This window comes from Tympanuchus pallidicinctus, unplaced genomic scaffold, assembly GCF_026119805.1.
Source record: "Tympanuchus pallidicinctus isolate F22 unplaced genomic scaffold, pur_lepc_1.0 scaffold13, whole genome shotgun sequence".
Lineage (NCBI taxonomy): Eukaryota > Metazoa > Chordata > Aves > Galliformes > Phasianidae > Tympanuchus > Tympanuchus pallidicinctus.
Genome location: NW_026294648.1, coordinates 9,735,054 through 9,877,024, shown reverse-complemented (window position 1 = coordinate 9,877,024; position 141,971 = coordinate 9,735,054). Strand labels below are relative to the sequence as shown.

The 141,971-nt window shown below is 43.1% G+C and overlaps 5 protein-coding genes and 2 long non-coding RNA genes across 15 annotated transcripts in view; 3 read left to right on the top strand and 4 right to left on the bottom strand.

The window, feature by feature from the left end:
* LOC128075966 (sodium/hydrogen exchanger 2-like) overlaps positions 1-4,101 on the bottom strand; it is a 25,488-nt gene extending 21,387 nt beyond the window's left edge. Inside the window, exons 1-3 of the mRNA XM_052673186.1 lie at positions 3,489-4,101; positions 1,728-2,191; positions 1,378-1,628 (exon numbers count right to left, since the gene is read on the bottom strand). Coding sequence (XP_052529146.1) covers positions 1,378-1,628; positions 1,728-2,191; positions 3,489-3,762 — 989 coding nt within the window. The 5' untranslated portion in view covers positions 3,763-4,101. The remainder of the gene's footprint in view (positions 1-1,377; positions 1,629-1,727; positions 2,192-3,488) is intronic.
* Positions 4,102-13,677: 9,576 nt separating this feature from the next.
* Positions 13,678-18,311, bottom strand: LOC128076100 (TLR adapter interacting with SLC15A4 on the lysosome-like). Of its 6 annotated transcripts, none has more exons than XM_052673440.1 (4): positions 18,277-18,311; positions 16,238-16,453; positions 15,688-15,784; positions 13,678-15,370 (listed from the first exon to the last, which is right to left on the bottom strand). In XM_052673440.1, exon 4 carries the CDS (start codon positions 15,321-15,323, stop codon positions 14,340-14,342), a length of 984 nt encoding a protein of 327 aa, XP_052529400.1. In that variant the 5' UTR covers positions 15,324-15,370; positions 15,688-15,784; positions 16,238-16,453; positions 18,277-18,311; the 3' UTR covers positions 13,678-14,339. The 6 variants fall into 6 exon arrangements, with proteins under 6 accessions (XP_052529400.1, XP_052529402.1, XP_052529399.1 ...); XM_052673442.1 differs by having other exon boundaries at positions 16,238-16,388; positions 18,277-18,299; XM_052673439.1 differs by lacking the exon at positions 18,277-18,311 and adding an exon at positions 17,866-18,152.
* Positions 18,312-19,159: 848 nt separating this feature from the next.
* Positions 19,160-49,499, bottom strand: SH3BGRL (SH3 domain binding glutamate rich protein like). Its single transcript, XM_052673447.1, has 4 exons — positions 49,370-49,499; positions 28,761-28,946; positions 25,687-25,767; positions 19,160-21,937 (listed from the first exon to the last, which is right to left on the bottom strand). The coding sequence occupies exons 1-4, from the start codon at positions 49,412-49,414 to the stop codon at positions 21,905-21,907; spliced, it is 345 nt and encodes a 114-aa protein (XP_052529407.1). The 5' UTR covers positions 49,415-49,499; the 3' UTR covers positions 19,160-21,904.
* Positions 49,500-53,077: 3,578 nt separating this feature from the next.
* LOC128076106 (uncharacterized) lies at positions 53,078-56,833 on the top strand. The gene is made up of 3 exons (XR_008204250.1): positions 53,078-53,993; positions 54,118-54,287; positions 54,878-56,833. It is a non-coding gene; the product is annotated as an uncharacterized LOC128076106 (long non-coding RNA).
* A 2,747-nt stretch (positions 56,834-59,580) lies between these two features.
* On the top strand, positions 59,581-67,145 carry HMGN5 (high mobility group nucleosome binding domain 5). Its single transcript, XM_052673449.1, has 6 exons — positions 59,581-59,687; positions 60,671-60,700; positions 61,113-61,142; positions 62,077-62,127; positions 65,558-65,701; positions 67,036-67,145. The coding sequence occupies exons 1-6, from the start codon at positions 59,673-59,675 to the stop codon at positions 67,081-67,083; spliced, it is 318 nt and encodes a 105-aa protein (XP_052529409.1). The 5' UTR covers positions 59,581-59,672; the 3' UTR covers positions 67,084-67,145.
* Positions 67,146-67,525: 380 nt separating this feature from the next.
* LOC128076108 (uncharacterized) lies at positions 67,526-86,560 on the bottom strand. Its single transcript, XR_008204252.1, has 2 exons — positions 86,367-86,560; positions 67,526-74,990 (listed from the first exon to the last, which is right to left on the bottom strand). It is a non-coding gene; the product is annotated as an uncharacterized LOC128076108 (long non-coding RNA).
* On the top strand, positions 86,012-141,542 carry BRWD3 (bromodomain and WD repeat domain containing 3). Of its 4 annotated transcripts, none has more exons than XM_052673418.1 (40): positions 86,012-86,264; positions 86,356-86,414; positions 86,603-86,632; positions 86,845-86,904; positions 94,923-95,073; positions 97,457-97,555; positions 104,086-104,246; positions 106,127-106,348; positions 107,109-107,209; positions 107,885-107,955; positions 109,347-109,447; positions 111,228-111,268; positions 114,404-114,508; positions 115,938-116,091; positions 116,595-116,729; positions 117,510-117,638; positions 118,037-118,262; positions 118,876-119,046; positions 120,835-121,018; positions 121,486-121,579; positions 122,261-122,410; positions 123,168-123,244; positions 124,196-124,373; positions 124,699-124,815; positions 125,117-125,224; positions 126,363-126,487; positions 126,707-126,789; positions 127,330-127,441; positions 127,714-127,775; positions 127,863-128,018; positions 128,295-128,415; positions 129,173-129,298; positions 129,390-129,471; positions 129,934-129,990; positions 130,512-130,655; positions 130,928-131,080; positions 132,402-132,565; positions 133,235-133,332; positions 133,823-133,981; positions 135,206-141,542. In XM_052673418.1, the coding sequence occupies exons 1-40, from the start codon at positions 86,228-86,230 to the stop codon at positions 135,991-135,993; spliced, it is 5,391 nt and encodes a 1,796-aa protein (XP_052529378.1). In that variant the 5' UTR covers positions 86,012-86,227; the 3' UTR covers positions 135,994-141,542. The 4 variants fall into 4 exon arrangements, with proteins under 4 accessions (XP_052529378.1, XP_052529379.1, XP_052529380.1 ...); XM_052673419.1 differs by having other exon boundaries at positions 86,013-86,264; positions 130,515-130,655; XM_052673420.1 differs by lacking the exons at positions 86,012-86,264; positions 86,356-86,414; positions 86,603-86,632; positions 86,845-86,904 and adding an exon at positions 87,150-87,260.
* The last annotated feature ends 429 nt before the right edge of the window (positions 141,543-141,971 follow it).

The following is a 141,971-nucleotide window of genomic DNA, read 5'->3' as shown; positions in this document are numbered from 1 at the left end:
ATGCAGCACATTTACTTCACCGTTCTGTCTTTTGCTCCTATAAATAGGTTTTCTCTTACCTATTCCCAGAGCTAGAATTTTTGTCAGTAACGCCAGAATATTGCTTGTATTAACTGTTCAAAGAACACAATCTGCAAGATACAGGAATAGTTTATAGACAAAGAAGTATCATTAGTTTTAAAATCAATCTCCCAAGTGCTCCTGTATCTCGCTGGAACCCGGCTTAAATTTCTTATTTTCTTTTTATCTCATTATCAGATTTACAGTTGCTTACACTGTAGCTATCAATGGAGCCTTAGTATACTTTATAGTCTTTAGGGAAATATTAAATGGTCAGTTGTGATCCTCAGCAGCAGCTGATTTAGTTCAAGTTGTAGAACCAAGCAACAAATATCAGCCCACAGAAATCAGAAAGACTGAATCACCCATGCTTTGTTTTTAATCTGTCTCTGCTTTCCAAGGCAAGGCTTCTGCTACCGCTAGGATTATTAGATTTATTTTTCTCAGCACCAGCTCCTCAGGTGAAATTCACAATGACGTAAGCACAAAGTCAATCATCAATGTATGGAACTAACTGTGCTCTATGAAATTGCAAACAGTTGGGTTTAGTACTTTTGAAATCTTGCTCTCTGACAAACTTGGCTGAATTTGGTCAATAGATTTCAAATGCCATTAGAGGCAAGGAGGTGATGGACGGGCCCACCCACACCAAGTACAGAAATGCAAGACAAGCACACGAGCTTTGGCTGAAATCTTTTGGAGGTCAGTCAGAACCTCCAAGCCAACTTTCCAGGCAGAAATTTCCATTAGAACCCTCCTTTCTCACACAGAAGGCATATTTCCAGGCTTCAGCTTTATAAGGGAGGAATAGCTACCACCCATCACTGCTGTGCCACCACCAGGTCTGCTTTCAGCACACGTCTGGATACCAAGCCCCAGATGCCAACTGGTAAGGCACAATCAGGGATGAAGCTAGAACAGACTTGCAGTAAACCTAACGACCACATTTTTCTGAGGTCATGAGGATTTGATTAAAGAATCCTTGCTGTTTTTCAAACGTTGTTTTTGGCTGGGCCTAACCCCTATGGGGCTCAAGTAACCATTCCTCAATAGCCTACTTAAATGAACTGGACGTTTGAAATTTGCCCGGCATTAGTGATGTGGATTGCCTGTGAGCTGCAGATAGTACTGCTTATGTGCTGTAGTGTAATGTGTGCAATGGGGTTACACCTCTCAGCTATTTCATACATTTTCATACTTTCTATTCGCTGTCATAGACAGATTTGCAGCAAACTTTAAAAGATTTTTTTTTGATACCTGTTAGCAAATACAACCAAAAATCCTTCTTAGAGAAACGTGATGCTGGGGCACACTTACGCCACAATGCCAGAGAGGTGAAACATCTCTGCGGTGAGGTAGGAAAGGTAACTGTACAGGAAGACAAAGAGCGGCTCGATGACACGGATGTCCTTGGTGAATCGCGTGGTAAAGGCAGAGGTCATCCCAAAGGTAAGACCTACCAACACTCCCCCAATCCCAACCACAAAGAATTTTCCAACTCCGGCGAACACATCCACCGTTTTGATGGCTGGCATTTCACAGAATGATCGAAATAGCTTGTAGAGCACCTGGGTGAAAAAGGGAAAAACAACCATTAACAAAATCATCACCAGACATTGCCACCCTTCCTCTGGACACCAGGGGCTCTCACAGAGCCTGCTTCTCACCACGGTCACCGCGTCATTCAAGAGCGACTCGCCAAAGACCAGGATGTGCAGCTTCTCGTTGACGTGGATCTCCTCAAACACTGCCAGCACGGCCACGGGGTCAACCGCTGCAATCAGGCTGCCAAAGAGCAGGTTGTGGAGCAGCGACACGTCCCGCAGCCCAAAAGCTCTCACTTGGCAGATGCCATAGAGCGAAAAGCCGATCCCAAACACGTTCCATATTGTCCCCACCACCGCGTAGAGGAGAATGGTGCCGATGTTCTCAAAAAAAGGGCGGCTGGGCATGAAGTACCCTGCGTCAAGGACAATGGGTGGCAGCAGGTAGAGGAAGAAGATATCGCTGTCCATGACAGGAGGTGACTTGTCGTTCAGGCCGTAGATGATGCCCCCCATGATGAGTCCCACAAATATCAATAAACAGCTTTCTGGGACCACAGAAGGCAGCTTGTTGTATAGGTGAAATGCTGGAAGGGGATAAACAGAAAAAAATCTCTGTTATCACTCAAACTAGCCAAGGAAAACCAGGTACCCCTTGCAGTGAGGAAGCTTCACCAGCTCCTACCTTCCGCAGGCTGCACTTTGGAGTACGGATAATAAATCAAAGGAAATAAGCAGTGATAATAAATTATGTTATTAAGGTAAAGCTGCCCAATCAGAAACTAGCTAAGACATCTAAAAGATATCAAACTTTCACTCTGCATTTCCTCATACCTAAAAATACATCTTTAATGTTACGCTAATATACAAAGAGAAAATAAACTAAATCATCTGTGTAAGTAAAAATGCTTCTGGGGTAATGTAATCCAGTTGGCATGCCAACTTTAGCACTAAGAGCATAAACAGCAGCTGCTAATTTTAAACACAATACAGATTCCATACATACAAAAAGATTAAGAAAAAAAAGAATCTTCTTTATTAAATAGTATGAAAACTGTCACCACGTGTAATTATCAACACAAAATTAAAGGTAACATGAGAAAAAAGATCAAGCAATCAATCAGACCAGCCTTGTGAAACACCCAGTGTTTGCTAGAGAGAAATCCTGGCAAGCTACGTAAGTACTAGATGTGGGTTATTAAAAGTAAGAAGGAAATTGAAACAAATTGAACTGGAACAGGAATAACAACATTAAAAAAATGTGATGATTATTATTTCTTCATATTTAATGATGAAGTTGAGACCTCATTCCATAAGATGCAGAACAGCAAAAAGAAAAGGCCATTTCTAGCCAAAGAAATGAAATTCTGATCAAAATGAACCTCAGAGACTTTTCCTTTCTGAAGGAAAAGGTGGTAAAATAACTTATATGGCAGGAATTTCACAGACACGATTACAATTCCTGTGTGGGGGACAAATAAATTCCACTCTCTCCTATCCAATCCTGCAGATGAATACACATCTGCTTGCCTTACATTTCCTTTGGCTTTATCTGGCTCACAGGAATTTCACAGCAGCTGAATATGCTCCATGAAGGACACAGCAGCCACTTGCAAGTCTGATTAGCACTACAAACAGGTACATTTGCAGAGCTCAGCATTCAGCAGAAAGTATATCTGCCACGTAACATGTGTGTCAGATGCGCAATGTGCCAAGTTACCTCCAGTGCCAGCATCGCCTGCTTCACCCCAAACAGCTCTGAACTCCAAAGACAACCTCCAACCCGTCCTGTTTCCTCCTGATCCTACTCATAAAGGCTATCTTAGGAAAGAACAGCCACTCCCTGCCCACCCCATCCCTCCTCACCTTCCCAAGGTACCTCACCTATTTTGGCCAAGGATGCAAGCATGATCCACAGCGTGATTTCGAAGGGGATTTGGACATGCTGATAATCCAGAGAGAAAAACGTGTGCTCCGTGGACGCATTGCCCTCTGCTTCCTCAGCAGCCCAGCTGCCATTCTCTGCCACTGGAGAACCGTGCAGGGCTCCCACTCCGGCGGCTTGCAGGAAGGAAGAGAGCAGGGCAGCCAGGACAGTGGCCATGCCCTTGCTCCATGCCCTCTGCCTCTCCATTAGCCCCAGGACTGTCCACTGCATGTATTTGGTCGCAGCTGCTCCTGTTCTCACCACAGAGCTCAGCCCTCAGCCCGCTCTTCTCCCTGTCCATTAGCTCCCAGATGGGAGATCTACTGTAGATCCGTGCTCTTCAGCGCCACGTGCCCAAATGGGCCGACCCTTCAGCTGCCTGGTGCACCAGCTGCAGACCTCTGCAGTTCCTACATGGCACAGCAGCAGCCAGAAGCAGGCCCACCTTCCTGCGTTCCACCAGACTCTTCATCTGTAGCCCAACGCTGGCAGCAATGCTGCTGATAATAAAAAATTCCAATTAGTAATTCAAAGCAGTCATCTTTCTTGTGCTGAATTCAGAGCTGTGCTGGATGGACAGAGGACACCTGAAAAAGAATAAATTTAACCAATTTCTTCAAGCTTCTTCCTACAGCAAGAGCCAACAGAAGAAGTTATCTTCATTTCTCTTTGATGCTTGAAAATGGCACAGAAAAATCGAGTAAAGTTGGTAAGAAAAGCTGGACACACAGGCAGACAGCAAAACCCATTTGACCTCCCTGTTCTGGAATGGCTTTGGGCTACACTGAGGAACACACAGGGTTCTGGTCTTAGGGGTTCTCAACAACCCCCAAATACCAACTGCTCACAGAAAGCCAAATGCCAGCTTGGAGAAAGACTTTTCAAAAGAATTAGATGTAGGATTATCAAAGAGGGGGGAAAAAAAACAAACACCAAAATATTGGGTCAAATTCCTCCATTGTGGAGTTTCATTTAAGTTAATAATGCTTCAATAGGGATGAATAGAGTCCAAAGCACATACGTAATTAAAACAGAGGCCCCAGGCTGTTGCTAGACTGATCGATGGTCTCTGTGCTTCTCTGCAGCTGCCTAAATGACACCAACATTGAGCTGCCAGCAAGTTGCTGGTGACCCACTTTTCTGTAGGAAGCCAGAACCCATCATACAGACACACACCCACAGCTCTCAGCTCCTATGAGCTGCTTCTGATCTGACTTGCAGGGAGGAAGATAAACTTTGGGGCACAAGGGAGATGCAGTGGAGTTCTCTATCATTAACTATTCTAAGTCACCACTGTTAATGTGTATTAATCACATGTTGTTAGCACACTTGCTGACTTTTAAGCAAAGAAACCAATCTCCCATGAGAGCCATCTTAGCAAGCCAAGTTTTGTAAATATACAAAGGGAAGTGGCATCAGATTCAAGAAGCTAGTAGAACTGCAGGCCAGACATTTGGAATACAGAATTCCCACAAGATTTTCTTCCTCTGTTCTCAGTCATTCCATTCCACTGAGGCAGGAATGGGGAAAGGAATGAGGAATCAGATCCCTCATTACTTTTAAGGAAGGACCTTCCTTCATTTTTACATTTTCAGTTGTTTCACTCTTCAGTTCCAATTAAATAATCTTGTTGTTTCCCTTGACTTTACGTATGATGTTTCATTACGTGCTGCTTCTGGATTATTCATAACTAAATGGCAAAATGTTTTTCCTGAGTGCTATGACAACACAATACTTGCTGTCCCTCTTGTAATGGCTATTGATAGTATTGAACCACTTTTTAATGTGAATACCATCTGATCATATGTTTACTGACATGGGGTTTGGGGTGTTGTTTGTCTATAGCATAATGTACTTTCCCCATTTTTAGGTTTCAGGGCTAGATTTTGATCCCTGTAATTTTATTGACTGGTCTCCGGTGAAAGAGATAGGGTTATGAGAAGATACTGTGTAATACAGTAACAGTGATGAGAATTCAGGACCCCAGAACAAAAGTGTTTTGTTAGAAGTATTATTTTAAATGTTACTATTATACTCCTTCATCAGTGACAACAAAATATTTTTCCTTTCCTTACTTTAAAAGTGAAATATGTGATTTTTTTTGTTTTGTTTTACCTTCCTGTCTTGTTATTATTTCTAATTATACTCTAACTTTTGCCTTTTTTTTTTTTTAAGCTACCGATGCATGCATCACTTAATGAGAAAATAAATACACACTAAACTAAATCTCAATTTCCATCACCTCCTGATATTCATGTATCTACCACTGAAATTTATAAGAAAACTTGGAATATCCTTGTGCTGTGGTACCATGTGGGCCTCAAATGAGGAGACATTTCAGTAAAGTATTTAAGTAAATCTTAACTATAAGTACTCAACATTTCAGAGCTTGTAGCTGATAATACAGGAAAATCCCACGTTGGATTGAGACCCCAAACACTCCAGGCACAGAGAATCTCATATTACAATGGTAAGTGATTTGCCAAGCTGCAAACCCACCGGATGGGTTCAGCCCAACACTGCAAAAGCACTGCAGCAGTTCCCACCGCTGCAAGCTTGTGATTGCCACACAAGGCAGCTAATCTGCACAGATATATTTCTTCTTTCAAAAGCTTGGGATTATTACTCATTTGTAGTCTCTCTAGCAAACAGTTCACCCCAGGACATCTCAGAGCAAGGCTCTGCTGCAAGCTGTGGGGCTTTGGTGCTTCACTTCTTCAGTCCTTACAACTCTTCTGTCTTTTGAGCTGTGTGCTGCTGTTGCGAGCAGCCCTGTTCCAGCTGATGTCAGAATAACAGCCATTTGTTTACACACTGTCTAAAATTTGAAGACAGTCATTTCAGTTTATGAATGAGCAAAATCTTTTTCCCGATTAGAATGGAACCTGCTCGTATTTTCACAAGCAGTCACCTTCTTTTTTGTACTTCTCATTGCTTGCAGTTTTGTTACATTTCAATATTTATTTACTGAAGGCTGTGCATAAGCTACTGATTTTCTTGAAGAAGCAGGAGTGGAAAAGTACATATTTTCATTCATATGCAAGCCTACAAGCAAACACAGAAAGCTCACAAAGCAGACACAGAGTTTAGCAAGATTTAATCAAAACCAAAATTAAGACCAAGCCCTCATCACACTTATTGCTGGGATGGATCACACTCACAGCTTTTCTGGAAAGCAGAAATACAAAAGCCCTTAACATTTAATTCATACCATGCTGGTTTTTGCTGCAGCATATCAGAAAGCATCAGTGTGCTGAGAAACAACTCCGTGCTGCAGGAAGCTGGGTGAATGCCAGGCTCACTAGAATGGTTTGGGCTGAGAGGGTCCTTTAAGAACATCTAGTTTCAACCACCTGCTACAGGCAGGGACACAACAGGTCGATCTGCAGCCCACAGGGAAGAACATCCACCTAACATCAGGTTGGTGAATCTGTCGTACTGCCAACATCCTGACCTGTCACACACCCCTCCAAGCAACACTGCTACACACTGACTGCAACACAACCTCGAGTTTAACAACTTCCCAATTAATGAATTCCTACAGGGCAACTACAAGAGGAGTAGACTTTAAAAATTTTGGCACCAACTTCTGTTTGGATACCACTTTTGTCAGTAAGAGCTCGAGCACTCTGAGCAACTGCTTAAACAAACAGTAAGCTAAATGGCCTTCAGTATTTTTATTTTTTTTTCATCATTCTATCTGGGAAAGCCTGTATCTTTACTGTTAGTGCTGCTCTGCCACCATTTCAGCCTTTTTGTGAAGTTGGGTGGCAGATGCAGCTGTGTGGGAAGAAAACCTCCCAGCCCACTGGGTTCTGCCCCTTCGCTCAGCTGTGTCTGTTCCCTGACCAAACCACAGATCACCCACCAGGAAAATGCACTAGTCCAGACAAACCAAATGCTGAAAATAACAGCTGTCATGGTTCACCACTATCACAGTTCTGCAATCACAAAATAAGAGCCAAAGAGGAACAAGAAGCAATCGGAGCAGACACTATGCGGCATCACTTGCACTAAAGCTTGCACTGTGAATTGGTAGATCCAAGAACGCACAGCAGCTCTAAGACTATACAATAGTACAGAAATTCTCCAGAAATCCATCTGATATCAATCCAATGATACAATTAACCCTGAGACTTCAGCCTGATAGGGTGACCAGCACCCACAGGTGGCCTCGCTGCCAGCCATGCTGCTGGGGACACACACTTCTAAGGTCCTGCAGTGGCTTAATGCAGCCTGGGGTTTCTTCCTGGGGAATAAACATAAGCAGATAGCTACCTCCTGGGGTATATTTGTTACCCAGAAACATTCAGCAAGTCTGTCTGAGAGCCGGGTTAGTGCAGCTGTGTTGCTGCAGCCAGTGCTCCACAATTCATGCTCAATAGCCGAGTGGTGAATGGTTAGAAAAGGGAAATAGCACTGTGTCAGTTCCTTTCTGAGCACACCACCAGTGCAGATATTCAGACACATCTTCCCACAGCCTCTCTTGCACAACGTTTGCATATGCAACATTTCTTGGAAAAGAGAGCAAGAACTGTGAAGTTATTTTTCTTTAATTCAAGTAAAAGGAAAGGAGAATAAAAGCGAACAAAATCTGTTTATTTAAGACTTGAAGCCAGGACTTGCTTGGAAGTCAGTTTGCTACGTTCCCAATTCACAGATTTCCTTCATTTGAAACAAAGCAGTAATATGCATCTCATATACACAAAAAGGTGCGAGCAGGCACCTGTGATTTCTCACTCTTCCCACATGAAACAGAATTCAGGGTCTTTGGACAAGGAAAAGCTATGTCAGGATCAACGAACAACTGCAGCAATGAGTGACAGTGAGGGAAGCACACAGTGAAACAGAAAGCACTTCCCCAAAAGCCTCAGAAAAAAACCCCAGCCCAAATCTCCGCAGCCTTGCTCCTTACTGCTCATCAGGCAAGCAGTAACTGGCTATTCTCCTAGAGCTTTATGCATGCAAGTTCAAGAAGGAAATGTTTTTTGTTTTTGTTTTTGTTTTTTTTAAATAATCCAGTATTTATATTACTTATGAAGTGGTATCTTAGTACCTTCATCAGTCACCCATTGGGCAACGTGGCACACTGTGCTTACCCACAGGAACTGCCTGACAAAGCTGAATGACCTGGAACACACAATGAGATCAAAGCTTCCATCTGATACCCTCAGCCTGCTCAGGACTTCATTAGCTTTCATCACATCCCAAAGTAGTACGTAACTACAGAAACAGCAGTTTTATAGGTTTGAGCAATGGAAAGAGCACTGAAGGAATCTGGTCAGCAGCACAGCATGCAATAGAAATTCAGCAATGGAAAGCAGAAGTATGTTGTCAGTACAGATGGGGAATAAGAACAAAAAAAGCCACCAGCACAGTGCGTTAATCATATTATTGCACAAAACAAGAATCTTTCTGAGGATCCCTAAAACCTAAGTCAGAACTTACATGTCAGCAGCATTCCATGGCATATTTAGAATTATGGAGTTGTTTACTTGTAAATCCTCTGATACAAAGTGCATTTGCATGTATAACCCAACCAACCCTGTCACAGAGCCAACAGCCTTCTGAGACCATCACTGCCCTCAGCACTCTGAGAACAGCCAGCTTTGTTTTGCTTTGGTAAAGCAGCCATTTCCCATAACTTAAGGTCTTATTATTTATGTGAAAGAAAACACTCAGCTCTATATTGTGCCTTCAGACTTGCAACGCCCTCCTTATGGGGTTTTCCTACACCTGGATACAGCAGAACCTGAGATGTTGCAGAAAAGCCTGATACAAAGGCCTGGGGAGTGAATTCCAGCCACTGTGGTTAAGCAAAGCAAAGAACTTCAGTGGAAAAAGACTCACATTCAAAGCAAAGCTGATGCTTGGAGCACCGTGTGACCAGCATAAAGAAGATAAAATACTGTCCTGATAGACACGGTTGACAAAAGAGGGCAGAGTTTTTTTTACAAGAGGGGCAATACCTACAGCCCATATGTGGAACAACGTGCCAGGGGGAGGGCATTGGGAAGGAGGGCCGCTGAGCTGCTGGGATCCAAAGGGCAATACCCAATTCTCTAACATCCCCACAAGGCCTGCAGGCAGCACGCACCAGAGTGGTACCCCATAGGGGGCTGGGGTGGTTACAAATAAATTAACAATTAACCCCATGGAGATACGGCAGGAATTCAGCAGTGAGTTCTTCTGATTAAAAAATAAATAAAAAAATAAAAAAATAAAAAAGGAAAAAGAAGTGAGTTACATCAAATGCCTACATTTTAGAAGCTTGTAGGTAGAACAGGAGCAACGTGCAAAATAAAAAACCAGACCTTCAGGGTTGTAGCAGTCAATGAACACTTCTCTGCAGGAATGCTGAATGAGAACTGGAAACGAAAGCTGCAAATTCCTTGCCACAATTTCTCCTTCCAGTTCAGATTTTCTGGCACACACATAAACAGAGCTGCCAGTCAGAATGTGGCCCCATGTGTGTGACCTGTAAAATAAGGCACTGCTTTCATTGGTAATGAAATCCATCTGCTGTCCTCCAGCAGTCTGGAAAAGCACACCTTGTAAGTGATTTTCCTGTGTAATTGGAGTTCATGGAGCCATTTTTCCTGTTAGTGAAAACAGGCAGAGCTCCAGCACAGCTGATGGAGATTTACTCGTTTAAATCTACAATGTGATTCAATATCTTTGTTTAAAAAAATAAATAAATTGAACATGCAATGAATTAAAATATATCACTTAAAATAAAATGGAACTAAGAATGGTATCTAAGTGAACTGTAAGTTTGTATTTGTCTCATCTTTTTAGAAATTACATGATTTTTTTTCCTAAAATGTACTCTGCAACAACAGTGCAGGGATCTCTTCTTAAGTAAGTCACAATTCTGAGACATTATTTGCATTTTTTATTAAATCTGAGTAAGAAATATCAGGAACACTACACAGACAATACTTTTCTATGGGCAGAATTGTATAACATCAGTAACAAAACCTACTCCATGGTAATGTATGTTAAATGCACATTTACCTGCAAGTTTCCTATAGGAGTAGATACATGAAAATGCATTTTGCTTTTCCATACTCTACCTTCTGCATTTATTTAAATTCTAAAAACCAAATCATCTCATATTTTTTCTGTTTGAAAAACAAAACTCGAAAGTATGCCTGCAAAATGTCATGTATTTCCTTTACAGCAGCTTCATCTGCACCCACAGCAGGGCTGGTTTCAGTATAGCTGCTGCCACAATAATCTGACACACTTGTTGCCTCCATCAGCTTACAGTAAGGACTGTAATTCTAATCAAAGCCACAGATAACAAGCTTTTCTCACAACATGGCTCACTGTGTTGTGTTTTCATTCTAACATTTACCTTATAGCTAAAATTGTCCACACAGAAAAGTGACTCAAAAAAGAGCTCTGAAAACAGCCCTGACATGGTTTGGGATCGATGGAGCTTTGTGGTAAGGCTGGGTTCTGCCAGATGCAGAACATCCATTGCCATATTCTCTTCCACCACTCCGTTGCTCAATGACAAGAGGAGCGGGGCCAGCAAGGCCTGTCCTGATGCAGCAGTTCACAACAGTGCAGCTCTTGCCGTGCTGCTGTTGGTGCTGAGCTGCAGTGAGCTGAAGATGCAGGGTCCCCATCTTGAGGCTGGGAGGAGAGAAGCACAGCTTTGCTCTAATGCATTCCGCAGGGCTGGGAGGAAGAACAGAGAACACAAGGACCTGGACCTCAGCTTTAAACTCTGACTTCTATACATCCTGAGGAAGAACCTTGTGCAATTAACTTCTTTCAGGAGGTTGGACTGAACTATAAATATGTCCCAGGGAGAATTAAAGATGAAGCCAGGGCAGCACAAAAGCCATAGAGCACTTTTTTTCACAGTTAATTGCAAACCCACCTGAAATTTTTTCACCTCACCTTCAGTTAACTTTTTCTCTGCACCTCTACCAAGGAACACTTCAATGCTGCCCATTCTGGACTCCTCCAGAATTGAATGAAGTCCTTTGGCCTCTTCCACTGCACTTCTGACTTGCATGTGAGTGCAGCAAAGGTGATTAATGAGACATGTGGGATCAGGGCAAGGCACACTAAAAGCCAAGTGACTTCTGTGTCATCCTGTTAGAAAACAGGAACCAGCTTCACTATGACTTCTCACACTACTAAAGTCAATGGGAATTTTTGATCAGGCAAAGGAGGTTCACTTCAGGTCTTCTCATGTATGAGTTTAATTGTATTTAATTACTTGCCACTTGCTCTGTAGAGATTGTCTTTGCTTGTCATTTTCATCTGGAGAGAAGGGTGCTACTTGGGTCACCCAGATTGCTTTTCCTGCAAGAGCAAAACCTTCTCAATCCTGTTGGTCCCCAAATGACATCAGTTTCTCTTTATACACTCAAAATATCCACCCTACACCCCACGCCCACCACTACCATGGAAAAGCCTACCTCACGTTGAAGACTGCCTGCAAAAAAACCACAGAAGACTAAAAGTTAGGCATTCGAGACTGGATGCAAAGAGCAGAAATAGGATTTATTTTCAAAGGCAGCTTAGGAAAATGAATGCCCAGTGATCAGGGCAGTTCAAGAGAAGCATATTGTCTGTCTTTCTATAATTGCAAGCCCCAAACACCTCACAAGCAGGGGTATTCACCCCCCTGATTCTGAATTGGCTTGATGCTCACTCAGAAGATCTAACATAGCAGCCTTGTCTGCCAGCTGTTTGGTTGGTTTCATTTGGGAGCTTTGAGGTTTGGTCTCAAATTTGAATGTGCATGAACTATTGTTATATTGTTATATCCATGTGCTTGCATCTGAACATGTGAATGTCTGTTAGCTCTTATGTACAAAAAATCACTTTATTCAAGTTCCACCAATCCTAAAAGAGATTGAAAGGTTTTAGAAAGGGTTAAAATCTTGGTTACATGAAAGCTTTGTAGTTCCCTTTCCGTAACATATGCTGCTACGTTTAGCAGACTGTGTGACATTACATACGAGTGCCCACACTGATGTCTCTGTGCTACCCCTACAAAAAGCCCCATGCCATGAAACTGCAATCGTTGCAGACTTAGAGCTCATGAAGGGTTCAGTGTACTTTTTTTCTCCTTCAAATTTCTTTCCCTGTATAGGCCAAAACAGGTACAGCTTTAACTCTGAGCCCTAACACACAGTTTCTATCACCAAAAAAAAAAAAAAAAAAAAAAAAAAAGCAACTAATGAAGCTAAATTACTTGAATTCAAGAGCCTCAAGGTTAATCCCTTGTGAATTCAGATCTTCTCGGTGTTCTGGGGTATTCTTTCATGCTCAGTGGTATTTTCATTATAAAATCCAGCACTTGATTTTAAAAAGCACAAGAACTGAAGATGCTGGATTAAAAAAAAAAAAAACACACCAACTTTGATCTCTTCAAAGGAATGATCAGATGTCAAGGGCCTTGATTTACAAACACAAATACGTTTGCATTTGATGTATTATTACCTAGAGATCACAAGATCTTTCATATTCTCCTGAAGGGTTGACAGAGATTTTAAAAATGCATATTTTGCATCGGAGTTTAAGAGACGTCTCAAAAACAACCTTGGTTTTGGATTACATCAGGTGTTCGATGGAAGTTCACTGAGAAGCTCTGCTGTGTAACTCATCCCATATTGATGCACTGAGTGCCTCTGTGACCCGGATGAAGTGACTTGATGAGTACATCAGCAGATGTTTTGGAAGCTTGTAGTTCCATAAATATAGTTTGTTGGTATATTTCGGAATTGGATTTCATGATTGCAAACCCAGAACTGTAGGTGTGTCAAACAGTGCATGTGAAGAGCTTTCCTTACTAGAAGAAAATAAATTATTAGTCTCATTAATATAACATTTCATAATGGTGAGACAGTGATTAATTTTCAGTTGAAATGCTTGCCAAGAAGAAACTAAACAAAACAGAAAAAAGAAAAAGAAAATAGTTTTGAATGCTAAGTAATGACATTTTCATATCAAGAAGTACATTTACATTTCCAAATGAAGATGAAGGAAGATTTCCAGGAACACTGCAGTAGTGTTAGCTTGCTGAGGTTGCATGAGCTTCATTTTCAAAGAAATACAGAGTCCACTTACCAAAAATACAAACTGAATATATAATACGCCAAAGGAAAGCTGAGAGGATTTCATCAAAGAAGTAAAATTTATTTAAAACACTTTTACAGAAAATATTTTTAAATTCTTGATCAGCTACCTCACCTAGATGTTCTTTGTGACACACTCTATCTATGCAGTATCAACATACATATGCAATGAGTGTCTTGATTGATGTTTCATGTTGATACATTTCCTGTGTACGATTCCAGACACGAAATAATTCAGTCCTGAGCATCTCCATCTGCTGACAAGATTTTCAAACCAAAGAAATCTTTTCCCAGCCACTGCGATCAAGCTTTGCAGAACAAAATTTGTACTTGAATACCCAAAACTTGAGCTTCAGCTCTACAGCACAATCCAACGTCCAGCAAGGACTCTTACGTAGAGATGGGTGGATCAGTCTCTCAGATAAAAGTTTTAGCAGCACTTCTGCCTTGATTGAATACTTTTGCAGGAGTAAATCCAATGAAACATGAGTACATTACTCATACAGACAGAGTCTTACAAGGAGGTCATACACATTTTTACAGGGAAATCAAATAGAATTTTAGAGATGAATGCATTTCAAATTCTGCATGAGAAAAAAGAGAACAGTGACCTTTACGTTTTTACTCTGCTAATGATCATCGTAGACAAAGTATGGCTTAAGCCATTAAGTCTGTGGTGTCTACATGCTTTCATTTTCCAATCTAATCCTTAGAACGAAACATTGGTAAGTGACCTGTATTCATCTCTTCAGCTGAGCAGTTCAGACACGATGCAAGCCACGTCCTGCAGCATTTTTTCACACCTGCTGGGTTTGATATTTGCAAATTTGGAGTACTGAACTCAGAGCTACTTCTATTGGTAGTGTTGTGCAAACTAAACAAAGCTAAAGACTGTAAGAGCACTTCTCTGGCTTTTGATGTTTCTATGTTCTGCTCCTGGGATATCTGAGAGCTTATCTGATCCACATTACTTCTTACTAAACTGCAAGTGAGGAGGTTTCTTACAGAACCACACCTGGTCAAGATTTCTTCAAAAAGCTGCTTATAGAGCTCCGCCACTTTTGCTTCCATATAGTCGTTGAGCTGAGAGTTTGAAAGAGGCTCCTCACAGAACATCATGCTCATTTCTCCAGCTTCGTCTCCAGACAGGAAATTTACGCCTGGCTTTTCAGGATGCTCACACAGGGGAGACTGACCAAGAGGAATATCTACAGACAGTATAACGGGGCCGTCAGAAAGGTCATCACACACATGGTCCAAAACACAACCTGAATCACAGGTATGGTCTCCCACGTGGTCTCCCCCAATATGTAAGTCAGGGTAGTTCTGATAAATGCTGTTGCAAGACCAGGATCGACACAAATCCGCCTGTTCATTACTTTGTTCTCTTTCGGGGACACACAAAGCTCGTGACACGGTTCTCCCAACCGCTGCCGTTTGATTCTTCGCAGGATCTGCTGCGGATCTCTGTTGAAGACCATTCTTGTTTTCCATTTTGTTACTTTCAGCAGAGATCTTGTCCAGATTCTCAAGTCCATCATCAGATCCTTTAATTTTTGGATTGTCTACAAGTTTCTCTCTCCAGATTCCCTCTTTATCCTTTTTGGCTGCATGAGATTTGTGAGGCTTATCTTGATGACAGATATCTTTATATATGAGCCTAGTTAAGATGCCTTCTGCCAACATGATGACAAGTGTGAGTAACAGTCTAATCACCAGAATTCCATGTAGTTCTATGAGTGAAAGAAAGATGAGAAAAGTACTTGAAGCTCATTTGGAAAATATTAATTACAATATAAAATGAACAACGTATATTTTATAAAGACAGATTGTGATTTTGCTTTTTCTCTAGAATATTTATTTTAATAAAAAGCAAACTGTTTTTCTAAGGATCTAATCTATACTCAGGTGGGGAGATATAGGAAGGGCATTCGCTAGGTTGTTCACCTCTAGTAACACACTTCTGTACCTAAGTATCTCTTCTGCATTGTGGCTAGCTGAGAGAAATGATACTCACGAGTTGTTAGAGGGTAAGGATTCACATAAATACCTGCAAAGCGACTTCATTTGATGGCTACATCATTATCATCAGTTACAAAACAACTTTTTCCATTGGAAGACAATTTCTATGCGCTCAAGAGCTGACACTGGAAGGAAATAAAAATCCAAGTCGGGCTTAAAGGTTTTACAGATTTACAAAATGCACAGAAATCATCAAGTTAGCTCATAGGTCTCAGAAAAAATCGGGTACATTTTATGATTATTTATCATTGCTTTTCAATTCACCTACTGTTGACAACATTTTCTTAAGCTCTTAAGGGACTTAGGAAACTTAAGTATTGTTTTCAAGAGACAAGGGCACTCAGCAATCTAAAGCTTGTTGAACATCAATGGTTGCAAATGTTACTGTATTGGTTTGAAAATGCTTACAGTGCTAATATAAAAGCTAAAACGTGGTCATTGTAGAAAAATTACATTCTCTTTTAAATAAATAGTGCCAGCATTCTGGAACAAACCATAATGGGGGGGGGGGGGGGGAGGGGGGAGGGAGGCAGAGGAGGGTGAATGAAAATATAAGAGTATAACAAGCTCAGACTTACCAATTCCAGCAGAGTTAGAAAGCTGGATTGTTACATAGCCAGTAAGTCCCCAACTACAGCTGCTCTAAGGGAACAGTCTCCCATACTTTTTCTTCACTGATGTGTGAGCAATAACTGGAATACATGTGATTCAGTTCCCCATTTTGTTTTCCTATAAAACAGAAGCGATCCCACTGGAAAAAGTGTGCAGTCTTTGAGTAAGGAATGGCAGCAAATCTGAAAGAGGACGTTACAAACATGAACTGAAATGTTTCTGACTGAGGTACAATGCTGACCAGATAGGAAGTACCAAAATGCGCCACTTAAAATCAACAAGGATTACTAAAAGCTCAGTCTGTATGTCACCAGGCTGTTCAAAAACGAAACTGAATTCCAAGGACCACTTCTGTGTAAGTTTAGTTATTTATACCATTTCTTTTTTTGGAACAAACAGCTAAATTTATAGCCTTGCAAACTCTTCCTGGTGGAAAGAAATTGACAACTTTGTGAAGCAACTTCAACAAAACACCAAAACAAGGGAGAGGGGGAGAGAAAGAATTGAAGTTAGCTAAATTAGTCAGGAGTGATTAAAATAAGTCATCCTTCATTTCAGTTCTACCCTGGGGCTGGAAATCTGTATCTTTACCCATCAGATCACCTTACATTAGAAAAACCTTGTATTTGCAAACACAAAATAAGAACAAGACAGAACAAAAGCTGCTTTGGAAGTTGAATGCAGATTGCAGTCAGGAGAATCAGAGTCAACAAGATGAGCGTGTCATAATCCCAAGGCTAAATCTGAACTACAGTGATTACAGGAAGATGAAATTTTGATGTCTCATTCACACATGGAAAAATAAGATTACACAATTACAACATCACAAGGGCTGCTCTGAAAGCAGTGCTTATTAAGCTTTGATGTCGGCCCACAATGTCACAGGCAGATGCTGGTGGGACGGCAGTGGGGGCTGAACCTTCCTTCCAATATCCCATGAGATTCTGTTGCCGTGTGACAGACAGCAGCAGAGGGGCAGACTGACAGAACGGCGTCTGACAGGGAAGGGCATTTGAAGCCAAGGGGTAGAATTTAATTCCTCCATGCAGCAAATGGCACCTACTGACATCCATTGACACCCAATGAACATTCCTGGATTCCAACAGCGGATGTGGCCCAGCGAGGCAGCAGGTGCTACGTTTCAGCAGCAGTGACAGCAGCACTGGCTCACCTCCATTGGTGCAATTTGTACGAGCATGGCACGCAGGCTGTTGTTCATTACAGGTGAAAATACACCGCTGATGGTGGTGAATGTGTTGAAAAACAGCGTTTTGTAGCCGAGAATTTGCTCTACCAGTGTTACTGTGCTCTTTGTATCTGTTGTAGTTTCCACGGAAATAAATTGAGGGCATTGCTTTCAGAGCAACCTGCCTACATAAACAATAACCATAGCAGCAGGTAAACAAAGCCCTTAATTTCAGGTCAAAACGCACACCTTCTGTGCATACAAACATGAAGTAGGAGTTGATACATTTATTTTTTTTCCAGGCACAGCCACTTCAACCGCTCATTTCCCTTGGAACCAGCAGTGCCTCCTTCCAGCAGCCCCGCTGCCTGCCCGTTTCCAAGCTCCTTTCTGCACATCTCCACATACCCCGAACGCGGTTTTTCGCTCCAGCTCCCTGGCCGCACGCCCTGCCTGCCCGCTCCCTGCGTCTCCCATCTCCTGTCACAGCACACAGCTGCAAACAAGAGGCTAAGTACGCTTTTTTTTGTTCTTACTAGGAAGCATTAATATATTAATATCTCATAGGCTGCGCTGCTCCTCCCAGCCCGGACGCAGAGCGGCGATGCCACGCCTGGGGCGTCGCTTTGTCCCCAGCGCGGCCGCCGCGCTGCAGCCAGGGGGCGCTGCTGCTGTGCGCTGGTGAACTCGGGACAGAAGCTCCCTCACCCGGGGCACGCGCCTCTGGGGCCGCTTTGCAACGCGCGGAGGCGCGAAAAAGGAAGGCACTGAGAGCCGTAACGATCACAACCACCCGACCGCGGCACCCCTCAAGCACACCGCCGCCATTCCCCTCCTCCCCGACAGCCTGAAAGAGGCGGAAGGCGGGGCGGAGAGCCGATTGACAAAGGCGACGTCCATTCGGAATGCCGGGGCGGGCCCGCCACGTTCGCTGAGTGGCGGCTGGTCTCCGTGGCAACGGCACGAAGCGACCGCTGGGAGGAGAGGGGCGGCGCTGCCGCCGGCGCCGCCATTCCGGTGTGAGCGGCGTGCCGGTGGCGCAGGGAGGTGGGCATGGGGTTGGGACCGCGAGTGCGGCGCGTTGTGCAGCTCGTGGTACCGAATGGTAGCGTCAGAGCACAGCATCTTCCATGAGATGCGGGTCGAGAATAGCGAGAAACGGGTAAAAGCCCACGTTAATCCGTAGGAACTGCACTGATTGCAGTTGTAACCTGAAACAGCAAGTTAGGAAAACACTGTGTGCGCACACAGGGTTCGTTTCCCCGACAGAAGTGTAACTGTGTTACCGGCACTGGTTTTCTCCTAGAACCAAAGCATAGCGTCATACCACCACTGGGAAGAACCCCCTGCAATCGGCGCAAAGCTAATGAATTACACATCTCAAAAAAGCCATTGGGAATGTTTGGCAAGCTTTACAGGCACGGGGTGAAGTTGATTGCCCGGCCTGCTTTCAATTGGGAACTGCCTTAGGCAAAGAGTGGGAAACATTTCACTTCATGTAGGTGTATCCCAAGTAATTAAAACCCATTAGCTGCAAAGGGTGAGAGATCCAGCAGATTCAACATGCAGCAGCAATGGATATGTGACTTTGTGTTGTTTAGATGCTGCACTTCAAAATCTTGCATTTTCATTTGGAAACTCCGCTTCTTTAACCTTACAGTTCACTTCAAACCATAAATAAAGCATGCAAAAAAGTCAATAGTGTGAGAAAGCATTCTAAAACGGTTTTATTGGAATGATACAGGAATGGTTAGTAATACAGGTTAAGTCCTGATTGCCTGCCATCTACAAAGGAAAACAAAATGAGAAACGAACAAATTCAGTTCTTGTGTCCATCATTAACTCAGGTATGTGAACTAGAAAAGTAGCATAGAGGCAACACGTTGCTAGCACTGCCAAATTCAAACAAGATGTCTGCATCAACATGGTCACACAGCCCCACAACAAAGATATTTTAGGTATTTTTCACTTTGTGTTGCTGCCTTGTTCCCCGGACAAAGAAGTAATTCAGTCTGTCTCAACAGAGCTTTCTTAGGAATGCTGATACAGTTTGAATGCTACCATATGGCAAGGATGGGGGACCAGACCAGGAAAGTGAGTTCGCTTTCTTAACCTGGTAATTCTCTCGACCATCAGAAACAGAGACTGACCTCATTTCAGAACGTTCTGGGTCGCTGAACTGACAGAATTCAGCAGTGACTTTCAATTACAGCTTCTTCCAAATAATGACTGTAATTCACAAAACTTACTTTCCTTACACAGGAAACACAGGAAATCGGAATGAGGATGCTGACTTGCGTGTCAAATTCCACTTTCTTCTCAAGGCTTCACTTAGTATTCTGAAATACTTTCTCAAAAACTTGGCCTTCAGTTTAGACATAGAAAAAGATTACACAAATATGAAGAAAGAAAAATCACCTCCATTTTGAAAGATGAAATTACAGTGAACAAGAATAAGACACTAAACTTACAACAGTACTTCCACACTCAAAAGATCTTAAAAATAAATTTCACAGAAATTCAGTAATTACTGATAAAGCTTGTTAATAAAAAAAGCACAAATGCGTGTGTAAATTTTGAAGGTAAAGCAACATTAATCTATCTGTGTGTAATTTGACAGCGTGCTTGCATTTTTAAGCGCAAGCTTTAAGCCAACTTGCTGGCTCCCAAATCAGAAAAGATGAGGGGTGAAATAAATGTGTATGTGCCTAACTTGGCTCCGTGCTAGGTCCTGCTCCCTCTGGCATCTCTGGAAGTTTCAACATGAACTCTGCAGAAGCAGAGCTGCTCTCCAAACACAGCAAGTAGCTGCATTTCTGTTTTAACAGATGTTGACAAAATCATTGGTTTCAGTGAATGAACAAAAGCCCCAAAGAGACGTCAGGGAGGGAAGTATTTAATTACTGCACTTTAAACCGTCTTTGTAAGCCGGAGTTGTTACTTCTATCCTGTTCCTAATTGGAGACTTTAAAACTATGAACTGTAAACCATTTTGTCAGGTCTCTGAAAAGCACTGCATACATTTCAAAGCATAAATGGGAAATAACCGCATCGCATGATACACCGCAGTCCTTCGCTGAACTGTACCACCTGTTTCTTCATAAAGCAAAGAAACTCAAAATATGTGTGTGCAGAGCTATTAGAATGATCCTCTGACTATAGCAAGGACTAATTACCTTTCTGTATTTTGATGCTTTGAGGGGATAAGTACATTATGTGGTGCATAATGCATTTTAAATTACTCACACATTTTTAAAACCTGCTTCTTATCCTTCAGGGCACTTGTAATTATCTGCATTTTTGCAGAACATGGCCAAGAAATTCAGGCTATCTCATGAGCACTGGGAGAACAGACAGGTTAATATTGCACGTGGTAAATTCACCAATACAAGACACTTTAATGGGTTCACAATTCCTGTAATAGCTTGATGATGTGGCAGTAGCAATGGAAATAAGCTTTTAAACCTTAAAAAAATCTTGGATAATTGCAATAATTCTTGCTATTCCAACATTTAACTTTACTCATTTGAAAAAATACTATATGAATCTAATGACTACTTGAACATGCATTAAGATGCCTAACACTATAAGCAGTGTGAACTGGTATTTTTGTAGAGAAATACATTAAAGGCGTTCACCCTTACACAGGTAAGGAAATGCCACTTCTGGCCATTTTGGCTTAATTGCAACATTGCCTGGGAATCAGCATGTATTTCTTTGAAGTGAATCTTGCGCATAAACGTGTAACCAAGTCATGCTTAGGCAGCTGTGTGATGAACTTGCCAACGAAAAGGCTGTCCAGCGCCCACATCTCTTCTTCTTTGTCAAAAGAGCCCTCACAAATCACTTAAATGAGAAACACGACATTTTTTTTTGTCATCTGTACAGTGTGTTACAAATCTTAAATATCCATTCTACAAAAGAACATAACTTTCAACAGTGACTACAATGGTTATAATACACACCACCACCTACAATTTCATCTGAAACCAGAATTTAAAGACACTGAAAAGCTGTGTATTTCTGTAATGTTTTTGAGGCAACACAGGCACTAAAGCTGTATCTGACAAGGTTTTAGATAGTTGCTTTTTTCCCCCTATATTTTAAATCGTTGGATTCCTGGGTATAACCACATCTGTATTAAGATGGCTTCTTGAAGTTTACACAAAACGGACAAATTGCCAAGACAATTTAAACTATGTGAAAGCCATTCGTGTCCAATTGCTTCAGTTTCCTATGCTTATAACTTCGTAATAGTACACCCATGCTTTCTACCTTTATGTTCACATTTTCATCCTGTGTTCAAATTTGTGTTATGTATGGTGAATGCTGCAAGCACCAATCAATTGTTAGAAATCACATCTATATTTCTTGAAGCAGAGACAGTTTTACTATTTTATAAAAAGCTGTGGAAATTCCCTTTACAGAACATTAAGGCAGTTGAAATTCACGCTTGTTGCTTTGCCAGTGCTTCAGCTTCCTGAAACAGCAGAACAGAAATACATGTATTAGTACATTATGAAAGATAGCAATGTACACATACCTATGTTAGGCAGCAACATATGTCATTAAAAAATGCAGTTGTCTGTGATTAAGAACTGAACAGCACTGAACCCAACTCAAAGGATCTCTACTGCCCACAGTTTCATGAAGTCACATAAGGCACTGGCTTCACCCCCAGTTCTGACCTAGCTCAGGCAGGACTCGTAAAAAAATGTCCGCATTGTTCCCATTCCTCACCTTTCTGCTATGCATGCACAGAGCAACTTCAGTTGTGAAAGTTTGAACAGAATAAGAACAGATATAATGTGTTGTCCCTTGTTTATTGTTAGGACACAAGAACTCAGATCAGCGACTATTTGAAAAACTACAGACAAATGACAATATCATATATATTAATATATATAACATTCATTAAAAACTTTACATTGAATAAAGGGAAAAAAAGGGGGGGGGAAAAAAAAGCCTTGAAGAGACATAATTTGCTTTTCTAATTAAACACTACCAAACAACCAGAAACCACCATTTAGTTTTTGCCCTCCACAGCAGCCTGAGAAGTCAAAAAGAAGGAGACCTGCAGGTGAGCTCCAACCCAGGGCTGGCAGTGGGCCTTGTCCTGGCACCAGGACTGCTGGCACTCAGTGCCACATCCACATGTGTCTTGAACACTTCCAGGAACTGTGACTCCCCCACCTCCCTGGGCAGCCCATTCCAGTGCCTCACCACTCTTTCAGAGAAGAAATTTTTCCTAATATCCAACCTGAACCTCCTCAGTGCAACTTGAGGCCACCAGTGCTTGTAGTATCACTGTTACCTGGGAAGATGATCAAGGAGCAGCTGAAGCAGTTCAGCAGGCATACCAGTTCATCTCTAACATGTACTGGTACACACCAGGAGGATCATTAAAAAATGGTAGCCTACATTTTTCACTCTTTGTTTTTTTGTACAGTCACCACAGAAGTGAGAGAATGATATTACAGAAGAAATGCAAAAGGATTTTTTTCCTGAAAGTGGTTTCTGCCTGCGTACTTCTGAGTGAAGATTAATTGCATTACCTGCTAGCAGCAACATGGCCTACAGAACGATGAACAGAGTCATCGTGCTCTCACTTCAGGGCGGAGTGTGCCGTTCGTTTTAAAGGACATCTGCTAAACATAGCTTTCATGTAATTGAGTTGTTTGCTTTGGTGACTGCACAAAAATTCCAGAAGATAACAGTCTCAACAGTATCATTAAAATGAGACAGTATGATAAACAAGTAAATAAATAAAAGGAGGAAGGACTGTGAAAGGACTTTCTCAGAAGCCTGTAAGACTCATCAGAGAGGGGATGTGGGCAGTGACCCCAGCCTGCAGGACAGCCGTCCCACACTTATCTCCATTATCACTCAGGGGTTGTGCTGGCTCTGCTGGCACACTGCCACACACATCCTAGCTTGCTGCTGCCTGCCTGAGGCCGTGGGAACGGCCCCACACTGTATGCCAGCTCTGCTCCCCTGCTCTGCTCCCTGCACAAACACCATGGAGCAGAGCGGAGCCGGGATGTTAGCGAGCCATGGCACTCGTAGAAGGGCAGCCCATCAGTTTGCAGCACAAAAAGCAGGTGAAAAAACAGGGAAGATTAGAAAGGACAACAAAACCTGGGGGAAAAAAAAGGATGGTGTAAATTGCCTGGAAGACATGCAGCTCTTTGAATGGAAACAAGAGGAGATGGATCTCTTGGCTTTCTAACAACTCCATTAGGCAGTTGCTGGCAGTACAGAAGTGACACCTGGCCTTTTTTTTTTTTAGGCAGTGCTAAGCTGGAGGAGACTCTGGGCATTTCTCTCATCTCCAGGAACAAACACTAGGGCTCAGCAAACGGTTACTTGCATCTCCTATGCTCACTTCTGAGCTTCTGTTAATTTTGTTTAGCATTAATGTTGGAACTCTGTATTCAAACACCTTTCCAAATCTCTCTTAATGACATGTAATGGAGGTTTGCTGCCAAGACCTTCTCTTGCTGGTACACAGGTTGATCCCAGACTCCTTTCACTTTATCTAGCAACACAAGGTCGTTAACTACAGTATTACAGCCATCCTGTAAATACCAACTGCAGCATCAACAAATCAGTTCCTCCTTCATGGCACAGGCAATCAGCTTGATTTGACATAATGTAATTTCAAGATGGATACCAAAAGTCAGAGCAACTGCATGAAGCACAGGGTACAAACTCACTTATGCAAAGGTTATCTTCATTAGCTCATACTGCAAGCTGTAGCAAATAATATGAGAATCCAGCAGTGTACAACTGCATTAATGTTCCTCTTGTTTAAAACTCATCTTTTCCCCCTAGGACAAATCTGAGCAACTAACAGCCACACAGACTGTTTCTGCCAAAACAGCAATCTAGCAGGTTAGGTAAGCAGCAGCATCTGTAACTGCTGTGGAGACAGGTGACCTGATTCGTTATGGCACCAGCTGCATTTCCCAGACCTCATAGGTAAGAGGAAATGCAAAGGCTTTCCTGCACGCCTTCCCTCTCCTTGGTTCTATCCTGCTCACTCTTTTGTGCAACATTGTGCAGACGTTCTGAGAAATAAACAGGATCTAAACACGCACTGTGTGAGCTGGCCTCCTGAAGCCAGCAATGCATCGTGCTGGGGCACGTATCACAGGGTTTGCTCTGTGAAACTCCATAAGAGGCAGAGCTTTTTCCTCACTACACTGCTCATTAGTGGAATTAACCCTAGAAATTAGTTTGGTGCCCCAAACTGTCTCAGTCTGACCTGCAAGTTCTAACGCTTAATACTAACTGATCATCATCCTCTTTTAAAATTAGGTCTCTGAGTGATGCACACAGTGTGACCTTCAACTCTTACATGAATAAAGTTGAAAGGAAACGGCGTGTTTATCCATTGGAACAAGAAAGCTGGAAGTGACCTGGAGGATCCTGCTGCCCTCCAATGAAACGTAAAAAGCAGGCTTGTCCCATCCTATCTAAATCAAAAGGAGAATTCCAGCCCATTGAGTCGGCAAAGCAGCAATCCAGTTTGTAATTGGCAAGGAAAACAAGGCTTCAGATTACAAGCTGGAGATAAAACTGCTCTGCAATAAGAGCACATTATTTCAAAAACAGTGATTCTGGTTTCAATGTATTTCCTAGAACAAAACAAAGCTTTATGACTTCAGTACATTAAGGCTACATGATTTAAGTATTTATTTGTTTTACACTGAATTGAAATAATTCTTTTCATGTGTATGTGGCAGTATCTTTTCATCCAGATTGCATATGCATTCCTCAGTGCAAATACTAGCTGATCTTTCACTTTTTCCCCAGAGTGTGCAATTTGGAAAAAAGTCCCAAGGTAAGAGACAAATATACTAGTGAAAAACTCTACCAAGCTTTTTTTGTTTTGTTTTTCTTTAACCAACAAAAGCATTTCCATTAAGTTGAAAAAAAGCAGGGTGGCTCCACACTGAGGATACCAAAAGGACATCAGTACTGAACATAGATTTTCTGGTAAAAGGAGGGGAAGGAAGGTACCTTCAGGGAACACAGCACTCTCAAATAAAGCAGCACATACTGTGTTGCTGTGATGTTAAAGTCTGAAAGCCAGTCTGTGGACACAGTGAATATCAGTCCAGTATGTAGATTCACTGTGACACCCTCAGAACACGTAAAATATCCTGCCATGAGCAGAAAAGAACAAGGTATAAAGTATAGGCTGTGGTAAATGTACACACCTACCTTTGAACCAGGTGGCGCAGTCAAGCCTAAAAATGCATATACTGCATTGTTCTCTCGAGCTTCGAAGAAAGCTTCATAATCCTTCACGATGGGATTCAGGGGAAAACAAAACAAAGTAATTACTACTTTTCAGAAATAATCAGAGCTCAATTTGGGGTGTTACTCAACACACACTGAGCAAATTGCTTCCTGCAGCCTAATGCAGACCTCAGCATGTCATCTCCTGCTTTTATCACTGGCACTGATGCTGCAGGGTTTGTACTGTCTGAAAAGTGACAGACTGGGAATTTGGGGATCTGTAGTAACAGATGCTGCTGCAAGGTGCTTCAGCCTTTCCCAAAGGGACAACATCCACAGCTGCTGTCACAGGTCTGTCTCCCGCAGGACCAGGTGAGCTCACTCTTTGTTGGCATCAGAAGCACTGATACCCATAGTTGCCACTAATTACTCATCAGTAATGGGCAGCTATGAACATGAACTCTCATACCTGTCAAAAGTTAAATTTAAACCTGTAAATTAAGACTTCACCTTTTCTCCCCATATTTTGCCTTTAGTGATTAGCCTACACAAACAAATGAAGTCAGGTGAGACTAATGTAAAACCAACCTACTTCAGTGCAGGCAGATGTTGCTTCAGCATAAGCCCTGTTAGTGCATGAGCCTAGTAAAAAAAATGCAAAAAAAAAATCTCAGCCCTGTACTGTTTGGCACTGTATTAAGCAGTGCATTTCAGTTGCTCTAAATATGCACACAACCACTTCCCAAGAAAATTAAAGTTAAAATGAAGCAATAAAAAGTACCCATGCTTCCTTCTTTGCCTTTTTTCCTATTTGAGATAGAATACAATTCTGTGCGGATTACAAACAACACAGCTTAGTTGTCTGCTAGGTGAGGAAATAGCAAACAAAAACCCCACGCTGTGGCTCAGCCAAGAGCTGTTGCCAAACACCAGCCAAAGGAACCCAGAATGTTTGTGCAAGCTCACTGCTGTCCAAGTTACCAAACACTTCCCTGATTTCCAAATGCAGCATGTCTGACCTGTGCCTTGCCTTCTCTCCCTTTCTAACAGAAACAACAGTACTGACTCTCTCCAGCTTTACTGGGGAATGTTTTGCTGCAGGAGTCCTGGCAGGGAACTCCACAGAGAGTCAGCAGCTCAGAGCAGGCTCAGTCATGGGCTGAAGCCAGTCAGAGAGCTGCCATTAAGGGCACAAGGCTCTGCACGCCTGCAGAAACAGCAAATGCTGTAGGACGTGCAGTGTGCTCAGAGCTGGGGTGCTTCTCACCAAAGGCTGTTGCAGCTGGAACAGAGGGAGTACAGGGGACAGAGGGTCTGAAAAGCCTGGTGATCACAGAATCACAGAATTGTAGGGGTTGGAAGGGACCTCCAGAGATCATCGAGTCCAACCCCCATCAGGGATGTCAAGTTACTGCTTGATTTGAACACACAGCACTCAGGTGTTAGTTTGATAAAAATGTGTACGAGTATGTTAAATCCTCCTGAGGCCCTTCTGCTGACAGCACTAGCTGTGTGTTGGAGCTGCTTGATAACAAAGCAGCTATTTATCTTGCCTGTGCATAGTTCAGCAGGCTGCTTTGGAGCATCCACTAGGAAAGGAATGCCCGTGCCTAAGGAGCAGGATTTGTGCTAGCCTGGTGATAGACAGCACCTACAATTACAGCCTCCCTGCCACAAATGGGCCAGTAAAACTCAGCTTGCTCATACTGCTGCCAGTTATGCTGCATCTGATGAAACAGGGAGAAGTTCATACTTGAGGAGGATCAAATAAGGACAAAAAGGTGTGTGTACAGAATTAACTTCTGCCTTTCTGAGAGCAAAACTGTAACTCTAACCCAGCTACACAAATTCACTGAACTTCAAAAGTTTGAAGTGACATCAGCCAAAATTTTAGGAATGAAATAAACACATAGGCCTGAAGTACGTACACCTCTTTCCCCAAAATTACTGCAGAACTCTCATGGATTGCAGCTGGGGATACATGGGAAGCATCTCCTATACACAAACATCCAGATTTAGCTGTGCAAACTTTTCTTGTCCCATCCAACTGCATAGTAGTGTGCTGCTCTACTGCATACCTGCAGCAATGCAGCAGGAATTTGGCAACAAGGGCAACTGCACAGTCATCTGCTATCTAAAGCTCTGCATATCAAAGGAGAAATGTGATTCTGCTGCAATTGGACTTCCTACTGGTACAGAATTATTTTTTTTAAATATAGATAGTTGAGATTTTCAGCTCTTCATGACTAGTCCCTTCTCAGCTTTTGGTTGCAGACAACTATCAACCATTATGTTTGTCACTCCAAACCAAACTCTTTCCATGTCAAAACCAGTCAGTAAAATTTTGAAAGCCGAGTGGTATGTTAACTCATTGGATGTTGTTTCAAGTTTTGCCTTTATTACAAGCAAGAAAAAATGGTGGTGCACTGTGGCATCATTTCTTCCAGTGGCCACAGGATTGTCTCTCAAAGGTTCAACACTGGCAGATGTGAATGACAGATGTTCCAGCTCAGGACCAGGCAGCAAAATGACTTAGAAGTGAACACACAGCTGAAATCAATCCATACTGTGAGCTCTTTTCAGAAGATACTAGGTTTTAAAAATAAAATTAACAGTTAATCTAATAATCATTCAAGCATGGCCTGCTGTGTAGAAGTGCTGCAGGGCAGCATACTTTTGATCAAGCATTAAAATAATTACAAGGAGGTATTCTATTCTCAGTGCGATTTTTAATCTTTTCAAGGCATTGGAGTAAGCGGACTGCAGCTGCATTCATTTTGCAAACAGCATAAAAAGTCATCCCAAGGATCACAGAACTCGTGTACTGACATGGGTCGCACCAGCCCAGAAGTCTTTTGGAGAGGAACGGACTGGAGCTATCTGAAATCTACGTGCAAAACCCACATGGACAGCTCTCTGAACTTGCGACAGCTCGATGTATCACTACCAGGCTTCTGCCAAGTGTTAGCTTGGTGGGAATTAGGGGTTGCTGATGACAACAGCAGGGCAAGAGCACGGTGGTGAGCACGAGGAGGGGACCAGAGGCTGTCCCTTACCCCGAGGTAGCGGCTGTCATTGAAGAGCCGGGGTGGCAGCGGGTTCCCACTGGCTGGCCGCCTGTCTTCAGGAACGTTCTCCCGCATCCACTTCCGATTCTCCTCGTTGGCAGCAATATCCTTTTCCTCAAATTCTATTTTGTTGGCTTCCAGGAAGCCTAGAACATCTTGTTGTTGCTTTTTAATCTGTTACAAAGAAGAAAGGGAGAAAGAGAAAAATAAAACCAGTCAAGTGCTTTCTGCTGCCGATTATGCAGGGTTCGATACAAGAACAAAGGAGTGCAAAACAGACTGAAAATGAAAACTGTACAGAAATTCTTAGCAAAAAAAAAAAGTTTCTTTTCATCATTTCTCATCATCAGCAAAAAAATCAGAACAGGTTTCTTTACAAGGAATCCCTCAGCTTGGTTCCTGTATGACCAAACAGGCTGGAGTACAAAGGCTGCTTCTATACACACTGCCAATGCCAAGTGCTGCCAATGTTAAGTTTCCACCAAACCAAAGGTGCAAGCAGTCCCTGTGCAGCGGCTGTGTTGGCTGAGCTAACTCGTGGAACACTGCACTACAGGAGCAGTGAAGTTTGCTGGTGGATATGCAAGGTGCAGCCTGCACCCTCCATGCCCCTAACCCACATATGGACTTACTGACAGAGATCTCATCCCATCCTTATTAACAGAGATCCCACATGGATGCAGCAGAACTTCAGCAAAAAGCAGGATTTCTGCAGCAAAGACTATGCTGGCTATTTACAGGAAAAGTGGTTTTTATTACTGTCATACTTGAATAATTAACTTCCTGATGCAGAGATGTTCTGTTGTGCTCTGTTCTTCCTCTGCATGACTTTACCACCAAAAAGGAAATTATAACCATGCACATCCTGGCAAACAATGAAAAAATGAGGATTAATGGGAAATCTGTTCCCTTCACATTGCTCTCCCTTCACTGCAAACAGCTTTATCCCAGCGAGGCCCCTGGGCAGCACCCCACGCTGATGCTGTGCCACTGCCAGCTCTGGCCACCAGCTGCTCTGCATTCTGCATGTGGGAGATGGCTGCAGGGAGGGAGCAGCATGCAGGAGCAGAACCCTGCAACCCCAAAGACGTGCGGTGGCACTGCCTGGCATCCAGCACCCCTTTCTGTGCAGGGTGATGATCTATCCTACAAGAGCCCACATGGCTCCTCCCAGAGGGGTCAGTGCACCTAATGTCAGTACAAACCCTCGAGCACCATAGCTGTGCATGCTAGCAAATCTTCATCGTGGCTAAAAATAAATAAAATGGACAAGTTAATACAGCCCCAAGGAGGTCATTCATGTTACAGGCAACACATAAGAACATTTCTCAGCACATTCAGATTTACTGGTAAGAGATTTCCTCATTTGCCTTTAATAACAAGAGTCATAGCGGGAGGGGGCCGTCAGGGAAAGTTTTCCTCCATCATGTTACAAAGGTCAAAGAAAAAAGAGCCAGCACTTCCTCCATAAACCCTTCCACAGGACTAGAATATGGGAAAGGTCTTTGTAATTGTAAACTGCTCTGCCAGTACTCAGTTTTTAAGGCCACATGCTGACCTGGGAATAAATGGAGGAGTTTTTCTCCCTAATTACATTTCAATTAACCATTTCCCACCAGTTGTGAGTTACAGTTCAAGCCAACTCTCATTACTCTCAGTTCCTTAACTTGTGAGCTATCCCCCTCTGCTCATCCCCCCAGCTTTGTGTGGCTATGGCAGGCTCGGGGCTGTTTCCAGCCACAGGTAGATCAGCAGGGCTCAAGCTCAGGGCTCAGAAGACTGCAGGTGACCCTCCTTGCTGGTCTGAGAGCAGCTAGTGGAGCTGGCTGTGCTAAAAGCACTGTGCAGGAGGCAAGGGCAGCATTTTGGTCACTGCCCATCTATGGACAAAGGAGACAGTTTTCCTTCCACAGCAGTGGGAATGCCCTGAAAAGAATGAACTAGTGCTGACGCACATGGAAACCCTCTTCTTTTGGCTGAGGAAATGAGTTAGAAGATTCACAGGACATCCCCCTCCTGGCTCCTCAGACAAGAGGAACACAGAGCATTGAATGCTCCAGAAACACAGCATCCACGGCTGCCGGAGTGCATTATTTACTGTGATTTTATTTAGAAAACCACCATTAATCTCAGGCACTGGAGAATCACTGGGAGGGAAGCGCCAGAAACAGAGCAGCAGGCGCCTGCCGCCGCTCCGGGGTGCTTTGTCTTACTCAGATGAGCACACACAGCACGGGGACAGAAGCCTGGAGATGGTTCCTGCTGCCCAAGTTTGGGAAGGAGCGCGGAGCTGTGGGAGCACATGCACCTTCTTCAGCAGTTACAAGCCAGCCATGAACTATCAGCCTTTCAACAGAGAAAACGCATAGAAATACATCATGAAAATGAGCAGCTTTGGACTATGATCAAGTACTGTCCCTCCTCAGGATGCTCACCAGAAGTGAGTGTTTTTGTGCTAGGGTCCAGTGTGCAGCAGCGGATGCTGTCAGTAACACAGAAGCCATGTCAGGCTGCTGGGAGTGGAGGTGGGTGATGCTGTCCAACAAATGGCAGTCCATCAAAAATGGAACTTTAACTCCAAAATGGGCAACACTTCCCACAAAATACTGCGACACTTCACTACCAAAATATTTTTGTTTCTTCCCATTTTTTCCTCGCTCATATGCACACACACAGAAGATGTAACCAAACAATATAAAACAGGAAGGAGACAAGGAGACAGAGGACAAAGCTGGTTTAAGTCCTTAAGGAACCTGCAGCATTTCTGCTGCACTTCAAGCCAAACTGCATTTTTTCCCAGCTTCTCAACTCAGCTACCAAGCTGGTATCCAGCACTCACTCTCACCACGGCTGACCAAGACACGTATAGATTTGTGATTCGAGGCTATTTGGTTATTTTGACAAACACTTCCAAATATAGTAAAAATATGTTCACGTTATTTTAGTTCACTTTCTAGGAAGTGATTTCACCTAAGACAATTTGTCCAGATCAGCAGACTTTTGACAGCACTGGGCTAAGATGCTAACAAGCTGCCCATATAAGTTCTTTGATGAAAGCAGTCACAATGCTTGCAACAGCAGAAGGAAAATGGAAGAATCTGACATAAAAGGTGACCAGGATTGCTGGAACTTTCTTTCTGCAGGTCCCACAGGAGCACAGGGCAATGCTTGGGGACCTCAGGCTCCAAACGCAAGGTGGACCAGCACCACCCCACCACAAGGAAACTTCTATTTGAAACACATTACTGAAAAGAGCTTCAAAGAAATGTCTTATTTGGTATACAGAAGCATACAAAACAGTCTTGTTTGCACTGCTGGCCAAGAAGGATTTTGCTTTTAAGTCTTGCTATTTCTTCAGTTTATAAATAAACTCCCTGCTGGACAATAGATGTGTTTTGGAAATCTATTTCTGGACCACAGGAACCCAAAGTAAGCTGACAGTCTGGGCGCTGCTGGGCCGGCCCCACGCCGACCTTCCCGCTGCTGCTGGCACCGCTCGGCTCTGCCGCTCTGGCACGAGGCGTTCCTGCTGCTTGGCGGGCACGGATCCCTGCTTCCATGCAGGGAAAACACACATAAATAGCTACATTTTTTTTTGCAAAGTTACTTCCATGTGGCTCTTATGCTGTTGTGAGGATTTAAAGGAATTTAAAAGCTTTCTTATGAAGTTCTCAGCCATGGTTCTATCATCAGTTCCAGCCCTACCTGCACTGCCCCTCTCCACCTCTCAGCTGCTTCATTGTTTTATTTCATTTTCCAGACCAGCACCAGGACACCAGAGAGCAAAGACATTGCGGTGAAACTGGATCTTGCACAATTCTCATTTTAGCTTAAAGATAAAAACCGCTTTAAAAGGTTTATACTATTTTCGATTCCAGCCTTCGGGGTTCCGCCAGAATTTGAGATAAGAAAAAGCAGTCAAATCTTGGAAGGGTTTGCATTTCAAGGCTCTGCTGGTTTTAAACATGCTGCTTCATCACTGGGGGGCCACTCCTTATATCATATAGCATATCTGTTTGTACCGTGAGGTGAAAAGTTCAATCCAACAAGTGACATTCCTGTCTGCAGTCATACTCAATCACAAGATCTTCAAACTGCCCATTCAAACTGGTGCATTTTGAAGATGAAATTCAAATTCAGCTGTGAACGGGGAAAGTACAACAACTTCAGCAAACAGCAGACCTTTCCTCTAGCTCAGCCAAGGAGATACCAGCCAGCAGAACAATCCTGCTTGGACTTCCAATTGCGCCTTCCCATAAACGCACCTGGCAGGAGCCAACCAGCAGGCAGCTCACCCAAGCATTTAAATACTGGGGATTCCTGGAGAGTTGCTTTCCGCCCCAGGACACTGCAGCAGGACTCCTTCCACAGACAGAATACTTCTGACAAGGCTCCTTCCTGGACTCCACGAGGTGCTGTTATACTGAAGGACCCAGGGATTTGTATAAAGCTTTTGTTGTTTGCTTTTCTTTATTCACAGGAACAAGCCAGTTGTTCTTTCCCCTTATTAGCTACAAATCAGAGGTGCTGCGATGGTGCTGCTGGCCACCACTGCCATCAGCTGTGGTGAGAGGATTGAGAACTGCAGGTCCCTACAGCCCAGTAGTGCTTGATGAGAGCTCTGCAGGATGTCTCTGAAGAGTCTCCCAGTGGTTTGTCCCACTCTTTTACTTCTCTCTGCCTGGTAGAACATTCACCTATTTTTAGGTCTGCGCAATTATCATTACAGAACTCAAACCACTTCTTTACTCTAACTATTTTAAGCCACGCATGACATGTAGCAATGCCATCATTATCTTTTCCAATGCTCAGTTACTGGTCTGTAAGGAAGAAACCTGAGGACAAATACAGCAAAACCACAGTGAACTTACATGACCTAAACCAAACACAAGAGGCTGGAAAAGCTCATGCTGTACTTGCACTTCTTTTTTCTTTTTTTTTCTGTTTTTCCCTGAAGTGAGGCAGCATCCAGATTGGCTCCATATGTACTGTCTCATGCTGGGAAAGCCCAGGGCACATCCGCCCGTGTCCTGCACAGCTGCTGCAGCAGAGCTGCCTTCATGTGGTTTGTCTCAGCAACTCATAGCCTCCTGTATGGATGCTGCTCTCCCCACTGGCAACTTGCACACTATCCCAGAGCTTGGCTGCAGCTCATCTCTGAGCTCCTGCTTCTCACCCGTGGCTCTGGAGGATGCTAGATAAAAGCAGGAAAAAGTCCAGAACTGAAAAGAGGCAAAACCACCACTCAGTGCAGAGCTGAGGGAAAAATCTGAGCTAGTGAAATGTTTTTGCCATCTAACTAAAGGTTGCATTGCATCTGGAAGCACGCAGTCTGCAAAAGGGTGTGATCCAGGCATAAGGTACCATGCTACACAGCTGGTTAGCCTCCACAAGCCAAGAACGCAGCTTGAACAGGGAGTGAAGTCCTTGCTTTCCAAAGCAAGACAACATTCTCCAGAAACTATAGAAAACTATGTAAGGGGAAAAGCTGATTCATGAGAACAAAAATAAAAGCTTTTATGGATTATGATGCCATTTTGATGCATTACCCCGATTGATTCAATACCCCAATGCCTAAAAATTTGCTAAATCCCACAACAACAAAACCCAAGCCAAAAGGCTGCAGTGCATCTGACAGCTTCATTCCTCTCAGCAGAGTAAGATACCAACACAAGCATCACCATGGTGTGCCATGGTGTGTGCCATGGTGTCCTGGAGACTGGGATTCCCAATAGGGCCCAAGGCACCTTTCTGGATGCACTGGATTTTATTCATCCTTTTATGCAGAGTGCTGAGATCATGAAGCCCCCCACAGGAGCCTGGCTGGAGCACGTTAAGCAGCCCTTAACTGTGCCATGGGCAGCTGGCAGAAGTGAAGCTGGAAGATGGGTGCTTTTCTCAGCGTTGCATGGTATCAGCAATTAAAATGTTTAGAACTAAAAGGCATCACTCCTTTCATTCAAATGCATGCAAGATTTGAGCTTTGCATTGCAGCAGGATTTCCAAGTGTCACCATTTTTGTATCAGATAGAAATCAGACAGTTCTACTATCACATTCTAATAACAAAGACCCTAAAATGCCATAAACACATCTGCATCACTTCAGAGAACTGCTTGGCTCCCTTCCTCCAGCCCACAGAAGATTCCTCCATCCGTTACTTAGATGCAAGGACAAGTAACATTTCCTTATTTATATCTCCTCAGCTGCTAGAAAGCAGCTGCAGAAGCACTGCCTAATGAAGCCCTGATTACTTTTTAATGTGTTTTAAGCTTACTTTCTATGAAGGCACCTTACAGATTAATACATTAGCACATCCTGCGTGAAATTCTGTTCTTAACAAATAATATTCAAGCACTTGGAGAGCAGGCAGAGAATTAATTTTTCCTTTTATACCTGCTTTTCAGAGGGCTGTTGTGTTGCTTCTGGGTTTCTGACACACAGAATATCCCATCAACAGAAAGGCCTGAGCAAAGTTTATAAAATACCATTTAATAAACTTTAGATTTTGCTCCAGGACATGAAAAGGGACTCTGCCTGAGAGAAACCAACCCTTTTCCTCCTGAAGCCACCACATTCAGAAGGAAATCTTGCTTCTCTTTCTTGGATCCAAGGATAAGAAGGATGACACTGAGCATACTACTTCTACTCTCCCCTCACTTGCCACCCCACAGGGTTTACTGGCCACTAGTCTCATGTTCTCTGTCCTGCCATGGCCCGTCGCTTGCTTTACATGCATCTATTCATCCTGTAAATTGTTTAAAGAGTCACAGTTGCCAAATGGGAGCAATGCAAAAGTCGGGATGACAAACGCTATTCCCTACAGCAGCCACAGCCTGTTAGAATACTACAAGAAAAGCATCACTTCAAGACTTTACCACAAATATGAAGCAGGTTATTGTGTTACATTTCTCTCATATGTCCCACATTTTTAATGGAAAATTTTTCTCTAGCTAAAGGCTGGTAACACACTCCAGAGGAAGGAGCTGGAAGCTTTTGTACAGCAGAATTGATTTACTGGTGTGATCAGAGATGCTCGCTCCATTTTCAGAAAAGGAGGAGGGATGCAGCAGATGCACTAACACAGCAGAGCGCTGGGAACTAGGTTTCTGCTATTAGAAGAGGCCCCAAACCCCAGTGCATGCGTGCTGCTGTTAGAAAGCCTGTCAGCCTGAGAAGAGAAAAATGGTGACATGCAAATGAAGCTGAGTATTGCACAAGGCAGTTCTGATCTGGAAAGGCGTTAGACTTGCACTTCACTCAAAAAGGAGATCTGGAAAATGGGGGATGCCCCAGCATTGCTCGGTCCCTTTCTCAGCGTGCTGTGCCCAGCGAGTTCCCCCTGCCTGTAATTTGTGCCAGAAGCACCAGCAGCACGGTAGGGATATCTGGTGATTGGATGCAGCTCTCTGTGCTTGCACCAGCACAGAGCAGAGAAGAAAATGAGCCGGGGGACATGGCAGCATCTTGTCCCACAGCAATATGCACATTGTACTGTGGCCTCAGGTCATCCCTATCTCAGGTCTTTGCTCTGTTTGGGGCAGATCTTCACATATCAGGAATTTTTTTTAATCATTTCTTTTGTGAGTAGACAGCTGAAGTAGACCAAAATTAATATATCTTGCAAAGCCAAGCTGCCAGTGCTAAGCCTCCCCTTATCTCACTTTAGATGAGAATGTAAAGGAACATTGATGTGTTGCAGAGCCAGAGCCTCAACCTTGTGCACTGGCACCTTCCACAGATCACTGCAGCACCCAGAGTTGTCCTCTTCAAAACAGAAACACCACCATCACAATACAAAATAAATTGACCTTTGGCAATTTTCTAAGTCAATTTTGTGGCATTTGACTTTTATAAGACTGAAAACTGCTTGCCTGCTCCAAAACCAACAGAGAGACAGCTTCCTACGGTGGGAATACAGGCTCCATTATCTTGGTTATCCATTAATGCAGCATAAGCAGTGGCACAATGTGAACTCCTCATTTATTACATGCAGTTGTTTTGTGCTGCAGACTTGGAACTTGGCAGACTGTACTCTCCTGAACATCTACGTGCCCCTGGTAACAGCAACAAAGCTCCACATGGGGTTAAAGGAAAGAAAAACAGCTCTGCTCCTCCCAAAAAAGGGTATAAAATCAACCTAACTGCTGCACATCTCAATGCGTCAGAGCTGTGAGAATGCCAGGCAGAGCAGACAGATGCACTCAGTGCCCACTGCAGTGCTCTGCAGCCATCAGCAGGCTTCCAAGGCTGCCCAGGAGGAAGAAATGCCTGCTTAAAAAAAACTGAAGTGCCCCAGGATCTGGAACAAGCTCATGGTGCTTCAGCCAGAGCATCTCCAGCAGTCTCACTGATCTGACCAATTTATGGTTTGCAAGAAAGCAGAAGTCTAAAAACAAACCTGTTGTCACGGCTTCTGAATTTTCCCTCATTAATCACTGCTTTTGTTTGCAGTCAGATGTCTGGCACAACAGCACGGAGCTACAAGCCTTGAGAAACTGCGCGTGGCTTTCCCTCTTGGACATGGATGAAGCATTCCAGACAAATCGATGCAAATCCCACAGCTGGATTTGTGCTTGTCCAAGCCTCAGGGAGGCTGGAGGAGACCTAGGCCCCCCACATCTTTCTCCCAGTCCGTCCTCCAACCCTGGAAGCAATGGAGCACTTTATGCCCACCCTGCTCACTTAGCTCAGGGTGCCAGGGCAGCTCTAAGAAGGTGAGCAGGCAGCCTGCAAGTCCTGTTCCTCCTGGCACAACTCCTTGGGACACCGCACACATCTCTGCAGCCTCAGCACCTGGCCTTAGCCTCTCTATGTTACCTGCAGCACAGCACGTTGTCAGGAAATAGGAAATTCCACAATAAGGAAAAGAGAAAAAACTCTTCAGGCTATGCTACCTCTGTCACGTGCTCCTCACGTAACTCTGAATGCAGCTTTTGTATCTCAAAGCTTCCTCTCCTAAGCAGACAGTCAGCAATAATACTTTTTTTTTTTTTTTTTTTCCCAAACCATTGCTTATTTCTTGTGAAAATGGGGTTAGGGTTAATTTTGTTTCTACAAAACAGTAGAATACTACTGGTTCTACAAGCAGTAGAATACTACCAAATACACCACAGCCCAGTCTCACCGACAGGCTGCATGCATCAACCATAATGCAATTTAGCACACACAAGACTTATCTCCAATGAGACAGTCAGGCTCAATATCACATGAGGTGCAGAAGACTCCCTGGAACATGACAAATAGCTAGGCTAGGTTCTGGAAAGTACTTAAAATGGCTGAGAAAAATGGGGGGAAAAGGCATTCTGGGTGCTATTGAAAACTGACTCTGCTCCAGGAACTTCAGAACTTCAGTCCTGCAGATTTGGATCTCACCACCACCCTCAGCTTTCAAGCTGGTTTGTTTGGTTTTTTTTTCAGCCCATCTCCCCCTGAAAGCCAAAACAATCCTCCCTTATGTTTCTTTTCACAGAGGGCTCCAGAATAGGCTGTGGAAGCTCACTGAATGTTGGCAGCAGCCACAGTCTATGAATACTGGTGTCTGCAGCATCCCACCAGGTACAACAGCACAGGTCACGCGTCATTACGCTGCAAATGTTGTGTCTGTGCAGTACTGGGATTTGCTGGAGAAGCAGCCCAAGAAGACAGCCTGAGGGCCAGCACCATAAACAGTAGAAGGGTGCAGTTCGGGCTGTTTATTGAAACAGCTGCTAATGTAATTATTTTTCTGAATCAGTGCATTTGTGCTGGTGATGAGGAGCCATCTATGGCAAACAGAAGAGTGAAGAAAAACATTTGACATTTCATTTGCCTGACTAGAGCAGAACTCTGGTTAGCAAATGAGTTAAGAGCACAGAGAAGCTCTGCATGAGGCTCCTGTGGCTTGCAATAAAAGGAAGGTTTATTTCCTGTACAGTTTAGCACACAGGGAGACTAAATTAACTGACAAGACTAAAAGTTTACAGCATTAATTGCTGCTTCACTGCCTTTATACTGCCAGGTATTCATTATTTTTAAATAAAGCTTACTTTAAGAAGACATACAGCACGACCTTAGGGATCCCTACTCTAAATCCAGGTGCTTCTGTTCTGTATTACTTTCTGTCTGCAAAGAACTCATATACTAGAGGCACCATTGAGCATAGAAGTCTTTTGGATGACTGCTATCAAAATAGCTATATTAAAACAAATACATTCTTCCAAGACAAGCAAGCATTTTTTTGCCCTGAACTGAAATACCAAACTATCATAACACAAAGGAAGGAAGGATTAAGAGGAAAGCTATGGATTAAAGAATAAGTTTTCCTCCTCTCTCCAGAAAGAGTCAGGCTACTCCAAAACAGAACTGCAGTTTGGTGCATTCACACCAAGGCGCCAAAAGGCAAAAGATCTGGCAAACAAATGCCTGTGTTGGTACCAGTGCTTTGCACTGCTAGTTTGCAGCTTGCTTTAGAGTATCGACCCACTGCCCACAATCCCTTCTTTATTCTAAAGCAGATTTGCTAACTTTTATATGTAACTTTAGAAACTGTCTTGAAGCACAGAGAGAGGGGGATAAACAGAAAGCTCACAAAGACTGGCTTTGCAGCTCCCAGCACAGTGCAACACTCAGACAACTTCTGCTTCTATTACCTGCAGCTTTGCCATCCAGGGCACTGCTCAGGTAACATTCTCAAGTCTTCCTTTACAGGAATGCAAAAAACGGAGCATTTTTCAACAGCTATTGCTACCCACTGGCTAAGTACTGCACACTGATGAGGGGCACCTCCAGCCCACACCTAACACTGCCCATGCCGTGCAGCCATAGCCACCAGCACAGCCATGGCCACATCCCAGCCTGCCTGCCCTGGGGTTTTAGAGCCTTCCTGTCACTGCAGTATCAGCCTTTTTTATTTAAAAAAAAACCACAAACTTCCTTTTGCCAGTGTGCAAGCTAGCATTTGCATACCACAAGCAAACACGAAGACAAATACGAACTGCATTTATTTTTTGAAAGACTAAGTGTCCCAGCTGTTATTTGCTGTAGGATGGAGTTCTCCAGACCCAGGCAAGCAGCCAAAATAGCTTTATTCCCCTGCCGTTCTTCAGGCTCAGCCCCATGCTCAGCTGCTGGCATTGGGAAGTGATGGCTATCCTAATGCCTTCCGTGCTGCTAATTTCAGTCTCAAATTATTATGGGGAAGACATAGCTGTCGGTCCAGCTGCTACTCAGTTTATATAGATGTGAATTCCTAGAGGAAGCAGACCCTGGGGGAGCCTTATGGACTGACTTCCATATTTTCACATGTACAGCTCAAACCTTGGCCTTCTGCAGATTAGATGAAGGCTCTCGTGGCTAACTCCCAGTACACTCTGAGTTGGTGAAAGGAAACAGAAATTTAGAGAAAGATTGCTCAATGGACATGATGAAAGGAAACAAATTTAGAGAAAGATTTCTCAAGCACAAAGGTTTCATGGACTTAGCCACCAGAACCATGAGACGTGTGCTTATCTGCATTACAGGGTGGAAAAGAATTTCCAGTTTCTAATCAGGATTATCGGGTCACTAACATACAAGTTTGTGAACCTGCTCCTTTTGTTGTGCCTCCTTTGTACTTCTACATATATGTATTGCATTTCTCCTAAGGAAAACAAAATCCTACATCTTTTATCAATAAATGATTTCTGGCAGAACTTCACTTCTATCCACATCCATTGAAAAAGTTTTGGGGTAGATTTTTAATTCATCCATCGCGTTATTCTGCTCCTCCCCCATTCTGCTGGTTGCTCTGGAGCTGCTGCTGTGGCTGAGTAAACTCTCACCACGTGCACGGGAGTGACCTCAGATAAGCAGCATTAAGAATTTCCTAAAGCAAAACTTTGCCCCACTGTAGTCTGTGGCAAGCCTCCAGTGCCATTAACACAGCAAGATGGTCATCCCATGAGGTGAGTACAGATGTGCTGCACAAACCTGCCTGGAAACTCCTACTCATAAAAGTGTGGGTTTATGTGAAAACTACTATTGTTTTCCCCAGGGGCTGCCTGTTTCTATTTACACAGGGCCTGCCAATTTATTCTGACCTACAGCAGTAGGGATTTCTGACAAACCTACCTTACTGTCTAGGTCTAAAAATGATGTATATCAGCATCTGCTGTTCATGCTGCAAAATCATGATGGTTTTGGAATCACCTGCTGCCTGTATCATCAAACACTGATGTTTCCTGTATAAGAAATGCTAAGATGGTGACCTGCAGCAAGACAAGATGACCAGCCACACGCTCCTATGAGCTCTTGTGCACATTCTGGGTAGCTGAAAGGCACATTTTGAGAGCCCAGGAAAGAAGGAGAAATTCTAGCTTCAATCATGGAAACACTTCCCCAGTCACACTCAAGTATTATGCAAAACCTCAATGGAAAGGTGATTGTTTACGTCCCTTCCAAAACAAGCCACTCCATGATTCTATCACTCCTCTAGTTACTAAGGCCCCAGTCATAACCTGGATCCCATGGAGCATTTCATTCTAACATAAAGTAGAAGCTCTAACAACAAATCCTCTTAAGGCAAAGTCTTTCCCAACACCCAAGTACTGAGATCAGCATCTGCCCACTGCCACCATATAACTACCAGCTCCATGCCATGTTTCTTACAGCCCTATCCTCAGCTGCTGAGCTGGACTGCAGTTCTTTAAAAGAAAACCAAGAGGAGATTTATCATTAAGCTTCCACTATTTTCTTTCTGTTTCTAAAATACAGGGGACAAATACAGTTAAAAGTTCCTCCTATATCTACAGTCTCTTGAAACATCTCAGTGTCTGCAAAGCAGAAGGAGCAAAGATCTTAATCACAGTGGTATGGCTGAATACAAAACAGATAAAAAATCCCTTCACAACTCAAAGGATATTTCTAGTTACACTGAAGTATCCAGAGCCTTCCCATTCTTTTAGATCTACAGCCTTTGTAGTAACCACCAAACCAAAACCAAACCAACACATTCCAAACAAAGACATGCATTTTCTTCCACCAAACATTTTTTCCTGGACGACACATTCTTTGATACTTCAAATGCAAACTGTTAACGTAATTTTGGGAGCAGAGCCAATTTCATCCAAGAACAGAAGAACTTTGCTGGGTCAGATCCAATGCTTGTCTGCCCCAATATCCTGCCTCCTCCAGGGAAAGGCACACCAAAGACAAGAGCACACAGGGCAATACCACGTTGTACTTTTCCAGACGCAAATAACACGCAGCTTTGAGTCAGAGGTGTAGTAATCAAGGGCTATTAAACTATTAACTATAATAGATTTTCCCCCTTAATTTGTCTCAATGCTTCCTGAACCCATGCAATTTTTGCCATACGCATTCTCTAGCAGTGAGTTTCTCTGGTGAATTGCACGTTGTCAAGCACTGCACATCGCCAAACACTGCAAATCATTTATCCTGATCCTGCCACCTGCAAGTCTCCTTCACTCTCCCCAGTTCTGTTATGTCACAAAAAGTTACGTACCACCACTTCCTCATTGCTCTCCTACGCCGGACGTGACTTTATCTCTCTATAACCTTCTCAGTCCTCTCTCAGCTACAGATTTCTCCCTTATTTGGTTGTTCCTCGTACAGTGACCACATTACCTTTCTCATTTTCTCTTTTTACTTTGTTTTATTGTTTATTTAGACTGTTCCAGTCTAAAGGAGATACAGACCTTAGATTTCTATAGTGTTATTGTTTTACACTTTGCTCTCACTGGTTCTAAAAACTGCTGGTATTTTATTTGTTTCTTTATGACCACTATTATGGTATTTTTGTAGAATTACCTAGCTCGGCTCCAGGACTTCTCTGCTAAGCAGTATGAGTTAAAGCTCAGCACTGCACAGCACTGTGGTCGTGTATCTTGATGTCAGGACAGGAACAGGAGGCTGCTCTGCTGCAATGCAACTTCACCAGCAGCCTCTCTCTCTTCACTTTCTCCTTCCGGGTTGCCTCTGATTGTGCTGATCAGCACAGACCTCTGTAGCACCCCCTCCTAACTTCTGTATATTGCAAGAACTGCCTGTATGTTGCAAAGTTGATTGTTACCTGCTTTATATAACTGGTGTGTAATCAATTATGTAAGCCAAAAAAAAACCCCTTTTTTCTTATCCTATGGCGGCTTGGTTTCCTCATGGAAAAGGATCACCCTTACTCATGTGCTCAGCTTCTTCTCCAAGGAACTCAGCAGCACAGCTTTCCCCTCCCTGTGTTGCATCTGTCCACATACCTGTCGGGGAAATCTAACAGATAACATCAGTTTGTTCAGCCCAAAAAGGTATTTGTAGCTCCCGGACTTTCCTAAGATCCTTTTCAAAATCCTGTTGCCTTTGACACCACAGCACCCCAAACAGGAGATTCCTCAAGAGGCAATAGTTAAAATTTCACACTTGAATGCCTTCAGTATCTCAAATGTTGCAGTACTCATGCATGCAAAAGGAGCCCCAACAACATTAACCTTCAGATAGCTAATTAAAGCAATCCACACATCCACTTCTCACAGGGGAAACTAAGCCCAACAAGACGAAGCTGTCTACTTCAGCTGTCAGAATCAGCTTTGCTCAGTTTGATGCTGATCCTTTACATTCTCTCTCAGTAACTTGAATCTCATCTCCCTGCCTTCTGAATTTCTGAAAGCGCTCTTAGTAGGCTCTTCAGTTGGCCTCCTGAAAATGATGTGCTCTTGGATGTCATGAAGATCAGCATGACAAATGCAGCCTGGTGCCTGCCCAGCACCAAGAGCTCAGAGCAGAGCTGTAGAGCTCAGCGCTACAGACTCTCAGAGCAGCATCATAAGGCAGAGCTCTCTCCTCTCCTGCTGTGATGGCCCATCTTTAGACCTTCTTCTTATTATATAGGGGGAAAAAATTTGTTCTGTTTCCATCTTGAACAGCTGATATCTATCAATGCTTGCTCAGTTCTACTTGTCTCCTCTTTCCCCAATTCCCCCCCTCTCTGGGAGGAATAACCTGTAGTAACAATGTTGCAGAGACTCTTTGGCATCCTCCGCTCATTGTATGCATGCCAATTCACTGACTTCTACAGTTTTCTGAGCGTAACCTTAATGTCTCAGGACAAGAGATGTTTTTTTGTACAGCTCTGCAAATATTTCCTAAAAAAACGCAAGTGCTCAGCACTGACCTGTGGCTGCCCAGATCCTGCCCTGGGTGCTGAGCCCCTGGAGCCAGCAGAGCCAGTGCAGCCTGCCCAGGGACAGCAAAATCCTCACACACTGCCCCAACATAAACACTGTCATCCTGATATATACAGCCACATGCAGTCTTAACAAAAAGCCTTTTCCAGCCACAACTGCAAAGCATCACTTCAATCTCTCTCACATTGTCAGAAAACTCTTTTTCTTTAAGCGCAGTAGAATGTTTTTTATTTTGATACATTAGAACTTTTGCAACAACTGCAATCAATTTAATCTTTGGCTCCATTAAAGATTTGAATGCAATATTTTAAGAAAAATGTTTGACTTATCTGGAGTTTAGAACAATGACTTGAAAAAAGAGACAGCCAGGAGGGAGGCGGAAGGATCCTAGCTGACTGCCTAGACTCATGTTACATTTTGTCTTCTACCCCGAGAGCTCTGACTCAGAACAGTTCATACCATTCTTTCTGAGGGAGAGATGAAGTGTGGTATCACTGGATATCCAACAAAGTACTTCATGCATATGAAGTTCATAAAAGAAAGGGTTTAAAATCAATAACAAACCTATTAATGAGGCAGTTCTCACCCACAGCATACAAAATATGTGCAAAGTATCACAAACCTCTGTACACCCCTGTCAGATTGATTTTAAAAATACACACACAGCGTATTTTCCCACGTTACATGGTTTCACCTGAACTTGCATTATATGCACAACCATCTATAAAAGATCCATATCAGTACTCCCTTCTACTAACAGCAGTGATACACACCAAGCATTTAAGCAGACATTTGCCAGCTATCCTAGTATGTGTGCTCCAGCTGCTCACAGCTTCTGGGCTGACAAACGTGACCATATGCACCAGAGCTTCGATAACACCTTTGTAACCACGAACATGAGTGCAGCAGCAGGTGTGCTTACTGCACCTCATGCTGAGATGCTGGCTGCAAGGAACGCCAGTGCCGTGGCTGTGGCACCATTCTGCTCATGAACCGCACAGCAGTACGACAGCACAGGAGCAGAAAGCACGTAGCTTTCATTCATCTTCTCAGAGGGCAGTAGTACCTTTATTGAGACAAGAAGAGAGAAAAGGCCCCAGAGATATTTAAATGCAAAATACCCGTCTTTATACAAGCTCCATTTCTCTGTTTATTACTTTCTGGGGATTGCTTCAGAAGAATGATGCAGCTTCACCAGCCATCCCACAGCCCTGAGCTGCTGAACACAAACAGAGGCAAGAGCTGCTGGCTGCAGAAAACTCTGCTCATTCCCAGCCAGTCTCACACAAAGCTGCTCTGCCTCAAACCACCTGCTGCTGCCCCAGCACTGCCAGAAGGTGCCTCTGTGCTTCTTGAGGAGACATGGGAGGAAAGAAGAGCAGGCACCATTGTTACCAAGTGCTTGTGCTCCAGATGACAGGCCGCACTCCTCTCCATTTCCTGGTGGGTGAGGAGGAGATGACCTCAATCTTTTCCCAAACAAGAAAACAATATGAAAATACAAAACTCTACACCCTCCCATCCCTTAATCTGAGAATGAAAAAATAAACTCAAGCTTCCTCTCCTTTTTAAAGTCATTCTTAACAGTGGGAGTCCATGATATAACATGGAAATGATAGTACTTTCTTGGTTTGGCCATTGTGCTCAGTCACAACTCATTGCAAGTGAGAAGAACCAGCCATGTGCCATCAGAACTGCAGCTGGCAGTGGGGTACCCTATGAACAGACACAGTCCTCTTGGACTGCACCATGAGCAATGCTGGCAGTTACTGGCAGCAAACGCACGCTTGTAAGAGTGAGAGGAATTTCAACAGCTGGCTCCTTTCCACCCGAGATCAATAAAAACAGTAAGGCAGCTGCCTTCATGGAGAAGTATGCAAGTTCTTTTGGTACTGGAGGAGAGAAGGGGCAATCTCCTACCCAAAAAGAAAGAAAAACCCAAATGGAGAAAATCACAGGCTGATGCAATTCCCCCTCTTCAATCCCTATATACTACTTCTTCACAGAGCTAGAATGCCAATCACTCCTTGGCCTCTCCTCCTTTTGTCTCTTAAAGGATTTGAATAGCAGTCTGTAGCCAAATTCGGTCTCACAGCTTGCACAATCCCCATTCAAGTCAATGCTTGGGTGCTCCTGAATGTGGCATTTGTGCCTGTTGTTTCACATTCGTGGCCTCCAACACTGGCTCACATTAGGTAATGCTGTTCACTCTGGCTGCACGCCACTGAGACTCCTGGACAGGAGCTGCACGTGCACATTCCCACATTGGTGCCTACAGCTCATCTCCATAATTACAGCCACCTGTGCTCCATCGCCCAGCTTGTGATTCAGAACCAGAAAGATCAAAGGAGAAGGGCACCTTTCAGCTGAAGACTCCCAAACTACAAACTTCAGGTACATTCAGTTAACTATGCCTCTGAGAGGTGCAGCACCAAACCACCACAACAAACACAAAGTCACCTTTACCGTACAGGGTATACAGCAAAACCCATGATTAAACACAGGGCTTAGCAACCGATGAATCACAGCAGAGATAAGGCTGTGTACTCACCAACTCCACGTGCTGGAGAACAGGCAGCTCAGCACCCACCCTTGGGGCTGTGACACCCATAATGAAGCACCACAACACACAGGTACAGAGGAATTAACCAGCAGAGTGTACATCACCAGAAACTCCTCAGCATGTACCTCTGACATGCCCCTGCTTAGACATCAACAGCATATGGTAGTTTTTCCTCACAGACACATATCATTGAATAAAAATACTACGGAGAACAGTGCCTTGGAGAAACAGTTATAAAGCTATGATATGCAAAACTGACTGCAGAACAAAGTATTGCTTTGCCAGTGAAAGACCACAAAACTTGGGCACCCTCCCAGACTGACAGCCCAAGGCTCCAAGGTGCAAAGCTGCCTCAATCCCTTTCCCCTGCAGCTGATACAATGCATCCAGAGCCTCGCAAATGCTTTAACAACTTTCAGGAACAAGTCATCATTTTCTGAAGAGGAGGTGATTTTCCTCCTGTTTCTAGTTTTTACTCAAGGAAACCAAAGTAACAGTGCATGGGATGCTGCTGGCAAAACAAAGCCTTCTTGGTGAGACAGAGCTGGCTTACAGGGCTGATGTTAGCAAATGACAACAACTCTGATTTGGTTCAGTGGATCCTCTGATCCACCCCCTGAAGATCCCCGGTAAGACTCTGCTGGCCCTCCAAGCAGAGACTGACCCACTAATAGCTCATTTTAAGACCCAGAACAAATAACTCATTCCCTTTGACCTCATTTCATGTGAATCAGAGACTTCTTCTTCAGTTAGGTGCCTCTCTGTTTTGCTTTAAGTTCAAGAATCAATTAAAATTTTTATAGCAGAAAGAAAACAGCCACCCAGTGAGGTACACGGCTGAGCCTGGCCAACAGAAACACCCTGGGTGCATTCAGCAAACCAAGAACACGCAAGTCCTGCTCACTGCTCCACATCACTTCAGCTGCAGTCACTTTAGACCTGGGTATACATACGTAATAAAATTGGTATTTATGAGTCTGTTACACTCATATTCCATAAACACAAAACACGCCAGTGCTGAGATCCAAATTCCAGGGTCAAGGATGCATGAGGGAGCCTAAAACTTGGGACAAAGTTAGCACTGAGTCTCATGAAATGTACAGTTCACAAGATAAGACAGCATCGCAGAAACTACTATGCCAATAATTTTAAAAACAGGAAAATGCAGTTGAGATCAAGATCAGTGGCCATCTCCCTGGAGCTTAGTACCACTACACAAACCAAAAATCAATAACTGCCATTAAGAGGTCACTGATAAGAATCTACAGCAGCAAAGCCTGTCAACCGAAAAGCTATTAACAGCTGTGTTAGAGAAAAGAATTACTTCTTCTATTTGCTAATGACTGTTTCTTTCCCTCTATAAGATTATTTTCTATAAAGCCAGCAGAAATTCTTTTTGATTTCCCTCATAAACTACCTGCTCAGGATGTCAAGACTCTTTCAAGATGTGTATCTGGTAATCTTCAGCTTTCCATCATCAGCATGTTGATGTTAGTGCTGACATTGAGAGTAACAAAGACAACACAAGGACTGTTAGCATAGCGTCATCTGAGGCATGAACTTCTCTGCTCTCTTCTGTGGCAAGGCTCAGCCGCTGACCAGCAGAGTCAAACAAGGGGCTACCACACCACAGCTCACCAACACAGCATTTCTTCTGCTGAAGATCACAGATCAGCAACTGCACTGAGCCAGAGAAGGAGAATTTGGTGAAATGGGCAGTGGTGTTTCTTCCTCCTGTACATTGCTGGCCTCTGAAAGTTTGGGTGGCTACTCTAGAAGTTCACAGAAGTATCAGCAACACTGCTAGCCTGTAGCTTAGATTCTATCTGCATGCAGCAAAAGTCACTGATCATTAACGGCACTCACTGGCATTTTGAAAGTCTCTTGTATATTCATGCAATGCAATAAATCCCTTGGATTTTAGGCTCCGAGTCTCTTTTTTGCAGGTCACACAGAAGAAATCGGACAACTTTCAGGATGCTGCTGCTGAGGTATATCTGACCCTAGGCACGGACTCCCACTTTTTTTTTTCTTTCATTCACTCATCTTTGAAAAAACACAGTCTTCTGAGCCAGCTATGCCGACAGTGTGCTGGGGCTGCAGAAAACAAAACTCAGTACTCCCACAGGGCAAGAAGCTGCAGCTGCTCAGGCAGTAGCCTCACACGCCCATCGTCATTAACCATTTGGTATGAGAGCATCAGAACCCAGTGCTGACATGAGGGATAACACAACTCAGAAATGAACCTCAAGAGTACAACCATAGCAAACTAAGAAACAGAAAATTAGTTCGCTTTGCCTTTCCAGTGCAGAACAGAGCCAAAGCGTGCTATCCACTTGGATCTGTTAAAAACAGTCCAACAGTGGGAGAGGGAAGCAAGAAGTCACAAAGCAAGCTGCTAAATCGCGAAGGAAATGACATGTTATTGGTGAGCACCGGTTGCAGTAAACAGATCGCCCTCCCAGGGCAGGATGCTGATGCTCAGACGGTGCGGGGCCAAGGGCTGAGGAGCCACACTGTGAGGAGGATGCGGGTTTTGCTTCAGCTGGGCGGGCAGCTTTCCCCTGGGCAGCTCCGCACACCTGTGGCGGTTCTGAGCCCCAGCTAGCCCCAGCCTTTACCTAAACCCAGCTCTAACTGCCCCCAGCCCTTACCTAAGCCCGGCCCCGGCCCCGACAGCCCCAGCACGGTCTCCCCGCTGCCCTCTCCCCGCAGTCTCGTCGTCCCCGCGCTGAGCTCAGCCCCCCTCCCGCAGCCCGCCGCTCCCCGGTCCCCTCCGTGTCACACGACAGCCGCGGATGGAGGCGGCGAAGAGAAGCCCCGCCGATGCGGTCGGATGGGCCCCCTCAGCCCGTTACAACTTTCCCGCCTCGCTGCTCACCGCCGTGGATCCGGAGGAGGAGGCGATGTACACCTTGATGACCATGCCGGCGGGGAGCGGAGAGACGCGGAGCCGGGCGGGCTGGCGGGTGGGTGTGTGCGGCGCAGCGCGGGCTGGCGCTGAGGAGGCGGCGGGAGGGCGGGCGCCGGGAGGACGATCCTGGGCTCGGTTCGCTCCGCCTCGCCGCTCTCACTGGGCTGCCGGCACGGCAGTCAGCGCCACCCGGCCCGGAAGAGGGGAATATGGTCACAAATAAATAAATAAAAAGGAAAGAAAGAAATGGGTGAGGCGAATTCTCGACGAACCACGCGAGACGTGCTTGGAGGAGGGGGCTGTCCGCTGCACGGCGGCCCGGAGCCCCGCTGGGGCGGTGAGGCGCGAGCCGCGGACCGTGAGCCGAGAGCCGCGAGCCATGGCGGCGGAGCCCCGCGCGCTGTCGCGGCAGCTTCGGGAGCTGAAAGCCTCAGACGCATCTCTGCTCACATCTCTGCCACGCCGGCCCTGGTTCGGGTTGAGGCAAAAATCAGCCGGTTCCACAGAGACTGGACTCGTATAACGCCGCAGTACAGGGAGTAGGAAAAAGCCCTCCTAAAGAAAACGTACTGAGCTGTATGCATATTCCGTGTGCGAATACAGGCGGTTAGATGCGATGCTGTCTGACACAGGAAAGAATTGAAGGAGCTAAAGATAAGGTTATGGAAGAGAGCAGCAGATATGAAGATGCTCTTGTCAGGAACTTTATTTTGAGAGTGAGAGGAGGGGAGAAACAGGAGGGTGGGAGCTGAGAGGCTCAGACACGGAGCGGGTTAGGCTCTAGCATCAGCTGATGGCCGTTGCCCTCATTCTGGGAGGAGATGCTCCGTTCCTCAGCGTTCTGTTGGAGTGAGCGCACGAGGCAGCACCTTGCCGTTCCAGCGCCCAGCTTCCTGCCCGTGGCAGCCTTAGATGCTGCAGTGGCTGGATTGTCACTTGGAGAGGTGAGAGGGGTCGAGTGGAATGGGTAGATGTTACTGTTTGGTAACTCTGAGGTGCCTCTTAAAATTTGTTTCATTGTAAAAGTTGCTCTCTGAGCAAAATGTTGGCCCACGCCAAAATAAAGGCAGGCTGAGCATATAGCAGAGTTCAGAGGCTCTGTTCTTTGGCTTCCCAGAATTATTGTAGCTCATCTTCCACACAGAGCATCAAAGAAGCAAGTGACAGTAGTGCTCTCACAGGACCCACCTGAGTCTGCCCACAGCCCCTCTGCTTCTCATCTCCTTGAGTTCTGTGACTTGGAAAGGGACTTTGCTGCTCTGTGAAAGACCCAGTGGGAAACTTGGAACCATAACGCACTGCAATTTCGCTGCATGGTATTTTATCGTTTCTATTAATTACAGCTGCTAGATGAGACATCAAAGAGTTCTTAATTATTATAGTCATTGTAGCATTTTATTAAGAGAAATTTATATTCAGCACCTGTCTCCCGCTTACCTCTATAGAAAAGTACTCCAACTACCACCTTAATTTTTTTTTTTTGTTAAACATTCTGATAGCAACTTCACAGAAAATGGAAAATGCTTTTCATGATAAACACAGCAAGCTGAAATTTTACCATCTACAAGCTAAGATTAAAGAAAGGTGTTTGATCTGCTCTTGGAAACAGGAGGAAGGTATTTTGAAAATGATGTTTCTCAACAGTAAAAGAACAATTCTGAAGATGACATGCCTAATTTTGGTATCTGATGCTTATCTGATTTTTTTGAGAGTGTCATAAGGTTTGTGCATGTTTTGGAAATGCAATAAGCCAAAATATTTATTTAGGATGATGGTATGCAATAAAAGCTGCCTAGTTCAGGGAATTTCAAAATTTAATGGAAATAAGTGGTGTGCTTTTTAAAACAAACAGATTAAAATTCTTCCAGGAATGTTTCTTCAGATGTGTTTGCACAGCTTCCTTTAGAACTGTTTGAGAAGTATGCTTATAATTCCCACCTCCTCTGAAGCACGATTCTCTGTAATCTGATTAACAGTAAGGAACAGCAGAGGCAGAAACTAAAGCTTATCAGCCAAAGTGAAAAAAATACAGGTGGAGACCTGGGTAGATATATTTACTTGAACTCTGTGCTCACCTGTCCTTGTGAGGCTGAGCGACTGCCCTCTGGCCAGCTCTCCTCACAACGCCCTGCAGCTTCTCAGAGCTGAAATTCGTCTGCAATGCACAGCACCCCGCCTCTTCTCCCTGAGAAAAAACCTGCCGTAATCATTGCTCTCAAAAGTGCACTTTAAAAGGCATTTTATCTTCATGAAAGAAGATTTATAATGTTAAGAGTAGTGAAATGACTAGGTATCCTTGACTCACAATAGTAAATTTTCTACTCTATTGGCAGAAGAGTGCAGTGCTTTTTATTCCCAGACTGTTAATGTAAACCCATGGCATTATTTTTGCTTTCACTGTTAAACAACTATGAAGTGTTTAATTATCCTTCTCCAGTAGACCAAAACCTCAAAATGAATAAATTTGATATTACACCTGTAGGAGGAAAATCTGCTGTTCTTAAGCAGCCAAGAAAAAAGTTTGTATATAACAGCTGTAACTGTCTCTTCAGTTCCCTTTTTCACTTACTGTAGTGTATGTTTTCAGAAGGCCATCTTGTCAGGTCGTATCTTTTATTCCTGTCTCTTTCACAAAAGGAAAATGGTTCAGTTGGGCTGAGTTTAACTTTGCTGTGGGTTATTTGATGAATTATGAAGCAGGAGTGCATGCAAGTACTCCTTGATGCCCACCACAAGCCCTTGCCTTGTCCAGTGAGACAGAACACGCAATGGATGGGCCAGCCAGGGGACATACGGGCATTTAAGGTATAATGTTGCAAGCAGTGGTAAAGATCTACTTATTTCTTGCTTAAACTGAAGACCAGGATAAGAGTACTGACAAAGTAAACTACCTTCAAAAAGATAAATGGAGTAGAATCTGGCAATAAAAGACATTACACTAATCAAGTGCAAAATCCCTCTTCTACAAAAGATCAGGAAGCACATGTGCTCCAAATGCTCCACAGTTTCTTTGTAACAACAGAGAGAAATAAATCCAGAATTTAGTCATTTGGCAAGTAACATGAGAATGCACCAGGTTTCCTTATTTTAATATTGCTGGAGAAGATGATCTTGATTTGTCTGAACTGAAACAGAGGAACGAGCAGTTGGTCAGAAACATCAGCTAAGCATTCTCAATAGGAAATAAGAAATCTATTCTTTCATTTCCAATCCCAGACTACCATTCCTGCCAGTAACTCGAGCCAGAAGGCAAACTGTGGCTCAGATTGTGCCCTCTGGCTTCACCATGCTCTGCAAGAGAAGTGTCCCACTGGGGATAAATATCTAAGGTGTGGGGGGCAGAATGGCGAGGCCAGACTGTTTTCAGTGGTGAGTGGAGACAGGACAAGGGGAAACGGCTGGAAACTGCAGCATAGGAAGTTCCGCACAAATGTGCGCAAGAACTTCTTTACAGTGAGGTGACGGAGCACTGGAACAGGCTGCCCAGGGAGGTGGTGGAGTCTCCTTCTCTGGAGATGTTCAAGACCTGCCTGGATGCCGACCTGTGCGACCTGCTGTGGGGAACCTGCTTTGGCAGGGGGGTTGGACTCGATGATCTCTGGAGGTCCCTTCCAACCCCTACAATTCTGTGATTCTGTGATTCTGTGACTGTGTGTGGAAGCTTCCTGCCAGCATGCTGGAGCAGGTGCTGGGGTGCTCCAGGAGCTCTGCATGCAGCAGCATGACTGCAGCTGCATGATTGCATACAGCAGCAGGTCCAGGGCTCAGCAGCAGCAGCACCATGGGGATTCCCATGAGTTCTTGTTCTCACTTGGAAATGAAAACAGGCTGCAGTTCTGAGCCTCCATGTGTAACTGGGTAAGGCAGCACGAGGCGCGCATGGGGTTCGTTTTTCTTTCTTTTCATCTACTTAATACCTCTGTGGTGGGACTGATGGAGTTGTTAAAATCCCTTGTAATGTACAGGCGTGTGTCTTTATGATGTAGAGCAAACAAAAGTAACATCAATCCACCTCCCTCCTTGGACTTTGGCTGGCACCAGTACTAGTTTTTGTAGGGTTCTTTACATTACGAAAAGCATCACTGGACATCATCACTATGAATATTACAGATAAGAGCAGGATCAAAGCAAGGCAACATGGCAAACATTTTGCTTGTCATCAGTCAAAACAGCTTTTTATGTCTTTAGCGACAACGATTTCCTGACAAACCTCTGCTCCTGAAACCCGCTGCAAATACAAGACCACCTCGTACTCTTTCACTAAGAGGAAGCGCACATTTCAATTCGTTTTCAAACGCTGGGACCTCCCTGAAGCAGCTTTCTCCCTGCAGAGCCCTCCCTCCGGGCCGGGCCCAACGATGGGCGGGCGGAGAGGGACGGACGGCCGGGAAGGCGGAGACGGGGGGCGGCTCGCTGCCGGGGCGCGCCCCCTGCTGGCACGGCCGCCACGGTGCCGGACCCGCGGGGGAAGCGGCCGGGCCTGGGCTGTGCTCGGCGGTCCCACCCCGAGCAGCGCTGGAGCCGTCGGTTTGATTCTCAGCACGCAACAGGCAATTTTAACTCTTTGAATAACGTTGTATTGTTCCGATAGGTAGGCTTTTATAGAGATAAAGATTAATTTTGGGGAGATAATACTACTTTTATGTTTTTAATATTGTTACACTGTTCCGATAGTTCAGTGCTTACACAGCCCCTCTCCTGGACCTCCATTTTAGACGTCCATTTTGAGCACCTTGGAGCGCCCACATCAGTGCTGCTCTTTGGATCAGCAGTGTGCTTTTGGAGCACATCTGCCACACTGTGCTTGGACATGCTGGCACAGAGCAGCCTCACAGCCGCCCATTTCATGGCATTCAGATGACACCGGGCTGGAGGAAGGCTCCAGGTAAGCACACAGTACCCTGCAGCAGCTGTGTGAACACGGGGCCCTCTGTACCAGTTCTGTCACCGTTCAGATGCATTCCTACTGCACCGCACTACCTGCAGAGGTAGGCGCAACCAGAACTGCTGTGAGCAGGTGTGGCAAAACAAACACAGACAGCTCTGGCAAACATTTTTGGCAGACAGTATCTTTTACATGAAGAAAAAAAAGCACCCTGCACTGCTGCTGGCACAGGCTGTAACATGACTGCATGCAGCAGCAGGTCCAGGGCTCAGCAGCAGCAGCAGCAGCATGGGAATTCCCACTGGTCCCTGAAGCTTCTCGTCCCAATGCTGACCTCCATCCAGGCAAAAGCTGGCCAGCTGCAACCCCTTCTTATGGTTTTGTCTCTCATTATCCTTGTACCCAGCACTGGCAATCCATCCCACCAGCTCCAAGCCATGGCCTGACTAGTCCTGTGGTGTTCTGGGCATCTCAAAATGGCTGTTGGAAAGGCTTGTAAAAAACAAGTGCTAAAGGTGGTGTGGCTTTGAAAATCTTCGCTATGCTCTTTAGGTCACAGCCCTCCCATGTGCTGTCTCTCCAGGAGACAGGAACTGTTTGTAAAAGCTGGTGCTGCATTAGCCATCTCCTAAGGCTTTGTGTGTAAGCAGTTTCAAAGGAAGACTTGCACACTTCTGCAGGGATGGTGGGGACCATCTGGCAATGGTTAGTTTGTTATTATTCACTTTGTCAATTTATTCTAACCCTTACTGGTGCTTCAATGCGAGACAGATCCTCAGACAAGCTCGTGAGTTCCTGTCTGGGAACTACCCCAGCCTTCTTCACAATGAATACATGCAAAAAGCTCATTTGGGGCTTCTGTGGCAATTCTGTCTTTTCTGTGTATTCCTTTGTATACCTTGATAGCAGATTGGCTCTAGAAGATGTCTCTCAGGCTTCCTGCTCCTGATGAGACTGAAAAGCTTTTTCAGTCTTTCTGCAGGTTGTGTGTCAGTTACATGTTTCAAGAAGGACAGAAGTCAAAGGAGTGATTCTGTGGATATTTTGCCTTTGTTCAGAAATGTCTTGAGTTGCTTAGGCACAAAAGGGTGATCTAGGAAAATATTCATCAAATATTCATCTGACATCAGGAAGAGGTTCACCTCTTCTTTGCAGGAAATTCCTGCCTCAGGCAACAAATATTCACCAAATATTATGAACAAGCAAACATTTTGAAAACATTCAAGACATGATTAGCAGCTCTTTGGAGGACATTGGAGAGATACAGATCCCTGAGTTGACTGGTTAATAAACAGAATAACCAGGAGTCAAACCAGTGCAGGAGCAAAATAGAGAAGACTAAGTCTTGCTTGATTTTGCAAAGATTGGAGGCAAAAAGTGGGCATAGTTGTGATAGAGTCAGTCTGAAAGCATTTTCTTGCACATCGCTCGTCTGTAATTTCCCAGCCTTCTATAAATTAGTCAGCATGTGAGCACTGCTCTGTAAGTTTAGTGTGGGTAGTTTAGATTGCATGTTCAGAGTGCTGGCTGTGTTGTTTTGGTTATGAGATAGTCATGGTATGTTTCTGTTTGCAGATGGGGAGGTTTTGCCTCTGTGAGTCTATAACCTGGTTCATTTACCTACACTGAATATAAAATTTAGCAGAAACTGTAGCACAGAGAAAACTAATAATCATTTATCTATAGTCTGGTGATACGCTAACATAAATTCAGACTTAGACCTTTTTGTACTGAACCTATAATACCAGTTTTAGGAAAAATGACCCCAAAAAGATCACATGACACAAATTGATGATTCAGATTAAACTTACATCCTGGACCCAGTCTGTCAGAAAGACCTAACCGAGTAATTCTGTGCAGGCGGGCTGTATGCCAAGTGAAGCATATTACCTCCTGATACTCTAACATGTCATATCGAGTACTTTTGTCTTCCCACAACACACACAAGGCCACTGTACAGCCATAAAGCCAGTGTAAGCCCCATACTGCGTGCTGGGATTAACATCTGTGAATCTGGATCAGATTTGTGCTACTGCCTTAGCGCCCATGGTAGCATGGCCTCCTTTAAGGAAGATGAACAGCAAAGAGCAAAGGTCCTCGTGGTGGCCATGCACGTGAATGCTTCTCTTACCTGCTGCTTGGTTACGATCACAGCTGAACATACAGCTGCCTGTGTGGCTTAGAAGAAACCTCAACCAGCCATGGCCACCTTCCCACTTATTTGATAGGTGACTTCCTGTTCTTTCCAGTTATTATTACATAACAGAGTATTTCAGTGCTCCTTCCACTTGGCCTGAAGGAAAGATGTTTAGAATATCCATAGGTATAACCAGATCTGTAGGTCTGCACAACAACAGCTGCAGTGCAATGATACCATGCCACAGTTTATCCTATCTATTGAGAGGGCAGTGGTCTTCTAATTAATGATTATTCCGTTTAGTTTGTGGTTTAATGAACATTTTTGGAGCAGTCAAAATATTTGAAAAGTACAAAAACAAAGCACATGAAATGTGAAATTCCAAGTGAATTTTAAGTCTGTCCTTAATTTCCAGCGCATATTTTGACCTGAGCTTTCAACCAAAGTGCTGTCGTGCAAGCTGTTCTCATCAGGAAAGCAGGCTGACCTACTGGAGAGAATTCCTGCTCCTCTTCCACAAAGACTTGTCACAGAATACAGGGAGAATGAAACAGTAACTACAGACAGGTGAAACTTTCCAAGGCAACTGACAACAGCAACTGAAGCACAAATCTTAGCAATGGTGAACTTCTATTATGGGACACACATACTTGAATGAAGACCCAGGGCTTTTGAAATGTGTTTTAGACAATTTTTTATTTAGAAGATGGAGAAATGAGTGGAAACACTATTTAAAATATTGATTAATAAAAGAAAATGGCTGAGAATATAAAGGTGGCATGATCAGTGGGAAAGGAGAGAGAGCAGTTACTGAAAGGCATCAACAGAACTACAAACCTTCTAACATAGAAGGCACATGGGGAGAGAGCATTAACCGACACGAACAAGAGTGTAATGCAGCACTAATGGCAGTGTCAAAATATACAAGCAGACTTTCCAGATTGTGCAAAAAGTGGAATCAAGCACATAGTTAAGAATTAGCACTGCAGAGTAACATGGGCAGGCAGGAACAAAATGAGAGGCAAAATTAGTACCTGAGAAGGACATAGGAACACGTTATATCTATATGCACAGGAAATAAAAGCAAAACAAGTGAAAATATTGTTCACTGCTGATAGAAAAAGAAGGCACACGCACACAGAAACCAGCACGTCAGTTTCTTCAGCCTTCAGAACTGCCTTGCAACCTGTTACTGAACCGAATGTTTTTGGGAGGTGACAGCAACAAGTAGCAGCAGGAAAGAACCCATTACACTGAAGTGGTTACGTGGTTACACAGGTTGGCAGCACTTGGAAAATACACTCCAAATTGTTCAGGATGCCAGCCAGAGAACTTCTGAAATTATTGGCGTGTAGCTACAAAAAAATATTGTGGAATTTGTGGGCTCTCCACTGATTGACTAGAGGAAGGAGAAGAAAGGTGAACTTGTGAATGGAAAACTGTTCAGAGTAAATCCAAGGTTCCAGGAAAATAATAAACTATTAATGTGTATGTACTTTGTGAATGAGGTAATTTAAAAAGTGACAAGTCAGAAAGTCACTATGAATTTGTAAAGAATGTGGGGAGCAGTTCAGATGACAGCATGGCTGAAAGCGTTCTGGGGAGCAGAAAACGAATCTGAACCAAGATGGTGATGCCACTGCAAAGTTGGCAAACGCCATACTGAGATAGCTAGTCTGGTTAGCCTGATGTAGATGTAAGGAAGAGTGCAAGGCTGAAAGGACTTAGGCAGCCTAAGAATGAGGAAAGGTATAGAAAATACAAACTATGAGAACGTAACGCATATGAGAATTTGCTAGAAAAATGAAGTTTGGACATGATAATATTATGTGAAATGACGATCTAAAACTCGTTGCAGATAAGTTGCAGATTGCTCTTACATAAACTCGGTGTTGGGCAGAGAAGCTTCAGTTAACTCCCAGCCAGCTCAGATGCCAGGACAACCTGTGCAGTGGCACCGACAGCCAAGCGCCAAGCTCTCGGCAGGCTGCGGAACGCGCCTTGCTGGGGGCTTTCAGAAAGGTTCGACTGCCTTTTGCCAGGAGTGAGGCCGTGCCTCAAGCAGCGGCTCCAGTGCGTGTGTGCCCTGCATTTTCCCCAGAGAGACTGACATAACAGGTGCCACAAGCCCTACTAGAACGCGCACTTAGGACAAAACGAAACATCGGTTTTGCCCGGGACCTCCGCACAGGGTCTACCTCACCGGAGGCCCCGCTCCAAACAGCATCTAGGGCCGCTGGGCAGAGCGAACGGCGCCTTCCAGCCGGAGCCGGAGCCCACGGCCCCCGCCCGCCGCCGCCCGCCCCGGAGGCACTCGGGCCGCGCGGCCGCCCGGCTCTGTGCCGCCTCCTCCTGCCCCCCGCCCGGCACCTTCCCGCCCGCGCCGACGCCGGCACCGCGCGGGGCTCCGCGCCCCGACCTCGGCTCCCTGCGGACAAAGGCGGCTGCTCGCGGGGCCGCCCCGAAGCCCATTCCTCAGGTACCGCTCCCGCCGCCCACCCCCGGACCCGAGGCGGGATCGCCCCGCGCCATGGCGGCCCCGCGAGGGACAGAGCGGCCGCCATGTTGTCGTCCTGCGGCCTGCGCTAACTTTGGGGAAGTTTCTTTCCCGGCCTCTGGGGGGACGCGAGGAAGGAGGAGAAGGGGGGGGGTGGAGGGGGGAAGGCAGCTCGGCGGCCGGCGGGGCAGCACCGCGACGCGCGGAGCCGTTCCGAGTGCGGCGGCGACGAGCGGCCGCCTCGCATCGACACCGCCCGCCCTCCGCGGGCCGCGCCGGGGCCGCCGGCGGCGCCGCGCCGTATTCACCGCGCGCGTTAGGCCGCTCCGCTGCGCAGACGGCGTAAGGCCGCCGCCGGCCCTCCGTGTGCGAGCGTCTCTCGCGCTACGGCCTCGGCCCCGCCCCCCGCCCCCGCCCCGCCCCTCGCGCCGTTTCCCGCACGCCCATTGGCCGCGGCGGCCGTCACTCTGCGGCTGGGCCCATCTCGCGCTCCCCATTCATGCAGTTTGGTTGCGTGTTGGTGTATTTTACTGTTTGCAATAAAGAGGGGGGGATTTTTTTTTTGTTCAGTTTCTGCTGCAATTAACTCTTGGTCCCGTCGACGTCTCTTTTTTTTTTTTTTCTTTTTTTCTTCTTTTTTTTTTTTGGCAATCCCGCAGGACGCTCGAAAACAGTTTCCCGGCGGTTCCCTTTATATTTTTTACACCTCTCCCGATCTCTCTATTTTGCAATCAACTATTAAGGTGCAACTATGCCCAAAAGAAAGGTAAGCGGGGCAGAACGGGGGCGGGAGGATTACGGCCGTTTGTGCACAAACAGCGCCGATTCGCCGTGTGTGTGTATGTGTGTGTGTGTGCGTGCACGCAGAGTTTCGGCGTTTTCCATTTTTGCTGCCCGTCCAGCAGCGCGGCCGCTCTCGTAGGGCCGGAGCCGCGCGGCGCGGAGCTGCGAGTTCACTTCGGGCCGCCGCCGGGCGCAGCGCGGCCGTCTCCATGCTGCTCCCGCCGCCTCCATGGTGCCGCCGCGCCTGGGCCGCGCCGCGCCGCTCCGCCGGGCGCCCACCGCCCCGCGCCAGCCCTGGGCAGCGCCGGCGGCATCTGGGCGCGGGTATGGCCGTATCCCGGCGGCGCTGAGCCGCTCACGGTGTCCCTTTCTCCGCCGTTTGCCTTTGTTCTCCTTTTTTTTTTTTTTTTTTTTTTTTTTTTCTCCCACTTCTTGTCATACCAGATGGTTGTGCAATGGTAAATCGGAGCCATTAGGCGGCGCAGAGTTTGAAACCGTCCTTGAAGGGAAGCGGGGAAGGAGCCGCCACCATCATTAACAACTTTCTCTCGGCCCACGCCGCCGGGATCTCCCGCCCCCCAGCCCCCCGCCTGGCCCCGGGGGACCCTCACCGCCCGCCCCTCCCAAGGGCTCCCAAGGGCCCCGCGCCCCCCTTGGCGGTGCGGGCTGCCGCGCGCTGCCGGCCGCTCCACGTGCTCGGAAGGGATCCCGGCGCGGCGGGACGCGGCGCGGAGCCACGGGGCGGCGGGGTGCGCGCGGAGCTTTGTCCTTGCGCGGGGCCGGCGGCGACCTTGTTGTGGCCGCGGATTTGGCGGGAACTTTTTAAACGCGGCCACGCCGCTGCGCGGTGACGTAGCGGCTCGGCGGCCGCGGGGCACGCTGGGAGCTGTAGTCCGCCGGGCAGCTGTGAGGCCGCGTCCCCGCTCATCGCCCTGCCTCTCATCGCCCCTCTCGCTTCTCTTGCAGGCTCCAGCTGAAGGCGAGGCGAAGGAGGAGGTAGGATTTCCTTCCTCGGTTCCGCTCTGCGCAGGACTTCTGTGGCGGTGTGGGTTAAATCCGAGGTTCCCCTTACGGGTGTGAGCCCTCGGCATCCCGCTGCGGGACCGCCTGCCCGCTCTGAGTCCCCCAGACGCCGCTCTGCACACCGGCCGTTCGGGGCCCGGGGCTGCGGGCCTCCAGGCCCTTACAGCTCAGACGTGGCCCTCGGGGCAGTAAGGGGACGTGGTTACCTGGCGTCTCAGTAGGGCTGCTTGTGCAGGGGCGCAGCGCTGAGCGAGCCGTCAGCCCTATGTCCAGAGGTTCCTAAATCCTGGGGTGTGCAGGGTGTGTGCTGTGTTGTGCTGTGCTGTGCTGGGAAAGCACAGCTCTGTGCTTGCTGAGCTGTAGTGACACCTCTTTCTTTATGCAGCCAAAGAGAAGGTCAGCCAGACTATCTGCTGTGAGTATTCCTCTCTGATCTCTTCATACTCCATCTCATGGGATGTTAAGTTCTGGGGGAAAGTTGCAGAGAGACTGTTTTTTCCTGCTGCTGCTGTTAGAGGCCAAGTTAACAGTATAAAAATATTTAAGAGTAAAATTCCTACTTTATGTGTCTGGGTTTTGAGCAGCAGCACGTAACAGGGCTCACTTTCACACATCTCATGTGAGTTGTGCAAGTCGTTTCATTCATCTATTAGTGAACATACATCTGGACACATAAGTCCAGACTCAAGGACTATTGATTGACCACTACTTGGTGTCTGTAGGTCTCCTCACTACAGATACCTGCCCATAGCTCTTTAAATTGCCCACGCTTTCTTCAAGCTTGTAATTTGCCCATTGATTTTCAGTGTCCAAGTGTTGGGTGAGCTGAGATCTAGAGGGTGTAAATCTCTGTTGAGTGGTAGGGTTCAGCCCAAAGTCAGTCTTCCCCAGGCTCTTGGTATCCTTTCCTACAGACTTAGTGTGCCCAGCCCTTTTTTAAGCAGTCTGGAAATGCCAAGTGGATAACAGTTATTATTTAAAAAAGAAAGTACTTAATTTTAGTGAAAGCTAAGATGTGTGTTGACTTCTAGAGTTATGTGCAGATGTTAATACGTCTCATTTTTGACAGATGCTTGCCTTCACAGTAGACAGTGACACTCAGACACAGTAGTGATCCACTCACTACTGCTAGTCAGCATCTGTGCTGTAGCCACTGTAAGGTATATGAGGAAATGTGAGTTTGAACAAGAAAAGATATTGACCCATCACTGACATTAATTCCTTATTACTACAGAAAGAAGCTGTCAACTCAAAATATCTTTTGTTGGAGTAGTTTTCAAAAGTTATCAATGTAATGCTAAAACTTGTATAGGGCTCATCTGACTGTTTCTTATATGTGTTTTGTACAGAAACCTGCTCCGCCTAAACCGGAGCCAAAGCCCAAAAAGGCAGCACCTAAGGTAAGTGTTGAAGGTATCGTGAACTGAAGTTAACACTTCTGTTTTTCAGGGTACTCATAGAGGGGGAAAAAAGCACTGAAACAACCCAAAACATTCACAACTTATTTTTTTTTTCCATAGTTTTCTTTAAAGATTTAAGATTGAATCTTGTGGGTTAAAACAATGTGAAATTGTGACATCAAATTAATTTAATCCAAATTCTCCTGAAGGAATGTGGTAAACTGATCAGATTTTAAGTCAGTTGTAGTGAGGCTCTACTGCTGCCTCGCAAGGCCATTCTGTAGTTTTTTACCATGTATTGTTGGGAAACTATTGATTTCAATAGAGATCAGAGATTCAGTTAGGGAAGGCATTGAAAATCATGCTTTTAATTGCAGTTTCTTATTGAGTTTTCATTCAGAGGCACTCCTTTCATTTATCAGCTTATCAGATTTTAATCACTGGAGATAAAGATCTACATGCTCATTTCCTTAAGCTGGATATTTTCCGAAATGTCAAAAATATCAGCATGTCTGACAATACAGCTAAACAAGAAATATTTACATTTTCTTTGTGCTTTGGAGCAACAACTTGAAACATAAAAGGAGGCTGTTTCTGTGATCCATGAGGTATTTATTCTTCCTTTCTGCCACGCTTTCCCAGAGGTCACGGTTTGCAATCCTTTTATTTTAGAGCTATCAGTAAATACTCAGATTGCATTAGGCATTTGCTGTTGGGAAAACAGAAACAAAATTCTCCTTTTAGTCTGTTTCCATCATACATTTTCCTTGGTGGTTTTGAGCAAAGCACAGGTTTTTAGTTACAGAAGGGTATGGTGGCTTGAGAACCAGGTGCCTTTTTGTATACATTTAAAAGCCCTTGCAATCACATCCGGCATCATGGGCTTCCAGACGATGAAAAAACTGCTCTGCCTCGAGTTCTGCTGTGTGGAGCAGCAAAAAACGTCACGAGGAGAGGACAAGAAAGAACCCCACATGCTGTCTGGGGATCCCCCATCACAGTGGTGTCCAGAGCAAGGTTTTCACATCTGCATCTTGGCTGTGCGGCCTGAACTTCTAGATCCCATTCCAGAGCGGCGGGGGAACCCAGGAGCCCTGCTGCTCGGCATTCCTGCGGTGTGAGCCGCTAGCATTCTGCGCTGCACCTCCCTCTAGTGGCTGCTCCCTCGAGCCCACATTGCTCCTGTAGCCCCAGCGGAAAGAGAGCTGGGATCTGCAAGTGCTGGGGTCAGCTTCTGCTGATCACTCGTGCAGAGGTCAGTGCAATTGCATACGGTGCGTGATGGTGGCTTTTTTTCAGGCTTGCTTTTTTATTTTTCGTTTTGATGGAAACATCTAAAGATTTACGCATAGAAGCTGTGCTAACAGAATTTTGGAGTTGCAGAGCTAAGCATTTAAAAGTTAAGGACTGTAAGTGACTGTTAGAGCTTACTCCAGTCCCATGCTGCACGAGCTGTGTGGTGCATCTCCTCTCAGGGACTGATTGCTATTGAGTTCTGCTGGCAAGTTGCGAGTTGCCCCACACCCAGGGCAGCAGCATTGTTCTTCTTGCAGTTAAGGTGTTGGTTTGAATCTAGGACAATTGAGCTTTGGCTCTCTGAAGCTATCTAATACAGGACCAGCATCTACGCAGAAGGGGTTGTAGTAAGAGTTCTACAGGATCCCAGGTTCCCAGTCACAGCTGTATTCTGCAAGGCACTTTCTTTCCATTCAGAGTCCAGTCGCAGAAAGTAATTTCTCTGGATTCTTCTCAAGTCTTGTTTTAAGAGGCTTTGCCAACAGACAGTAGTCTGCAGAGCAAGTGACTAACACACCTGTGCTGCTAGAGAGCCCTTCACAGCAGACTGCTTCTGTGTGCTTCAGAGGTCTCCAGAAGTTTGTTCAAGGGACAGAGAGCAAGCCAGTATCGCAGCAGCATTGCAGTTCCAAACCTTAACACTGCCAGACACTTCCAGAATAGTTATGTGCTGGTGTTACTCTGATGGTTATTCTTCTTGGCCTTTTCCTTCTTCCACTCTGCCTCTTGAAAGTGTAAGTGGTGCTCTTTCAACTGGGGGAAGAGGGCGAGAGGAGGCAGATGGCTCTCTTTCCTGCTCTATTTGACTACTCTCTTCCTTCACTCTGGAAAAGAGCCGTTGTGTATCCTTCATAAGTCAGTCCCCAGAATGGAGGAGAAGGTTCTGGAGAGTGGGCACAGCCTGGGGGAAGGAGACTTCTAATGCCACTGAGGTGGAGTTTTCCAGGTGGGCTGAAATCCCTCAGGAAGGTCAGGCTGGGGAGTGGGAGGATAGAGAGGAAAAAGCCTCACTCCTGATTGGTGCCACCAACCTCCTGTCTGAGCTTTCCGCACTATTGCAGGACTTGGTTTTAATTTGGGTGAGTTTTTTATCATCAGCATTACTGAATAATCAGGTGGCTTTGCTCTTACCATTTTGTGTCTGTGTTTGACATTAGCAAACAACTCATTTTTGATGTGAATTAATTTTGTGAACTAATAAGCTAGGAGTTGAAATAAGCATATAGACTTTCTAGAAGTTTTAGACACTGGGACAACTCCATTTTCTGACTAGGTAAATGTGTGTATTTGCGATTTATGTGCTTAGCTTCATTTACCTTAGGGTAGTGGTTTTGGAGGTATTTATCGTTCTTTTGTTGGAACCATGTTTATCAGTCATGATCTGCTTAGATTCTCTGATGGTTTCTGGTTTGCTGGTTCTTTATTGGCAGCAAGGGGCAGATCCTTGCAAGTGAAACTGGTAAGAAACCATGCTTGTTTCTGGGTTAGGGTCAGAGTTTGACCTTACTATATAGAAAACTGTTACTACAGAAGTTGTGGCATTGAACTTTGTTTTGATTTAGTCTGATCAGCCATACAAGAAAGTGTGGTTAAATAATAACTGCAAAGTTTGCGTTGTTATTGAAGTGATGCTGTTGGGCCCCCAGCTTGTGCATCACACAAATGGTTTATTATAGTAAGGAATATTTCGGGCAGACAAGGGGGAAAGTCCTTTGACTACAGCTTTGTTAGAATTTCTAAATAGGCCTCAATAGCACATCTGAAGGATTCTGGTATTTCCACTAGTTGCACATGTTCTTTTTGTTCTTTGGTATGCCTTTCAGCAGCACAGCAGAAATACAGGCCAGTTCAACTCCAGCATTTTTTAGCTAATTTAATTGAATGCCTATTTAAAATAGGAATTCTTTTAACCCCAGCTGTGACTGCTTTTATATTATGCACTTCTCAGTAGCAAGTTTGGGGCAGAATAGAAGGAGAACACTTCTCCATAGAAACCTTCATCTCATCTTTGTCACTAGGAAGTTCTGTGTGCAGAAGCAGGTTGTGTGGACAGGTTCAGAGTTGTGAATGTGCGAATGAAGGCGTATGAGTTGGAAGTCAGCATTTGCCATATCACAGTTTCTTTTCTTAACAGAAAGAAAAGGCAGCAAACGATAAAAAGGAAGACAAAAAGGCAGCAACAAAAGGGAAGAAAGGAGCCAAAGGCAAAGATGAAACTAAACAAGAGGATGCAAAAGAAGAAAACCACTCTGAAAATGGAGATACCAAAACTAATGAGGTACCTTAGCTACAGTAAACATGGGAATAAACACAGATGTATTGGTAATGCATCTGCTGGAACTAATGATTGGGGCCTCCTGTCGGAAGGTGCTGCGTTCACTGCTGTCCTGTTAAGACACACCAGCTGCAGTGTCTGCGCAGGGCGACTCCCAGGGAGAGCCTGAAAGAATAGCATTCTCCTCAAACTCTTTCCTGCTATGTGGTAGAGCCCTTCCACAGGTGGTCTGTGCTATTGTAGTGTCCCTCTCTGTGTTGGCACAAGAGCAATGCAGAATATCTGGGGAACAATAGAGCTCAGAAAGATTGCTGTCCAACCCTGAGCTGACTTTGCATATCCTCTCTGGACTGCTGGATTGCCTATTCTGCTCAGCACGGGTTGGTACTGTGCCAGAAATCTGGTTTTAAGTTTTACACAATTCTTTAAAACAATTCTTCGCATCAGAACAGTTCAACAAGAGTTCTTCAAAACAAACTTGGTCTTGTCTCTTGATCTGAAAGCCTCTTTCTTATAGGTTCTTGGTCTTGTCTCTTGATTTGCAAGCCTCTTCCTTGCAGGTTCTTACCGTATCAGCTACTTACACAAGAGCTGCCGTTTGCTAGGACTGGCTACAAGCTTCAGTCCGCTCCTGATGGCCTTTTCCTAGCACTCCTGTTGCTGATAGAAGTGCAACATTTGCTACAGGCTCCTTTTATCCCTGCAGCTGTAGCCTAGCCTGTTGTGTACTCCAGTGCTGTTGATTTACAGTGCTCTCTCTTCGTGTGCTGAGTATCGCTACAGAGTTAATGGGTCATTCATTTGTTCATTCTAAAAAACAATTCTCAAGCTTCTCTGCTAAAAATTAATATGGCACCATCGTCCTTCCAAGGACCGCTGATAGGAGCTTGGCAATTTTGATGTGTTGACTTAGAAACTAATAGCAGACGTTTTATAGAAAACAGGTGAGATCTGCCTCCCTGAAGTTCGTACAACACAGTATTTGTGTGTAATTCTTACACTTCCTATGACTGGACGGAGATGAGGACGTGAACTTCCCCCAGCACTTGAGTGATCCTTATCTAAAACACGTTTCAAATTCTGTCTCTGGATTCTCTTACCATTCTGATATTAATCAGTCATCAAATGATACTCCTCCTCCATGGTTTAGTTTTTAGAATTATCAGCCAACGCGTTGTTGTGTTGATATTATTGGTAGTAGCTGTGCTTTCCTGTTTATCTACACAAAATGTTGTCCATGTGCGTGCTAACAAAGTAGTCTCTCTTTGATGCTTGTTAGAATGGGATCCGATTAGCATTACAAATAATATTTCTATTCTTCCCAAACACTTTTATAGGCACCAGCTGCTGAAGCATCTGATGATAAGGAAGCCAAGTCCGAGTAATGTTAACCCTGCCCTATATCTCCATCATTTGGTATCCGTACCTCCATGCTGTATTGTTAACAGAGAGGAATATTTTTATCAACTATTTTATAAATGCAGGTTTTTTTAGCATGAATTTAATTATGGAACATCTTCATCTCGGTTACTTGGGAATTAAATCCCTAACAAACAAAACAAAACAACAAAAAAAAATCATTGTTTTTAAATTTTGTGATTGTAATAGTTTGTATGGTACATGGAAAGAATAAGTGGTGGTAGCTTTTGACTTCTGTCAGTGTGTCCCTTTTTGTGTAAGTCATGCTTACAGAGTTCAGATTTTAATTTTACCCTTGTACGTGTTGTATGGTTTCTTAAAGTGGGGAGGTCTCAAAACAAATAACTGTGTTAAACATTCCAGTGGTTCTGTGGGTTGCTTTTATAAAGAAGGTGAGCTATTTTCATGAAAAAAAAAAAAAAATACCTAAGAGCTGGAAATCTGTTGTTTTCCCAAATGTAATTTTATTTTGTCGGTTTTGAAAAATAAATAAATAATGAAAAAAAAGTGTAATCATGTTTTTAAATGAAATACAAGCGTTTCTTTTGAAAGGGCAGGTCGGTTGTATGTACCCACTGTTAGGAATTTTGCTGGATTTATCTTAATAAAAAAGACTCCTCAAAAACTGACTGTGGTTCGTTGCTTGTGCTGCACACGCGCTGCTGGAGCTGTGCTGGCGGACCTGTGCAGCTGGGCCCTGGCATCCACAGCACGGCCGCTGCTTGGGCCCCTGGCTCCCGCCGTTGTGTCAACAAAACCGACCCCATGCAGTCAGGATGGGAACAGATGGTCCAGAGGAAAGGCGCCGCCCAGCATCCCCACATGGAAGCTCGCGTTCTCAGCCTCGCTTCCTCGAGAGAAGCTGAGATATTGGTGTTGCCCAGCGTGCCTTGAGGGCTGCTGGTGTTAGGAGCTCTGGTGGGTGTTGTCTCCTTTATGTTTCAGTGCCTGGTAATTGATAACGGTTTAGAAGAGGGGTCTTCCTTAGAAATAGCAGGTGAGCTTGGAGATAGCAAACGTCTGGTAGTGTAAAATGGTTTTCTGTTATGCTGGAATGGCCATAGTACCAGATAAAGTGCGTGCTTACCTACCTTTTACTTATAGCTTCTTCTAATATATCCTACTTACGGAGCGTTTTCCTGCTTAGCTTCCCCTTTCCTGCTTAGCATGATCATGTGTGTATATACAGAAAATGGTTTCCATGAATGCAAGCCTGTTCTGGGAATTACTGCTAGACTAGGCAGTATACATAGGGGTTTAATGTGTTTTACCTAGTCTTATTTCTGTTGCTACAGCTATGCTATACAATTTTTTTCAAGGACACTTCACATTTTCCTCTCTAAGCCACCTTCTTTATGGTCTCTTCACATTGATGACCAAATTTATCATGTATTTGATAGGAAGAAAAATGTCTGCAATGCAGAAAGTATGTTTTTTGTGTGTGTAAGATTGTTTTGCAGCTCAGAAATGTGAAATTCCAGGAGGCTGCACAGTTCATCTCCTATCCACAGCCCAACTCGGTGTCTCAGTGCAGTGCCCTGTATGAAATGGCTGTTCCCTGAGCAGCACCCCGGGGTGCTGGCTACTCAATGATGTTTAGTGGTGATTTTAACCTCCAAGGCCTAAAGCACAGATGATTTTTATTTCTGCTGTGACACCTTTCATTCCATAGATGTGCTCTGTTAAAGCAGCCAGCACATGTGAGCTACAACTTCCTCGCAGGGCTGTTACACAAGTTCAGGGGGTATTTTTCCCTCCTAGGATTTTCTATAGGCTGCATCTGTCGCTGTGTGAAATCTCATGGTGATTTAGTGATACCAGGAGATTCTGCGTATTTTAGGTTGAAGGGATCCAGTGACAATTCAAATGTCATCCCCACACTTTTACCCATGAAAATTACTGAATTTAGCTTGCTTTTGGGCAATGAAGGATTGCTAATAAGCACGGCAGTTTGTTTCAGAGACAAGATGCAATAGTTTTTAGGGTCTGACCAAATGCTGCTTGAAGTTGGTGAGAAATAGCAGTGGGCCTGCACAGCTTTAAGGATAAAATGCATTTTGGAATAAAGCATATTATAGCTGCAGTGTCTCCTCCCAGCTTCCAGTGGTTGCTGTGCAGGGGCGTAACACAGCACATCTGGTGTAAATAGGAAGGTGAGCTCTTTGTGCAAATCTCAGTGACACCCCTCTCTTCCCAGTTTCATTCTCCCATAGTGTTTCGGGCATGGTTATTTAAATAGTAGCCAACAGTATGAGTATGGTTGGTATTTTCTTCCTAGCAAAAGGCTCATCCATGTGCCAAAGTGTAATCAGCCCATCACCCACTAATTGAGGTCATTCTGTATGTTAGGTCACATTTCTCCATTCTAATTCAGAAGCTGTTACACAGAGACATACAATTGAGAGTTTGGTTTTGTTTAGTTCCCCTTTCAGTGCCAGGGCGAGAGTTTTCTTAATTCTATAACTATTGTTACAACCAGATTCCTGTTACAAATAAACTCAGAAAATTGCTTAAGAACTTTTCATACAAACCTCGTTGCTCAAGTTCACAGCTTTTCAGAGCAATGGGATATTTGAGTGAGTTGCACAATGAAATAGATTTCTGCCTTCTGCCAAGCCCTCCTCATCTGGTGCTCTTGACATCTTGACACTGCAGCAAAGGCAACTCCAGTTTATGGCTGACCAAAAAGTGGAGGTTTCAGTGGGAAACTGAAACCTTTCACAAGCAGTCAGTTTGGGTGTTCCTGATTCCAGGCTCAGCTGGAAGGCATGGAGAAACCCTTCACCAAGCTCCTTGGCTCTCCACTGCCAGAGCTCTCGGGCGTAAGAAACGTGTTTCCTATTCTAGTTCTGACTAGGAAAGGTTCTTAGAATGGCTACACAGGCAAAATCCATTTGGGCGTTTGATTATCATTACTGAAGATAACAACTCCAGACTCGACAAGGTGTGATGTGGCAAACAGCTTCCTGAGTCTTAAGACAGCAATGGTTCTGTAGTGGCACAGTGATGCTCTCAGCAAAGGGAGGAGACTTCATGTGAGGTAAGATGCATGTTTTGAGCAAGGCACATGTAGAACTGTCGGCTTGCATTTTGCACTGAGACCTGGTGAACGGTGGCGATGCTGCTGCTCATCATGAGTTCCAGACTCTGTACGTGGAGGTAGTTTGATGAATGTTACACCCAGTTTAACGAGCGGACCGCAGGCACCAGTAAGCAGGAGCTCTACAAGGAATTGCAGAGTTGGGTGTTTGGCCAGGGCCAGGGCTGCTGGAACACAGTGCAGTGCTCTGGGTGCAGTGAAGCAGTGCTGGGTCACATTGCACCGTCAGCACAGAAACACAGCGTGCTTCCACCCAGCAAGATGGCAGGGAACAACGAACCCATTGTGGACCAACTGGAGGGATTGTGTGCACGCTTTGGACCCATCCTACTGCTAGGGAGGTTCTCCATAATGGTTTCGTTTAGTAGCAATCATTGGACAAAGCAAGGCTCTTCACTCGGTGCACAAATGCCCTGTGATGAAATTTAGGATGCAGTCTCCTAATGCAGCGTGGGGCTGAGCTTACTTCAGCATGTGTATCAAATGTAGGATAAAGGGCTGAGACCTCGCATTCCTCAATGTAATGCTTGTTCTACAGGAGCCGCAGCAGAACGTGGGAAAGTGCTCTGTGAGAGCAATGAAAGGCTTAGAGAAACTGCTGGGCACCTGGAAAGTAGGGTTTGAAGGAAGAGGAGGCACCTTGGAACTTCTCCCTTGGGTCCATCGTGAGCGGTGTGTTGGGGCAGCACAGAGGGAGGAACACGAGGAAAGAGGCACAAACAGAACGTGGAAATCCTTCTGCTTGGAAAAAAACAGGAGCAGGGAGTGAAATCTCTTCTTTTAAATGAGGAGGGGAGAATAACAACTACCCCCAGACCACATACAAGAAAGGCTTTTGTAGATACATCCTATGTCCATCTTTGCTCCTTTGAGTGAAGTAACCGCATGCAAAAGCCAGAAAATCTGATGTGTCTGATTTTCAGATCAAGAGCAACTCCCTGGTAGTTAATGGAGTTACACTGGTGTTAATCTGATGAAGCAGAAAGAAAATTGGATCCCCTGAATAGAAACGGATGGCTTTTCTTTCCAGTTGTCCCAATGGTGATGTTCCTCCTCCATGCAGCTGGCGCAGGAGCTCTGCTCTGAAACCTGATCCTGCTGGATGGCTTCCAGTGAGCCAAGAACACCCCTCGGGCTGCGTCCGCGGCTTTCGAGGAGCCTCTCTCCTTCTGAGAGTACAATGTCAGCGTGGCTGCTGGCCAGAGAGCGTCCCAGAGCCCGGAGAGGGGAGGCGGTCACTACAGAGCATGGAGGAAGGGATCAGAAGTCATTGCTGTCCATGCAAACAGCAGAGGGTCCTGGGAAACAAAGCACTGCCTGGCTCGGGAGGGAGATGCTCACAACGTGTCACATGGGAACACTCAAGTGTTGGCCCCGTGTGTTACAGTGAGCCCAAGATTGTCACCGAGAGGTGACACCTGGAAGAAGTGAAATGAAGTAGGTGCTTATGTGATATGAAATGAACAACATCACAAATTGGAAAGCGCTGCCTCTAAAAGAGCGGAAATCAAATTGACATCGCAAAGCTCTCAAAGGCATTTTAATATAGTTGGACACATCTTAAACATTTCCAGACGTTCTTAAAAAAAGGGCACGGGGAGGGGGAGGGGGGGAACAGTGCAGATAAAAATGCGGTATTGAAGCCTACAAATAGAATGGGAGGGCCAGATTTAAACCAGGTTTGTCTCACTGGACTCAAGGACTGTGCTGCTCCAGGGGTCGCTGCCAGGGTGAGGACTCGGAGCTGGGGGGAGCAGAGTGCGCCCTGCACACGGCCAGGCACTGCCCACCCCGCAGCCCTGGGCTGCTGCTCGTCCTGCAGTGCAGGAGCCATGGAGTTCTGCCATTTGGCAGCATCTTCTTCCCTGCCAAGAGGGGTGCATTGCTTTCCTTAGGGATGGAGGTGAGAGCAATCCTGGAATTCACTGTGAAAGCTGCTTGTATGCGATCCAAGCACTGAAATCCAGAAAAATCACCGGGGTTTTATTAGTTTAACATTAACAGTTCAAGGAGGGAGTGGGAGTACGTTTCTTGGAGCTAAAACCAGATGTGAGACTTCGTAGCCACAAAGATTTCTGGTTCCCCTCTGTTTGCTTTTCCCTCGGGAAGATGAAAGCAGCAGCAGGGAGGGAAGGCTCTGATGGCAGCAGCTCTCTGCCTTCACCCTCACTGCGGGGATCCCACTGGATGCAGCTCCACAACCACAAGGGAGCTGCTTGGATCCACGTGCTGCTGCAGTGGAGGTGGGTGCGCTCCAGCTGGGACACAGCCACAGCTTCCAGCCAGGGTTGATGTGTGCTGGAGCTGATCGCTTGTCCTTTGCAGGTCAGGACCCTGCTCCGTTTTGCACCAGGAGCACCGAGGAGGGCTGGACTCACAGTCTGAGGGAAGCCCTGCGAGAGCTGCCTTCCCCTCAGGCCTCCTCCTATAAATCTTTCTACGCTGCAAACAGAAATTTGCAAATCTAGGCCAAGCGTTCCCTGCTCCTATTTCACCACCCATGTTGTCAGAGGGCGGTTGTGCTGTGCGCTACAGAGATGCAGCATCTCAGGATAAGAGATAACAGACTGCTCTGCTCTGTGCCCATGCAGCCCGGTGGGGTCCTCTTCTATACCTGGACCGTTACCCTGGGAGTAATTAAAATAATTAACAAGTGTAATTAACTGTTGAGAGTTTTAGCACATTGTATCAGCAACAATTAAATAAATTGCCCTTTTTGTCTTGCAAAGAATTTACAGAGAGGGGAACAAGGAGGAGGGAGGTGGAGAGAGTGATGCGGTGGCACGGGAAGTGAATAGGGGTCGGTGGCTCTTGTGTTGGAAGACAAAGCAGACAAAGCGGTGCCCCACGGAATTACCGAGTGGCAGATGCAGATCGGCCACATTTCCCGCAGCGCGTAATTAAGCTGAGGAGCTCATTGCCCAAATGGATCCCCAAATCCGGGGGCACGGAGTGCTGGGGGCCCTGAGTTGTCCCCAGGTCCCTGCTGCCCGGTCCTGCTGTGCATTTGGTGCCACGACACCGCGGTGGCTGCTCCACAGAGTTAAGGGACGCATCCCAGCCATGTTCCAGCACTGCTCAGCCTGGCTCCAGCCTCCAGCACGGAGCCTTGGGGCTCGTCTCTCCTCACCATCAGTGACCCTGGGTTGCATTTTGGGCAGCACGGGAGCCCAGAAGGATGGAGCAGAACTCGCATGCAGGTGTCCTTCTGCCCAAGGGACAGGGACAGTGGCAGTGCCAATGCTGTTGTGAGGGGAGCAAGTAGGTGCCCTGCTTCACTTTGTGCATCTTGCTGAAATGCATGAGCCCAAAGGGAAAGAAACAGCAGAAATCCAAGCAAATATGGAAGGTGAGGCCCATGGCAGTCAGTGGAGGTCCCTCTGCAGGCTGACCAGAGGGAGGGCTCCATCCCCATCTATTTCTGCTCCAAGCATGCCAGCGCGACTCTGCTGCCTTTCCTGATTGAAACCTAACACCTTTTATATGGTTCACTTCTCATAACTTGAGGGTTTTTTTTTAAGAAAAATTAATTCCTTGGACTCTGGCATCAGCAGGCAGCAGTAGGGGCAGAAGCTGTGCTCCTGCCCTGCAAAGCCATGCCCCCTCTCAACATCTCCCATCAGCATCTTCCTTCAGCCCATTTATTTTAAGGGAAACAAAAGCTCTACTTTCTGCCCGTTCCCTCCGTGCTGCCCGGTGCCCCCACAGCACAGCCCCGGTGCCACTGCTCTCCCTCTGCCATCTGCATGACAAAACCCACTGCTCCATCCTTTTGGGGATTGCCCGCACCACAAACCTTAATGGGCTTCATCAAAAGCTCGGATGATTTCAGGGTCTAGGTTTTTATTCATTACAGCGTTGGCTGACAAAGCCCATTACATCATCTGTTTGGAAGAGAAATTCTCTGCAGCTGCTTGTGTGGCACAGGGGGGTTTGCTGGAAAAAATAAGGCAGATTTTTTTTGTTTCATTCTTTCAGGGCAATTTTCGTTCAAATTGCTGGAAAACTGCACGTTAAAAAGGCTTCCAAAGTGGAAAGGAAAAGGGCAGCACGCAGCAGCTTTAACCATTCTTTTTTTCTTTTTTTTTTTGTTCCCTTCCAAAAAGCTGGGGGAAGGCAGCCCCCGCTCAGGGCCATGTTTGGTGCTGGGATGTGGGGACAGCAGGGTGCCCCATCCTGCCCCATTGCTGCTGGGAAGTCCTGGTGGCTCAGCACCGGTGCAAGCAGAGGAATCCCTCCAGCACTCAAGAGAAGAGGCTGAAGTGGTACCTTGAGTTGCTGTTGGAACGGCTGCTAGGCTCAAAAGAAAGATTTATAATTCATAGGGTAATGTGCACACAAGGTGCTATGGAAAATATCTCAGTTCTTCACTCACTGCAATTAAGAGTGAGAAAAACCCATAACTACAGATAAAAATCCATTATTATAGGTGAGTGTGACAGACCACTGCGTTTCCCCATCAAGTGAGCAGCACGGATGGGCTGAGCCTTGTTACCACAGGAGTTTCACAAGTGGATTTTGAGACATTTTAACTGTATCCAGGAAAAGATGGGTCCTCACTGCTGAGCGTGTCCTTGGTGGTAATCTGGATATGCCAAGGAGCACGGAGGTGTGGCACTGACACAGCATGGTGGGCTGGCGGTCCGTCTTGGTGGTCCCAACCTTAATGAGTGGCTGCCTGAGAGATGGGAATGCTGCTGGGTTTTGGCAGCCTCATCAACGTGGAGAAGGCGTGGGGGACGTGGGGTGATCCAGGTGGTGACCTCAGAGCTGCTGTTTAAAAGAACGGGGCTTCTTTCAGCGGTAGAGGTTGGGTCATGTTCAGTTTATGTTTTATCTCGGATAGAAATTGATTTTTGTAATAGGTCAAGAGTTCAGGAAAGCTAAAAAAAATAAACCAGGATCTGTCTTTTTCTGCTCCCTAAATACATAGGGCTGCTTTCCAGCACACATTTCATTTTCAGGTGAGTTCCTTTGTTGCCATAGCAATATTACTCGTGTTTGGAAAGCCGCAGCTTTGGTTTTCTCCCAGGCCATGCTGTCACACGCAGGCAGCACCCCGAGCCCAGCACAGAGCCGCACTGAGCTGCGCCGCAGCATGCAGGCAGAGGGGGTCCTGGGGGAGCGCAGGGCTCCCACCCAGAGATGCTCCTCTCTTCTCATCCTTCCACCCCACACCTCGCAGTGCAGCTTTGCAGTAAGGTCAAAGGAACCCCGGTGGCTTTACTCATTAGCACTTATTAACAGTGCTTTTCTGGCTGAGCCCGCAGCTCTCCCTCCGGGCACTGGAGCAACATGCAGCAACCGGGCACATGCAGCAACGAAACCTGTGTGTGCCCCAGAGAGCACAGAGTCCCGAAAATCCCATTTGCTGCCACACAGGTGTCTTCATTTCCTTGCTCTGCAGATCCCAGGCCCAATGAATTTATTTTATTACTCTGCTTTAAATACTGCTGGACATGCATTACGGGGGTCTGTAATAGCATTAAGAAAGGCACAAAGAAAAGGGATTCCCTGGTAAGGGAATGGTTCTGTGGACATTTGGGTGATAGGTATTCTGTACATGTACTAGGGATTGAAATTTGATTTTAAGTATTTGTGTATTAAATATTTAACCTCGTCATGTCTAAATCATTTGATCTGGACAGACGGGATTGCTGGGCTGACGCCGATGGGATGAGCTTCAACACAACCAAGTGCCAGGTCCCGCAGTTAGGCCGAGCAACTGGAAGGCTGTGTGGGAGAAATGGACCTGGAGGGGCTGGTCAGAGCTCAGCTGAACATCAGCCAGCAGTGTGCCAAGTGGCCAAGAAAGCCAATGGCATCCTGGATTGTATCAGAAATGGTGCAGCCAGCAGGAGCAGGGAATCGATCATCCCTCTGTACTCAGCACTGCTGAGTGGTACTTTGAGTGCTGTGCTCAATTTTGGGGCCCTCGCTACAAGAAAGACATCAAAGTGCTGGAGCGTGTCCAGAGAAGGGCAGTGGAAATGTGAAGGGTCTGGAGCACAGGTCTTATGGGGAACGGCTAAAGGAACTGAGATTGTTCTGTCTGGAAAGAGGAGGCTCAGGGGAGACCTTACTGATCTCTACAGCTGCCTGAAAGGAGGTTGTGGAGGGTGGGGGTTGGCCCCTTCTCCCCAGTAGCAGTGACAGCATGATAGGTACCTGCCTTAAGTTACACTAGGGGAGGTTCAGGTTGGAAAATAGGAAAAATGTATTCACCAAAGGAGTGGTGAGGCACTGGAATGGGCTGCCCAGGGTTGGGATGGAGTCACCATCCCTGGAGGTGTTCGAGAACCGTTTAGATGTTGTACTGAGGGATATGATTTAGTGGGAAAACACTGGTGGTCAGTGGACAGTTGGACCCAATGATCTTGGAGGTCTTTTCCAACCTTGGTGAGTCTATGATTCGTATCATTAAGTTATTAAAATATTTAATGTTAAATTCAAAATTATTTTTTTCTGTACTTCTCTAAATTAAAGCAGGCACAGAGGGCCACACATTAACCTAAAACCCTCCCCGTGATGCCATAGCATAGCTATGGCTGCGTGCTGGGCGGCTGTTCTGCTGCACCACCATAAGCTGTTCACGTAGATCACGTTTAAAGGCTTTTTTTGCTCGCTTTGTTTGCTTGCTTTCGTTTTTTAATTCTGAATAAGCCCCGTTTGGATTAACAAACAGAGGCTGCGTGCACGCAGCAGACCCGTGGGTGCTGCAAGCCTTGCTGCGATGCAGGCAGCAGATGACAACCGCAGGGCTGTGTGGCTGCAGGGATGATGCAGGCAGAGCAGCAGACAGCAGTGCTGGGGGCACACAGCCCTGTGACGTTTCCTTTCTGTGGGGGAATGCCACCGGTGCAGCTTAGGGCTGTGGTGGCTCCCAGGATTACCCACGCACAGCCCTCCCATTCCCGGCAGAATCGTTGTGCCCAAACACAATAGGAGCCTGGAAGAAAGCAACGGCCTCGACAATGAGTTTCTCTGCTTTTATAGGTTTTAGTGGAGCCCATTGTGCTGCATTAACACCCTTTTTTGTATTTCGATTCCTAATATCTTTGACTGGGGGAAGGGTGGAGAGGGCACCGATTTAATTCGATAATCCCCCTAAGCCTTGCTTAATGCACTCACTCTATTTTGTGCCTGTGAATTTTATAGTGGTATTTTGGGTGGTTGCAGCACTGCACTGGAATACATCCCACCATTTATTTTGCAGCCATTGGAGGGAAATGGCTGGCAGTGCTGAGCAGCCTATTTACTGCGCTCACATTGTCAAACCCAGCAAACCGTCAGCCCAGATGTGGTCGGATCCCGGGGCTGCAGCAGGGATATGGGGAAGGGAGTTCAGAGTCTGCCTGCAAATTGCCCAAATGAATATCTAACCATGAGCAGAAGGCTTCCTCCCTCTGCCAACATTCTGAGCTGGATTTGGGCTGTGGGGACAGCTCATGGCTCCTTCTGAAGGGTACCACGTGAGACGTGCCTTTGGGCTCCCAAAACTTCATGGCTGTGCCACGAGCAATTTGCTCCTAGCAAGAACTGGGTGAAGCTGCTGCAAGATGAGGTGGTGCTGAGCCATCCTGGGAGCATCTCAGAAGGTTGCAGCAGAGACAAAAAGTGCCAGTGTAAGGGTCAGAGTGTCTGGGGCAGCTGGCATGCAGCAGCAACAAAGCTAAGATGAGAAGAAGGGGTTTGGAAGAGGTCAGGATTAGAAAGATGCTGTCTGTAGGGAACCAGGTCATCCAATGAGGAGAAAAGAACAAAGGAAGAAAAAAATATTAAGAGGCTGAGATCTACCTCACTGACAGAGAAGACAGAAGGGTGTCCACAGACATCGCAGAGAGAGCAGGAGACCTCAGCAGGAACATGGCAGGGCTCCTGTAGTTCAGCAAACTGCCCAAGAATGTGCAGAACAAAAAGATGCTTTTATTTTTTCACATATAGCCTGTGCAATTGCCTTCCTCACTTCTCACAGCCCAGCAGTAAGGATGTAATGCCTCATGAAAATAAGTATGGATGGCTGGAAGTCTGTCTGTAAGGCTCTCACTTGCCTTTCACAGCCTCACCCCACGTCTTTCAGTCTTCCATGCTATTTCTCATCACATACCAGGAGAGTTTTCAGCCACATAGAGCTCATAAACTCTACAGAAAAGTTTTTTTTATTAGCATAAAAGAAAGAGACAAAAGGGTAAGTATTTGGAGGTGTTGAAAAACACTTCACCAGACATTAAATTGTATTATTTATTCTATCAAGAAAAGCTTTATGGGACATTCCAAAAACGTGAGCCATCTTTAAATGGAGATAAGAAAGAAAACACACATACTAGCAAGCTGTTCCTAAAGCTCTGATCAGTTGAGGCAAAAAAACAAACTAACAAAAAAAAAACAAGTCAATGGTGGGAGATTTTGAAAATTGAAATCCTGAGAATGTTTAAAAAAAAGAAAAGAAAAAAAGAAAAAGAGTATTTCCAAAAAAAAAAGAAAATTAACAAGAAGCTGGATGCTATAAAAGTGTGAATCCATCCACTAAATGATGAGAGTTCAAGAGCTAAATGAAATAACTGTCCAGGAAGGTGGTGGAGTCACCATCCCCGGAGGTGTTCCAGAACTGAGGGACGTGGCTATGGGCATGGTGGGATGGGGTTGGACTTGGGGATCTTAGCGGTCCTTTCGAACCTTCTATGATTCTATGAGAGTCACTGTTTCCTACAGAGGAATTGATGGAGGTTTCCAAATCAAAGTCCTCTTAAGAGGAATGAGATTGAAAAGTTTCCTCACAATGAAGATCAGCAGAGAAGTCTTTAAGCTGAATAAACAAAATTAATGGCAACCAAATTCCAATATGGGATGGCACTGACCAAAAGTCCTTGAGGAAGGCTCAGACATAAACTGCCTCACTACCTGATAAGTTTGAAGCTCATTGGCCATAGCAAGCCTGATATTGAAGGAATGGAACAAAAAATGAAACTAAACAAGGATAATACAAATTAATACCAATGGAAGCTACAGATAAATAGAACTGGGCTCTGAACTATGACAATTTAATGAGGAGATGCTGGCTTCATTGTGCTGATCGTTCTGCAGTGCCATACATGATGCTCAGAGATAGTCAAAGGCAAACAGGAGGGAATGGGAAACAAATAAAAACAAGTGTTGTGATGCCAGTGGACAAACTGCAGTTTCAGTCCTCCCATCTCAAAACGGGGACAGCAGCGTGAGAAAAGGTAGAGGACAACAGAAAAGAGTGGGGCTTGGAGCTGCCTTGAGTGAGTAGGACTGGGCTTTTGCTTTTTGGAGGGGACACACAAAAGAGGATGTGGTGCAGGCCTCTGCCCAGCAGCTTTATCAGTGGCTTTGGAAATCTGTTAGAAACTCTTACTCTTAACTCTTCCTGCTGTGGGCAAACAGCAAGGCAGTTTTCTAATTTGTCACCTTGTGTGCTTATTCATGTTTAATTTCTATTTTTATAAGACTGTACTAAATGAGTATCAGCTTATTAACAATGTTCACGTTATGGATATTGATGAATATATTTAGAAAATTAATGTATATTTTTATTTAAATAAAACCAGCACTTTAAAAAACTCTTAGAACTTGGTGGGGTCCTTCACAAAAATACCCATTACTTTTCTAAAACCACATTAAAATGCAAAAATTCCGACAATGTAGAAGAGAAAGGATAGAGGGGTGTAAGCGACTTGGTGGATGGAGTAACAGCAGCATTTGCATTCCCAGCTCTGCGGGGACAGACATGATGAATTCTGAGCCACGCAGGCAGACACTGTGTGCCCAGACTGGCTGCAAAGCCATGGGCACCCCAGCAGGAAAAGCTGAAGATGCAGGATCAGGCCCTGCAAATTAAAAAACAAGCAAACAAACAAAACACAGTCCAGAAAAGGATTCAGCAAGACGTGAATGTTGTTGAATGATCTCAGCCGGGAAATGTCAGGTAGCATTTCTGAGGAGAGCCCTTTGTGCACATCGTCCCCGGAGCGAGCAGAGCAGGAGCCATTTGCATGAGCACCGCGCTCAGCAGCTGCAGAACGCTGCGTGCAGACGGCTCGCACCAACCCACGCTCCTGGCGAGGCAGCATCCGATCCGGAGCTACAGATGTGGGCACTGCCACTGCAACACCACCAGTGAGGAAAGCTGTCTCGTCACTTGCAGCTGTAGGTAATTTTCTTGCTTAGAGAACTTGATGAGTTATAGGCACCTTCAGGGGTAGTGCTGAGATTCAGTGATGCTGTGGCAGATTTCACCGTGTGCTGGCATTATTCACCTGGTTCTTCTGTTTACAGAGCTATGGGCACATCGGCACGCAGGCTGCTGTTGCCTGTTTTTGTATGCATTCCATCCATATTTGAAATTTTGCATTTATTTGTATCTAAAACAGTTTACATAATGTTCAGAGAGAATTAATTTGTTTGAAAATGAAGCAAATAGAAGTTAGGCAGTGGTACGGGTGATGTACATACCTCCCAGCAGAGCAGCAGCTAACTGCAGTTAATGGCTGCCATAAGAAATATGAGATATGGATCGGTCGGCAGAGTAACAGCTGATCCTGTTCCAGACAGGTGGCACCTTGTGTGCTAGCAAATGGATTTGCAGCTTCACCAGAGGAAGAGACGCCACATTTCCATCACACAGGACAAATCTCTGAACTTAGACGAACTATTTTAAGATGGAATTTAGAAACAAAAGAGAGTGTTGCACTGTTTCCCAACAGCGTTTCCTGTGGGATAGTGCTACACGGAACTCTCGGTTATGGAGCACCACCCAGAGGGCAGAGCAGAGGGATGCAGAAGTGAGATGATCGGATACGTAAAAAGAAAGAAGATCCTACAGCACACCTTACATAACCACCAGCAGGTACCGGATTGTTATTTAACAGATGTCGTCAAGAGAAAAAACTGTGAAAAGGAGATCTCTTTGTCAAGAGAGGATGTTGATCGGCACACAGGACCTCTGCACGCAAGCAAATTCGTCCATTTTGTTAATAATTTAGCACCTCTTATTTACTTAAACAAACTACAACACCAAAATTTCATTTTGAGGTTACCGCATTTTGATACCATCTTAAAGTAAGCCTTGACTTTTCAATACCTATATTTGGTTTCAGCAGTATAGTACAAAGCACCAGTTCTGAAACTGCTTCTAAATAGCACTTATTTTTGTATCAGTTACAGAAAAACTTGGATTTCATCTCAGGAACAATGAGTATCCTTGTGTCTCACCTGGTTGCATAAGGAAAGACCCAAGATTAGCAGAAAGCACATAAAAAAATGGATGATAAATAGTCAAAAAAGTAAAAAAATGCTTAACCTCTTGTACTCTACATCCAAAGGGATTCAGATACATGCATTCCCATATACAATTACTGGAGAGGAAAGGTACAGCCCAGGTACAACCCAGCACACCTGCATGGTTCCAATGCAGCTGTGCTGTATCTCTGTCTGGTTGTGGAAAACCTCTACCAGGCATGTTCTGACAGTATGCTAAAGCTAGAAAACAGAAAGCAGAATTTGACTCATCTAGAATGTATAACAATAAATAAAATGAGAGACACTCATTTGGTGTTACAAGCTGAGTAAAGATAAAATAATTTAGTGTAGCAGTGAAATTAAGGCGAGGTAAATCCTGTCTACTTGCATGTCCTCTCAACTACAGCACTACAGTGAGAGGTGGCAGACACAAGCTGGAACATGAGAAGTCCAGATAAGGAAATGATTCTGGATCACAAGGATGGTCAGACTGGAAGGGGTTGGGTTGCCCAGAAAGTTGGGCAATCTTCCTTCCTTGGAGGTGTTCAGACTTGCCTGGTCAAACATGATATTTTAGGTCTGCTCTGTGCAGGGTGGGGACTGGGTGACCTCTGGAGTGAGGAAAGCAAAATAGGGCTTTTTTGAGAGGTTTTTGCAATATCAAATGGGCAGAAACAGTGGGTGTTTGAGGTGAGAGTTGCCAGAACCAAGCTTTTCAGAGGGTTAAGTGCACTAGGTTAATCATATTTATTTAATATTAAGAGTGTTTTTGGTAAGTTAACTGTACAATGGCACAAGTAGGAGGCATTTTTTCTGAGATTTTTTCCCCTGCAGGTTCTCACTTAGAGTAAGATGCATATACAGAGATGTTATGCTGGGGAACCAGGGTACTTACTAGCACCAAGCAATATCAGTAAGAGGGCAGAAAGGTAGAACTGAGTCTGTGAAAGCATGAAAAATGCACACGTATGCAGGAAATTAAAATCTCCCGAGTTAGCTTCACCTGTAACCCATATCTGGAACCTCAACAAGATCTCTATCACCATGATATTTGTCATGATTTTCCCCCGTACGTGTTCAGCACTCATTATCCACCCTTCCTGCTTTCTTCAGATCCGAATGCTTTGTGATGATCTGCACTCTGTCTGGGAGAGGGAAGTGACCTGCAATATTTGACAAGTTTGGCCATAGCAGAATGAGACTGATTTTATTTTGTGGGACAATGTGTAGATTAAAGTTTTATCTACAGATTTCCACTCAAAATGCTTCAAAGGCATTCCTTCGTTGTTATTATTATTACTACTATTACTATTATTTAAAAAAGAGCAAGCATGGAAAGAAACTCACAGCATAGCTTCTTCCTCAAAGCATCTCTGCTTTTGAGTGCATCTGTTGATCACCAGCAAAAACCGTTGTATCAGTATGTTCCTCTCCAGCACTAAGTGCCACTGCTGCTGTTGGCATTTATATAACAGAATTCTGCTTTGGAGAAATGTGAATAAGCACTAGCATCAAATCTGCCTTTCACTAGAAGATTTACTATTGCTGTCCAGAACGATGCTTCTTGGATGCAGAGGATCCAGAAAGAGACGAGTCATGGAGCTGCAGATCTATCTGTGTATGGCTGCAATGTGCTGTGGCATGGAGCTCCCAGGGAATGAAAGGTGCACCTGAAGATGGGCATTACTCACCAGAAAGACAACTCCTTAAGGGGAGAGCTCAGAAGAAGCAGGAAGATCTATTGATCACAGTGCTCTGAGCAACCCTAGGGGATCATAAAGCAACTGGGAGAATGTTAACAATATGAAGCTGTGGAGCCACAGGATCAGCAGTACAGGAAGAAGGCTGGGGGTCACTGTGGAGATGGAAACCCCAGCCCTAATTGCTCTGAAGGAGCCTGGCCAAGGGAAGCTATCCAATGGCTGCTCCGGGCATGACTAATGAGCTGTTTGTGTTCAGCCTGGATGCAGGTTGTGGTCTGTACACCCACAGTCTGCAACACATAACTAACAAATAGCTGCATAGTTATTAATGTGCTCCTTTCTTGTTGATGCATGAATCAGCCTAGGCTTCAACGAGGGCACAGCCTTTGCGTTAAGGAGCACCTCTGAGTTTTGAGCTGTAAGAACCTGTATGTGTAAGCATCTAGGCATGCAGCAAGGCTTCCAGTGAGAATGGTGTGGGAAGGACACATGCAAGGGACAGAGGAGCTTCGTTCGGGAACATTTTCTATCTTGGCTTTCAATTTGAGAGCCCATTTCAGTTCCTGTAGGAATTCCCACTGGCTCTAGATAGGCCTAGAAAGAATAATCCTGCCTTTTTGTGGTGGTGCAGCTTATATGCTACTGCCTCCATGCTCAAATAAAGACAAATTGTGAGGAGAAATGTTCGGCAAGACCTCAGCCAGGGGGGCCCAAAGAAACACGCCATATCCATCAAGAATATATTAGGTAACTGTTACCACTAGAACACAGGAGGCCCTGGTGCTACACAATGTTTATTGTGCTGTGTTTTCTCCTGACACAGAATTAAATTTAGCTCAGAAAGATTGATGTGCACTTTCAAAACATATTACAATACTCTTATCTATGTTTTTCCTTTGAATTCCTAGCATACATAATAAGATGAGCTTGCAATTATCAGTTCTGACGAGAGAGAAATATCACTTCTAAAGATACAGAATATCAGAAGGCTCTTTTCCCAGAAGGTAATTTGTTTCCAGAACTATTGTACACCCAAACTCCCACAGGAACAGCAGGACTAACTTCAAAGGCTTGTTAGTAATGGAAAGCCCCCGGAGCTGAGGTAACAGCTTAGGAAGGTGGCTCCCTACATCTCTTTAAGTGATAACTATGAATCGGCCTTATAAAAAATTCTAAGAGCTATGATGGTAAGCAGGGATGCTTTATTTATTTATTTTGGCTATTTAAATTCTCGTTAGCAGCTTGAGAGCTTTGGAGGACAAAGAAGAAAATGAAGTCCATGGCTCAGCCAGCTAATCCAAGCGCCTGCCACAAACAACTTCCACACCTGTATTAAGATGTAGGCGAGGCAGGTAGAGCAGCTGGATGTCACACACCTGACTTGTTTCGGTACCCTGAAGCATCCTGAGAGCAGGCTGGGCTGCATCCTTGTGGTAACAGCAGGAAGAACTCCGAAATGGCACTCCACAGTGTCTAGTCATGCATATACACTATAAATATATGTGAAAATGAATTTATCCTTAATGTTTCAACTGCATCAATTTACTATGATTCAGCTCTTGGTATTCAAAGCATGAAGATCAGTTGTCTTAATCCTTTGTTTTTCAGTTATGACAGTGATTGTTACCCTGCAAAGAATCAGGAAATTCTAACACCAAACATCAGGTATTTATGGTAGTAAAACACAATTGTATATTAAGGAATGTTGACAATTCACTTAATATTTTAGCAAGTTATTGCTGAAGTGAAATACATTTCTGAAGCTTGGACAGGATACTTCTGGAAAAATTACTTGTTTCCCTCAAGAATGTCTATGGAGATCGATATTGCACAGAATTTTCTTTGAAGAGAACAGGTGCAGCATCATCCATGTCTTTATTTCCTGGACACTGGGAGGAAATAATTGTGATTCAGCTCCCGAAGCACTGGCTGTGAGCTAAGACGAGTGCAGGAGCTGGACTCAACGATCCTTGTGGATCCCCTCCAACTTGGGCTCTTCTGTGATCTTATTTCTATGATCTTATTTCTCATCTATTTCTATGATGAGAAATACCCAATCTAGCAAAGCCACCGCAGCCCAATTCCTTCTCTACCACATTGCCTTGTCCCTGTGGTATACTGGGGAACACACAAGAGCAGCCACACCGAAATCCTGTGAGGTGCTGACAATGACAGGTGTCACGTACTGATGGCTGTCAGTTCCCATTTATGTTAACATGAGGGCACAGCCTGGGCATCTGGAATTGAATGCTGTCTTGAGGACCTTCGTGTTTACGGCAGACTTCTCATTTATGCTTTCACAAGTGTGCTCTGCAGGTGCCCCAAACCCAGCATTCTGCCTGGAGCCCCTTTGTGTTTGTGGCAGTCAGTGTGAGGTGCTCAAGGACACCTCTGGGTATCCAAAATCCAGCACTTCCTGTGTTTTCGGAGGATTAAACAGATTCTTTTTACAGAGAAGACAACTCCACGAGCACAACTGAAGTTTATTTCCTGCGCCCTCGGTTTGTTACACCCTGATAAAACCGAGTAAAACACTTCACCCGCCCTTTTTCTCTCGGCCAGGCCCTCCAGCAGAGCGGCCCTCGGCCCTCGCCCTGTCCCTTCCCACCCGCACGAACACCGCTCAGCTTTGCCCTTCTCCCCGCGGCGGCGCTGGCACAGCTCCGTTTTCTCGCGCTTTCCACACGCACACCCGCAGGCCTCCGGGGCCCACAGGCCTCAGCGCGCCCTCCCCGCGCCCCGGCCCTCCGCCGCGCGTCACCGCCCGGCCCTTCCGCCCCGCCGCTTCCCCGCTGCCCGCAACCGCTCCGCACCGCCCTCGCGCGGCCGGCGGCGCTCCCTGCACCCAGCTCGGCGGTCGCCTTCTCCGGGCCGGGCTATCTATGGGGCGAACGGCGATGCCATGAAGCCGGCGGAGAACGGCAGCGGGGCGAACGCCGCGCACGGGCAGCGGGGCTCCTCCATGGGCGTTCGGCCGCTGTAGGAGCGCCGAGTGCGCGGGGCGCGATCCGCCACCTCCCCTCCCCCTCGGGCCTCCTGAGGAGGATGGCGACGGCGGCCGCCCCGACCCAGCTGGAAGCCGGTGGGTAGCGCTGGCCGCGGGGGCTCCGCCGCCGTCCGCCCGCTTTGTAACCGTGTCCCCTTCTCCCGTCCCCCTTCCTGTCCCGGCGCAGAGCTCTATTACCTGATCGCCAGGTTCCTGCAGTCCGGACCCTGCAAGAAATCCGCCCAGGTGAGCGGGGCTGCCGGCCGGGCCGGGCGGGAGGAAAAGGAACGGGACGGGACGGGGAGAGGAGCCGGGAAGGGAAGCAGAAGGGACGGGGCAGGTCGGCAGCGGGCGGGCGGGGGCTAGGGGGGCACGGCGCCGCGCTGCGGGCTCCGGACTCACGTCCTTTGTGTGCGTGCTGTGTGTGTCCCCAGGTGCTGGTGGAGGAGCTGGAGGAGCACCAGGTAAGGGACGGCGCTGCCCGGCCCGGCCCGGCCCCTCCCGGCACTGCGGGGCCATGCAGCGCGGTGCGGCCGGGGCCGCGGTGCGGCCGGGCCGGGGGCCGCGGAGCGGAGCGGAGCCGAGCCGGCTGCCCTCGGCCGCCCGGGGAGGGGTCTGACCTCCGGCTCCGTCCCTCCTCCCGCTCTCTCTCTCTCTCCCCGTCTCCCTCCCGCAGCTGATCCCCCGGCGCCTGGACTGGCAGGGCAAGGAGCACCGCCGCAGCTTCGAGGACCTGGTGAGCCCCTCGCGCCGGCGGCTGCCCCGCGTCCCCGCCACACTCTGCGCTCCCCCCGCCCCGCCCGACGGCATCGCTCCGCTGGCCCCAGGCCACCACCGGGCCGGGGCAACGGGGGCATGGCGGGGCGGTGAAGCCGGGCTGGGTGAGGAGGGGAGGGGGTTGGTTAACAGGATGGGAGCGGTGGGGACGGCCGGGGGACTGACCGCGACGCGCTATTGTGGGGCCGGGGCGGGTTATCTGAGGGCACGTACCGGGGCCCGGCCTGGCGAATGGCGCCGCGCCTTACAAGCCGGAGCGGCGCGAGCGGCGATGCGAGGAGGCGGCTGATTGGCTCCGGCGCCGCAGAGGAACTGGTGGGGGTGGCAGGGGGCGCGGGGCTGGGAGCCGAGGGTCTGGCCCGGCCCGCGGGGCGCTGAGGGGGCGGGCGGCGAGCGCGGGCCGGGGGCGGCGGCGGCGGGGGGTGCGGAGCTGCGGGGCCGCCCTGCGGCGTTGGGCCTGCGGGCGCGGCCTGCGCCGGGCCCCGCTTGGGAAGCGTGGCGTTGAAAACACAAAGTCTGTGAGATAGATGTGGGGAGACCGGCGCGGGTGGGTCAGAGCCGCCTGGGTGCCCGCCGCTGAGGAAGGGCGGCTTTGCCTTGCGCCGGGGAAGGCGCGGCCGCTGAGGGCCGCGGAGAAAAGCGGCCCTATCGTCACTGCCCGCGGGTGACGGCTCTGGCACTGCAGCTGGCGGCTTGGCTGTAGCCCTATAACGCGCTGTGAGCGTCCCGCTCCGCAGGCGGGGGGAGCTTCGTGCTCCCGCCCCGCAGAGCGCCGTGCCGGTGCGGGCTTTGAGAACGAGTGTTGTCCTGTAGCTTGCTATGCGGTTGGTTTTCCATTGTAGCACTGTTTTAGGTGTTCAGGTGCAGGTGGGAGAGTTCCTGACATTGAGGTGAGACACTGGTGCTCCTGGCTTTCCCTTTCTGAAACATACAGAGAATTTAAGGTGATTGTGCTTTGTCATTCCTGTGATGGATAATTCTAGAGCTGTTTATTGAGTGAGCAGAAATGGAGTAAGTACTGCATTCAGTAAATCTCAGTGCTGTGTGCGATTTTCCTAGAGCATCTGAAATCTAACAGGCCAGTTTGGGTTCAGATTGTGCCTGCATGCAGTGAAGGGTGCTAACAGCTGCATTGTGAAAGCTGATTTCAGACTATTTTGCTTCATCAGTTGCATTGTGTCTGTTTTTCCACTTTGTTCTGTAAGGTGTGGCTAGGAAAGCGTTAAAGCTTTTTCTTCTGTGTTAGGTGCTGCTGCTGAAGATGTATGTTTTTAAGACTATCAGAAGCAGGAAGCAAATTGGAGTAAAGTGAGGCTTGGAATTAATGGGAAGTTGCTTCTTGGAGCATAGAATTATCAAAGCCAAATATAAGATCTTTTTTTTCTTCTCTTTTAAGTTAATCAACAGTTATCTTTTTTTTGTCATCTCTTTTTTAGTTTTGTTTAGCTGGTTAATATGATAAATCAGTTAGGAACAGGACCACAAGCTAATCATTACAGCAAGACAGGTTGATGCTGTATGGGATGAGCTGAGCTTCAATTAATCCTCAGGCTGAAGCTTTTACTGTCAAGAATGTGGCAGGAAAGCCTTTTTCCCACTCTGCTTAGAGTTTGATGAATCTGGAATTTGGACCTTTGGATACATATGATTGTATATTAACCTGAACTACTTGACTTCTGTGCTAGCTAGATGTCTAGAATGTAATGTTTAGAACAAAGCTAGGGCTGTGGAGAAGAAAAAACTCTGAACTTAACTTTAATTATCTCACCTCATGAACAAAAAATTAATTACTGATGCTAGCAGTCAGGGATGGAGTTTTTTTCTACCCATTTCTCTTGTTTGACCACTGAGAAGCAGAAAGGCAATCAGTTACAATCTTTGCCTTGTGTTGCAACTGCACTGGGCAGGCAGGCCTGAGATAATTGAGTAAATGAGAGATTTGCAAACCCGGAGAAGTTAGGTTTGTTTGCTTGTTTGCCCAATATTCTGCTCTCGCAAATCTGACAAAGAATTTATTGTCCTAATTGCTGATGTTTTTCTATTCTCTGTCTGACTGTTTAGTCTAGAGCTGGTATTTTTGCAAGAATGTGTTGATGCTCTTGTTGTAGAGTGTGCTATTGCTCTGAGTTCTTTCTGAAATGATAAAGATGGAACAACCAAATCACCTAGCAGGTGGCTTTTATCTAGTTAATGTTTACTCCCACCTCCCTCAAGCTTTCAGTCAAGATCCGAAATCTCTCTGTTAAGAGATTTCTTTCTTTCTTATTTGAACTTAGTCCTTCACTTTACGTATCAGTCACCCTCAGGCAGGAGAATAGTTGAAGATACACTCATAAGTACTGTATCTGGTGAGCGAAGCCACACAGAGAACATGAGCATGTTCTGCATTTGTGTTCCCTTTGTGTTTCCTGCTTCTTTCCACTTTGGAGCACTTTTTATGTGCAACATGTGGCTGCCTGTCTACCAGGTGTGCTCCAAAGGTCTGCCTGCTCCAAGCGGTTTTTACTTTGCTATTGGCTGCTGGTGGTCTTGGGACATGAAACATGCTTGTAAAGGGGAGGGTCCTCACTTTCATTATGAAGGTCTTAGGTATGTTGAACTTGCATGCAATTAGTACTTCTATTTTAAATTAACCACAGCAGCTTAATGTACAGCCAGCTGCCGAGCAGACGAGTTGAGCTGAGCTGCTTTAGATTACCAGAGCAGTCTCCAGTGGGCAGTTTTTGGAAATTATTTTTGTTTATTCCTGATAAAAATGACTTTTCTGGTTTTCAAGAACTTTCTGAAGGACTGTCTATGCTGGCAAAGGCTGTTTTGTTCTTTGTGCTGAAGTTGAGCTTAATTTTAGGAAAAACTGAACATCAGCTGTTGTTGGACGGTGTCTCTGAGTGGAGAATTTGTATCTGTGGATGACTGCACTAGTATGGAACAGCTTATGGGATTTGGCTTTGGGTTTCTGCCTCGTCCATCTGCATTGATTTAAAACTAGCTGTGAATCTGAGGTGCCGTTATTTATAGCTATCGCCAATCCCAGCATTAGGAGCAGAGAGGTGGTGTGGTTTTGTCACCTCAGGAAAATGTCATCTGCTATATGATAGTTCCAACCCACTCTCCCTGAGGAAATTGAGTGGATAATGGCTTTTGAATTTCTGTGTATATGCATATTGTTGACGTCTTATGAAAGTCCAGTATCTGAGGTTTCTTTTGTTGCGATTCCATATTTGAGGTCTTGAGTAATTTCCTGCTTGCTCAGCTGTCTTGGTCCTCTGGTCTCCTCTGCTGCTTTTTGATGGAGTTGTCAATTGATTCTTAATTGATTGTTATTTTGGCAAATGAGAGCAGCATGATGCGGCTGCCTGGAGGTCAGAAATCTGCTGCTGCTGCACGGCTGCCTGCCTGCCCTAGGACCTGGTGGGAAGGGGCCTTCCAAGGCCCACGTTGTTCTCTGTCTTCCCTCCGCTGTGCAGCTTTTGCATCAGATGGAGTTGGTGCTTTGAAGCCATGTTTCTCTAGGCTTCCCTGAAGAGGCGTTTCAGAGCTATCTCGTTCCAGACCCTGGGAACACAGGCATCTCATTATAAGTAGTAATCACAATGAGTTGGCTTTTTGTTTGCTTGTTTCCTGTTTATTGAACTGTTCTTGGGAGGAGAAACTGTCAGCAGTAATTCCAGGGGATTTTGTTTGTTTGTTTCGGGGATCAGCAAGCCTCTTGCCTGTGTCTTAGCTGCCCAGTGAGGACTCTTTGCTTAGCAGTCTGATTATGTTGTAATACTTCCAACATCAGGAGCATAAACAGGTTTAGAGGTATGACTTTCTTCTAGCCATTACGTGACTTCAGCAATAGTTCCTTATTTGCAGCTGCTTATCTGTGTAGCAGCATATTTGCATATTAGTTCAAGCTGTTGTGATGAAGTTCACTTGGAGCTGTTTACATGGAGTTTTTAGGACATACTGGCTTTGCTTGATTACTCAAGTTTTTAGGTCTGCAAGACCTGCAAAGTTGGTTATTGGAAAGCATTTCTGCGGTGCTCTGGCAGTCTCATGCTCTGATATTTTCACCTGTATAGGACTGTTTCATATAAAGGCAACAGCCATTTTTATCATTTATCTCAGTATGTCTGTAGAACTGGCTCTCACTTAGCATGCCTTCAGCTCTTCTGAGTTATTTTAAAACAGTCCTTTAAAAGCTCCTTGTTTAGCATGTTTTTGGCCTGTCTTGCTAGTTTCTTGCTTTTTTTTTTCTAATTTGTATTTATTTTTCAAAAGTAGTTTTTAATATTCTAAAGATATTTTCTAATGCACTTGAAGGGGGTGATAATATGCTTACTGCTGTTTAATTTTGGCATCCCACCTCTTTGCCACACAGCAAATGTGGCTGTAGCTGACGTTAAGCTTTGCCTTTTTCTGTCCTTCTTTGAATGCAAATGTGATCTGGGAGGCTTCATTTTTCTCAGCCATGCGTTTGCAGCTTTACAATTTGGGGTGATTTTTAAAATCAATGTGCAGCTCTCACGCAGAGGTGAGAGACAGGAACTTTGTTTCAAGTTTTTTTGGGAACCTGAAAACAAAATTCCTTGTTCTGCTCCAGGCTGCAGTTTAAGCGTTTTAGTTGGAAGTTACTATGGAAAAAAATCTCCATGAGAATTTACTTCTACTGCTGTCTGCCTGCGTAGCTGTTTGGTAGTAACAATATTAATATACAGATTAGGGGCCACTTAGGCTGCTGTGGTTTGTAGAAACGTGTAAATGACAGGGGAAGGAGAGCCACGCAGCCTTTCTTCTTTAGTGTGGTATGGTTCTGATTGCAGGTGGCGGAGCTGATGGGCAGGGCGTGTTAATAAAGGGAACGATCACTTTGATACGCGGCCAGTCTGTGCAATATGCTCCACATGAAATGTTGCTGAGGAAAGTTTACAGTCTAATAAAACTGAGCGCTGAGATCTGGCAGCTCCCTGGTGCTGGTTTAGCTCTGGCTCCGTGCTGGGTTCACCAACTTTCCTGGTCTGGCAGGGAGCAGCCAGATGTCTGTGTCCTGAGCTGCTTAGCGTCTCGGCCACCCAGACAAATCACCGCCAGGCATCTACAGATAGCTGCCACATGCTCAGGGTTCTGGCACATCCATCTTTGATCTTTGAGTGCTGGCAGGTCTGCAGATGTGCTGGTGCTCACTCCCCTTGCTGTTCTTTAAAAAACAAACAAACAAACAAAAAAAACCAAAAAAACAACAACTGCCTTAAAGGTCTTCATGCAAGCAAGTAGCATTCCATTTCTGAATAGATGTACTGAGTCAGTCAGTTCTTGCTGAATAACGTGTGCTTTGTGTTAGTAGAGCCAGGCTCTGTCTCCACAGTAGGATATCTGCTGCCAGGCTTAATCCAACACCTCTCTCCAGACATAGAATAGCAGCAAGGCTTCAAACAGTGTGTTCCTGAGTGAAAAGGGATGTGTTTCGCTGTGTTACATTGAGAGAATGTTCGGCCTTTCTGAAAGGTTTCCAGAGAGAGGAGGATTTCTACTCTAAAATTGAAATGAAAGTTTTTTCTGCTTTTGGATTGGTTACCAGCTCTCTTTTAATCTTTGGAGTTTGAATAACTGCTAGAATTGATAGCTGTTGACTGAGAAACGTGCTACTACCTATCAGAGCTGTGAAAGAGCATTTTGCACTCTGAATTTAATACGTTGCATATTTTCTCCTTAGATTGCTTTTGTTTCAGATCCTTCCCTTACAGTGAAGAGAGGCTAGCACACGATAACAAAGCCTTTTGTACTGTATGTATGTATATGTGTATATATATATATAAATTATATTTATAATTTACAAATAGCTAAGAATGGCAAACAAATAGAAAAGTTCACATAATCCTTGTATCTCATTTTGGCTACTGTTATATCATGTAGTTTCCAACTATTGTCAATTTATAACTACATCCTGGACCTCACTGTCTGCACAATTGGGTACTGATATCATTTTGAACCTGTATGGTTTTGGGGAAAAAAAAGTTTGGCTGCAGAAGCTGCTCAGAATAGGGTGACATTCGTGGTACTTATACATTCATTCCTTAATGCTCATAGTAAGAAAATTAATGATGTGAGCCTTTGTTAATGTAGTTATCAAGTTTATATTTCTTGCAGAATTACAAAGCCCAGGGCTTTGGAGGAGCCTGCCTTTCTGCTTTGCCTTGCAGATCTTTGGCATGCAGTGAATGAGAGGTTGCATGGTGAAGCCTTACTCTTCTGTAAGAGTTTCCATTCAGATTGGGAGTGTTTGAGTGATTTCAATTAAATAGTACCTTGTCTGGGTCATTAGAAAAGGCTGTGATTTGTTTGGTTAAAATCTCACTCGTGCTGTGGGACGGCGCTGATCCTGCCTGCACTGCGGTGGTGACATTGTACAACATGACTCACTGCTTTGGGCCCCGTAGCACCACTGCTGCTGCCCAATTGGAATGAACCATTTCCCAATGACATGTGGTAATAACGCCAGTGATGACACAGCTCAGCCAGTAGTGTTTTGGCAGAACACCTCAATTAAGTGGTTGTCTGTTCCTCTTTTCAGCTGCCTGCCGCTCCCTCTGCTGTTCTGGGGCATTCTCTCATGGGTGTAGGTGAAGAGAGTAGCCAGACCTGTCTGGTGATGCTCTGCTATTAAAGGAAGCGGTTCTCTCCTTTCCACCAGCTTTGGTGGAAAGCTCTTCCATCAGCTTGTCAGAATCACAGTCAGCTCTGCAGAGTGCCTTTCCCTTCTGTGGGTTGAATGTTCTCTGAGCCTGGGGAGCCGAAACAGTTCGCAGTGTGATAGATGAGCGCTGGGGCTGATGCCAAGGGAAACTATATCAAGTAGTCAAGCTGGGCAAAAACTTGTCCTGCACTTTGGGAAGGGACTTGCGTTGCTGAAGAGTGCTTAGAACTCCTCACCAGCATTGGGTACGACTGGACACAGCTGCAGTGTTCTGGTGGGTGTGTGCATACACATGTGCCTGCTGCTGTTTCTTTACAATGAATGCTGTTCTGGCCTTTTCAGGTTGGCTTTAGTATTACTTGGCATTAGCTTGTGGCTTGGGAAAACAAAAAAAGCTCTTTTAGTATCATCTTATTCTTCATAATGTTGCAAGAGATACAGCACTTGCAAATAGTTCTAGTTCAGTGTTTTCTCAGTCTTCAATCACAGGTACCAAGGAGTTGAAAGGCTGGCTGTTGTTGATCTTAGAAAAGAGGTGGTCGTAGCTCTACATCCTGGGTTGAAGGAGTCAAATGAACTCTGATGTTGCATATTTTTGTTGGCAGCTGGTGGGTGTAGTAGTAGTCAGGCAGCTACAGAGCACTCTAGACATGGCAGCAAAGCTTATTTGCTGTTTGGACAGACTGTTGGGGAAGCTATCATATCCCCATAGAAAACAGTCTCTGTCTAAAGCAGAAAAGGAGGAATGATTTCTCGGGATAATTAATTAGGAGCTGGCAAATGTGGGTCTTAAAGTTACTATTCCTAACAATTAGAAAATAAGGACTGGGTATTGCTCTAAGCATAATATGTAGGGTTTTCAGGCTTTGTACATGCACTTCTTACAGTGATGTAAGGCAAGGGTTTTTCAGCTAAGCAAAACATAGTGCATGTGAGAAGAATGAATTGAAGGGTAAAACAGACTGGAGAAGCCCCAGGCAATACTTCATTTGATCAGACCAATGCAGTGAGAATGCTGTGTTTCTGGGATCTTTTGTTTGTTATTAAAGAGTGTTCTAAATTACTACTCTGGCTGTTATTACCTTGATTTTTCTAGTCTGACTTATTCCACATTCTGTGACATGTTAAAAGATATTTTAGGTATAATTAGTTTTGAGGACACTTTCACCATCTTCATTTTAGAAATCATTTAAGTAACTAATTTTAATATTTGAATAGGAATTAAAAAAAAAAGAAAAAAAACTAGCAGAAGCAAAAATGAACCTATTTTCAGATACCTGTGTTATCTGTATGTTTAGGTGGCTGTCAATGCACACATCCCTCCGGATTATCTTCTTAGGATCTGTGAGAGACTCGGGCCACTTTTAGACAAGGAAATCCCACAGAGCGTCTTAGGTGTGCAGACCTTGCTGGGAGTTGGGCGGCAATCTCTGTTAAGGGCAGCAAAAGGTAAGATTTATGTCTGTCTGCATTTTGTTTTGAGGAACGAAACCTTTTGTTTCAATCCATATTGTGTTATCTGTATCTGTTTGTGTAAACCCTGGTTTATCTTCTCTGCTTTTCAGCTCCTGCTTACTTATTGTGGTCTTGCTAAAACACAGTTATTGCTGGCCCTGTTGTTGTGTCTTTGGTTGGGAATGCCATCTCTGTGTCTATTATTGCCTTATCTTGTTACTTCTCCTTTCCCTCCCAAGCTTGTTGGACTGGTATTTGTGTCAACAGTGTGATGAACTGGATTAGAGATTTGACCCACCTGAAAAATAGCCATATTTTTCCAAATGCATAAACGTGTGCGTGTGTCTGAAGTAACCTACCACAGTATATATTTTGCTGGGCTATCTTTCACACTGGTGTATTCCATTATTTGATTGTCTGGCTGTACAGACAGGTTGAAGGATAGGGTGGCATTTGGGACAGCAGTTAGAGGGTTGGAGAAAGTGAGCCATTCTTTGGTGATAGTTTCCTGATTGTCCTTGCTTGAAGTTAATTTGAACAAAATCCCCTGTTCCCTTCTTGAATAGGACACCAGTCTAGTCCTTCTGAAAAACTGCTCTGCTTGAGACAGTGATCCTGAAAGCACACTTTTGTGTTATAACTAAGCGGATCTGAGAGCCATTTGCTATTGAAAAGAGTGGTTCCTCCCTTCCCTCCTCCCTGCCACTTCTCCCCTGTAGGAGCCAGAACTTGTCTGATCCTATGATGTGCTGATTCACAGCTGAACTGTTGCAAAACTTGGTATTGCTATGGTAAGTACTGAATTAAATGAGCTCGTGGATCAGAGTGCTGGAGGTGACAAAGGAGCATCCTCCTGAGAGAAGAGCCGGGGTGGAGAGCTGCACCTTCCTGTGTCAGTGCCAATTGAGCGCTAAATTTTCTGCATGTGAAGTCAGACTCAGATGCATAACCATGATGGTAGCTTCTTGCTAATCCATTTGATGTCACCTGGTGCATGTGGTGTCTGCAATCACTTATCCAAAGTTTGGGGGTGAATCCATACTTTGTTATAACTGGAGAACTTCAGATTTGCAGGGAGGTTCGCGGAAAAACATTTCTTCATTTTGCATTGCTTTGCATCTTAGAAGAAAACATGGAAAAGAACATATCTATGCTAAGAGCTGGTCTCTGGGTTAATTAGGGAACAGAGGCTAGATGAATTGCTGACGTATAGTGCTTTTTAAGTGACATCTTTGTTGGAAAGAGAATTCTGCTGGACTTATGATGGGATTTTTTCCTTCAGGAAAAGAGCTGCTGTGACACTGCAATTCGGTGTGCACTCGCTAGCGTGGGACAGTGTACCTTTTCAAAATTGACACATATGGGTTGGTTGTTTTTACTCTTAGTTGTGCTTCAGTATGAAGCTTCATTTACCGTTAGCATTCGCAGTTATTTTGATCAATTTGGGGAAGTTTAAGCATTGCTTTTAAGGTGCAACATCAGAATGCTTTGTGGCACAGTTTGGACTGTAATAGAGGGTGCTCTCAGGTCTTCTTGAGTCATGTAACCCTGTACACAGCGTGTTCAGAGATCGAGGTGCTGATACATGGACCTACCAATCTGTGGCACTGTCCTTCTCTTTCAGTTCTTATTCACTGTGGCAGCTCGTTTCTCCCCTCCAGATGGCCAGAAATGGAAGAAGTCCAGGTCTAATTTCTGAGGCTCTCTGAACAGTCTCAGAAAAATTGCTATTGTTCTGGAGAGAAGGCTCTCTGAGGCCAGTTGGCAGCGTGTAGCTGGAGTGCCTTTAAAGAAAACAGTCTTCATTTTAATAGCTCCTTTTGGGGGGGAGGGGCACAGGGGTGCAGAGGAGTATCTGAAGATAGGGCATATTGCCACCAATTGCAAGAAAACAGATTTATTGAAAAAGGTTTCCCTTCTCCTCTTTTCGGGAAAAAATGTATGTGAGCATATTCTCAAATGTACAGTTTGTAAGGAGAGATCTTGTAGGTGTTGGGATTCCAAAAAGACTGAAATCACACCAGAATTCAGTGTTGCTTCAATACAATGTGCACCTACTTTTTTTGTTCTCTTTTTCTTACCAGCAGATTAGAAACTATTCACCAAAATGAAGCAAAAACAAGCTAAAAACATTTATGGTCATATTGCTTAGGAATGAGAAATCAGCTTAACAGCCTCCCCCAATTACATTTCTGACAAACTACTCAAAAAGATGAGTTTTACTTTTCCATGAGAACAGTTGAGCCTGGAGGCTGAGAAATGACAGACAAGGGTGCTGGGAGTGCTGCTTGATGCTGTTGTTTCTGGGAAGAATAGGTCAGTTAGGCCTGGCTTGGCTGATCATTTCTTTAACCTGCTGTTAATCTTTCCCATACAGATTTCAGACACACACTATGGAAGGGATCAGCATTTGCAGCTCTTCACAGAGGCCGGCCTCCCGAACTACCTGTAAATTATGGGAAACCACCAAACGTGGGTGAGTTTTGAAACATAAATGAGGTGGTTTTGCCTCCTCTGTGTTTTTATTAATATTCCATCTTAAAGTTAACTCTTTCTGGCTGAATTGCTAATTTGGGTTTTCACAGAATCACAGAATGACCAGGGTTGGAAGGGACCTCAAGGATCATGAATCTCCAACCCCCTGCCACATGCAGGGCCACCAACCTCCACATTTAATACCAGACCATGGGGCTGCCCAGGGCCCCATCCAATCTGGCCTTGAGCACCTCCAGGGATGGGGCATCCACAGCCTCTCTGGGCAGCTGTTCTAGCACCTCACCACTCTCTCCGTAAAGAATTTCCCCCTTGACATCCAACCTAAATATCCCTTCCTTCAACTTAAAACCACTTCCCCTTGTCCTGCAGTTATCAACCCTTTCAAAGAGTTGATTCCCCTCTTGTTTGTAGGCTCCCTTTAGGTACTGAAAGGCTGCAATAAGGTCACCCCACAGCCTTCTTTTCTCCAGGCTGAACAAGCCCAGCTCCCTCAGCCTGTCTTCATAGGGGAGGTGCTCCAGTCCCCTGATCATCTTCATGGCCCTCCTCTGGACCCTCTCCAACAGTACTGTGGGCTCCACACTTGGATGCAGTTTTCCAGATGGGGCCTCACAAGAGCAGAGCAGAGGGGGACAATCACCTCCCTGTCCCTGCTGCCCACCCCTCTTCTGATGGAGCCCAGGATACAATTTGCCTTCTGAGCAGCAAGGGCACACTGCTGGCTCTGTTATCATTAATGTTTTTATTAGTGGCTTTTTTAAGATGTCACCATTAATTAATCTAAAAAACAATCCTCACTGGCAATCAAATAATTGTTTTTGCACTCTTCTGGCTTCAGCCTTCTATAATATATGTACACATGTTTAGGTAGAAATAGGCTTTGATCTGTTATGATACACCCGTGTAAAAAGTGCATATGCCCATATGATTGAAAAGGCATGGTCACAGGAGCATGTAGACAATCTTCCATTCAAGATCTTTAGCTGGAATAAAGCACCTGGTTCCCAGATAACTTTTATCTCAAGAATTCATTTTAGTTCAATTATGACAGAAAGCAGACTACTTGCAGCATCCTTCTACATAAAAGGAAATAATCACCGAACCAGCACTTGTATTTGCTTTCAGTTGGATAAAGAGCTTGTATAGAACTCAGATGTATGTGTGCATTCAGCTTATTTATCATCACAGAGCTCTGTTTTGCTTAAACTGAAACCTCTTTTCCTAGTATGGTCTGAATTTTCATTAACTATTTTTGCAGCAAGGAATTTGATTCTTACAGGCATAAATATAAGTCCTGTCTGTCATGATTTCTTTTCATATTAGGGTATTTTATTTATGATTACCATGTGAATTTTTGTGAAGATATATGGACTTCCCCTGATTTGTTAGGGGATTTATTCATGTGCATTTCTCTTATCTGTTGAGTGGAAATCTCTAATGGGAAGTCTCTGTTGAACTCCATCCAACTGGCATGATTAATTTAACTTAAAAATCAGAAAACTGAGTACTAAGGATACTGTTTTTCTTTTCTTTTTTTTTTTTTTTCCTCTTTTTCCTGACCACGATCCTTGTTTAATCTCTGAAAATAATTTATTTTTTTTTAAAGGAGATTCCATTCTCCTTCCCAGCCATTTCTCCTCTAGAGATGCAGGGATCGTGGTGACAATGTTCTGCTTCTACAATGTCTGTTCCTTTGTTTATGTTTCTGCATTTTCTCACTGTCTCTCCTTACTAAAAATTAACCTTTGTCTGACGTAAAAGTGACAAAGTTGAGACTGCTTGTGGTTGAAACCAGTGGCACACTTTGCATAAGGTCTGTGGTCTTCCAGCAACAGTGACAGAAGAGTGAAGTTAATATGGATCTCCTGTATGAAAAATAAATGAATATTTGCCTAGAGCTTGTTCATAATTAACTATTACCTTAGTACTTTTCCTGCTTTTGCCAGGTGATTTGAGCTATACTGTGTCACTTAAAAAAGAAGGAACTATTTCCATATATTGGTAACGTTACTTCTGTGCATATCTCTGTATTTATTCTTTTAGACTGGTTCTGAATTTACTTTAAAATTAGCAATTAAGTTGGTGGACTGTTAATAAGGTGGATTATAGGTTGACTGCATAACCTCAATCTCTGTAGAAATTGTATTTCCATAAGGGGTTCTGGATCAATACTTCAAAAGGAGCTTTTTGGAATACTTGGTGTTACTGATGAAGCATAGTGGTGTATTGGACTTCAGCACTGTCATGCTATCATGACAAAGGTCTCTGCTACTTGCTTGGTATCTGTTTAATGACTTGGAGAACAGAATGTTTTCTTGTTTCTGATATTTTCCCACAAACTGCTATTAAGAAATACAGAAGTGTTGTGTGGAAATGAGTCTTTATAGCCAGGAGTTCCTTTTTGTAAATACCAGTTTCTAGAAGAATATGGTCTTCCTTGGAGTAGATATATAAACTACCAGTTAGAGAGAAAAGTATGGGCAAAGTTAAAAATACAGAGATGTCCTGTTCTAAAGGTGTACAGGAGACAGGAGCTTGGTTCTGGTGTTCCCAATGGCTGTACCTGAATCGAGTGTCAAAAAATTCTTCTGTGTGGATTTGTGCAAAATTAAGTGGGATTTTTGTTTTGGTGCTGCAGTGTCCATGTCTTCTTTTAAAATGCTAAACAAAGAAGTACAAGCAGGCTCTTTAATATTTCAGCATGATTGTGAATTCCTGTGCTGTGCTGACTTAACATGGGACGGCCTTGGGCAGTCAGATGGGGACAGCCTGGGGGTTTGTGGAAGTACTTGCTGAAGTGCTGGAAGTGGTTGTGCTGAAGGAATGGGTGCCCAGCATCACATGCAGTTGTGAAATTAAACTACTGTGCAATTGCCTGTGCAGATAGTTAACTCAGGTGTAGAAATAGTGGGTAGAAGAATTCTTATATCGTTTCCATTCTTGTGATAAAGATTTAAGCTTGCTGGCAGCAGGGTATCGTGGTGAACTTGGTAAGCGTGGCCTTTCAGACTTTCTTTGCTGGTTTTGTGCTAATGGTATCTTTGGGACTGAATGAAGAAGCTCCACGAAGTCAGCAGCTCTGAAAGCCAGAATGCTTTGTTTCTGTGCTTTTAGTAGGTCTGGCTGTCTTGGTGACACATTTGCTCTTTGAGAAAGTATTTGGCATGTCTGAGCCAACTGCATGTGTTTTCCAGTGTCCATGTGAAATCCAGGCTCAAGATGCCTCTCTTCTGCACGCTTTGAGAGGTGCCCAGCCTTCAGGCCTGATGTTACATTTGTCTTGTTATCTCTAGCAGTGCAGACTGCCACTTACAAATTACTGTTTTACAGTGCGCTTGAGTCCCCTGCACTCACTGCAGTGATGCCTGTACTTGCACTGGAAGTGCAGGTTTTGTTTTGGAAGTGTGTGTGTTCAAGGACCAAGGGCTATGAGAAGCAGAGAAGTGTTTTACTGCACAGCACCCCAAGCTAATGCTGTGGGTTGGTGCTTCTGTAAGCCAGGGCTTTCCCTAGCTCAAGGAGTCAGGAGTCCACATCCCCACCAGTGTGCTGCAAGAAGGATCGCATAACCTGGATTCGTTTCTGAGGTCAGCAATCTCTCCTTACCGAAGGGAGAGCGTGCCAAGTTCTGTGTGGCAGTAGGGAGTGTTTTGGAGATCAAGAAGGTTGTGAGTAAGGAATGTTTTGGCTGGTGAAAGGCTATCAGCAGCAGTGAGGTTTGTAGCATCTCTGCACATGGGTAGCAGTCATGTTAACAGCTAGAAGAGCAGAACTTCATCTGAGAAAGCAGTTCTGTTTGCAGGAGAAAATTGCTTCATTTCTTAAAAAGAAGACTGGATATGCTCACTGTTAATATCACGTAACATCAAGATAGTTTTGAAACCTTTTCTTAGGAGTAAATAGTGAGGGGAAGGAGAGCGAAGCTGGCAGCTGTTAGGCCTAGTATGGCACCAAGTGCTGCAGCGTTTTAGATGTGTTTCCCAAAGTTTTTAGGGGTGCTATTTTGCTAATTCTACCCGTGGGAATCAGGGTTTTTTTTTGATGATTTTAGACTTTGAGTATAATAACTTTATTGTAACAAAGAAGACAGATTTCCCAGGGCTCTTTATCCTGTACTTAGGTATTATTCCCATTAATCTTCTACCAAAAGATAGGAGAATTTGTGCATGGTTTGTTGTTGTTTTCTGATGTGTGTATGAGAGCTCCTTTGAAGGCAGTGAGAGTTTATGAAGTGTGGGTGGACTAAGATCTCAGTGATGGCTTTGTGTGTGAGGTAGACATTTCTGGTTTACACTTAGCTTTTTTGCAGTGAGAATCAGGTGTGTTGAAAGCTTCCTTTTTGTTCTAAGATGCACTTGTGCCTGGCTGTTATGCTTCGTGCATGGTGTGTCCTTTGTGTGAGTTACAACAATGAGCAGTGCTACATTTCCAGAAGAAAACACTGCGGTGCACAGAAGGTATTGTCATTATTGGGAATATATTGAAATACAGTCGCACCGTTTTGATTCACACTCGTGTGTGTGTGTGTGTGTGTGTGTGTGTGTGTGTGTGTGTGTGGTTATAAATGTTCAAAGCCATCTGAAATTGTTTCAAGGCATGTGAGCTGTTACTGTGTGTTTGTATGCTCTGAAAGGCAAAGCAGAATTACTGTGTTGCTCTCCGCTTTGCTCTAATAACTCTACAGCCGTGGGTGAAGGGAACTGTAATGTTTTTAAGAAGTTAGGTGTTAAGCTGGTTTGTCTGAGCAATATATAAAAATAATGCATAGGCGAAGCAAAAGGTACCATTTTACTGCATTTATCACAAAGGGAACTCTATTCCCTTCTGTAAGACGTGGGCAAATCTTCATTTCTACTTTGCTAAGGGAGGCAGTTTCTATATAATATAGCAGCTCCTATATAATATCAGGTATTGCTTGAATAGTAGTTAGATAGTAAATTAATTCGGCTTAGTGTGTTTTACTTCTTTAGCACTGCTGTGTATGTGTTTTTGCATGAAAAACAAATATTGACTGAAGATAAGGTCATGGTGGGAGTCTGATTCTTTTCAAGCACAGACTTCTTTCATGCTACTGTGCCTTTTTTCTAATATGTAGCTTTTTTTGTTGCCTTCAATTATTAAAAATAGCCCAAGTTTCAGGGCACAAAACTGAGAAACAAAATTACCTTCTGTAAACCCGGATCAATTCATTTTCTGCCCTGCTTATCTCTCTGCTGTGTTTAAATGCCTCAATCTTATAAACATACAGAAGTGTGTAACCAGTTCATAACTCTTTGGAAAGGTGCTTCTTGACTTTGTAATTTTCTAACATCTTCCATGGTCTTTTTTTTTTTTTTCCTGGTGTTTGTGTAGGCAGGTAAAAGGTATGATGATGCAATTAAGAAAATGGGTCAAGTTGTTCAGTATGCTGTTAAAATAAAGGGCTCAAAGGCACTTGAGAGCTTCCCGTGGTTCCTGGGAAGTCCTGCCTACTGCAGTGTGCAGTACACAAGATAAGGGGATCTGCAGGGAGCCTCCTATGGCAAGCAGTCTGCAACCCACCAGTACAGCTGTGTATCTTGAGTGGCGTTCAGAAAGAACTCTCAAAACTCTGAAGTCAAACGTTCAAGTGGGATGAATTAGGACAGGTGAAATTAAATGCCGAGAGTTATCTCAGATTATGCATTGGATCAAAGATTAGAATTAGTGTCTTTCTGTATTCTGCAGCCATGATGATCTGCCTGCAGTGGTGTGCCCTGGCAGTCAATTCCATGCTTAGTCTCTCATTTCCTAGTGAAAAGCTTCATAGTTACCTTCAGCAAATCTGCTAGCAGTGCTTGTCTCTACCTCATGCCTTTGTGCATTGAGGTTTCTGCCTCTTTTCGTCAGGACCCCTAGGAGTGGCAATATTGGTATCATTTGTTGTTGAGGGTTTTTTCTGTGCTTGATGCTCTTGACTGGAACTCTTTCCATCAGTGCTGCATATTTCTTGTTCTTATATCGTGCTAAAAATGAAAGGAAGTTGCTGCTACTGCCAGTAATGAGAGAGACTTTATGGAAAACATAGGAAACTTTTGATCCTGACGTATGATCCAGTGTCCTTTCCAAATAAATCTTTGTTTATCACAAATTAAAAAACAAACTAACAAAAGATATGCCATCCAAACATAAATTTGTGATGATTATTATATGGGAATTACATATTACTAATACCAAATTTTCAAAGTCCACAGAGTATCTGTGGCCTGCTCGTGATCTGAACTCTTGGATTAACTTTTAGTAATTATGAAAACACTTTATTGTGCTTTAATATTTGTTAGGAAACCAAGTGTATCGTGTGTGGTAATAGGCTTCCTTCATGGTTGTGTATTTTTTGGAAGACTGTACAGAATGTCCTGATAAGGTGGCAGGGGTTCAGATTTATAGATTATAAACGTTGTTACCAAATCTTATATTGACACAGTATTTGTTTCCTTTGAGTCCTGGACCCAAAATGCAGGTCTTAATTTTTATTATTACTTTTTCTTCCAGTAAATATTCTTTCTGCACGGCAATTAACTGGATGTGGACGTTTCAGCCACTTGTTCCCAACATCCACCTACCAACAGATGAAGATGCACAAGAGGATATTAGGGCATCTATCTTCTGTTTACTGTATAGCCTTTGATCGCAGTGGGAGAAGAATTTTTACAGTAAGTCTAATAATTTAACTTTTCTTTGAAGATTGCTTTGCTTAGTTTGGTTTTCTTCTTTTTGAGTCCCTTATCAGCCTCTTTGTTTTTGATGGAGATGTGGAAACAGCCTCCAGAAAAAGAAGAAAATATTTGATATATATGAAAATCCATCTTTTTCATTGTTAGTTTTCACTTTTTATTTGAGTTGATGTTTTAAAATTGCTTCTGGCTCTGGGAGACTGAAACAGCCATCTACTTGCCAACCCTTACAGAAGGGCTGTTCCAGTCCACATCTTATAGCTCTCACTTGAAATGTGTGCTCATTTCTATTGGTTAATCGACTTTCTTGCTAAATGGCACCTGAATTATTCTGGACTTTGTAATTATTGTGCATACTGCTTGCTGAGTTCAGTCTTAACACTTTTTTTTTTTTTTTTTTGAAACTACATTTTACCTTTGGTAACCTTGGAAATTCTGGCATTACATTTCAGTAAAAACTTGGTGACAAATAAAGAGCCTCGTTAGTTCATCTGCAATTTACGCCTCTGCTAAATGTACTTTCTAGACTTCATAGTATGTCAGTATATATTCACATGGATATGTGAATACCATTTTCAGTTTTTCATGATAATATATAACATACATTTCTATGATACTGCACTTGGTTTTTGTTGTGTTTAAAAACCAACAGATTTTTTAAATTAATAACTAGTAATGCATTTTTAAAGAGTGAATGCTAATCTTGTCTTGGCTTTTCTTTGCCCTTGCCTCTTATTGATAGCTATTTAGTACAGTTTACCTGGAAGGCTAATTGTTACCTCTGTTTTTCTTTGCTAGCTTTCCCACTAATTATGAATTGGTCAAACAGAAATATTATTATTGTTATTACTCTGGATCACAGTGAGGGCCTTTCCATTTTTATCTATATCATAGAAAAAAAAAAAAAAAAAATAAGATCTTTCTCATCTGCAGTTATATGAAGTACTGAAACTGATTTGTCTGTGAACTTAAATGCAGCTAATAAAATGTAATTTAAAGTCAAATGATGTTGACATTATATTTAGTGTTACTGTGTTGATGTGCCTGAGTGCTCAGTGGTAGTCCTAGGAGAGCATTGGCGAAACACAGGCTGAGACTTGAATGTAGCATTCTGCTGTTCTTTTGCCTACTTGAATTAGGGTCAAAATTAGTATTGTTTTTAATATTTGAATAGTTCAAGTAACTGTGAACTGCCTAAAAATTGTCTTTAATATTCTGAGACTTTAAGACTGAATGTGCACTTATGTAGCTGCTATTAGAGGTAGAAGAATTTTACAATAAGCTGCTGTTGGATTGTATCCTGTCCCAAACTGAATTCTCTCAGTTGTGCATGATATCCATGAGTTCTCTTTTTGTGGTCCAGCTTTCTTCCATCAACAAAAATTAAACCTCGTGGTACAGCTGACTACTGGCAGCTCTCGGGGCCTGGCAGAGGTTCTGAGGAGCCTCACATGCTCAAGTTCTCATTTTCCTTAGAGCTTCCTCCACCCTTATGGTCACCTTATATTTAGTATTGGATTCTTCCTGCTTGCACAGATGAACGTTCCTGTTAATAACACATAATTAAACATCTCATCTGAAACTTGATTACTACTGAAGGTACTGAGAGATGTTATATTTGCAGTGTATATTAGGTATATCAGTGCAAATCAAAAGAGTATCTTCTGTTTTACAAACATCTCAATTCCTGCCATCACAAAATGATTCCCAAACTCAGATGTGTTTCTATGGAATCCTGCTGAAGTTGTTCATCTCGAGGTGCTTTAGATTCTTGTTCATCCACAGCCCACGTGTGTATCATGGACACATAACATGTAGATTATTTTATAATAATCTTTGGAAATTTTTTCTGGCATTAGGGGTCAGATGATTGCTTGGTCAAAATCTGGGCTACAGATGATGGACGCCTGCTCTCAACACTGCGAGGGCACTCAGCTGAGATTTCTGACATGGCTGTTAACTATGAGAACACGCTGCTTGCAGCAGGCAGTTGTGATAAGATTGTCAGAGTGTGGTGTCTTCGAACCTGTGCCCCAGTTGCAGTCCTGCAGGGCCATTCTGCTTCCATTACTTCTATACAGGTAAGGAATAATATTTCTTCATAAGCTATTGAAATAAAATGGTACTAGCAGATGGAAATAAAATTTCTCTTTCCATTGTGTTTGGCAGTGTAGGTTTGTCCCAGCTGAGAGCATCAGATGAACTGGCAGGGTCAGGGGGAAACAGCTGGCATCCTTGAAAGCTGTGTACACAGCAACTGGGAGCCTCATGTCTCTTCCCCTTGTCTGTACTTCCACTTTTGTCTGAATTTAACTCTGTTGAAATGTGCTTATTATATTATTAAGGCAATATTTTACAACTTGATTTTGTGTTATATATAATTGTTTAAACAAAATATTATTTATGGTATAGGTATACAATGTATATATAACATTCCTCACAAGCTTTTTTTAGAAGTTCTGATAACTTAGAAAATAATCATAATTCTTTATGACTTTTTGAGGAAACAGGAAAATGTCATGCACATAGAGAATTACAGAGGTATTCTCTCATCTTGTTGCCCTGGTCAGGAGGACTAAGCTTGTTTCCTTTTGGAGTTGAATTTTCTGTGGCCAGAAGAGGCTCGCTGGTCAAAACGTGTTTGGTTTTTGTTTCTATTTTCTTGGCTTTATTTTTATGCAAGTTCATTTTCTATGTTTGTGCCTGTTCCTGCTCTCTGTAATCCTGAGGAGAAAGTTAACATGCTAATGAAAAATATTCCTGTCAATGTCCATTTACTAATTTGTAGCATGGAAGGGGGAGAATGAAATTAGCTGATTGAATTCTAAACTTTATTTTCAGTTCTCTCCAGCAAGAAAAGGCACAACACGATACCTCACTTCTACTGGTGCTGATGGAACAATCTGTTTCTGGCAGTGGCATGCAAACACCATGAAGTTTAAGTAAGCCTGTCAGATTGTTATTATTATTTTAAAAGAAAAACAAATTTATTTGGAATTTTAAAATGGAGAGGAATACTGGGGTAATTAAGGGCATGTTCCTTCTCTATGAGTAAGTACTTGGGGATGTGTTCTGCTATATACTTGCTGCTGGATGACTGTGGTGTGGCTGCCATACATAACACCAGCGTGTGGGGCAGAGAGCACTTTATCTTACATGCCTTGCAGAGTCTTGGTGTTACAATGCGGAGGGGAGGTTATTTTTTCTTTTTTATGTGCTTTGCTAGGCAGTGCTTTGGAAGAACTTTATGCTTTTGTGGTTAGGACCACATCTTTGTGTGAAATGTACAAGCAAAGATATTTCATTGCTTTTGATCAGAAGAACACGGATCTATAGATGTCACCAAAGCCACACTTAGTAGGAAATAAATCCTATTATACAAGTGGCTTGCCAAGTTCTGTTTTAAGTAGATTTAAGTTGGTTAATATAATTATAAATAAGTTAAATATTTTCAATTTAGAAAATGGTAGTTTTATTAGTAAACAAATAAAAATAAGCTCTAGCAAAATAAGGTGTGAATTACGAAACGAAAGGTTTTAGGACGAATGCGCTGACCTTGCGAGCTGCAGTGTGGGAGCAAAGGAATGAAGAGTAAAATGCTGTGATGTCACATATAGGGATCGCCCTGTGAAATTTGCGGAGAGGTCCAGGCCTGGCGTTCAGATATCTTGTTCATCTTTCAGTTCTGGTATGTATGCCATATGAGGTAGCTGGAAAGTATTTTCTGAACTGTAATTCCTCTGGTGGGTGACAGAGCTATTACTTCTTTATAAATACAAGTGGTACCAAAGCCTTTTTCAGTTAATCACAGCACTGTCAAACTGTGATTGTTTGAATCTCTTTGTGCAGTGTGTGTTTCAAGCTTTTTTTTTTTTTTTTTTTTTTTGTGCATGTGTGTGTGCTTGTTTCTTTGTTTTAAATTTGACTTAAATGTCTTTACCATCTCAGAATAAAAGTTCCAGTAAGGATTTTCAATAGAAAGTTCTTGAAATCTTCCAGACAGGTGACTTCTGTTTAGAGATGGCTCTTTTGCCAATTCCAAATTTGGCTGTATTCTAGAAAGATCAGTTTTCACTTAGAGACTTCTTTGGGCTTCAATAATTCCCAGTATTTCCTTCAGGGCATTTTTGCCCTCCCTCTTTCCCTCAGGCTGCCCAGGCTGCACGTGGTGCTGCTTGGCAGAACCATGGAGGCCAGACCAGCCCAGGAGTGCAGGAGGGAGACAGAGTTGTCTCATTAGTGAGCAGCTATTCAGTAATTTACTTAGTACTGAAGAGCAAAGTATAAAATAATCTGTTGAGTGATTTGTGACTGAGTCCTTATGTTCCATTGTATGCGTTTGAAAATATCAGCTTGAATAAGATCCTCTGTTACAGCTCTTAATCCTCAAAAATAGTGATTCTTACTAGTAAAATTGTGTAATTTCTTATTTATTTTTGTTACCTGGGTTTGAGAACTATTCTAGAGCCACACAACCCTTAATATATTCCTTTTTTAAAATCTGGGGTCCTGAAATCGCTAATACCATTTTGATGCCGTAAGCTACACACGAGCACCCATTTCTTCTCTGCAGTATTATTAACAGAACAAACAAACATTACAAGAAAATAACTTCATCGCTGACTCCCAGTTCATCAATAATTTCTCTAAACACTTCAAATAGATGTGCTTCCACATTTGGTTTGGCCAGTGAGGATATCAAATTGCTCCCCTTCTATTGTTCTGCATAGGCTGACTGAGGGCACTGTGATAATTTCTGAAGGTATGGGGGAAGGCAGTAGAATTAGTAGAATTAGTTGATGAGTGCTGCAACTTGCAATTTTTCTTCCTTTGGTCACAAAGACCTACAGCTGTAACATGTTGCAGACCTCATTGTTACATTGAAGTTGATGCAGTCTGAGAAAGTACAGGTTAAAACAAAACTAGTCAGGGTTGCCTTATTTTTTCAGGATGTGTGTTTGTATTACATTGAAATTTTCGGCTTAAAACTTCTTTAAAATTGTTTCTTTGACAATAAAGCAGTAATTGAATTCAGTTGTTCCTTGGATGACTTCTCACCAGAAACACTGTCCGTCTTAGGTGGCATGTTCATTGCAACAGGTAGTACTGACCACGTGATAAGAATATATTATTTGGGCTCAGAGTCTCCAGAGAAAATGGCAGAGTTGGAATCTCACACGGTAAGAGACAAAAGGAAAGGAAATCTTCCTTTTCCCCCTACCTTATTTCAAGAACTTAGGCTTTGTATACGCTATTAAATTTCTTTTCTGTCTTCAGAGTTTGGTTGGTTCTCAACACCGTGGTATTTTAATGCCTTGAAGTTTGTAATATACTTATTTTAAAATTCCCCTAAAGCCAGAGATGCGTGCAGAATGTTTTATGTATTTTATCCCCTTCATTCCAGGAAATGGGAGGAGGGACTGGGTTGTTTCATTTGTTCCTGAAGAGAGTCTGTGATGGGGTGGGGAATTAAAGCACTTTTCATGCAAGACATTATTATTCCTATTGAATTTGTTCTTGAATATTTAACTTGATTTGTGACAAAAATCCATGTAATAAAAAGACCTCAAAGTCATTCTAGTCTTAGAGTATGGCGTCAGACTCTAGATCATTTAGAAAGCAAGGAAAACTTAAGAGTATTCTTTCACTAGTGGTGCAGAGGGATTCTCATTAAAATTAAAAATATTCTGAATATCTGTGTAACCTTCAGCACTAGTTTCTAGGTTTCCAAGTTTTGATGGTTTCTATTAAAACTACTGAATGTCTTGATTTTAATGAAATCAGATAAAGAGCTGTTACTAAAATAGTGTCAAATCTGTCTTCATTTCTTAATTGTTACTGAGAACAGAGGATGTCAGTATTATTTATTGTGTTTGTAAACAATATAACAGAAAGACCAACTTACAGCAACACTGATAGGCTTCTGAATGATGAGGAGCTTGGAGCATTTATCTTTATACTGTAATAGCCCAGCCACCAACTTTAATAATATTTTGTGCATTAGGGCTGAGGACTAAATTGATTAATTGAACTTCAGTGGGAGTCATGAGTCCTGTGTTTACATCTCAGAGCTTCAAGTCAGTAAATCTAGCAAATGTTTTACTCACAGGCAAGATCTTGTCTTCTGTATTCAGCACGTCAGCTTGGGAATAAAGTGAAATTCCTTTGATTTTTTGAAATTTTGCTTAATAACTCAGCTTGCTGTTAGCTTGCCCCTGAAGAAGTCCTGAGCTGGACACTTGTCAGGACCTGGGAATGCTTGTGGGAGGAAAGATTAGCAAGTGCATGTAGCCAATATAAGTATTAAGCAAAATAAAATAATAATTTTTAAAAAACATCTAAAATTTAATGCTAGTTTCTCAACAATTAAGAAGTGGAAATAAAACCGAGGTTTGTTTGCTTTTTCAGTTGTTGCTGGACAAAATATTTTGAACTGCTTTAACATTCTATCTAAAAATTGCAAACCTCTTATGTATGTTGTTAAGTCATTTTTTTTACCACTGTATTGAGTGCTGTACCTACCAGACCTTGGGACTCTGGGAGTGCCTTACTGCTGTTAACAGTGCAGTGCTAAATGTGCAGGGTTCCCAGGCAGGGTTTGCCCTGTGGTGTTTGCAGGAAGACTGTGCTCAGGTAAGAGCAGAGCTGCTGCAGCTTCTTCCTCCTAAATATGCAAGTATTGAAGAGGCTGAGCTAGAAATCCTTTGCGTCTCTGAACTCCTTCTGCAAAGCTGTGGATTCGCTGCCTGTTCGAGATTTTTCTCTTTTGATGTCTAACACAAAATGCCTGCTTGGGGAAATTTTAATAGGGGATGTGACTTCTGAATTTATATGATAATGTATTACAGGAGACGCACAGGAAGGTGTAATTTGCTAAATAGCAGTTCAGCAATGAGATCTTTTTGGATGAGTGTTTCATCTTACAAAGCACTTACTACTATTTTTTCCCTCCTTGTTTAGGACAAAGTTGTCGCAGTCCAGTTCTGTAACAATGGAGACAGGTGAGTGGCTGCCCTGGGATTTTTCCATTGAAAGTATGGTATTTAAATTTCAAATAATCCAAAGTAAACTTAGTGCAACAGGAAGACTGCATGTGGGCTCTTATTAATCTTAGACAAATTATTTAAAGTGTACTAGGAGTTAAGTGTACCATATCCGCAAGGTTAATCTTGCTGTCTTCTGCTGTAACAACAAAAAACATTCTGTGACTCTGCTTTTCTTGGTGTGGTTTGTTTGTTTTTTGTTTTTTGTTTTTTTTAATTAAATTGAGTAAATAGGAAACCAAATTTTGTATCCTTTTAGTGTCTCACCTCACAGGTAGGCTTGTTAAGTACAGGAAGGGTTACTTCTGGAAAAGAGCACTGTAATAGACATAAGCTAAGCTAAAACTGTTACAGATTCGTAGATGGTCAGACAAGCAAGTGTGCTTCATGGACTGGAGTGCAATCATCTGCAAAGAGCTGTGATCTGATCTTCATTAATGGGGTTTCTGTTGCAAGGTGCTTTTATCTGAGGAAGTTGGCAGTAGCAACTGAGTGTATTCAGGTTTTCAGGTTTACGGTAGGATCTGGGATTTCATTTTCCAATTACTTTGCTTTATCATTTCAGTCCTGTTAGGGTGAGGTGAAGAGCAAGCATATGTACTTACCTGTTTATTTGTGTGGCTCATTTGGTAATGACTTCTGACCACCTATTTTTCTGGAGCACCAGGAAGCAAAGGGGTAGCATGGTGGCTGTACCACACCTGTTTGCCAAATTCAACTTGTGCTGATGGCCAGCTTAGAGCAGTGGACTAGCCACCAGTGATAGCAGCACTTCAGTTAGCTCTTGTGTTCAAAGGAGATCTCCTCCCATAATTTTGAACTGCAGAACTGTTATATGTAGGATCCTTTTTTTTTTTTTCTTTGTTTAATTGTGCACTTATCTTGTTTAAGCTGGTAGGGCTGTTGATAGATTATGTATGTGTTGGTTTTTATTTTAGTGGAGTGGGTTTTGTGTTTGTTTTGTGGGGTTTTTTGTTTTTGTTTTTTAGTTTTTAAGCCTTTCTTGCCTATGCTTTCTGCATCTTTTATATCAGCTGGGAACCAGAAAGCAGCCAATGATTTGCATAATTTGAAAACATTTTCTAAATAATATGACATTGCTGGTATTTTGCTGAGCCATGAGGTCATCCACCCTTTGCTATCTGTCTAATTTAGTTCCTTGGTGAATGGTTTCTCCTGTGAGGCCCTCTCTGGGCACATTGACCAAGCAAGTTCTCTCTCTTCTGGTGCTCAGTTCTGAAAAATCTGGGAAGTGTGCTTGTTTTAATGAATTCGCCAGTTCTTGACTTGACTTCAGTGGGAGTCTAGTGAAGAACATGATATGATGAACAGCCTCCAAAATGACAGGAGAAAATCTGATTTGTTCTTGAAGGAGAATAAGCACAGAGCAGCTCTTCAGTGGGCCTATGGGTTCTCGTAGACAAGTTTATTGGTCTGCTTTATTATTTATAGAAATTTGCTTCTGTCTGACAACATTTCTGCAAAAATGTGAATTTTTAGGCAAATCCTGAATTTCCAGCTAATTAGTTTAGATGACTACTTTTGCTTTTTAAACCTGCATTAAGTCGGGGTGCTGTTGCTTCTGTGGGAATTGCAATCAGGATGCCCATGGTGAGAGGTTCCTATAGGCATATCAGTGTGACAAGCTTTTGCAGCATAGCTGTGTTAGAGTGCAGTATGACAAGCTATGATTAGTGACCAATATCCTAATGTAAATGCATTTATGCCAGCTTTTGCTCATTTTCCTTATTTTGCTAGGCAGAAGGTTTAAGGGATTTTGCGTGCAGGAGTCATCCAAGCAAAGCAGTGCCTTTGCCAGAGCAACTGCACCTGTACTCAGAAATCTTTGTCGTGGAAAATTATGTGGGAGTGTACTGATACAATGGTACAAACAGTTCCTTACTTCCAAGGAATGTGAGAGCACAAGTCCCTCTGAGGGTATTAAGTCAGGTAGTCACAGAAAATTATACTCATATGCTAAATGGAAAAGTTACGACCATGTTTTTATTTTATATTAAAAAAATAATAAATAAAGCAGGAAAGCTTGTCATGCATATATTTAAACACTTTTTCATCATCATGAAAAATTTCAGGCCAAGAAATGTGAAAAGGTGAACCAATCATTGTTTCTGTATGTAAATGTAGTACATTTTTAAAGGCTTTTGCTTTCCTGGGAAAGAATGTTATTTGAGGAGCTTTTTTCAAAATTCCCAACAAAAATGACTTCTTAATATTGATGGTCAAAGCTTTATGATATGGTTTTGTATTCAGCTTCACAGGCAGGGCTACTACTTTTATTCAGCGTGGGTATTTCCTTTCTGTCTTCACCTTTTCCCTAAGTTAATGCATTATAATTTATGCTAGACTCTTGGCATGTAATTTCTTTCTCTTTGCTTCCACTATGAACTGCTCAAGGGATTTGCTGATGTCATTTAAAAGGGAATGTGCAGCTTGTATGAATTACGACATTGAAGTCATTCCAAGGCCATCTGCTAGCTATAACCAAATGTAATTAATGTTGTGAGATATAAACTGTTTTCTGCTGTACAAAATCTGATATGAAAATTGTAACCTCACTGTCTTTTAATTATATTCTCTAGATCAGAGATGCACAAACAATATAAAGAATAAGTGTTGAAAAAGTATTAAATACATTCTAGCTTCTGTACTGACTTGAACACGTGTGCTCTTGGCTTGCCAAATTTTGTGGCTTCTTTTTATTCTGTGGTATCAGTTCATGGGGATTTTATGACAGATTAAACATGCCTGTTTGTAGGCATATAGAGAATAAGGCAAGAGTATACACACAAGTATGCATCTCCAAGTGTTTTACCTGTACACATGTATGTGTGTGCATATTTGGTGCAGAGGGAAACACAGTCCTCTGCCAAACTCCTAAACATTCTTGCCACAGCATTTAGTATGCTCTGAGCATGTTGCTGCTGAGGATAGAAAGCTCCATAATGAAGATACAGAACAGTGAGCATGTAAGAAGGGCATTTGGGTGTTAGACAGAAGCAGCAGTGACTTAATGCTTATTCAGAATTTCGTGATTCATTTTTTTGTTTTTGTTTTTCCACCTCCACCCCGTAGTTTAAGATTTGTCAGCGGAAGCAGAGATGGAACGGCAAGAGTATGGCAATATCATCAGCAAGAATGGAAGAGTGTAGTCCTGGATATGGCGACTAAAATGACAGGGTAAAGCAAACTGAACAAAGCATGCTGCTTACCACTGTGTACATAAAGACCAAAATCTGCCATGGAATTTAAAACTACTTACTTAACTTTAAGTTAACTAAAAACGCATGTTTGTGGTATATTGAAAATGCCATGGCCCTATCTGTTAATTAGCCCCCAGAAGAAAATATTAATAATTGGTAGATCCTGACTGTAGTGGTTGGGGAATACTTAGTATTTTACTGATGAGGTAAGAATGTCAAATAGAGTTCACCTCATGGAAAGAGATTTGCAGTAGAACCTCATTGATCCTATGCAGACCTGTATGTTTTTAAAATAAATGTGTGTGTGTATTGAAGACAACTCTTGTTTTCTCTCACCTGTCAAAAAAGTTCTAGTAGTTACTGCCATAGTTTCCTCAGGTCATTAGTATTCATTTTATGTCATGTATACTGTTGTATTTTTGTACTATGGGGTACAGTTTAAATTGTAATGAATTCATTGAGTTTAAAACGTTAAGAAGAGCACAATATGTAAAACAAATGTGAATCTGGACGTCTGGCAGTTTCCAGCGTTGTGCAGCCATTGTTACAAATAACAGGCAGTTTCTTCAGTTACTATTCAGATAAATGAATTTAGGCCACTGGTGCTTTTTTTACTTACTTGAGGATGAATGACAGTAGGCAGAAGGTTGATGAGAGGTTTGACACTGGTTCTTTTCCATAACAACCTTCTTTACTGTGTAAATGCGCTCCCAGGTTTCTTATTTTAATCCAAGACCTGAGTTGCTTTGCAGAATTTCTTGTAATATAGAAATGTATATCCAGAGCAATTATTAACATTGCTTTTTTCCCTAAGCCTTCAGGTAAGAGATGAGTTGTGTTCATTTTGTTCTCAGGTTCAATTAGATTTTTGAATTTTTCTGTTTGAGGTCCTTTCCAACAGACTTCTGAACTGGATGACTTCTGAAGTGGCCTTCTAGTTGAATTTGTACGATAACAAAAATCAGCGCAGGGGAAATCCGCTAGGCAGCTTTTTTTTCTGCATTCTTTGTATTTCAAATGGTTACAGTTTTAATAAGCTAGCTGCTGAAGTCTGAATCTGATTTATTTAGGAAGCTTTTGCTCACTACAGAGTTTACTTGTGTTGATGACCAATAAGAAAAAATGTCTTGTAGAAATGAAGGAAGGAGTTATGGTACGTGAAGATGGTCACTGAAGAACAGGAGGGAAACTTGTTCTTTTTAAGGCGAGATAACTGTAAATCTCAGTGGTACTGAGCATTTTCTGTGTCTGTTTTTTGCTACTGCAAACGCTCCCCTTCCTTCTTCTTCGTTAGCCAGTAGTGATGGCCACTGTGCTCTCCCTAACTTCAAATTGAGTTAGTGCTGTTAAATGTTTCTGTGTGCAGTGACTGATTTATTTCTTTTTTAAATTATGAATTTTCTTAGAAACAATGTAGCATCTGGAGAGGACAAGGTGACTAAACTGAAGGTTACAATGGTGGCTTGGGACAGATATGATGCAACTGTCATCACTGCAGTCAACAATTTCCTTCTCAAAGTGTGGAACTCATCCACAGGGCAGCTTCTTCATAGCTTATCTGTGAGTAAAGTTTGAGTGAATAATCCCTATTTGTTATAAGTGAACTCTAAAAGTGATTTGAGGCTGAGCTGCAACCTCATGCCTCCTGTTAAGCAATGTTTTATCCTGAAATATGCCAGCTGTCTTGTGCTTTTTGGGAGGATGTGTATCATGAGGAAAGGAGCTGATGATCAGAGTGCTGCTAGACCGTGCTGATTGTTGGCTGACAAGGGAGCCTATTTGGAGGTCACAGCTTTTGGCCTGACTAAAGGACTGCAGCTGTCCTCAAAACTGATTTCTGCTTCCTCTCCCCTCTCCTCCTTTTGTGCTGAGCTACAGTCTGAAGCAGAAAGTATGATAATACCAAACCTTTGACAAATGTCAGCTAAGTATAGATGCAATTCTAGTTTAAGATCTAGTAAACTGAGCTGTTTTATATAACCTCACACTAAATACTGGTGTATTCAGAGATATTATGTGGAAAAACATGACTTTTTTTTTTTTTTACCCTGCTTTTGCTATAGGGTCATGATGATGAAGTTTTTGTTCTGGAGGCCCATCCATTTGACCAAAGGATTGTACTTTCCGCGGGTCACGATGGAAATATTTTCATTTGGGATATAGACAAAGGAACAAAAATTCGTAATTACTTTAACATGGTAAGAATAATCAGGGAAGGAGTTTTGTTTTTTTACATTTATGTAAAACTGGTTTTGATGCAAGAGTGAATTTCATCATGTACTTGCTGTGAACAACATTATAACAAGATTAGTGGAAAGTTCCTGCATATTTAGCAGAAAACACTATACTCCTCAGAAGGCAACACCCAGATGTGTTTATTGTGTTTTTAAGTGTAGCAGCAAGTCTTTCATGGGATCTGTTAGGTCAGAATATTACTCATTTATATAGCTATACTATGCAAAAGATAGTAGTCATTTCCAAGGCAGAGCAATGAAAGCCAGTAAATTTCTGTGTTGTAACACAATGCTGTGGTCTGGAAAACAGTGTGGTTGTCTTGTGTGGCATCTGTCTGAATCCATGCAGTGTCAGGTTTGTTGGTCTGATTCCTCTGCTGAGTAAATGCAGCTGTGCTGTTTCAGGACCTGAGCTAGCTTCCTGGCACCTGAGGCTGTGAAATCTGCTGGTATGGAGCTACTGTGTGTATGAATTCTTTACTTGCTCTGTATCTTCCACTAAATAAAATTTAGACTTCTTGTTTCAGAACATAAATTAAAAGTTGCATTGAAATTTCAGGGCAAAGGAGTAATTTGACTTTATTGATCAGTGATACTTTAATAGTTGAGTAGAAAAGTAAAAGCAAGCACTGAGTGAGTTGGGAGTGTTCACAGAATTAGAATTTAGTACTTGAAGGAGACAAGTGAAATTTTCTTTTCATAGAGAATACATGATTTTGAAAGGGATGCTCTGTTTGTATACAGATTGAGGGCCAAGGCCATGGAGCTGTTTTTGATTGCAAGTTCTCACCAGATGGACAGCATTTTGCCTGCACAGACTCTCATGGACACCTGCTGCTATTTGGTTTTGGATGCAGTAAATATTATGAAAAGGTGAGTTGAGTGAATCTTAAACTCATCTCTCTTGGCCTCATTTTGTCTTAGGAGTAGTTGTGTTAGTTTGTTGTCTCCCCCATGCCCTGGACTAAAACTAATTAAATGAGGGAGCAGTTAATGTTCATCTAAATCAGAAAGATGTAGACAAGAATTACCAGATAAGGGAGCAAGACGTTATCTTCTTTCAATTCACCTTGGCATAATTTACTGTTGAATATTTGCATCAAGTCTTGATAATAAAACACACTTGTGGTAGGTGTCTGTTCTCTGTCATAACATTTCTTCTGCTGATTCTAAGTGTAGGAGTTGTGGTATGTGGGTATGGGAGCCATTCCAAAGCTTCATGACAGCTGCAAATGGCCATTTATTTATTTTCTAAATTGCTTTTCTTGCAGATTCCAGATCAGATGTTCTTCCATACAGATTACCGACCACTGATCCGTGATGCAAATAACTATGTTTTGGACGAACAGACTCAGCAGGCTCCACATCTTATGCCTCCTCCATTTCTGGTGGATGTTGATGGAAATCCTCATCCCACGAGATTCCAGCGGCTGGTACCAGGGAGAGAAAATTGCAAGGATGAACAACTTATTCCTCAGCTGGGTTATGTAGCTAATGGTATGCTGTCTAAGTCTCATGCATAATGCATGTATTGCACAGTATTGAGCACCAGTTCAGCAGGATGGTACTATAAAGATTAATTCTGTTTCTTCTGAAACAAGTGGTTTAAAATCAGTGTAGGGTAGAATAACAAACGGGGTACCATCATGGCATAAAGGAAGTGTATGGGATTAACTGGATTGGAGATAAGACAAGGACTTCAGTATTCCAACATCTGTGGACCTCTATATACATTGATGGCAGCATGCTTCAACTATTGTCCTTGTTGTTCTTGATGTGACTATGTATGTGAGTAAGGAAGCAAGGAAAGTAAGACAGGCTTTGAAAAATGCTGATCTCTGATAGAGGTCTTCCACTGTCACCTACTGAAGTATAATTTCTTTCTGTTGTTACCAAGTTCTTATTTTTATTTTCTGTGCAAGTCTGTAAGTATAGGTTTTTCTTGCAGATAATCTTTTAAACTTTGCTTCCATTCTGAGAGCAGAAAGACGGCCTGTAATCAGATGTTTTGCAGGGCAGACAGCACAACTTAAAATTTGATTGTTTCTATAGTGTTTATAAATCAGAAATTAAACATTTTGTAAGCAGTCATGACCCTGTTCTTGTTAAGGTGATGGTGAAGTAGTTGAACAAGTCATTGGACAGCAAACTAATGACCAAGATGAAAGTATCCTTGATGGGATGATCAGAGAGCTACAAAGGGAGCAGGATCTGAGACTAATCAATGAAGGAGAAACTCTTCCAAACCCTCCACTCAATAGATCTCACTCTGTTAATGGAGGTAGGCGTCCCCTCTTTTCCTCTGTCATTTCTTTAAGCAAAGAACAGTAAGGTACTAATCAAAATGTGTTCAAGTTTTTGTGTTTTAGGGCAATGTCTTTCACAACATTTTCTCCTGTTCTTGCACATTTTATTAACCTGTCTGGGGCACCTGCTAATACTGTCAAAGAAATTAAATGTTGAAGGTGCAGTCGATCACTTACTAACTGGACATTATCTGATTACTTAGAACTGTTAATATGCTAATTCTAGTATAAATTGTTTCTAAAAATAAAGTTCCCTATATTGTCTCGATGTCAATCACTATGGAGATGATACTTTCTAACTGAATAATGTCAAGTTAACAGCATGTAATTAGAGAATGCCAATAGAATACAACGTTGTGACAGGCTAATGGCTTCCTTGTGCAGAATAAATGCTAAAGCTGAGCATCAGTGTTTATAAAACAAACATGTCTGCTCTGTCTTAATGTTTCCTGAGAAAGCTTGAGATTGTTCTCCTAGTGAGTGTTCTGCTATTGTGACTGTAGTTTTAATATGCAAAGTGATTAAAAATTTTAAACAAACTCAGTCAGATATGAACAGCTGACTGTGAAGCAGCTGACTGAGTGCAGTTGTCATAACAGAACAGATGCTGTGGACTTCTGCTGCAAATCATCCTGAGCTTTTAAAAAATTCACATCACTGATAGATTAATTTTAGGTTAAATGACTGATTATACTTTCGTATTTGAGCTTCCTGGCAAATCTTAAATTGTTAGTTTTAGAGTTTAAATTCAAGAAGGAATAGGAAAAATATTACTGGAAACTGCATAAAATAGACTTTTGCTTTGATCTGGATTGGTGTTGTCATGAATGTGGCCTAGCAGGCAGCTTCAATTCACAGGAAGTCCTTTCTGCTCCTTATGATAGACTGATGTGTAATCCCAGTTTTCAGTTGTATTGGCAAAATATATACAAATGCCCCTGTATTTGTGTGAGGGGCAGTTTCTGTATGTGAGGCAGTAGAAATGAATGTAGTTACTTTGCAGAACTTGCACTGTCAATGTTTTTCCCACATGAACTGACCCATTTGTGTGAGTCAGAATATACATGAAGTGATTGATATTTTAATAGCTGAATATCTCTATACAGGGTAGTACAATTGTAAATTCAGTTTTCTCATGCTGTTAGCCATACTTAAGCGTGTAGAAAATGTCGGTGCTTTCCCAAATAACGAGATAAATTAAGGCAGTGACAGCAGCAATTCTGATTTTGTCAGCGGTATTTTCTTCTTGCTACCGTGAAATTTCAGTCTGTTTTCTTCTGAGTGTGTAGCACTGCACTGTTGTGCCACCTGATGAAAAGTGTGCCTGTGCACACAAAGTAAGCATTGCAAATACAGGTATAGGCACAAGAGACATGTTAAACCTTGCAGCAATCTGTTATTTTAGTTGATAATCTCTTTTCTTCTACCACAGAATTTAAGACTCATGACTTAAAAGCCTTTAAACAGAAGACAAGGTTTGGATTTGAGGGTCGCTTAAATGCCTTTACAATTTTTCTTATAGTTGTGTTCTCTGCTTGCCACAGACAACTCTAAGGTATTGCAAGCTACAGTGATATTACTAAAACAGATACATCTGCAGTAGCCTATAGCCAGTATGTAAAAACCTTCATCTGAAGCAAAAGACAAAGCCACCTGACATCTAATTAGTGTTCCATAAAGACGCTTTGCAATCGTTAAGCTTCAAATTTTGGGTTTTATTGATTGGTCATAGAAGTGAAGAAAAATCTTTTTTACCCCCTCAGCTCTTCGAAGTCCAGCCTTGGAAATTGCATCTCCACCAAACGTTGGTCTCCGGAGAAGCGGTCAGATTGAAGGGGTCCGGCAAATGCATCACAATGCTCCCCGAAGTCAAATGGCAACAGAGAGAGATCTCATGGCATGGAGCAGAAGAGTCGTGGTGAATGAGCTTCCTCCAGGCATCAGCAAGTAAGAGGCCAAATGAGATAGGAAAAGAAGATTAAATTGTACGATGTTTAGTGATTCTTCCATACACCTCGTGTAGGTTTTTAAAAATGATTTCTCGGAAATAATGTCAGGTTTCTGGGGATTTGTTTGGAAATTCGGATAGTAGGATCAGAGTGGTAGCTTCTGCTGAAGGCTTAAGAATAGTAATTCCTTCTCTTTTCAATTAAGTCTTTTTTCAGTGGTTCCTTCTTTTTAATTTCAATTTTCTGATTCTTCTGTCTTGCTGAAGGTTTGTTTAAAGACAAACAAACCCCACACTAATTGTAATACATTTAAGTTTCCTTGGAGTGAAGTGTATGTAAACACTGTTTGGAGGACCTGTGCTCAGATTTCTTGTGGCAGCAGGCACAAATGTATTTTAATTTATAGAGACTGTTGAATATATAATGATGTAATGAATAAAACAGATGTCTCCTGTGTATAATTAGGGTCCAGGAAGAATGTCGAGCTGCCAAAGGTGAAATTGAAATTGGCTTATACACTGTTGAAAAGAAGAGAAAGCCATCCCATACCTTACAACGGGTAAGTTAATTCACCAGAAGTGAGAAACCTGGGTATCAAACAGTTCTGAGAACTGAGCTAAAAAATAAAATGAAAGGAATTGATTTAGAAGATCAATAGTGCTAATTGTTACTTTGGCTCTTCTGCTTTTCTCTGTAACTTGTCTGTTTTTATACTGTGGCGTGCAAAAAACAATGGTAAATCTGTGTGCATAAGGCTTCAGTTGTAGGATGATTCTGGGAAAGCAAAAGAGCAGTAGCATGGTAAATGCTCAGCTTGACTTACAGAAATTAGGAGAAATTAGGAGAAATTAGAGGTGCCACCTGTTAAGTGGCCAACTTTTGTCTTATTCAGAGGCTGCAGGTATTGTTTTAGAAAAACTGTATTTCATCATAGAAGTCCTTCTTAGAAAGAAAGATACTTTAAAAAGTAGTGTTGATATTAAACAAACAAACAAAAACCATCCAACTAAAAAAAAAAACACAAACCAACATATGCTGAAATGAGCAACCACGAGTCTCTAAAAGATGTCTTTTCAATTTTAATTCTAAAAATTTCTGGTTGGCATTTGTAGATGGGATAGAACTTATATCTCTAAAAAATGTCTGTAAAAAGTCACTGTAAAAAGCATCTTTTAACTCCATCATTCATTACTACATATGTACTCGTTTTCTTTTTATCTCCCCTCTCATGTGATAAAAGAATGATTACCAACCTGGAAGTGGAAGATCTTTGAGAAGGAACCAGCGCAAACGCCAGCACGCGTATCAGACCCGCTCCACGATAGAGCACAGTCAGCAAGGAGCAAGTCAAAACTCACGTGCACGGGAAGAGTCAGACAGCTCCTCAGAGGTCTGATATGTCAATGATTCCTCCACATGGTTCCTGGTTCACAGACTGTCACTGTCACTGCTAGGGCTCAAAAGTTTCTGCACTTTAAAAAATAACACTCAAACTGTTGAATCCTTTGGCTCTGTGGTGTTACTGTAGCATGTTAATCTTGGAGAGAGGAGGATCGTTTACCTCCGTGCTAGTACAATATTCAAAGCTCAAAACTAGCTTAAATACACAGGTTGTGTATTTTTGGAAATCTGAAATATTTTCAAGTAATTTTAACTGGATTGGGTTAAACCACTTACAGTTTTGGACAGTCAGATGCTGTGCATATATTCTAGGACATATTCAGTGCTTTAATTTCATCTGCATCTGTAAACTGTTGTTGAAAGAGATGTTGGTATTATTCATTGATATGTCAATAGAAGAACTTAAAATATACCAGATTAAACATAACTTTTTCTCAGTAGGTGTAAAGTAAAAAGAGACTGCAAATTGTGAATGCACTGAACATACAGAATAGCTATAAGGACAGGTGACACCAAAATTTATTGATCAAACACTTAAACACAACCTCATTCTATGGTACAAGTACTGTTAAAATTCACACCAGGAATTACATATGTAATATAATATTGAGTAAGAAATGGTGGAATTATTTAAATTAGCCCTTAACTACAAAGCTTCCTCAAGTGAAACAGACCATGTAACTTGCAAATAAAAATGGTACATGTTTCACTTTGAGGCAAAGTTTTACCTTTTGTTTTTAATGCAGGAAGATGAGACAGGTGGCACAAGTGATGCATCTGTGGATGATCCTGTGGCAACATGGCAAAGTGACAGCAGCTCCAGGTACATTTATTAGCATCTTTATTATATTAAGTAATTTGAGTAAGATAAGTCAGACATTTGTTTTGATATTGTGAAAGATTGCAAGTTCAGGAAGAAGTGTTACTGAGTTACCTTGTAAAGATACTGATTTGTTGATACCCTATGACAGATTGAAGTGAACTGTCCTAAACTAAAGTAGTTTAAAATGTTAACAACAAAAAATTCCAGAGTCTTATCAAGTAAATACATGTGTATACTTGAGTGATTTTAATATGGTGACTTCAATATGTATGAGAAAGTTTTTGAAGAGTGCCTCCTTTTCTAATCTCACTTAAAGCATTTCCTTTTTATTTTTAGAATTGAAAAACAATTTTGAAAGATTTGAAAGATTTTGAAAGAAATTTTGTTTCTATGAAAATCCCTATTTAAACTAATAAATTATTGAAAAATTGATGCCATTTAGTGGTATCTAGTAGAAATATTGATAGGCACGCATCCATATCTTCTGTTCATGTTTCAGTAGTTAATTTTTTAATTGTCAGTATGTCTTGGTGTACAAGTTCCACAGTCTCTTTTCTTAATGCTGTGCTTTTATGACTGGAAGAGATGTGAGCTAATACTGCGAGTCTTATTTGGGTGTTAGAATTGGAAATGTATTTTTAAGAGTGCTCTAATTTTCTGATTATTTTCATGCAATTAAATCAGTTTTTATAAAGTCGGTCTATGAATCAATGAGTTAATTAGTATGCAAATAAGTACCAAACAGAATTCCTAGATTTATCAGCAATTTTCAATCGTTAAAATGATCTGCTAAGATATCACTTAGCTGTTCTTTAAGAGAATGGAAATGCGCCCTAATCCTGACGTCTGTTTCACATGACCAGAAAAACGAGTTGAAGGATTGGACCTTTCATTCCATTGTGTGAGAACTGAAGTGCTGTTTTCTTTCTTACAATTTTATATTATCTACAGTGATTCATCAAGTGAATATTCTGACTGGACAGCTGATGCTGGAATTAATCTCCAGCCTCCAAAGAGACAAACGAGGCAGGCGGCTCGGAAAATCTGTAGTAGTTCTGAAGATGAAAATGTAAAGGGAACAAAAGGAGTGGAGCAAAAACGAAGGAAACTAAAACAACCTAGAAAAAAGGTTGGCATTTTTAATTTATGAGGGCCTTTTTGACTTTATAAATACATGTTTTTTTCTTTAACTGTTTGTGTTTTCTTCTTAATAATCGTTAAAGAAGACCAACAGTGTATTTTTAAAGAAACCTGGTCTATTTATGAACATCTTAATCTTCTGTTTTATTGGTAATGAACGTTTCTTACCACCCATGAGTTAGTTGAGATTTTTGGAAGGTTCCAGAGTAGCTTTGCCCTTATATATAGTTATCTTTATATCATGCTTTATAATCTATTGTTGTATACTCTGCCACAGTAACTGCAGCTTGTGCTCTAAATTTAATATATTTAAGAAACCAAGTGGACTGCTTTCAATGGAAGGGGAGCCCAGTGAGGAGTGGCTGGCCCCGCAGTGGATCTTGGACACCATACCGCGCCGCTCACCTTTTGTCCCGCAAATGGGAGATGAGGTAATTCCAACTGTAGCAGTCTTTAAATTCCCATCTAGGCTGATGAACTTCTGTTTGGTTGGCACTATTAAATGTAGCTTTCAGTGACTCATGGTTAAGATAGCTGACTTAAGGAACCAGATGTTTACAGATAGCTGTCCCATGTCCCTTTATGTGCACATGCAATTTCTGAATAGAAAGAAGAATTGTTTGTGCATTTTCGAACAAATCTCTGTGCTTTGTAATGATCTCAATTTTGAAAGTCTATACAGGAACAAAACTATCAGTAAAATAAACTTTTTTTTTTTAATTCTCATTTTAGATCATATACTTCAGGCAAGGCCATGAAGCTTATGTGCGGGCAGTAAGAAAAGCAAAAATTTACAGTATTAACATGCAAAAACAACCATGGAACAAAATGGAACTCAGGGTAAGTTTAAGGGATACTTCAAAGTGCTGAATGCCTCTGTAGTGTTAACTTGGCATTACAAGCCAGTATGAAAGAGTGTTGGACTAGATGACTGCCAGAGGTCCCTTTTGCATTTGTTTTTTTTTTTTTCCTTCTTAACTCTCATTCAAGCAGTATCCACCCCACAAAAGATGCTTATAGTTCTATCAATGCTCTGCAAATGACCTGAACATATAGGTGGTGTCACTGTTTTAAATGTGATTGCAACAAGTAAATAACTTAATGCATGCATAAGCTTCCTTGAACAAGATATAGTTAAGTATATAATTGTGTATGGTAATTGTTGGAAGAGCTTGACATAATATTACAACATGTTTTGACAGAATAAAAGTGTTACAGATTGTTTGGCTAAGTATTATACTTATGTAGTTCTTCTGTTTTTTTCTTAACCTTTTTACTTTGAGTTACTGAGTCCAGTGACACCAAATGCTCAGTATTTTCATATTGTGTTTTGTTTTATTTAGATTTCATATCAAGCAAAGAGCATATATAAGTGCTAATATTCATATACATATGAAAATAATTGCTTTACTGGAAGTATATTCTGATGTTAGTGCTAGGTACTGAATGATTCCACCTGTAATCTTCAAAGACATCCCTAGGATACCTCTCAAAGAATAAAGAAATGCTATTTCACTTAGGATACACATCTTAAAACCTGCTCATGGTTGACAAGATGTGATTGTACAATGCTAATATTGAATTTCCACTCCAGAAGGAAGAGCTTCCTTTTCCTTCCCTGTACATTGCTACACAAGGGTGAGAGGCCTTGGCTTTAGTCAGGAATAACCCTTGGTGCCATCAGTGTGGTTGAAACAGAAAGTAGTGTGCCTTAAAGTCTTCTCACGGAAATTAAATGAGTTGTGGGCATCTTGCTCAGTGCCTCGGTGTATTTGTGAACATCTTTTATTTTTAGTTTTCTTTTTAAGGACACTGTGATTAATTTCTAGTTTTTGGTAAGGGAAACTTTTATGGGTGAAATTACCTGGGCTGCAAAATGGGAACATTTGTTTATTGTTTATAGGTCTGGTACTTTAATGTGGATGTTCCTATTGTAAACATGTTAAAATAATATTGTTCTGTGCATGTTGGTTAATAGGAACAAGAATTTGTGAAGACTGTAGGAATTAAATATGAAGTTGGGCCCCCTACACTTTGCTGCTTGAAGCTTGCATTCCTAGATCCAATCACAGGCAAAATGACAGGAGAATCATTTTCCATTAAGTGAGTAACTGAAAATCTGATGGTATTCTTTAAGAAATTGTATTGAGCCTTAGAAGCTTCCACCATTTTTTTTCTTCTCTTTCAAGATATGATGGCATGAATTCATTTTCTTTTCACATTTCGCATAATAATGCATGAATTTTTGTGTTAGGAGACTGTATTGTACGTATGGTACAGTGCTTGTGGGTAATAGAAATAATATTTTTCTATTTCACGAAGGTATCATGATATGCCAGATGTTATTGACTTCCTTGTGCTGCATCAGTTCTATAATGAAGCCAAAGAGAGGAATTGGCAAATAGGTAACGACTTCCACTTCCGTATGTTTGCTGAGTTTCTTTGCTTGCTTAATAGGCTAAAATTTGGTGGTTGTGTTCTTTTGATTTTCTCTGAATATCATATATTTCAGACATTGAAATGGGGGAAGAAGTGCTGACATCACAACAAATTCTAACTTTTAAGTATACAAACTCTTTTTCAAGCAGTGATTATCCTAATGTAAAAATAATTTTACTATATACTCTATTAATAGCTTTACTTTGTGATAAAGATTTTAGAAGATTACAAGTTTTATTTTGTAATTAATTTAAAAATCTTGTGTTTTGTAACTCTCTGATATTCCTGTAGCATTCCCACAGCCTGACTTCTTAGAACAAGGCTTGTGATTTGTGGGGAAGTGTTTGGAAGATGATGTGCAGCATCTTTGTAACACAATGTGAAAAGACCCAGTCACACTTGATACTATAGTGATCATTGGAAACGTTATTTGATGTTTACTACAATTCCTCTAACAGAAAAGAGAACAGAAAAGATAAATTCTGCAAAAATCCTCTTCCTTGCAGGGGATAGATTTCGCAGTATAATAGATGATGCTTGGTGGTTTGGAACTGTGGAGAGTCAGCAGCCTTTTCAGGCAGAATACCCTGATAGTTCCTTCCAGTGCTACTCTGTTCAGTAAGTACTTACATAGTTGCAATGTTTGACACATTGATATGCTCGGTGTGTACTTCAGGAACCTGGATCCTTTTTTTCCATTTAAACACGTAATAAGCTGCTTTGTTTTCATGTATTTAACGATGATCTTATTCTTAAAGCAACTCTTCTAGCATAAATAGAATTACTATGAACGCATGGGAGGAAAAATATTTGTTGTTATATTAAGCCAGATGAAAAATTAAATGCTTTAATTTATGCATTTGAATGTGTTTTATTTTTATTTTTAAAAGCTGGGACAATAATGAAAGAGAGAAAATGAGTCCGTGGGACATGGAACCAATTCCAGAAGGAAGTAAGCGTGTTTTGAATTCACATCCGTATGTAAAGAAAATAGTTTTGTGTCACTGCCAGTGCTCACTGTTCAATTCTTCATATTTAGCTGCTTATCCAGAGGAGGTTGGTGCTGGAGTCCCTGTGACTCCAGATGAGCTGACGGCTCTTCTCTACAAACCCCAGGAAGGAGAATGGGGGGCCCATTCCAGAGATGAAGAATGTGAGCGAGTAATTCGGGGGATTGAGCAACTTCTTTCTCTTGGTATGTTTGGAGAGAAAAGGTGGAAGTTTTAAGGACGTCAGCATGGCTCCACGTGACTGAATGCTAGATGAGGTGGAATTGGCATGAAGTATTTCAAATGCTCTCAGCTAAGTAATTGAAAAGAGTCTGTTAAATGTCATGTGGTGTCCATGTATTACTTTTGCTGAGTTCTTAGAAAGGAAACACAGAAACTATTATAAGGCATCTTCTTATTTTGTAACTTTCTTGCTGGTATCAGCTGAGGCATCTGAATTACTTTGACCTTTTGTCTTTCAGACATTTCTAATCCCTTTGCTGTTCCAGTGGACCTTAGTGCCTATCCCATGTATTGCACTGTAGTTGCTTATCCCACTGACCTCACCACAATCAGGAGGAGACTTGAAAACAGGTTTTATAGGTCAGTTTGTTTTTCACTCACTTGTAATCTACATTTTCTGTGGACTATTTGAGCAAAATATATTTAGCTAAATAACATGCAGTGCTATTTAGGCAACGTTTGGTAAACTGAAAGCATACAGCAAGATTCTGTTTGACTTTGTAGAAAGTAAGTCTTTGCTATATGATCATTTATTTTGGCCACACTGTTAAGGCAAAAGCTGATATGTCTGGATCTGGAGTGCCCTTTTTGTTACACATTCAGAGTCTTAGTCCCTGGGTGCATTGTAGGTAGACTGTATTTGATCTGTATTTTTGCTGCCTTTGGACCAGATACTTTTCTAGTGCTGTGTTTGCTAGAATTGGGCTAAGTAAGTTGGGCTAAGTAAGCTGGAAGTCTTAGTTTTTTCAGTTAACAAGGTTATAGCTAATATCTTTTTTTATAATGATCTTTTCCCTGGGGGACCACTTTATCTGCAAGGTTTTCTCTATCTGGGAGGGGACAGTAATCTTCTTCAGTAGGTTTGTCTCCTCTTTTCTTTCCATTCATTGCTGATTTGAAGAGGGATATCTTTCCTCCACAAAGTTACCTGAACCTGCATACTTAATGGGGCAGTAAGCAGAACACTTACCTCTGTCTCTGGCAACCTATGTACTTGAATTATTCAATTTTTATTATTATTATTATTTTTAACTCTGTAAATCTACTGAAATCAGAAGGTGGATGGTGTACCCCTTCCACTCCATCCCTTTCATTTTTTTTGTTGTTTTTGTTTCAGGAGAATCTCTGCACTGATGTGGGAGGTACGATACATTGAACACAATGCCAGGACTTTCAATGAGCCAGACAGTCCTATAGTCAAAGCAGCCAAAATCGTAACAGATGTGTTACTTCGTTTCATTGGGTAGGCATTTTTTTGTTATCTTCATAGACCTGATGTCTTGAGTTTCTAAGAAATTCACTTATGTATTTTGACTATTCTTGTTGCTCTACAGGGATCAGAGTTGTACGGATATATTAGATATATATAATAAGGTGAAAGCAGAAGATCTGAGCAGTACTGATGAAGAGGAAGAGGTAAGACCATTAAGTATGATTGTGAGATCTTACATTTTAAGTTCAGTATCTGAAAAAAATTGCAGAATTTAATGTAAGAGACTACGTGAAGTCAGAATAAACTCAGTACAGCTGCTCATGGCGTGAACGTTTAGGCAGAGGTATATAGCTCAGCAAGAGTGAGACTTAGCTGAATTCTCAAGGACTGAACCAAGCCACTAATATTTCTCAGAAACTTACGTGTGATTTCTATGGAAGCAAATTTGGGTCGGAAAAGAGTGGATTTTCTACCTTTTTTTCTACATTCTACCCTGAAGTTATGTAATTTCTGATTTAAAACTGTTTTCTGTTTTGCTCAAAACTGTCTTTTCATTGGAGTAGTTTGTAATTGTATTAGCTGTTGTTCAGTTGTAACCCTGCTTGTTTCCATTGCTCTGTGTGCACACAAGCTTTCATGTTTGTAATCATCACCTTTTCCTTTAGGTGGCAGAAGTAGATGTAGATTCAGATGCTCCAGGAACTTCCTCTGGAAAACGACGAGTGAGTAAATCTTTGTGGTTGATTTAGCTTATGAAGACAGGTAGAACAGGTACTAAAATAGTCATTTAGTTCTGAAATAGTTTAAATCTTTCATCAGCCTATAGTTTGTAGTTCAAACAGTGTGAATTCAGTTGTATGTCAGTACTGCCAAACTAAGAATGTTGTTGTCCAGGAAAATTTAATTGCTGAAGAATCTTGTTTGTTTGTTTGATCTGAAGGATATCTAGAACAAGTTCAGTTTGCAATCAGAACTGAGGGAAAAATGACACCAATAGCAGGCTTGAATCTGAAATACTGTGTGCTTCATATGGATTTGAGTAATTGTCTGTTGCCAGAAAAAGCATATTTCTGCATTTTGCATTCTGCTTATTGTTGTTTATTAAAGCATTAGCTGTGCTTTAACTTCTTGCAGTTCTGCTTTTAACTATGAAAATCTATTTCAAATCAGAACACTAGTAAATTAATAAGAAAATGGAAATTCTGAATATTTTGAAAGATGATTAAATGTATCTGTTTCCCAGCAGGTAAGAAGACGAATAAAAAGACAGCCTGTGAAAGGAAGTCCTGACGCTTGGAAAGAGCAATGCAAGCAGTTGTTAAACCTGATTTATGAAAGAGAGGACTCTGAGCCTTTTAGACAGCCAGTTGACCTCTTCTCCTATCCTGTAAGTGCGACTTCCATACTCAAAGTTTTAACAAGCTGATGTTCATCCTTTGACAAAGACATGTTTCTAATGTCTCTTTTATTAGCTGGAATTGATCATGTTCAATGCACCAATATTTTCAGAGAATTATCTGCAGTAACTCTCAAATCTCTGTCCTAAGTGAAAATAATTACATAACAGCCATTGTTGTGGATGATAATGTAGATGTTCTCAATTGTCTGCCATAGACATTGTTATTATCAGCTTTTATTAATTCTTGAATGTTCTCGTAGGATTACCGAGATATTGTTGACACTCCTATGGACTTCAGCACTGTGAAAGAAACCTTGGAAGCAGGGAATTACACTAGTCCCTTGGAATTCTACAAAGATATTCGTTTAATATTCTGCAACTCTAAAGCTTACACTCCTAATAAAAAGTCTCGAGTAAGTAAAAATGTAAATTTCTTCTTTACAAAGACCTGGGCCTTGCATGAATACAGTACGTGAAGGATGAAAGGTGGGTTGGGGTAAGCTCTGAAGATAGACTAGTTATTTTTGCTTGCTTGAGTAGAGAAAGTATTAGTGGAGAGTCACAACAAGACAGGTGATTTGAGGGTGTTTTATATGAGCTTGATGTCAAATTAAGCTTGGTGGTGCATTATTTACTGCTGTGCACCCCCTGGGAAACTTCCCTGTGTATTTATAACTGAACAGCTTGTGAGTCAACTCCCAAATTACTTTAATAAAGTGGTCCATCAATATCCATTTGCTTAAATGCTGTGAAGTGCCTCAGTGGGATGATCGTTGTGGGAGGGCTGGGGCACACAGCTGGGCCTTCTGCCACTGTAGGTTCATCTGCTACCAAATGTGTGTCAACATCCTGAGGTTTTCTAGTCTGTTTTACTGTCTTGGCAACAGCATCCCAAGTGGAGGCAAGAAGGGCAGGACAGTACATGCCAGAGCTAAGGAGACATTGCTGCAATGTAAGAGCCAGGGGACAGGAATTAAGTTGTGTGAATGGAAAGAAAACTCCTTGTCAAAGAAGTTTGGTATTCAGAAAGACTGCAAGAAATGGGAAGAGGTATAAGACATTGATCCTGTTGTCTTGATGGTATTTATGTGACATCCATAAGACTGTATGCAACAGAGGAGTATAGACATGAGAAAGAAAAGAAATTTTGCTTTTGTATATGCTGAGTTTGAACTATGAGTTTACACAATTGTAAGTGAAAAACATTCTAAGTAAAATTTTGAACAGAAGTAAATTGTCTGAAATACAGAGAGACATGAGTGAATTTAGGAATGAGGATAGCCAGAGGTGTGGTCTAGAAAGAAGACAGGGAAATAGCTTAAAGATTTTGATATCTGACTTGTAAAAATCAGGAGCGAAGACGCTTCAGGTAGCTTTTCTCTGCAGCTCTAAAGGGATGAGTGTGAGGACTCTTCGCGAGGGAATTACAGCCAAAAGCTTAGATGAGGGGACAACAAAGTTGCTGTTGTTTTATTTTTTCCCTTGGTACTTCAAGTTATTTCATGGATTGCTTCCATGCTTTATGGTGATTAAGAATGGAGCATAAACGCTTTCTGTCATAAGAATGAAATTATCTCATGAATGGAAATTATCTGTAAAGAGCTTTGTAGTTGAAGTCACCATGAACTTTTCTTTTGCACTGAGAAGCTGATGTCTAGGCAGTTTTTTATACTTTTTTGCTGATTTTCTATTTTATGAAGTTCTGATAAGTATGGCCATGCTTTCTCACCCCAGATTTACAGCATGACACTTCGACTATCTGCCTTATTTGAAAATCATATGAAGAATATCATCTCTGAGTACAAGTCAGCAATGCAATGCCAGAAGAGGAAAAGGCCCCGGTACCGAAAACGTCTAAGAAGCAGCAGCAGTTCACCATCAACTAGCAGAGCCTCTAGGTAACATAATGCTAATGAGATGTGCTATCAGTATCATTTGAGACACAACATAATGGTAGTAGACAAACCTTTGTAAATGTGCAGCCAGTAATGGTATTGCTTGTTTCTTGATACAGTTGTTCTTTAGGATGGTAAAATCATGAGCACAAATCCCACGCTCACTTCGTGTTTGTGCCCGATTCTGCTAAGTCTATGGAATTAGAAGTAGTTCCTCTGGATAAAATGGAAAACCAAATTTATTTTTGCCCTTGCCTCATAAAGGTTGAAAAAATACTGTGTAAACACTTCATTGACTTCTGCATGACACATTGTCTATGAAAACTGAGTATTCCAGTTTGAAAAGGTGAGATAAAAAAAAAAAAAGAACCCTCACATGCCTTGCACTTAAAAGCTCAAATGCCTTTGCCGAACAGGATATTGTAAGTAAGTTTAGTGTTATTACATCTTTGCAGGCACCAAGGGGAAAAAGATCATTAGTGTTATGACTTCTATGCAAAAAACAAAACAAAACAAAACAAAAACAAACAAACAAAAAAAACAAACAAACAAAAAACAAACAAACAAACAAACAAAAAAAAAAAAAACCAAGACATCTTGCAGGGAAAGTTGTCATCTTTGATTCCTTTGGTATAAGTAGTTTTATCTCTTTGGGGTGTTCTGTGTCTTCAGTCCAAAAGGGAAACAGAAGCAAATGAAGATTCAACCTAAAACCAACCTGAATACCTCATTGCCTTTGACTAGGACCAGCTCTTCAGTTTCATCTCATGGTAAGAAGTTTTCTAATATGCATCCTTTCAGCAGCTTGTCTGCAGAATGCTGAAAAAGCTGAAGGATATATAATATTCAGTTGAAGTATTATATTCATGAGACACATGCAAAACTTACCTGTTGAAAAAGCAAGTAGCAAAGTCTTGTAAATACGTGGTCTGTAGATCACGTTAACAGGATATTGACCCTCTGTTTGTTGGTAAGTTATTGGTAAGGTTCAGATAATAAGGTAACTTGGCCTGTCCTTGCTAAGAATTAGTTGAGCTTGGACTTCCTGTACATAGGCTTCCTTCATATAGCAACTACAAATACATTAAGTTTCTTTGGGTTACACTGTGGAAGAATCTATGTCTCTTCTTGACTGGAGAGGCAGCTTGGTGAGACTAACCTTCTGACTTTTAGGCCACTGACTAACTACAGAACTTCATTTCAAATGTATAAATAGAGGATGAAAGATCATCTATTGAGCGAGTGGTATCCCATTTTAAGTTTCAGATACAACAGAGGAACCTCTGGGTTCAGCCACTGGTGAAGAAGTGGAAGTCCAGCCATCTTCCTCAGGCTCAAATGCACAGAATCGAAGTGGAAATACCATTGATCCAGGGAAAATTAAACCAATCAGAAGTAAAGTGACACCAGTGAAACAAGGTGGGACATAACTTTTCTATTCTTTCCATGACTGATTTCACTAGAACTGGAAGTTGGTGCTTCTGGTTGATCTTATGGTATTCTTGTATGGGTCTTATATATGGTAGCCCCAACCCATACTCAAAGTAATTTAGCTTATTATTTACAGTTCTTGTTGTCTGAACGGTGGCATGCACATGATGCTACATGTAATTCAGTGGAGTCCTTTAAAATTTCTCCTGATGGAAAAACTTCATTGCTTTTAAAAGTCTTGGGAAGTACAATTTCTTCAAGAGTGACAAAAAGGCAAAAAAAAAACCAAAAAAACTGGAAGAATTTCCACCCCAAAACCTTATCCTTTTAGTAATCAAGTTGAAACCAAAGTTAAATAAAAGAATTCCAATTTTAAAAATGTATTTTTTATTATATTTGAAATAAGGTGTTATAATTGGAAGTGGAAACAGTTTGAAACCTTCACTATTTTGTCTTTGGGGCACATCAATCAGAGCTTTCACTGAGGTAGGCATTGAATGAGCATTAGTTGAAATTTCTGGAGTCTTTCTCAAGTCCATGCTACTGTGCTGTAGCAGTACTGTGTATGGCAGATGAGTTTTTTGTATCCAGTGTGAAAGAAGATATTTACAAACCTGATGATGAAGAGTAACCTTAAAAACTAATTTGATCCCAAGACAGCAAAGCACTTTGCAATGTTTTTAACTCAAGGCATTCAGAAATCCCAGTGAGCAATTTGGGCTTGTTTATTGTCCTGAAACTGCCACAAATGCTCCCTAAACAAAGCCTTTTGAGAACTTGTGTTTGATGGGAAACAAGTACTACTTGCAGGCTGTTGTTTCAATGTATATTTTGGGAGTTTTAAATAGATTTTGGTGTTTTTTTTCTTGACACTATTGGTAGGATTTGTCTAAGCTATTAGACATTTGTGTACAAGCATGTCACTATGTTCTCCTTTTATTGAGTGGATTTGTACTGGACTCTTAGTCAAGAGAGTCTACAGTCTTTACTTCAGTATGTGGTGTACTGTATTTACTTCTGATCTGATAAATTTTCCTCTTAGAGCACCAGTTTGCATACACAAAACATAAAGGTCATCTCTGGTGGCTAGCTCAGAGTTGGATCATCTCCAGAGCTTGCCACAAAGACATATGAGGTGCATCCCAGTTTCTGTGGCCCAGTTTAGCTCAGACACGATTATGATGATAACTGGATAATTTTGTGTTTGCTTAGATCACTCTCCTGATGGACCACTTACAAATGGTGATGGCAGAGAACCTCGGACAGGAGTGAAGAGGAAGCTAATAAGTGCATCGGAAGATGAGCATCTAGAGGAGGGAGAGGCAGAGGAAGAAGAAAAAAGAGAATTAAAGGAAAAATCTGGTTTGTCTTCATCAGAAAGTGGGGATTCAGGATCTAGTTCAAGTTCTGAAAGTAGAAGTGGCTCTGATTCAGACTCTGAATCAACATCTAGAACAGATCAGGATTACATTGATGGAGACCATGACTACAGCAAAGTTGTGCAATCCAAAAAACCCAAAAGAAAAATCAAAAGAAAATTCACCAGTGGGAAAAGGACCTGGCAGAGCAGAGGGACAGGGAGGAGAGGTAGGTGGGGAAGGTGGGGGAGATGGAGCAGAGGGGGAAGAGGCGGTAGAGGTGGAAGAGGCTGTGGCAGAGGAAGAAGAGGTGGTGGCAGGGGTGGAAGAAGAGGCCGAGGAGGCAGAGGAGCCTCACGAGGAGCCACCAGAGCCAAACGTGCCCGAATTACAGATGACGAATTTGAAACTCTGTTTGGAGGACAATTTGGTGAAAATGTGTTTGGAGGCCGATTCAGTAGAGCACCTCGAATCAGAACGAGGAATGAGGGTAGAAGAACTGTGCTGTATAACGACGATTCTGATAATGACAATTTTGTGCACACCGAGGATCCTTTGAACCTTGGTACTTCCAGGTCAGGCAGGGTGCGGAAAATGACAGAAAAAGCCAGGGTCAGCCATCTCATGGGATGGAATTATTGACAGATGAAAAACTTTGGAACAATTTTAAAAAGAACTTCAATGGCCTTCTACTGCAGGGATTTTACCAGAAAATCTACCAAGCAAGTTGTGCGGGGACTCCACTCACGTTTCACAGTGGTGCTTTTCCATTATGTCGCTTTGCGTTTGTTTTGAAACTTTAGATCGCCACACTTCATTGGTCAAAGCAAGCCTTATTCATTAGGCCTTAAATTACAGAAATTCTTCCCCACGCACTACGAGTTCATCGCATTAAAGAGGCTTCCAGCTTCTCAATAAGAACGTGACATTTTGAATCATGGTTATGACTTCTCTCCCTTGTTTTGTTTTTGTATTATAGAAATAGCACCTTCTTACAGAGTTTTTATGTGGTTTTTGCCATAAACCCTTATACACAGTAATAATTATAACTTTTGCACAATACACCAATCCTAAAGGCAGCTATAAAATGTTTACAGTTTCTATATTGTAAGAAGGATCTGGATTATTTTAATCTTCCCAGGCCAAACAGTCGTGAATTGCGCTGAACTGAAGTATGTCCATACTACAGTCATGAGGGTCCTGATGTGCTTTCTATCGGTTCTTCATTCGTGTAAAAAGTGACAAAGGGTTGGTGCCTTGTAAATATGTAGCAAACCTTTGATGTGGTGTGTCCTATGTGTGCATTAACTTTATTAAAAAGAGAATACTTGAGAAGTATGAATATCTAGACAAAAGGTGCCAAATGCAAAAGTTATTTGCATCTATTTTCTTTTTGTCCTCTCATATTTTTATAGTATTAATAGAGATTGTGCAGCTAAGTGGTAACTTCAACATTTGAAAGGTTCCTCCTCTTCAAAGCAAAACGTGATTTTTAATAGTAGCTTGGCTACCTCTATTTACAACTACTGGAAATTTAAAAGAAAATAGATGCTATTATTCAGTACGTGTTGAAGTACTGGCAAGAAGGAGCTGTAGAAGGATGGAATTGTTCACCGAGTTGTGTAGTAAAGATATCTTTGTTGACACAATGAAAACAAATCTAAGTAATTATCAGAGTTTTCAGAAGCATAACGTTTTCAGCAGATGGCAGTTTGTTGGTGCAGATAGGCCAACTGTTTCCCATACAATTCTGCTGCCACTTATTCAGTGCAAATCTGTGTTTGTTTTAGTTTGTCCCTTGAAGCTGCTGGGGAAGCAGAATGGAACTCTGGTGGCTGGCAGTGCTGGGAAGTCGCTGTTCCATCCTCCACACGAACTCTGGTATCTCAAGCTTCCAGAAGTGAATTCATGTTGCACTGTATTGTTGTGATACTGCAGAATGCTGACTTGAAACCAGAATCATTTTGGTAGTAGTGGTAGTAGTAGTGGTAGTACAGTGTGTGATGATACGAGGGAAATGTAGAGGCTTTTCTGTGGGTGCAGAGCCAGCAGCCAGGAGCAGGCGCTTTGCGTGGGCTGAGCTGGTGGTGGCAGCCTCTTTGCTCAGCAGGGTCTGCTTGGAATGCATGTGGAACTTCGGTTTTCTCCTGTTGTCTAAAAGAATCTGACAGTTCCAGCTCAGTTGGGTGAGTTAGATTACACTGAAGGAAGAAAAGGAAAGAAAGAGATTGGATGTTTTTGGTGGAGTTTTTCAATATTCTTTTTAAAAACAAAACTAACAAACAAAAACTTTCATCCAGTATCCTGAAGTTCTTCTGTGCACGGCTTGGTCAATGATTCTGGAAAACCTCAGGCAGCAAAGAGTGACCCGTGTATATTCGCAGATGCAGAAAGAATTTAGTTTTTGCCTTTCTATATTGAGCACTATCTATTTTATCTCGCTTTCCAGAACCTCTAGTTAGAAACAAAATGACTTGAAAAAAAACAAAGGTTTAGTTTTGTGATGGAGGAAAGTATATCCTAAATTTCTCAGAGCATTAATATGACTTAATGGTACAGCAGAAAAATCACACTTTATCAACTGTTTTGAAACAGCCATAATCCTTTTCTGAACTTAATTCAGTTGTGTCTTGGTGGAAATACAGTGCAGAGGCACTGCTAGCTCTGTATTGGGCTTTAAAATATAAGTACCTGTCCTATCATCTCTCTCTCATTTTATATATATATATGTATATATATATATGCATATATATATATATATATGCTTATATATTTATAAAAAAAAATGTATTATTTCTTTGACTGATGGCTCCTCCTACATATGGTAACCTGGAATAGCATGTATGCATCAGCTCATAGTCAGAGCCGTACCTCTTTTAGATCAGTCCTGTTGAACTAATGTAAACACTATGGGTTCTGTTCTAAAGCCTGAAAATCTTGAAATGCAGAAGAAATGCTTTCCATATATTTCTGACTGGCCGAAGATCCACTTACATATTTATTTTGTGTAGGGGTTGGGGGGGAGATAAATACGTGGATTCCAGATAAATCATTTTATAATTTGTGTATTTTAGCAACAGTTAGGATAATATTAAACATATTCTCAAATGTATCTTTTCTATGTAATGAAGTACTGTGAAGATAACAGTGAAGCATCACTTTGCTGTGGCGTAAGTATTAATCATACGTGTTACATGGTTAAGAGCTAGGCAGCAGGGTGTGCTGGAACAACAGAGCTATTGCTTATTTAAAAAGAAAACAAAAAAACCTTTTTTGTGCATGAGAACTTTTTTGTAAGCATGAAAAATAACTTGGGTTTAGAGATGTTATTTTTACTCGGTTTTATATCTGGATTCTTTCTCTGAGTTGGGCAAACAATTTCTCATCTCCTCATTCTGTGGGATAATTTTAATGTTATGGCAACTTGGATGCTTTCTCTCAAATCCAGATTCTGCCAGGAGCCACTTGCTGCTGCAGAAAGCCCTGCGGGTCATCAGCAGCAGTGAGCTGGTTTAAGCCTTCTGCTGTCTACTCCAAAATTGGACCTAAGAAAAAGCTTGGCAGGCCTGGTTATTAGATCCCTGAAGGCTAGCAAGGCATGTATGTGGGCCTGGGGCTCCTCTGCTGCTGCTGGTTAATTCTTGAGCTTCTGTTCTGCAAGATGCAAGCAAGGTTCTCTCTAGCCATGAGAGGCCAGGCGTTCTTCGGCTGTGTGGCCCTTCTTCTGAGTGCTGGGGGTGTGAGGGCACTCTGAGGTGCCCTGGGAAAGGGGCTTCTGTCCCGGGGTCACTGCAGTGGATCCTCACTCCCAGCTTTGTGCTCTGATGGAGCTGAAAATCCATATTCTTGGATTTCTCCTGGCTATGGATCTGTGCTCTGTCCCATATTTTCCTCAACTAGAGCGTGAAATGCCAAGCTCTCTTTGCAGTTTTCTGATGTGCTGTTGCATCTCTTTAGCCTGAACTTTGCCCACTTTTTATTTTCTGTCATCTTTTGCTTTTCCACTTGTTGTATTCCACCCCTCTTCTTCATCTTCTTGTTATTGCCCCAGGTTATTTATGATAGTTTTGGAATTCTATGGTATCTCGATGAATTTTATTTCAGCTAGGCTGTTAGAGTGTAAGACTTCATTCTTTTGCCTCCAGTCTGTCTGGCAGGTGAACTTTCCCATCGCTTCCCATGTTTTTCATATCGTCCTCTTTCTGTGTTAGCACCATTCCCCAGCTGCTGGAGGTGCCTGGGACACATCCATCGTCTCTCCTCTTTCTCATCCCTCTCATTGCCAGTTTTAATAAAAAAGAGAGGGCCCATTATGCTTGCTTCGTAGGGCTTGGAACAATCTTGGGTTATGCTTTCCAGTAATAGAAGTTTGCTGCAGAGCAGTAAGCAGAGGTCACTCCCTTGTCCCAGGCAGCTCCACCCCGCAGGTGGACCAGCTGAGCAGAAGCATTTAGAAGTAATTTGTAGATGATTTTCGGTTGCATAAAATGTTGTACCTTTTACACATCTTCGTTTTCCCTGAACGTTCTCTCTATGTACTCCTCAGCTGCTACTTCTGCACAAAGCGTGCCGAGCCAAGGGAAGAACAGATGTTGTGTGCTAACAAAAAATGTGTTCATTTATAAAATATGGAAAGATAGACTAAAATATGTTGCTTTTGACAGTGGCGGAGGCTCTGCTGACCTCAAAAAGCAAGATAACCTTGGCAAGCATTTGAAAATACTGCTCCCACGTGTCTGACAACTGCTCGAAATCACACACTGCTAATATAAGGAAAAAAAGGTTGGAGTCTGTAATGTCTGATAAGAACGGAAGGTTTCCACCTCATCTTTAACTTTGGGTGGTGAAGGTTGGGGAAGGCTGAGTAGCTGTTGGTGTAGGGAGGTCTTGGCAGCCCCACAGGGCGTTGCTGCGCTGCGTCACGAGTTCCATGTTTTAGTGACGTGTTTGTGTGCTTACAGTTCTCGATTTACTTCTTTTAATCGACACGGCAAGTTTTATGAATTACCAACTGCAGGATAGACTGAAGGAGCAGTTAGCAATCCGAGGAAAAATCTCTATTAGGACCACAGGGAGCTGTCATTGTGTTCTTACAAGTATGTATTATAGAAAATTACTGCGCGTGTGCGGTAGATAATTTTCAAATATTAGTATATGGGAGCTGTGCACCTTTGGGGAAAAAACAAAAAAACTCCTTTCTGTACAGTAACAGCCTGCAAAACCTAATCTAAAAGTTGTCTTTAGTATTAGAAACCTGAAGACCAGTTGGGAGCTTGTACATGTTTAATACCCCCCAGCAAACGTACACAACTGTGCTATGGATCCCTGAACCTTTCCAGTGGAATTGCTGTCACAGCCTTAACTCTAGTATTATACAAATGGTGCTTAAATACGTTTATGTGCATGGATGTGGGTACCTGATACAAGAACTCAAAACGGAGCAGCTTAGTGCTGCGTTGGAGAGTTGCTGCTCCTGGGAAATAACTGCAGCCACATTGGTGAACTTCCAGATGTGGAACTCTCTGGAAAATGCGTGACCTCGTGGACAATTAAGGGCAGTCGCTCCGTTCTTGGGTTGCGTTTTGCATTGGCAGTGCTGGGCAGGATGGGACAGGGGCTGCTGCTCTGGAAAATCCCAGCGCCGCCTTTCTGCCCCTTGAAGCGCCTCCCGAGAGCAGTGGCTGCTCAGATGTATTCAGAAATCTAAGTCTGGTTGTTGTTTTTTCCATAGAAATACCAATATAGGCTTTTTGTTCCTACATGAGTTGTTATAGCAGACTTGGCTTAGAAGTACCGCCCCTACCGTTGGTGTTGAAGCAGTGACATTCACCACATTTAGGCTCTACAGTTCATGCTCTGGATGACTTACAATACTCCAAGAATGCACAAAGCTATTAGAATTATATACTTTCTCTGTTGATTTTTTTTTTTTTTTTTTTCAGGTGATATTTATGCCCATATCTTCACATCCGCTATCTCAGGTCCCTTTAAATGAATACTTCAGGGATTTTGATGCCACTCGTTGGCAGACCAAATGTAATATTTATATGCAATGAGCTGTTAGTTTTTGTATTGTACAAATGTAAATTTGTAAAGATTTTTTTCTAGAGTTTTTTTGAAGTCACTTATGTAATCTAGGATGTTTCATTTTCCAGCTGTGGGATTGACTTAATAAAAAAAAAAAAAAGAGAAATTGCTTCTTTGGCTTTGCATTGCTTACTGAGTAGTTCAGAGTTCTTAGACAAAAACAACTCACAACTGTGAGCTTTTCGTTCTTTATTTAACTGTATCATTTTGTACTTAAAGGATGCTTGTATAAATGGAATGGATGTGGATAATTTAACCCCACGAGGGGATGGTTGACCACAGGAGGGGCTTAATGGCATGGTGGCTGTGGGCAGGTTGGTCGCTGTGGTGCTTGGGGTGCCAGGGGCACGTGCATGCTTTTATTCCTGCTTTATCGTGCCTTATAGAAATGGAGCTGCAGTGCGTTAATTCGTTCACTCAGCAGGAAAAATCCAGTGCTTCTGGAATATGGAGCTGTGTTATTTTCACTCTGCTGCTGAAGAGAGAAAGGCAAATGCTGCCCAAGGAGTTTTCAAAGCAAATTGCATTTCTGC

Coding starts and splice junctions, on each gene's coding strand:
- LOC128076100 (XM_052673440.1), bottom strand. CDS start 15,323: ATGTTGGCAGAAGGCATCTTAACTAGGCTCATATATAAAGATATCTGT.
- SH3BGRL (XM_052673447.1), bottom strand. CDS start 49,414: ATGGTCATCAAGGTGTACATCGCCTCCTCCTCCGGATCCACGGCG. Junction 28,947..49,369: donor CCTCCTCCGGATCCACGGCG/GTGAGCAGCGAG, acceptor TCTTTGTAACAG/ATTAAAAAGCAACAACAAGA. Junction 25,768..28,760: donor ATGACAGCCGCTACCTCGGG/GTAAGGGACAGC, acceptor CCCATCGTGAAG/GATTATGAAGCTTTCTTCGA.
- HMGN5 (XM_052673449.1), top strand. Junction 60,701..61,112: donor AAGGCGAGGCGAAGGAGGAG/GTAGGATTTCCT, acceptor TTCTTTATGCAG/CCAAAGAGAAGGTCAGCCAG. Junction 65,702..67,035: donor GAGATACCAAAACTAATGAG/GTACCTTAGCTA, acceptor ACACTTTTATAG/GCACCAGCTGCTGAAGCATC.
- BRWD3 (XM_052673418.1), top strand. CDS start 86,228: ATGGCGACGGCGGCCGCCCCGACCCAGCTGGAAGCCG. Junction 131,081..132,401: donor CTCCTAATAAAAAGTCTCGA/GTAAGTAAAAAT, acceptor TTCTCACCCCAG/ATTTACAGCATGACACTTCG. Junction 133,982..135,205: donor AGTGACACCAGTGAAACAAG/GTGGGACATAAC, acceptor GTGTTTGCTTAG/ATCACTCTCCTGATGGACCA.